This window comes from Emys orbicularis, chromosome 8, assembly GCF_028017835.1.
Source record: "Emys orbicularis isolate rEmyOrb1 chromosome 8, rEmyOrb1.hap1, whole genome shotgun sequence".
Taxonomy (NCBI): Eukaryota; Metazoa; Chordata; order Testudines; family Emydidae; genus Emys; species Emys orbicularis.
In genome coordinates this window covers 107,592,299-107,733,100 of record NC_088690.1, presented here as the reverse complement: position 1 = coordinate 107,733,100, position 140,802 = coordinate 107,592,299, and the positions used below count along the sequence as shown (strand labels likewise).

The following is a 140,802-nucleotide window of genomic DNA, read 5'->3' as shown; positions in this document are numbered from 1 at the left end:
AAGCTCAGGTCACCGGGATTTCCCGCTGTGGAGTCAGGCCTCTCTGGGCAGCTATTTTACCTGGGTATCCTTTGGTGTCGTCCCCGTGCTCAGCCAGCTTTCCCCAGGCCCCTACTGGCTGCAGCTACTATCTGGGCATCAGTCCTGTGAGCATTTCCTCAGCCTAATGCTCTGGGACAGGTACCATTTTCCCAGCCTATGAACTTCAAGGGGTTGCTTTCCCTTTGAGAACGTGCTGCAGTGACTCTACCTCCACACAACCTGCAATTCTATGGGTCTCATTGATGCTGAGATTAAATGGGAAAAGAAAAGAAAGAGCCAGATTAAAACAAAGGAAATGGCCCGTTGCTCTGTGAAAGCTCATCTAGATGGGCACCGGCTGCGTCATGACAGCAAAAAAGCAAAAGCTTCTGCATCTAGAGTGCTCATCCTCTGTCCCCAGCGCTTCGCTTTCTTAAAGCGTGTCTAAACGAACACTTCACGCGCGGCCAGTCTAGCCTGCCACGCACTAAGTGCTCGCTGGACCCTGCTGCTGTGCACTAAAAGCTCCCTGGTGTGCTCTGATCTCCTCCCGTTTCAAAGTGCACTAGAGAACTGTGAGTGTGCGGCAGCACGGGTCACATGGACACTCAGTGCGCAGTAGGCGCGGGTGGGATAGATTTACACCTCAGCTTGCCATCAGCCAAGTGTTCATTTAGACAAGCCTTTAGACCCAGCACATCTCAGACCCATTCGCGGGTGTCCTGGAGGTAGCGGTCTAGTGGGTGGGGTCCTGGGTTCTGTTCTTTGCTCTACTGCTGACCTGCAGTGTGACTCTGGGCAAGTCACCTCCCTTCTCTGGTTCCCCTTGCACTCCTTGTCTTGGTTAGATTGTCAGCTCTTTGGGGAACTCTTACCCCCTGCTTGTACAGTGCCTGGATCTTGCTTAGGGCCTGTAGGTGCTACAGTGATATAATAAATAACAATAAAATCCTCCTTCCTGCTCTCATGCATTGACTAGGGCAGGATTTGGATTGGCCCTATCTTCATGGACCAGAGCCCATCCTCTGGCCATTTGTGGTGCAAAACTCCCAATGAGCTCCAGCAGCGTAAGTTCTGCCTGGAGCGTGGCTGCAGCATCAGGTTTCTTATTAGCAATCGCTGCTGGTCGGCGATATGAAGAGTAGCGTCCCACTTTGGTTTCCTTATAGGCTTATAGGAAATAACCAGCCCTAGACTTGGCATCCTAGGCATACAGACAAAAATTCCCATTCTGTGACAATAGTTAAGATTTTGAAAACGTTTCCTGTCCTGAATCTGAACAAAAAGTTAAAATATCCAATCTTCGCAAACCAAAAATCGGGGGGGGGGGGGGGAATAAATCAGTTCGGTTCAATCGAAACATTTCATTTCAATAACGTCTAAACGTGTTTTGATTTTGACCTTTGTTAACATTGTCTGATTACACATTAACTTAAATTTCAAAACACAAAAAGTAGTTTTGAACCAAGAGATGGGAGCATTTGTTTCGAAAATGTTGAACCAGGATATTTGGAACATTTCTAACCTTTTTTTTTTTCAAAACCAGAAATTCATCAAAAAAACCTCTTTTTTGTGAAAAGTTTTGGTACAGCCGAATTGGCATTTTCCACCTAATAAAGTTTAGTTTAAAGCCTCCCAACCAGCTCACATAAGACATCTCTTCACTGTCTTTAGAACTGGAGCGCTCTGGGGAGTGGCTCTGCTGGTATTCATGCACCTGGGGTCATTACCTGAAAGCACAAAGGCCACTGCAGATGCACGAATTCCCTTCGTTTATGGAGATCATGAAGCTGAGGCAAGCAAGCCCAGCAACTCCAAGGCATCATTCTCTATGGCAAAGTGTGTGTGAATTTCAGGTTCATTGCTGAAGCAGATTTGGCCCACATGGATGGAAAATGACGCCTCATTCCTCTGAGAAATACCATGAGAAGAAAAGACCTGGCTTTGACCTCTGGTACTATGCCAATAGCCAGAAAAAGGCCAAATAAGTATTTGCTTATTTTATGTAATCCTGGAGGGGTTTGAGGAGGGATTTCCAACTCTTTGCTCTAAATCAATCTAAATTTAATCCCCGATTGTCATGCTTAAAAAATGGACCACCCCGTCCATGCCCTCCCCCCTGCTAGCCTTTCGGGCTGTGTTTTTCCTATAACAAGACCCTATTTTCAGGGGGTTGCAGTCACTCTGCTGGAAATATTTGCTCCAGGACTGAAACTTCACTGCTGCGGGAGCAAATCTTTCTTCTCCACTTAGGAACGTTGACAATACAATATGGCAAGCAGGGCACTGATAAGGGCAGCCCAGAGAAATCAACCCAGGCAGGTGTTTTGTTTATGCATCTATAAGACCAACCCAACGTTGTTATTCCTAATGTGGTGTTTTATGGACCATCAGCAGAGCCAATGTTGGGGCTAGTTTGGAAACCGCAGGGTCAGATCGTTTTGTTTGCTAGGCCCAGAATCACATAGCACCAGGACATGCTTCTTTATCAACATGTGGGGAAGGGAGGTCAAAAGTACTGGATAGGTGATCCAAGTTGAGTAGGTCCAAAACTCCGTCCCTCGCCTCCAGGCTTATGAGGGCTGGAAGGATTGAAGAGGCAGCATGCTCAGTCTCTGTGGGTATGTCTCCTCTGCTGTTAGCCCGAGCTAGTGTAGCCTTGGTGGAGCATCTCTACCAGTGTCAGACCCGTGTGACTGCATCCACAATGGTGCTGTACTAGGCAGTGGGCTGGGCTGGATTTCTAGGGGGGTATCCCCTGGTTCTTAGCGGTGCATTAAACTGGGCCACTCTACAAATTCATTTGCAGTGTATTGTGGTAGAACCAGCCTGTCCTTCCTCGGCCTCTGGGCAGAAGTGCTCTTATGGGTCTTACTGATATCAAACCACGGCTTTACCAGAAGGCTGGGGTCAGCTTCTGGTCAACTAGCAGTACCGGAGAGGGCTTTCTTGAATGGCATCTCTGCTCCAGTGCTGTGGAAGTGTAGCAGACAATGGAAAGACGGGGTGGGTGAAGTAATATCTTTTATTGGCCCAACGTCTGTCGGTGGAAGAGACAAACTCTTCCTCAGATCTGTGCTGCTCAAAAGCATGTCTCTTCCAGCCACAGACGTTGGCCCAATAATAGATATTACCTCACCCACCTTGTCTCTCTATGGCCTGGCAGGGCCGTCGAGAGTGGGTTCGGGCCCCCCAGCAAGGGCGGACCGGCTAAACAGGGCCGATGGGGGGGGGGAAGCCGGGGCCCCGGGCCCCCTTCCGGATCGCTGGGCCCCGGTAATTTGTACCGGCTTCCCCCCCTTTCGTCAGCCCTGCGGCCTGGGACCAACACAGCCACAACAACACTGCAAATGGCAGAAAAGGGAGCAGGCAAACATGGGGTTAAAATGCAGTGCTGAAGAAGGGAAGGGTTAGATAAGAAAGTACAGCCAGGGTGGATAAGCCTGGAGGACTAATAGTACCTGGGTTGATTAGCCTGCATTCTCACTGCATGCACTCAGCCATGCCGGCTAGCTCAGGGTTCCAAGCCCAGGAAGGGGCGCTATGGGTAACGCCTGGGCTAACTCTGCAGTGAAGACATACCCTTTGGGGTAGGAGAGCAATCTCTTATCGCTCTTGAGTGGCCCTGTCTGGCCATTGTTCACAGGCCCCAGAGAAAGCCCCGTGGTACCCTCCGTGGTTAGAAGGAGGGAAACCTGCATGTGGGGCCTCTGATGGGATAGCACGGGGGAATAGTGTGGTGGTGGGAGGGTAGATCCCAGAGGAGGTGCTTAGCCAGTCTCCCTCCAACAGCGACATATCATGGGGATGTTTCAGTGCGTGGCAGCCTCATTGGGGCCTGCAGGGCTTGCTTTATGGGATATTGTCTGGCGATTGGGGCAGCATGCTTGTCGGCCTGCCATGCTTGTCAGATAGCTGTGCGTCAGCCTCACGGAGCTGACAGACTGTAGCAATAGTCTGTGCAGGCAAAAGGCTCCCTCGTGCCACTGATGCTGGCCCTTACTCTCTCAGAGATCTAGGCATGCATATGGAGTAGCTGATATGGGGCGATACGCAGAACTGCACCTCTGTGCTGCATCGGAGGCCCTGTCAGTGCTACAGTTCAAGCCCTGCAAGAAACAAACCCTAATTTATAGCATTCCCGTCCAGCTGAAACTTAAATGTCCATGCAGTGCTTGTGTCCGTGTCGGGGCATTATCTGCAATGCTGTTAGGGATGCAGGGAAATAACCAGGGGATTCAGTTATGGTTTCTGGCAAAAACCGAGGGATAAAACCCCTGTCAGTTGCTCAGCAAGAAACTGGCTTTGTTCCAGAAGAGCAGCATCTGCAGTTTGGTGGAAAGGAAGGTTATTTTTACATTAAATAACAGTCCTCCAGATTTATACTTGTCTTAGACTGAGAAATACGTGCAATTCATTTATACAGGCCTTGCTGTCAGAGGGATAGGCCATCCACAGCTACTGCAGTTGGAGTGGGGACGCTCCTTTGAAAATCAGGCCCGTGGTTGCTTTAAATGTAGTCCCTGAGAAAGGAAAATAATGTTCTTTTGTGTTTTCATGGCTTTTTTCCTATCACTGAGCCCCTCCTTAGCTAACTCACCCGTGTGTTCCATTCTCAGCAAACTGCTGAGCTCTTTGTACGGCACACTGAGCATACGTTTGCCTTAATTACACATGTTAACCCTTTGCGTAATGAACAATGTGTCGGGCATGGCAGCGAAGTCACCTGTCCAATGCTTCGAAGTCCCTTAGAGAAGTGCTGCTGAGAATCATAGAATCATAAAAGCCAGTCAGTCCCCAGCCTGTAGCAGTGCATGGGATTCTTCCATCCTAAGTGCAGGACTCTGCACTTGTCCTTGTTGAACCTCGTCAGATTTCTTTTGGCCCAATCCTCCAATTGGTCTAGGTCACTCTGGACCCTATCCATACCCTCCAGCGTATCTACCTCTCCTCCCAGCTTAGTGTCATCCGCGAACTTGCTGGGGGTGCAAACCATCCCATCATCCAGATCATTAATGAAGATGTTGAACAAAACCGGCCTCAGGACGGACCCTTGGGGCACTCTGCTTGCTACCGGCTGCCAACTAGACATGGAGCCATTGATCACTACCCATTGAGCCTGATGATCTAGCCAGCTTTCTATCTACTGTATAGTCCATTCAGAGGCCTGGATGTTGTGGAAGTAGTCACAAAGAGGGTTAGGTCGTGTGGTTTTCTCCTCTTTCTGGGAATAAGTGACTTACACTTAGGTTGGCCGCTCTTCCAAGAAAGTCTGCGCCCTCCTGCAGATTGGCTCAGCTGCCTGGCCCTGGGGACCATGATCATTTAGGAGCTGGTCCAAAGCCCACTGAGGTCAGCGAGAGTCTTTCCATTGACTGCATTGGGCCATTAAAGTTTAGCTAGTGGAGTGAGAAGAGCTCGAGAGAGGCTGAGGAGGGCGGGGTGGGACTGAGGGACTATGTGTGTGAGGAGGAATCAGGGGAAAGCTTTGGGCCTAGCTAGCAGCCACAGGATAGTCTTAACTGACTCCAGATGTGGCTTTCAGAATGATGTGCCAGGCCTGCTGGAATGAGGCAGAGGGATAATGAAAGGAATATAAGTTGAAGGGAGCTGCGGGAGGGCTGCAAACGAGTTAGTGGCCCAGCAGAGGAGAGGAATTTCCTATTCTTTTCCCCTAGGGTGACCAGATGTCCAGCTTTTATAGGGACAGTCCCGATTTTTGGGTCTTTTTCTTATATAGGCTCCTATTGCCCCCCACCCCCGTCCCGATTTTTCACATTTGCTGTCTGGTCACCCTATTTTCCCCCCAGGACAATACATTCCTGTGCCTTTTCTAGGCCTGCAGCATCAGGAAGCGGATGTGGTTCACACTGAGGAAAGGGCTCAGAGAAGAGCCAGCTAGCCAGAGCCAAACAGAGACGGTGCTCGCCTCCAACACACAACCGTCAGCAACGCTCGCTGCTCCTCCCCTACTTCCCACACGCCCAAATCCTGACCGCCAGCCCCCCGGAGCTCGGCCCGTCGCTCTGCCCAGTGTACCTCAGTCCTGACCAGCAGCCCCCCGGGCATCTAGTCTTCTGACCCATGCACTACTCGGCTAATGCCCTGCCAATAATCCCGCCTGCCTTCTGGAGAAAAGTGGTTCCGCGGTTAAGAGGACGATTGAAAATCCAACCCACCCACAAATGAAGTACAAGCCTGGGCTGCAAAGGCTTGTTTTGATAACCAAGAGCCCAGTTCTGAGGAAACAGCCACTCCCTGCAGAGCTGCGGACACAGCTGGAGCATGCTGTACTGAAGCGTAGCAGAGTAGCAGTGGGAGGGGATGCTGCGTTCGTTCTCCCACCGCACAGTCTGGAGGCACAGTGCCTCGTCACTACCCAGGGCCAGGGCCGCTGGGAACACATGGCCAGCGGCCACAAAAGGAATCAAAGATGGTGGAACAAGTCAAGAAGGCAAGGAGCAGAGCCCCTTCCAAGTGGGAGGGTGGAGGAGGCCCCAGCTGCAGCAGGATCGGCGGGAATGAGATGCAGCACTAAATGCAGGGGGAAGGAAAACAGATTTCTCCTGCTTTCAGAACTGTTGTCCTCAGGGGGTGCTGGGAAGGGCTCCCCCCCCATCTGCCTTTCCCCAGCATGGCACTCTTTTGGAAGCCCCTGTCATAGGCCAGGTGGCAGTATGGGCTGTGTGTTCTCTGGGAACATGCCTGTATCTCCTAAACAGTGTCCTCTGTGGCCATGGACATCCTGTTCCCTAGAGAGAAGCATGGTGTCTCTTGGGCAGCCTGTCCTCTAACAACCTGGGCTGCATGTGGTCTGGGGCTGGAAGCATTTCCTGAGCTGTGTGTTTGCTGGGAGTAAACAAGTATTTCCTGGGCACTGTGTACTCTGGCAAAATGAGGCACATGCTCTCCAGGGACAGGCGCATTTCCTGAGCCGCGCTTTCTTGTTCCTCTGGGGAGATCTAATCCAATCCCTCTCCTTCTCCACAAGCTGAGCCCCTGCGCCCCGATACATCACCAACTGGTCATTCAAAAAGAAACTCTATTAGCTCTTTCAGTAATTGAATCTGCTGATGTTTTCTTGGGAATAATTGTTTCCTATGAATTTAGGACTAATCATAGCCAGTTGTCCAACTAAATCCCTTGACGAGAACTGAAGCTCTAGGTTTTAACTTTGTTCCATTTGCACGTTCATAATTTGGAGCCTGAGCAGCGCATGGCTTCCCCGTTTATATGAATATATAAAAAATATGGTGAGTTACCACAGATGTACTTGTCACGATCCCACACCCAACAGCTCTTCTTTGGAAAGACGTCCATTAACGTCAGCAGGCTTTGGATCCAACCCTCAATGTCTTGCCATTAAACTGCAGCAGCTACAATATTTGGCTCCCGTTTCCTGGCCTGACAAAGTCATGGTTACAGAACACAACCTGCACCGAGGCCCCCAGGCACAGAGGCACGTTCTGCACGTTCTTGTTTAAACTCTTGTGGGAGCCATCAAATGTGAAAGTGAGAAGAGACGGGTTGCATGACGGGCACCTGGATGGTGGAGAGTCCAGCTTTGTTCTCATCATGGTTAGCCATCAGACCCCTTTGGTTTCTGTGCAGAGCCTTACAACACCCAGTTACCTGGAGAAGGCGAATAAAACCACATCGAGAATTGTATTTCTCGATGCGAGCGGTGGCAGATGTGCCTGGCAGTGCCGTGAGTGAGCATCTTGGGACCGTGCCAGGGACTTGCTGAATTGGGAGCACAGCCGGATCTGCTGGCAGTGCTGATGATCGGCACACTGGGGATCAGGGGAACAGTTCCATTTCATTTCATTGCAGCTGTATTGCTTTTAAATCTTTGCCTGAGCAGTTCTTGCGCTCTCTCTGCCCCAGCCCATCCCCCCCTCAAGCCGTATACACAGTGGAACATAAGAACGGCCATACTGGGTCAGACCAAAGGTCCATCTAGCCCAGTATCCTGTCTTCCGACAGTGGCCAGTGCCAGATAATCACCAAGTGATCCATCCCCTGTCGCTCATTCCCAGCTTCTGACAAACAGAGGCCGGGAACACCATTCCTGCCCATCCTGGCTAATAGCCATTGATGGACTGATCCTCCATGAATTTATCTAGTTCCTTTTTGAACCCTGGTACAGTCTTGGCCTTCATAACATCCACTGGCAAGGAGTTCCACAGGTTGACTGTGCATTGTGTGAACAAATACTTCCTTTTATTGTTTTAAACCTGCTGCCTATTAATTTCATTTGGTGACCCCTAGTTCTTGTGTTATGAGAAGGAGTAAACAACACTTCCTTATCTACTTTCTCTTCACCAGTCATGATGTCATCACAAATAAATCCTCTAGAATGACCATGGATTAAACATTGTTTCTAGTGGAGCTGCCATACCGTTGCTATGGTAACTCAGTAAATACCCAGTGTTACCATAGTATCGAGGTTTCCTTCATGGTAAGCAGGATGCTGATCTCATCTCATTTAAGCAGCTGTATCGCTCCTTTGGCACAGATCACTATCCGCTGGGACCGTGGCCCCAAGACTGTGTTAGAGCCCAGGTGGCATTTCCCAACAACTGTGGTGCCTGGTGTACATCTAATTCCCACTGCCCTTAGCTGCATGGAGAACAGACATGTTATGCCCAGGATTGGAAAGTTCAGACGTTCCAAAGCCAGGGGCCCACAGGATTGAGTAGCAGTGGGAAACACAGATGTTAAACCAAGGTCCTCTCTGCTCATTCCTGGTCACTGTCCAGGTGGAGGCTAAAGATGCCATGGGATAACTCCAGCCTCCTGGCTAAACAACATGAGAGCTGTTGCTTATCATGTAATGGCAGCTGTGTGTCCCCTGTGCAGGCCTGGCCTAACTCATTACTTTGTAAACTAAAATGCTTTGAAACACTCTGGAAAGGAGAATACGCCAGTGCATGGCGCAGAGCGACTAGGAGTCAGGACTCTAGGGTTCCGTTCCTGCCTCTCTCACTGACTTTGGACCTGATTCTCCATCGCCTTGTACCTCATGCTGTCATTCCCATGGTGCGAGCACGCTGCACTGCCTGTACTACCGCACAGTCCACAGGTGCCTTCAGGCCAGCACCTCGTCAAGCTGCACTGGAAAAATGCTACCCAGCCTGAGACGATTCTGCCGAAAGAACATCAGCAGTGGAATGTCCCTTTCCAAGCCGCATCACTGTATTGTCAGCATTTTTCTATCTCCCATTAGCACCTCTGAGGGCAGAAAAAGGATGTAGGTAAAGGTAACAGCTTCCCACTGCCTCTCTGTGGTCTCAGAAACCTGCAAGCTTCCACCGCTTTCCCACACCACAGCCTTATGACTTAGCCCCGTCTCGTGTTTGCTCACGTAAAGCTGGTTTCAAACTCAAGATGTAAACAAGAGCCCTGCACCAAGAGCCATGCTGTGCTTCACGCAGTGAGGTCATGGTGGTCACAAGATGTCTGGGGAGAGGAGCGAGTTATACAGATCAGCCTGAACACGAGAAAATAAAACCTCATGCTGCAGCACCCCAGCAAGCACTTTGCGTACCATGGGTATGTCTGGTTTTTGTTAAGAGTTCTGTGGGATTTTATCGTATCCGTTTGTTTTCCATCTGACGCTATTTACTTTATGAAGCATATTCATCTCTCTTTTTGTAGCTGTACCTACCTCTGTAACGCGGTGCGCTGAGGACATACACAATCTGTTACAGAGCACAGAAGAAGAGATGGTCCATGCCTCGAGGAGTTCCCCATGTCACACATCAACAAAACCAGGGCCATGGCTCAGGACAGGCAGGGAGTGCAGGCAACGCTGCCGGTGAGGTCAGTGTAGGAAGGATTTATGGACCCAATAATGTCCTTAGCACGGATGGAACGTCACGACATCCACACATGTAGAATAAAGTCCATTTATTCCATGGATTGGTGCAATATCACAGCTTACATGATGGTGTAAGCTCACACACATCCTATAAATACATTTATGTCACGCTTTTCCTATGTACATTGCATTCACCCTCCTGTTCCTTTTTTTCCCCATAACTTTTTCTTGCACCTCAAAAGGTGCAAACTTGGCAGCTTAAGTTTTGGAGTTTTAGTGTCTGGGAAAGCAACAGCCGGCGAGCAATGGCTGCAGCTAGGTACAGCACAGCCAGCTTCTGGGCAGCCTTTCCACACCCGTCCCTTCCCGTTCCCCCGCTATTCCCGTCTTGGGATGCAGCTCACGAACCCCCGGGAGTGTCCCCTGCTGTTCCGTGCCTGGGTCCAACACATAGTAGGGCCAAAGCGCTCCTGTCTTGAGTTTTCCCAGTCCTTGGCCTCCCTCTCCTGGGCACTGGCTGCCAACTGTACCATAGTACGCAGAGCTTTTCCACTGCACAGAAATACCCCCCCAAGAACAAGGTGTGCAAACTCACTGCAGTGGTGCTTTAAGTGGCTTGTGAGCCGGTTCTCCCAGTGAGAAGGTGGAGTACACTGCCCTGCTCGTTCTAATGCATCCCTTTGCACTCACATACCTTGGCCCAGTTTAGGAATGTTCTGTCCAAACAGTCTCAGCTGCCCGTTACAAGTGAGGATAAAATAACCCTGTGCTGCCTTCTAGCTTTGAGTCTAGAACCTATATCCAGAGGGTGGACCCAATCCAGACTGGCTGCTGAGTACTAAGGGGGGGCTCACTTCTTCCCCCCTCACTGCACTTTCTCTCTGTGCGCTGGCTTGGAATTTGCATTCTCCTGTTTCGTTAACCATTTCCTCCCCATCTTTGGGCAAGGAAGAGCAGAGGGGCTGCAGGAGAACTACGGGGCTTGCGCGCGTTAAGGACATGGGGGGGGTCTTCAGCAGTGGTTCGCATCCAGCACGGATTTACCCTCTGGTGGCTGGGGAGAGTCTGTGTACCATGAGCCCAGCTCCCAGCGGCCGGGTGTCCCTCTCACACAGAGCACCATAGTAACGGACTCCATGTTGGCAATCTCTGGAGAGAGGTCAAAGGCTGAACGGACCACCCAGACTGAACAGGCCCCGCAGCCCTGGAATAGGGGCCTCTCTAGAGCAGGGTGGAGGCATATTGCAACCTGGGACTGATCCCGGCTGGACCCGTTCAGCGGGCGCCAATCTAGCCCTTTCATTACAAAGATATTAAGAAACCAAAACAAGGTGACAAGCCCAGAAAAGGGGTGACTGGCTGCCTGGGGGTGATGCTGTGTCACTCCCAAGAGCTGTTAGCCAAAGGGCCTTCCCCTGAAATCACACCTAGTACATTTCTGGTACAATTACACCATATGCCTGCAACAAGCAAGACTGACACGGCTGCGATTGGCCCCTTCACTGTCCCACGGCCTTGCAAACCCAGAAGCCAAATGCACCCCCGTTTTTGCCACCTTACATGGATCCCCTCCCCCCATGCCAAATAAATTACTTTCACTGAACCCCACTTCCCTTCCTTGTTTTTCTCCAGTGCCTGGGGGAGCTTGGGGCATGCAGACGGGAGATCCCAGCTGTGAGGTCACCAGCCCCTGCCCTCGCAGCAAGGGAGAGCGGCCCGGCGCGAGTCGCTCAACGTCCAAAGCGACCGCATCTGGAAACCATTTCGACAGCTTTGCTCTCAGAAGTTGAACGTTTCCTTTGCGGCGCCTGGCCTGCTTCCCTGTCATTTCCGAGTAGCTCGCCGGGTAAATACGAGGGGGCCATTTTGATTGAAGCGCATGAGGTGAAGCCCAGACAGGGGCATTCTGGGCCTCTGCACCCACTGAGCGGGACTCACCCATCCAGACTCCAGAGAAAGCTTTGTCACCAGTCGGAGTGGGTGACTAACCCAGCTCCCTTGGGTGCATTTGGGTGATGCACAGGGAGTTCTGGTCCCAGGAGTATCAGCCTGTGCTTCCTGCCATGTCCTGGCTGGCACGTTGGTCCCCACCCCTCCATGGTGCTGCCTCATATGGAGTCAGCTCAGGGAGCTGCATGCTTCGCCCACTGTCTTTTCTCCAGCGTGGCCTGAGGGAGGCCAGCCGGCCCCGGGCTCTGTTCTCACACGACCCCGTTGTGTATGGGGTGAGTCCGCACCCTGTAGATGATGACAGCCGTGGCCGGGCACAGCACCATGGACGTCATGACCAGGATGGTGGCCAGGATGATCAGCACGATGACCCAGATGTCCAGGATGTGCTTGGGGATGGCAGACATGGTGGGATTTGGGCTGCTCATGACTTCCATCTTCCTCCTTTCTGCCACAAAAAGTAAGAGTTACAGATAAAGCAGGACACAGAGCAGTGCAGTCCAGAAAAGACCCTATAGTTATATATCCCATCCCTCTCATCTCCTCTTCCCCACTCACCCCATGCCTTCCCCCTCCCCTCTCCTCCATGGTTCCCCCCATCCTACCCCCTCCTCACCTTCCCCATCCCATCGCTAACCCCCTCCCTCCTCTCATTTACCTCTGGCACTACAGAATCACCAACTGTCTCTTTCCATCTCACTCCCGGCCTTTCCCAACCTAGGCTGAAAATACAACTTTCCTCCTCTGGTTTCTCAGGTCACATTAAGGCCTCAGCCTCCTCCACCCCCCACTTTGCTCTTTTTATTATCGACAGCAATAGAGCAGGGCCACAGGCAGATGAAATGGCCTTTCGGGTGAGATTTTCAAACCCTACCCTGCATGTCTGGAGCTTGTCTGGTGCTGCTGTCTAATGTATTTGGAAACCCTGCGTAAGTTTTAAACTTTTACAAACTTCAGCGCTTCAAGGTACGTCCTTGGCATAATGTATTACTTTTGCAGACATCTGTATTTTGAAGCACTCTGTGCAAGGCAGACGTGGCAGAAATGTAAACTTGTGAACTCACATTTCAAACAAAGAAGCTTGGTTTGATGCTTAGAGAAGGGGGCTGGGTGCCAGGAGCCCTATTTCCAGCTCTTCCATTGACTTGCTGTGTGGCACTGACTAAGTACCTTACCAACTCTGTATATACATATATAATAAATGTATGTAACTCCATTTACCCGCTGTTAAGTGGCCCTTGCAAAGCTGCTGTGAGGAGGCCCAGCATATGCAAGGCTTGGATAAAAGCCGCTGTAAAATACTAATTGTTAATTATTTATTATTATTATATGACTTGAGAGAACAAAGCAGCGACCGAGGCATTCTGGCCAGTTATACAGTGACGTGTGCATTGCTGAGTGGAAATCTTTGAAATTAGTGAGAAGAAGAGCTCTGTGTAGCTCGAACGCTTGTCTCTTTCATCAACAGAAGTTGGGCCAGTAAAAGATTTTACCTCACCCATCTTGTCTCTCTAATATCCCGGGACCAAAATGGCTACAACAACCCTGCACAGGAGAAATTCAGCATCTGACTACCACAGTATCAGTATAGATATTGTTTTAGGCTGGGAGTTTCAAATGAGACTAGGGGAGTTAGGTGCCTAAATCCACCATACAGTCAATGGAAGTTGGGTACCTAATTCCTCTAAGCACTTTGGAAAATCGCAGATTTAAACTCAAGGCCTTGGCTGCCAGTGTCACGTCTGTTTGCTCGGAATCAGGGATGGACGGTCCAACCAATGCTCTCCATCTTGGAGCTACTTTTCTAGCTTCTCTGCTGGGTTCTGACAACACCGGGCTGTAGGATTCATGCTGTGGCATCTTCCACTGGATTCTGCTCCCTTGAGGCATCTCTCTTCCCATAATCGTGGCTTTCTGAGTCATGGAGTTAATAGTTTAATTACCAGAAAATCGTCAGATGACACCATCAGTGTGTGGTTTATCTTTCTGGTCTTTTATCCACCCCCGCACTGTCTGCTCCTCTTTCATGTCTCTCCAGTCAACTTCAGAGTGTGCTAGTCTGCAGAGCAAACCTTCCTCTGCCTCCTCCTTCCTTCTGCAGAGCTTTCTCAGAGCTGAGCCCAGGGTCTGGGTGTTATCTTGTTCCCAGAGCTTAGTGGAGCAGCCGGACAATCTCTCTCTCTCTCAGGTCCTTATCTGGCCCTCATCATCATTGCATGTGAGCACCTCACACTCTTTTAATGCATTTATCCTCGCACACCCCAGTGAGGTAGGGCAGTGCTACATTCCTCCTTTGACTGATGGGAAACTGAGGCACTGAGCAGCTAAATGACTCACCCAAGGTCACACAGAGAGTCGGTGGTGGAGAAGGGAATTGAACATGGGCCTCCTGGTTCCTAGGTTAGAGTCCTAACCATTGGACAGCCCTTCCTTTCTAAACGGGAGGGTCGGGGGGGGGGGAGGACATTCAAAGTAGGGCCTGGCGAACCTTTGTTTAAACAGAACCAACCATGACAAAGACCTGTCTCTGGGGTTCTCTGATCCATCTGCTTATGAACAATCAAGGTGTGACGGAATGAGCAGAGCTGTTTGTAATTCAATCCTGAGGGATGTAGGTGACGTTTGTTGGTGTAAGGGCTGTTACGCCAACTAGACTGGTCTTCTGAGAGGGGACTGAGCCACTGGCTCTGCTCCCAGTCCCCCCCCAGGAGCCCCCAGCCTTCCCCATAGAGCTGCAGGTAATGAGAGACCAGGAAGGGGAGAGATGTGTCTTTCCCAAGCTCTGAGCAAACACATTTCCCTGGGTGAGCCCGGGGCCCAGACCAGGCTCCACCCACTCCTGCATCACACACCTGTCTACGAAGGATGTGGCTGGAAGGGAGGAGTGGTTGAAATTGGCAGGCGAGTGATGCAGGTCCATGCGCTTCCATGTGGCAGGGGAGAGACCTCCTGAGGTCATCAGCAGGTTCAGGCGTGTTTCAGGGCAAGAATTCGCTGGCACGTTTCAACTGACGTTAAAAGCGACTCTCCCAGCATAATGGGGGCTGCGCTCAGCAAAGACGACCTGCTCTGTGCCCCGGCCCACCCAGAAATGCAGTGGGGGCGGAGTCAAAAACAGACCCCTGGGAAGAACAAGCTTCTAGGTGAGCAGCAGAGGAAAGTTACCTTGGTCAAGGTGTAGATCTAGTAACCCCGGGGGTGACAAATGGTGCACACACTTAGGGGCTGATCCTGCAATCCGTACTCATGTGAGTGGTCCCAGGGAAGTCCGTAGTGCCAAAAAGGCGATTAGAGGCTATGGCGGTGGGCTTTCTAAGTAGGTATCAGTCTGGGAGAAAATATATGTCCTCGTTTGCCGTCTCAGTGATGCGCCTTGTCCATCTCAGATGGCCCAGAGACACAGCTCTGATTCTCCTCCCCCTAGGGGAGAGTCCATCCCGGGTGGGCACTGAAAACTTGTTCCGTTTGAGGTGTGTGGGTGAAATGCACAAGCCGATCTCCCTCTCCAGTGCATGTGCTAGTAAATGTTGGCCACCTCGGGTAATCCCAGGGAGAGAGCGGGATGGAATTATTTTGGCCCAAACTCTAAATGGATCCTGACTGTTATTTCCGTTCCCAGCACTATAAATATGGCACGTGCACCTGCCGGCACAAACCCTCTAATGGAACCCTGGCTGGCGCCCTGCGTGCCATGGCACTCTGGAGCTTTCTCTCTGGTGCTGCTCAGCAAGGACTTCCACTATTGCAGGCGCTTGTCGTCACACGAATACCAGCAAAGGTAGGGCAGAAGGAACCAAGCCTTAAGGGCCCTGCAGATAAGAGCCGTAATCTCAGCTAATGCTGGGGACGTTAGGTCAAGGCTCATGCAGATTCAAAGGACAGGCTGCACCCACAGCAGAGCCTTGAAGGGATTTCTGGAAACACGGGCTGTTTATGCAACCACCGGGCCTGGTAATTGCTGGAGTACAGCACATTCGCCCTCTGCGACATGAGTGCTCATTACTGCTACGATCCCACCAGCACTCGGCTTAGAAGCACAGAGGTTAAAGATGGATGAGGCCTAGAAGGTCATCCAGTCCTTCTCCACTGTCCCTGCTTGGGGCTCAAGACCAAGATTCAGTGGCACTGTATTTGTGTCCGAACTGCCCCAATACCTATCTGCCCATAGTGTAGTTTTATGATTTGCCTAAGGAAACACCCCATAGGAGAGCAGGACCCACCAATTTTTGAAAATGGTGCTTGTGGCAAAAATGCATACTCAGTGGAGCACCTAACGTGTGCAGTTCCTGCAGCCGTGCATGCAGCTGTGGTAATGTGCGTGCAAATGGACAGACACCTAGATGGTCATTTGTAGGTGCATTTACTGTGATCCCGTGCACATGTGGTGATGGCGCATGCCAATTAGGCTCTAGTTTGGCCAGGCTTAATTCTGAAAATGTTGGGTTAAGTGGCACCGAGCAGGGTACATCCCTGTGCTGTCAACTTTGGCGATCTGGGTTAGAATCTTAGCCTGCAGTAGGTTAAAAAAAATAATGAAGGTTGGTGGCCTTAGTTTAGTGCCACTGGATGGGTATCAACATCACCACTCGAAACAACACGTGGCACAACTAATTCAGCACTCTGTGCTCTGCACTGGAATAACAAGGACTGAGATGCATAGGCAGAGCTGAGAGAGGTGAAAGGTTTGGAATAAATAGAGGGTGGGGCAGGTTAGAATAAATGTCCATTGCCAGAATGGCGCACTTGCATAAAATGCCTGATTCCAGCCAGCGCTGCCAGCCCCTCGCTCTCCTGGGCGCTGGATCTCACCCCAGTTTATAAGATATTAAATGTCACCAGGGAGGAAGCAAGCTGCACTTAGGAACAGATGTCCCTTCCCCTTTGTCTGGGGTGAGGGCAGGGCCCCAGTGGGAGAGGTCAGGGCAGCTTCCTACATTCTGTAGCACAGTTCTGATTAGCGAGGTTTTGCACCATCACGCTCACCCACTCCCAGCCCTAGGAAGCCACATGTCAGAGGGTCTATTCCCCACCTCCAGGGTGTCTCTCCTGTCATTATCCAATATTCTGCTCTCACTCCCCCAGATGTAGCCTGGTATCCCAGCTGGGCTGTATAACAAACCCTGAGCTCTGTAACGACACACGACAAGGAGACGTTTCTTTTCAATTCTTTCACCTTAAACTTCTGTTCATTAATTCCCCCCCCCCCTCGCCCTTCAATTTAGAGAAGTATCTGAGGAACATGGCAGGCTGGGCTTATTCTAACTCCCCAAAGGATAAGGTGGCGATTGCTGACGCTGCCCATTTTGTGGAATGGGTCGGTAACCAGTTTTACTGCTAGCTGCTCGAATGTCAGAAAGAATTCTATCTGCAGGGAGCTAATTTCCGTCATGTGCTTTCCCCACTCCAGCGCGAACACCAAAGCACTTATGCCAGGGACAGTGAGGAGAGCTGCTCTCATGGCAGAAGGCTGAGAGATCCCAATGCCAAAGCAGCCATCATCCAATGCCGTATCAGGGCCAGCAACCCTGGTCTGGAAATAAACCTACAGCAAAGGCAATAGACTAGATTCTGATTTCATTTATGTTGGTGTCCATCACTCACTTACTCCAGGACATGTGAAAGTGAAGGAGGATCTAGCCCAGGCAGGTTAAGGCTGCTGCCGGAACAGGAGCAGCGACTTTCTTAACTTTTGAACTTTCATCTGTAATCATCTTTCAAAGATGGTTCAGGAATAAATTAGTCACTTTTCCTGAAGCATGGGGGGAGGGGAGGACGGGACGGGGGACTATCTGACATGGAGGCGCATGGGGGAACTAAGGGCCAAAAGCTCCTTTTCATCCTGTAGCTCTGTCTCTTCAGTGATTCGGCTCAGAGAGAGGGAGGGAGGGATAGCTAAAAGGGGAAACGCGGTGACCGCAGAATGAGGCAAAAGCAAAACATACTGATAAACAGGGAAGACATGGACACACAGAAGAGATGAGAAAAATCACATGTGGCCCCTCACTGTTGGTGGCTAAAGATCTCAGCAACAGCACACATGCACCCATGCTTTTCCTTTCTGGCATGAGTTGTGTTTTCAGAAGGCAGGACTGGACTAAGAGCCCAGGAAACAAGACTCTCTCAAGCTACACTACTTGGGAGATTAATCAGACCCTCCTGCACTTGAGCGTGTTTGAAATTCAGGGGCCAAATCCAAATTTTGCACCTGGAGATCATCTCTAAGAACAAGACGCTGCTGTGCTTAAAAGCTAGTGAAAGAAAGAGCTAATAGTTACCTGCTGGCGTCCTGGGAGCTCGGCGACTAGGGGACTCCTTGGGAAGAAGAAGAGAGAGACTCAGACCGTCTTCCAAGATAGCTAGCAGACAACTTTCCCAGCCACCACGCTGAACCAACACGCTGGCTCGTAATTCTCTGTGTAAGAGAGGAAGATCGGTCCAGCCCTTCTGAGTATTGACTCCGCCCGTCTGCCTGGAAGCCCAGAGTGTGTGTGTGGGTGGGTGGGTGGGGAGACACAGTGCGTCTATGAATCTCTCTCTGGTTAGAAAGCTGCTGTGTGCAGTTATGTGCAGCTCTCTGCCCACACCCTCTCCAGGAAGAGGGAACGTACAGTCTGGTTGAATGGCCTTTGCCTCACTCACTAATAAGAGAGTCTTTGTTTGCCGCCCTCTGGCTCAGCGCTGCCCAGTGCCCATGTACACGCCAGGAAAGCGCGCACACGGTTTAAGGCAGTGGTTCTCAACCATGTACTCCTGGGGGTACACAGAGGTCTTCCAGGGGGTACATCAACTCCTCTAGATATTTGCCTGGTTTTACAACAGGCTCCAGAAAATGCATTAGCGACGTCAGAACAAGCTAACATTTCATACGGACAATGACTTGTTTATACCGCTCTATATCCTGAAATGTCAGTACAATATTTATGTTCCAATTGATTTAGTTGATAATGATATGGTAACAATGAGAAAGGCGGCCATTTTTCAGTAACAATGTGCTGTGACACTTTTGTATTTTTATGTCTGCGTTTGTAAGCAAGGAGGTGAAACTTGGGGGTACGCAAGCCAAAGCAGACTCGTGAAAGGGGGACAGTCGTCCGGAAAGGCTGAGAGCCAGTGGTTTAAGGGTTCCGGCTGCTGTGGTCAGCGTGAAGGCAATGGTTGTCAGGAACTGGGGCAGGCGGAGCAACCAATCAAAGGTTTAAAAGTCATGGATCCTGCTGGTCCCAAGTCCTTCCTGCAAATCCCAGCACCTCTTCCATCGTTCCTACCCCATCCCTGCAAATCCCGCTGCTCCCCTTCCACCCTGTGCTCCGGTCCCAGGCATCCTGCACTGACCAGGGGTCTATATTTCCCAGCCACTTGCACCTGGAGGAGCCCTGGTTCTCCAAACCATTTCCTTGCTATTCCTTTGGAAATTTAAAATGAAAGAAAGTAAGTGTACCAGGGAGCTCGCTGCCAAGCCCGAGACCGAAGCAGAGAGGGCCAAGGGCCGTCTGCTCATCTCCCCTGGGCTGCTTCTCCAATGCCAGGCGCGGGGAGTCTAGTGGTGCTAGGAGGAACCACCTATTGCATCCACACTGAGCACCACCGGAGCCGGTCCCTTCTGTGCTCATTCTCAGGTGCTGCTGGAAATGTGGGGATGCTGACTGAACTGCTAGGACCTGCGGCAGCACCGCACCAAGTCCCTTGTGGAGAGGGCTGCGGCTAAGCAGGAGTTCCTGGGCAGGGCCGGCTCCAGGCACCAGCGCAGCAAGCAGGTGCCTGGGGCAGCCAATGAAGAGGGGCGGCACGTTCAGCTCTTCGGCGGCGGGTCCCTCAGTCCCTCTCGGAGGGAAGGACCCGCCGCCGAATTGCTGCCAAAGAATGCAGCGGCGCAGTGGAGCTGCCGCCAAAGTGCCGCTGGAGCCGGCCCTGTTCCTGGGGGAGCTGGGAAGTCCTGGGGAGGGAAAACAGACTGAAATTCTGCAGGAGAGGAGGGGGTGACACCACACTGAGTTCCCTGAGAAAACGGAGACACGTTCTTGGGTCGAGGACTCTCCACAGCCAACCATTCTGCCAACCCCCAAGCATGCCCCATCCCCCAAAACCATAATTTTTAAAAACATGTCATAAAGCTGGGTTCTTCTTCTCTGGTGCCCAGGAGTCCTATTCCCAGGCCTTCCTCCACAGCCAAAAGGGCTAGAAACGTCCCTTCTTTTTACACAAGAGCTGACGCCTGCATGGAATCACTTGTCTCCGGGAGCTGGGGCGATACGAAACGCAAGCCTGACCCTCAAGTCACGGGAATGGGCAGTTCTGAGTCAGCACACGGGGTTTCCCAGTGTTCTGGGACACATTTGTTTTGCTAAGATTTGGCACGCAGCTCAAGATCCTGACTGATTGTGACAAAAAGGCCAGCTTTGTTCCTGAATCCCGATGGAATTTTCCACTACCCTGGGCGATACGAAAGGCCAAGGGAAAAAAAATCCATCCATTCCTGCTGCCTCCAATCACTAAAATGGAGAGTCAAAACCAAACCAGAAGAGCACCTCACTTTTTGCAGCCACTCTTCTGTAAAACACAGTGAAGCAGGGCTTGAGAGCAGCCTACAAACATGGGGAAGGTGTAAACACCGGGGAGTGAGAGGGGTTGTTTGGGGTGGTGCCTGCGAGAATAACTATGAGCTAATAGGGTGAAAGGGAAAAGTGAGGCTGATAAGCATCCTGCAGTGAGATGTTGTGAGCTAGTCTCCAGAGGGAAAGGCTGGAAGCTTCACTCCTTGAAACCTTTGCAATTAGGATGCTGGATAATGCACTGCAGGGAACAAGCCTGCAGTGGGAGGGGACTGAATCAGTTAGTAGGGCTTTTCCTGCTCTAATGTCTCTATGAGAATGCCACAGCATGGAAGAGGTACACCTACAAGGGACTATCTATGTGGGGTACTTAGATGCCCATTACCCTAGCATCTGAGCAATTCACAGTCTGTATCCTCACAACACCCCTGTGAGGCAGGGCAGCGCTAGTATCCCTGTTTTACAGGGAAACTGAGGCACAGAGAGGCTATTTAAACTCCTAACCTCCACTGAAATCAAATGACTTGTCCAAGGTCAAACAGGAAGTCTGAGAAGGAGCAGGGAGATGAGGCCGGGTCTCCTAAGTGCTAGGCTGGTGCTCTAACCACTGGATCACCCTGCCTCGGGACGTTTTGCTACCATTCCCTTTTAGACGGTGTGAAACTATGCTGTACACAGAGCATGATTTGGTGATCACGCTGCCAACCCTAATGTTCCATCGGTTCTTACAATGACCCACAAACAATTGGAGGGCAGAGGCAAATTGAGGCTGCTTTTTCACAAGAAAGTCCCGTTCGGTCTTGGCTTGCCGGCGAAACGTTGTGGACCGGACCACATCCAGCTCTAACAGAAGTTGCTACAACTCCACTGAAGTCATTTGCTCCCGCTTACACCCAGGCATCAATTAGGTCTCATATCACCAGCATGAAGCAAACCAAGAGCAAAGAGAGTTAATGGAGTTGGAGAATTTCATTGCTACCTGGGGGTGTAGAAAGAATACCGAGTGGGTCAATTCAAAGGGATTGGGACAGAAAACAGCCTCTCACACCAAGCCAGGAAAGAATTTGGGGAGGGAAATAATGAGAACATAGTAGACAAGAATACGGTGGGGAGGGACTGTAACCTCAGAATGTGTCTGAGTAACAGGAAGCCACCTGAAATCACTACACCCACCTGCCTGAATCCCTAGAGAAGCAGAGCTGCATCTTGGTGAGAATGTGGGGAGACCAGGAGACTTTCTGCACCGTTAATGAAGCTGGCTCAAGCCCAGGAGATTCTAGTGGGAAACCTTCCCACTAACAATGACCTGCAAACATGTGCTTCTGGGCCTCTCGCTGTCCTGCAACGCTTCCCAGTGGCGGATTACAAAACAGCACAAGTGAAAAACTCCTAACGCCTTTCTTGAGGACAGCCTGGCGGGAGGGAAATCCCCAGCTAGGGTGACCAGACAGCAAATGTGAAAAATCGGGACAGGAGGTGGGGGGTAATAGGAGCCTATATAAGAAAAAGACCCCAAAATCAGGACTGTCCCTATAAAATTGGGACATCTGGTCACCCTATCCCCAGCACTCATCAGCTACTTTAATAATACACTCGTCAGGAGGTAGCCATGTTAGTCTGTATCCACAAAAACAACAAGGAGTCCGGTGGCATCTTAAAGACTAACAGATTTATTTGGGCATAAGCTTTAAGGTGCCACCGGACTCCTTGTTGTTTTAATAATACACTGCGCTTCTGCAGCACTTTCCATTTGAGGCTCTCTAAGTGTTTAGCAATGATTAACAAGTTCAAATGCCCTGGGGAGGTAACTTATTTTCCTAATTTTACAAATGGGGAAACTGATGCTTGGAGCAGTTAAGAGACTCACCAAGTCAGTGGCAGTGCTGAGACTAGAACCCAAATATCCTGACTCCCAATCCCATACTTTAATCATTAGCGAGGCCTGCTCTTAGCATCCATCTGGAACATATTCATGATGGATTAAGTCACAGATGCAAGGGACTCTCATAGGTAACCCATTGCGTGGTTACTTTTCTTTTTAGAGGTAGAAAAGCAGTGAAAACCAGGGCCTGTTGTACCAAATAAGTATGGTTTATTAAGCGTTCACTGCCACCACCTCACTTTAAAGGCATGAGTTCCAGCTTCAGAGCCAATCTGTTTGAATGACAGAGTTCATCACAAAATCCATAGCATATGCTCTTTTCATCCTAAATCACTTATAACAGTAATGTGTTTTAAAAAACGGGATGTTCTTGCTCTGCTGAGTGAAATACTCTGGATTTCATAGCGGTGGACATCACAACACGTTAACAGAAAACTCCTGCCCCTCAGGCACTTCTGTAGCGCAGATCTGCTCTGCTTCTCAGCACTGTTACAGCAGGGAGCTACTGCCAGTCGCTTGGCCATAACAACTCTGGCACTTCACGGGCCAGTTAATACTCATCATGGTTTTGAGCAACGGTGAAAGTCTGGGGGGTTTTAAGGCACTTCCTGTAAAAGGCAGGGAAATTCTGCAGACATGATGGCTCTCTGTAATTAAAAAGATCCCAGCCTGGCACAGTTCTGCCTGGTTGGCATTGAGTGGATGGTGGCGCCAAGTTTGTTTGAGCACTTATTTATTAAAGGGGATCTCTGACTAGATGGCTCCGCAGATTGGCAATGATTTTGTCAGTTACTGTCGTTTATTTCCTGTAGTTTATTTCCTCAGATGATTTTGTCAGTTACTGTAATTTATTTCCTGTAGTTTATTTTGTCAGTTACTGTAGTTTATTTCCTGTAGTTTATTTCCTCAGTGTAGTTTATTTCCTCATTGGGTGCACCACCACCTTTAACTCTGTTAACATAGCCCAAAGAAGAGCATTTGATAGACCGCTGCTGCCTAGGAGATGGGCACCCATGCGTCTTATTGTCTTTGCTTAGGTTCCACATAAACTTCAGTTATTGATTTCTGTTGTACCTCGGCGGCAGGCTTTTTACAAAACGTAATGGGGGAACCCAGCATCCCAGTCTACATCTCCTTCCCGGCTGTGCATGTCAGCTTCACTACTGAGAGCTTAAGGGCTGATGCATTGATGTAAGTCACTCTGCTACCAATATCTAACTTCATAAAGCAATTTCAGATACTTTGAGCCAAAGCCAACAGTCTTGGAAGTCGAAGGACGTATTGTCTGAGCAATATAGTATGTGGCACCTTGGACATGAAGAGCAGCATATGTAACCAAAAACTCTATTCTTTTACATTAAGAATCGAGTGCAGAGTTGCCAACTGTCACAATTTTACTGCAAGTCTCGCATTTTGCTGTATTTCTTAAAGCCCCAGCTCCTGGAATGACAAGACTGCATGAGGATCTCAGTTTTCATTTAAAAAAAAAAAAGTAAGTTTCTAGCAATTATGGTTGCACAGAAAAACTTGAAAATGTGTAGCCAGGCTCAGAAAGTAAAAGGCAAATAAAAAGAACTCCGTTTTAAAAACCTCTCATTATTTTTAAAGCCAATCTCACAATTTTTGAGGCCTGACTCAGGATTTTTGAATGACTGATGCTGGCAATATTGCAAGTGAATTCTGATCCCTGGGTTGGAATAGGGGCAGGGACTTTGGGGAAGGGGTTGGAATGGGGGAAGGGGTGGGAAGAGGCGGAGCCACAAGGAAGGGGTGGAGTGGGGGAGGGCCGGGGGCAGAAGGGGGGGGGGGTCGAGCTCCCAGGGGAAAGCAGGGAAATCGGCACCTATGCATCATTGTGCTCCATGGTTGGACACTTTTGTCTTATTGTCTCCTTGCATTTCCTGTCTGTCTGTCGTGGCCACCAACTTACCCTTAAGAACGTACGCTCTTTAAGGCCAGGATCATCTTTCTGTTCTGCGTTTGTACAGCGCCTAGCACAATGGAGTCCTGCTCTCTGCCCGGGGCTGCTGGGCACTACGATAACACAAATGTGAGAGTCCAGGTGAGGAACAGAACAGGGCGGAGCCGAAGAGCAGGCAGGAACGGGCTCATACATCTCAGCTGTTAATCCCCTGAAACCCAAGGGAGCCGCCCCAGGACGGGCACAGCAGCAGCTGGGGTACAGTGCTGGCTCTGCCGCCTGGCCACAATCCCTCCTGGCGCATGGCACAGGGCGGGCCCTGCCCCTGCTCGGAGTGGGGGGGACTGTGGCTTGGCTGGGGGGTGCTAGGGGCCAACCCCCCATTGCCCCTATAGACTCATGGCCTGGTGAGGCGCTACAGAGCCCCTATAGAACCACATGGAGAAGGCACACAGCTCCCCCTACCGGCCCGCATGGGAACTACCCGCTTTGAACCCCCACCACGTGCCTTCCCCCCTTCCCGGAAGTGGCTGGGTGATCACGTGGGTGCCGCGCGCCCGGATCACGTGAGGGGGCGAGGCGGTGGCTGCTGGGCCCCGGCTCCCAAGATGGCGTCGCTGCTGCAGTCGGAGCGGGTCTCGTACCTGGTGCGCGGCGAAAAGGAGATCCGCGCGCCGCTCTCCCAGCTCTACTTCTGTCGCTACTGCAGCGAACTCCGCTCCCTGGAGTGCGTCTCCCACGAGGTAACCCCGGCGGCCGGGCCGCCGCCAGCCGAACCGGAGGCCAGCGAGGAGGGCGGCCCCCCGGCGCCTATTGGTCACATCGCCTGCCGCTCAAGCCTCTGGTCCTTCCCATTGGCTAGCACTCTACGAGGGGGCGGGGCTGAAGTAGCTTTCGTGCCCTCTGTGATTGGTTCAACTACATGGGGGCGGGGGGTTCGCACCAGGCTGGCTTCTTGATTGGTTTATATCGCTGTCTGTCGCCCAGTATCGTCTTCTGATTGGTTAATGCATTCATGGGGGGGGAGCTACTCAGGCCCGTCTGGACTATAGGGAGGTGGCCTGGCTTGGCAGGGCTCCCCCATGTCCTAGGCAGGAGCTACCTGGCGGGAGCCCACCTGGCCTCATGTGGGTTGGGTCCCCTCCCCCCGTCTCGATCTTTGAGGGGATCAGCCCCAAACAAGCCCCCCCACCTCCCATTATTGGCCAGGGTACCCATGGCCTGAGCTGGCCAGAAGGTCTCCTGCTCCCCTCCGCTAGCAGGGTCTGGCCCTTCCCTTGGTTGCCTGATATTGCCCCTGAGGCCAGGGATAACCCCGGGATGGCTGCTGGCATTGTAGGCACAGCACAGGGACCCACTGTGCTCTGGCCTGGGAGTCGGGAGCTCCTGGCCTGCCACAGACTCACTCCATGGCCATGGGCGAGGCCTGCGCTTGGCTGCTTCCCCCTCGCTGTAAAGCTGGGAGGAGGTGTGATGCTCCCCAAGCTCTCAGAGGGGTGGTGGGAGTTGTCAGGTATAAACCTCTCCCCAGACAAAGCACCGAATGCAAAGCGCGATAGAGTAGTGTCCTTTTTCAGGAGATAATGGCGGGTATTGTCTGTCACAAATAAGCTTGCATTGGCCTCTGGGACTTGCTCTGAGTCCAGATTCAGGGTTCAGAGGCACTGTTTTGTGGATTTACAAAAAAAATGTTTTCATCTGGACTATCCATTTTCCCCTGTATTTGAAATCAAAGTAGATTTTTGCAGGCAGGAATTTGTTTTTCAGCAATGAAAAGGTTCATTCAAGATCAAGGCCTTTTCACACTTAAAATCTAGATAGTGATCAACTGAGGTTATGGATAAATGGGTTACCCTCTGTCCAGAGACTGCTGACACTTGAAAATCTATCCTGATCACCATGTTTCTATCAAACAAAACACAAGAGAGGTGTTTAAAAGTTTGCACAAGTTATTTTAATTAGTGAGGTATCAATCCCAAGGTTGCTGATTTGAGCACTGCAACTTCTTGACAATTATATTCGGAGGTGGATTTAGCAACAAGGTCATAAGAAAACTGCTCTGATTGTGTTTTATGAAACATAAAATACTAAAGGCTTAAGATGTGAGGGAAATATTGTTTTCTATATGCAAATTACAACTTTTTCGAAAAAATGGTTATATGTTGACACATCCTAACCAAAAGTTGGAAAAATAATCTTAAAATATCAGAGGGATAGCCGTGTTAGTCTGGATCTGTAAAAGCAGCAAAGAGTCCTGTGGCACCTTATAGACTAACAGACGTATTGGAGCATGAGCTTTAGTGGGTGAATACCCATGCATCCGACGAAGTGGGTATTCACCCACGAAAGCTCATGCTCCAATACGTCTGTTAGTCTATAAGATGCCACAGGACTCTTTGCTGCTTAAAATGATATTCTGCCAAAATTCCTGGAGTCAGGCTACTGGTTTGGTTGCATTCTGAAGTATCTAAAGACTTGTAAAGCACTTAAAGTGGAGATGAAATAATCTAATGTAAGTAAAGCATCTGTTTGGTCAAATGTTTCAGCATTTGTTAACAATGTAAAAGGGTTAGTAAGTTGGCTGCATCTCTCATGCTGTTTCACTGCAGTGACTGGGCTAGTCATCACATATTAAGACAGGAAAAATCTGTATTGGCAGGTCCAAACCCTGAAGCAGTTTCACAGATTACAGTTACCAGTTGTTAATTTCAGCTCTGTCAATAAAAGGATGTATAAGGAGATATAATATTCCCATTGATTGGTTCTCTAAGATACAAGATAACTATAAAACACTTCCCAGACTATTAATTGCTGACCCATGCAGTTGTTATGACAAAATAAAGTTAGACACATGGTGATCATATATGGAAATAGAGTAGTCATATAGTTGGAAAATGATGAAAGGCAAGAGTACTCTATTGACTTAATTATTCAAGTTCAGAAACTGATGACTATCATCTTGAGGCTCTTGTAATCTTTAACATATCAGGGCCTAGTTAAACTTAGCCTGTTTCCTAGGTGGTAGCATTTAATCCTTCTTGACAAGACCCTCTTCTGTGGTAAGATACTAAAGAGAAACTCCTTGCCAAGCCAGGCTGAAAAATTTCAAACATCAGACATCTGTCTTACATCTTCACTGACTTCACATTGCTGTTATGTTCCATCAAACATTTTGAAATCATGCAGCAAAGTGTTTCAGCTGCTGCTGTCCTGTCCAGAAATGCACACATAGTGAGAGATGAAGTGACTTCTTTGTCTGTTGTTCACCAGGTGGACTCTCACTATTGTCCCAGTTGCCTAGAAAATATGCCATCAGCTGAAGCTAAGCTGAAGAAGAATAGGTAAGATTGGCTGCTTCTGTACTGCAATGTTTCCTCATTTAAATCGCTCCTTTTTAAAGCTCCTTACTTTGAGCAATCTGTTCTCCAGCATTAATAATCCCCTGACCCATCTATGTACTGTTCGGCCCCATCACCATAATGCCTGAGTTTCTCAGTCTCCCTCTCCTGAACTGTTATCCTAAGTTTTGTCTTATTTACATTGTGATCCCTTGTGGACAGGGAATGTGTCTCACTGTGAAGTGCTATGTATAATTTTTGGCACTGTAATAATATTTTGTTCATCTGCTTTGGAATGAACTTACATCCCTAGTACTGTTTTTCAGTGTTACCAGCTCATTCTGTCCACCCTTTGGCTGACTTTATGAAATCCTGTTCCTTCCCTTATTAAATCTATATGAGCATAGTGTTTTCTAAAGCTGCTGTGTGAGACCAGAAAGGCACATTTTAGTTCTTTAAGAACATTTCTCTAAGACGCTTATGTAACACTAGAGTTCTGTCAAGGATCCTTCGATCTCATGACTTTCCCTTGTCTTTGACAGGTGTGCTAACTGTTTTGACTGCCCATGCTGCATGCACACGCTTTCCACCAGGGCGACAAGCATTCCTGCTCCACTTCCTGATGACCCAGCCAAGACTACAATGAAGAAAGCATATTACCTGGCCTGTGGATTTTGCCGCTGGACTTCCAGAGATGTGGGCATGGCAGATAAGTCTGTTGGTAAGTAACTCAGTATTCAAGACAGGACAGTGAGTAATGTTGGAAGAGAACATTTGTTCTGCGATATTAAATAACAAAAATTGCTCCCAGGTCTGTTGTGCGTGTTACCCTAGTAAAACTTACCCACAGAGTCTGAGCTGGATACCTCATCCTCTTGGTAAAAAGTGATCTTGCCACCTAGGAACTCTCTGAATTGAGAAGTGTTAAGATTAGTTAGTTAGTGGTACTTCTCACCCTGTTCTACAGTAGTGTAAAAGATCCAATTGAACTAGGAACTCTTTTTTTCACCCTCAATCAGAACTGTTCTCTGTATAACAAACTACCATTATTTCAGATTCTTAAGTAGATCAGCTTGACAGCACAGATGTGTGATTTACTTTGATAACTCCATCACTTCTGTAAACTGGCACTTCTATTAAGATGTCAAAATATGAATATTTTGAAGCCTTTTTAGATTCAGTATTTGAATTTAGGTTTTCCTTTCAAGGCATTTTTCAATGTTATATATTAAATCCCTTGCCTAGCAGGGAATATAGTAATTATAGAACCTGCACAGTTTTACTGGTTAGATTAGCCTGTTAAGCCACAATCCTGTAGCTGACTTGACATCAGCAGATCCCTGTGCCTGCCCAGAACCCCTGTGGCTATAGTTCAGAATGAGTGCAGGATTGGGACCTTCGGTTGCAAACTCTGAAAGGCAGAGACACTGTGGTTTATTTGTTAATTGCCTAACACACTTGCGTGTTGCATTTAAAAATATTGGATGTCAAAGTGGTGGATAGGCTATGTTGAGTTTGTCCTGCAATGGAAACTTATTTTTGGATCTGTTAGTCTTGCCATCTAATCAGAATTTAAGCTCTCTATTTTATATTGTATTCCTTTGGCTGTCATGTAACTAAATCATTACCACACTCTTCCTAGTGCATGGGTTTTACTTACTTTTGTATCATTTAATTTCCTTGTGTTTCACTTCATGATAAAAGTACTCTAAATAATTGTTTGAATACTGTATGATTAGACTAATGGCAATTTTAATTATGCTGTGAAGGGAGTAAGATCAGCTTATGATTCTTCAGTGACCTTATGTAAACTGGCAGGTGGCATCCAAATCTGGGACTCATTTATGGAATGGTTTTAAAAACTTCATCAACAGTTCTTGTTCACACTGAGACATCTTCGGGGATACTTTGGGTAGAGGTGGAAACTAGTTTACATTCCTTCATCTGGAAGGACATTATGATTGCCAAAGAATATGACTTCTGAAATAATTACATCTCCTGTCAACTACATAAATAGCACTAGTTGGGCCCTTTGCTGTAGATAATGTGATTCTTTACAAGTTTAAAATGCTGTATAAAAACTTATCAAGTAAGCTACTTCTCCATGAAGCTTCATGTGAATAGCCTTCCAAATAGAGGAACCTCATGGATCTTTCCAAGATTTCAGCATAGCGCTTCACATGATCTGTGCTGCTGTTGGTGGCAGCCACTAGTGTGGGATTTTAGTGTTAAACAAGCACCTTATTACAACAAACAGGCAAGATTTATCATGACAAAATTGGAAACTTTGCCTGCAACTTCTCATCTACAGCCTTGTCATGGAAAACATGGATGTTGAGTCTTAGGAACAGTTGTTCTAGCTGCCCAGAGTATTGAGCATGAGACTCTTCTCCTTCTGAGGACTGTTGTATTTTTGTTTCGTTTCAGCCAGTGGTGGTTGGCAGGAGCCGGAGAATCCACATACACAGAGGGTAAGTGAAGGGGACAGGTAAAGCTTAAACCTTAGGAGGGTGGCATAGGATAGAAAGGCGCTGGTCTTACTTTTGGATCAGTGAATTTTTGCATCTCAGTTATTCCTGAGAAAGCAACTGTGGTTACATGTACTCATGAGGTCAGCGTCTTGGCTGAATTCAGCAGAAGGAAAGCCCCTTGGAGACTGCCAGTCCTACCACAGGTGTAATATTTTATATAGTGCCTCTTGTCCTGAAAGATCCCAAAGTTCTGTGCAGAACATTGTTGAAATGCCACCAACTGGCACAAAGCATGTGGTGAGGGAAATGTTAGGGCCAAACCAATACCCTTATGAAAAGTGTGATGAATATTTAACATAACATAGATGCAAAACCTGTAGACATATCTCCACTGCTATGATGATCAATACCTCCCCACAACACACCTTTCAAGATCCATGGGTCCTACACATGCCTATCACAACACATGGTGTCCCTCCTCTACTGCACTAAATGCCTCAGCAACAACTATGTGGGTGAAACGAGACAATCACTATGCTCGTGAATGAACTCTCACAGAAAAATAAGACGAAAAACACCATATCACCTGTGGGTGAACACTTTTCACAAAGTGATTGCTCCATAGCTGACTTCTTAGTCCTCATCTTTAAGGAAACCTGCACACCACCTTCAGAAGATGAGCCTGGGAGCTTAAATTCATAATGTTGCTAGACATTAAATATCCTGGTCTTAATAAAGACACTAGATGTTTGGCTTATTACAACAATCTGTAACCCTCTAACTTCCCTTTTCAGTCCTACAACTGCAGAGATGTTAACGGGCCACTTCACCTTGAAGGGTCTATTACAATGTGTGTTAACTACTTATAGTAACAATCTGTTCCACCTTGGATTTAGCTGTACCTTTCCCAGACCTGAAGAAGTGCTCTGTGTAAGCTCAAACACTTGTCTCTTTTACCAAGAGAAGTTGGCCCAATAAAAGATTTTACCTCACCCACCTTATTTCTCTAATGTTCTGGGACCAACAGCTACAACGACGCTGCAAACATGAATATTTAATGGCATAGATCAGACATGACTTTGCTTTCTTGGACTTCATCTGAAAGTTCCACACACAGAAACTAAGTTCCAAAGAATTGAAACTACACTGGAAGGAGGGATCTAACTTGACAGGAACACTTTTATTTTTATTAACATGCAAACTGTTTGAAAAAACGCTTGTTGGCTATGTGAACAGAAATTGTTTCCTGTCATCCCCTCTTCTAGGCCTGGAGCTCTCCTGGTCCCCAACGTAATATATTTTACTATCCTCATCCTCTATTAAACACAGTTGGTCTCTGAGAAGGAGATTGCCAATGGACTTCAACACCAAATTGTTCTCAACTGGCCATGCAGTATTCTCCATGACTTTGGAGAGTGTCATGTGTTCCACCCCATAGCCTGAAAAACGTCTCCATTACTGTGGTAGCTGGGAAGTGAAAGTGGGGTAATGTGTTATTTTTATGATAGAATTGGTCTTAAGATGAGCCATGGTAGAGGGTGTTGAGGAGCAATGAAACTTCTGCTCCTGTTGCCCGTTGTGTGGTAAGACTGAGAGACATCTATGCTTCCTCAATGTATTTCCTTCAAAATGAAACCAGTTTTGGCAATGGTAGAAAATACTTTATGGGAAGGGAAACCCAACAGATGGATGAATGCCATTGACCTGTCTGGCATAGTGTTTCACACAGCACATAATTGATCCTTTTTTTCCTTCAGATTAACAAACTGGTTGAGTATTACCAGCAGCTGGCTCAGAAAGAGAAGATTGAGCGGGACCGTAAGAAGCTGGTGCGACGCCGAAACTACATGCCACTGGCCTTTTCGGTGAGCTGGGACGGTGATGCTCCTAGAGTAGAAACAGTGGAGCACAGGAGCAGGGCTTCTCTACTGCCTCAGTTTTGAAGATTAGATGGATAATAGTGCCTGCCAGAAAAAAGGAAGGAAATCGGTCAAGAAGGATTTGAAGTTTAAAAAAAAAAAAAAATTAGAACTGGAAGGGACCTTGAAAGGTCGTCCAGTCCAGTCCCCTGCCTTCACTAGCAGGACCAAGTATTGTCCCTGACAGTTTTTTTTTTTTTTTTTTTGGCCCCCTCAAGGATTGAACTCACAACCTGGGGTTTAGCAGGCCAGTGCTCAAACCACTGAGCTATCTCTCCCCCCAAAGAACCTATACTTAGTCACTCAGGCCTATTCGGGGGGAGGGGGCAGGAGGGTAGGATCAATAATTTTCCCTCCAAGAATTTCACTAATTCCCAGCCCCTGCACCTAATAATCCTTGAAGGATCTCCAAAATCTGCTGCACAGATGGTGTGTGAAGGGATCAGCTCAGCTAGCAGTGAAATGCAGCCGCTTCTTGTGTGAGGACATTGCAGCAGTTCTGCCCCTGTGTAACACACCAGTGTTTTTTAAAGGCTAGAAAGAATCTCTTTATATTTTGAAACTATATAGGGGGAGGTTAGAGAGAACACAAATGCCAGAGTTGGAATTTAGCCAGGATACCAGGGTTAATACTTCTCTATACGATTCTGTACGCCCGTTCATCAGATACTTGCCAACTCTCCTCCTAATGCAGGATTGACACATATTGGTTATCTGCTAAAAGTCTTAACTGAAGTTGGGCTTAACAATTTATCAGACCTGACTAGTACATTTATTGTAACTACTAGAGAGAAGCTCACTTCATTTAGCAGAATAAGTCTCTGTATGCTTGCAATCTTTTGGTTAACTGTATAACCAGCCTGCTCTGTGCATTTGCTCTCGTCTTATGGCTGCATTTTTTGTCTCCGTTGCTACCTGCTGCTTTTTTGGGGGCTCTTCACAGCAACACACAATACACGTAGTGGTAAGTCTCTTCCGTTTCTGCTAGTGTTAAAGCTCTTGTAGTGCAACTTGAAACCACTCACATACCAATAGTGTGTCTGAAGTCCAGCCCAGTTTGATTTTTAACATCGTTCTGAGCTTCATTATAAAGCTTGTAATTTAATAACGTAGGGTTTCTTTCTTTGGCCCTCAAACACATAACATGTTTGAAAAATAGCACTTTCCGACGTATTGGCTAAGACACAGTCCCTGTGTAGACTAACATGGCTGCCCAGTATGGGTGTCGTCAATAAGCTTCCTACCAATCAGCCCAACCCATCAGATGAAAACCTTTCATTTAGCTCCAGGTGAAGCAAATTCTTGCCTAATAGGATGAGCCTTGCAGCAGTCCCTTGAAGGTCTGAGAAGTCAGGTTCTTTAGGCCTCACAGCAGCAGGTCCTCCACCTTTAGCATCCTGTCTCCAGCTGAGATCTAGTAAGTCAGTGAGCACCTCAGCTGTCCTTGCCCCTTATGGTCATGCCTAGAGGTGGGTAGACTTAGGTAGCCAGTTCCCATGCCATCCAGAACTTGAATCTGTATTCTACTTTCTCCATCTACTTCTGATGGCAGTGCAAAGTGTTTTAGGCTGTAATATGCTCACACGTACCCACTTCTGCGCTAACTATAACTGAGTTGCCTTCAAGAGTACAACTGAGTTCAGCACATTGTAGTTGTTCAGCCTGGTGGCTAAAGTAAATTATTAAAGCTTGACAAATCTTTGACCGTATACTTCTGCCCCTCCTGGCCCACAAGTTTTTTACCAACAAGATTTGCAGAGAAAATCTGCAAATTATTGAGCAGAGAAGAAACTTTCCGTTTGCTTTCATTTGCTTGGCACCCTATGCTTGCCATGCTGTCGCAGGCTCAAGCTTGCTGTAGGCCTGTGTCCTGACAGACAGCGGATCTGGATTTGGTGGTACTGTTTTCCTCCTTGTAGGACAAATACGGCCTTGGAACCAGACTCCAGCGTCAGAGGCCTGGGATGTCCATCAGTGCTCTTTCCGGACTCTCGTGAGTTTTCAGGGTTTGGTACGTTGTCGGTGGGAGGGATGAAAGGGATAAACAGGAAAATAAAGGTATAAATTGAGAAAGATGGATAAGTTATCTGATATTATTGGAAAAGGGCTTCATCTCTAGAGTAGGTGGAGAGATGGGATCATGTAAAATGCCAGGGCAGAGGGAGTGAGATCACTACTCAATCTCCATGCGGTCACTCATCCTGTAATTTACCCTGTTGTTCCTAAATATTGCATAGATTTCTGAATAGAAGTTAATGAAAGTCAGTTACTTCAGACCGTGATATGAGTTAAGAGGGAATCTCAGCCTTAACGCTGTTTTTTTCGTTTTGAGTGTAATCCGACACTTTATTATGGTATAATATTTTCAGTCATTAAAGGTGTACCATGTTTAATGACTCCCTAATTTGTCTTTCCTTTTTTTTGCTTCAGCCTGAAAGAAGGAGAGGACCTGAGGGAGATAAAGATTGAGCCCGCTGATGCTGTAGAAGAAGTGGAACCTCTGCCTGAGGATTATTACACAAGACCAATAAATCTAACAGAGGGTAATGGCTTAACATTCCATTTTGTTTCTTGTGCTGCTGCTTACCAGCTAACCGTTGAGAACAGCCTAGACCAGGTGTAGGCAACCTATGGCACGTGTGCCGAAGGCGGCATGCGAGCTGATTTTCAGTGGCACTCACACTGCCCGAGTCCTGCCCACCGGTCCGGGGAGCTCTGCATTTTAATTTAATTTTAAATGAAGCTTCTTAAACATTTTAAAAACCTTATTTACTTTACATACAACAATAGTTTCGTTATATATTATAGACTTATAGAAAGAGACCTTCTAAAAACGTTAAAATGTATTACTGGCACGCGAAACCTTAAATTAGAGTGAATAAATGAAGACTCGGCACACCACTTCTGAAAGGTTGCCGACCCCTGGCCTAGACTTTGTCCACATTAAATGATCCTTCTGGGTTTTTAATGTTTGCATGTTTATTAATTGTATTGCTGGAGGTGGTGCAGTGACGTAACTTAGTAAAGAATGATGAAATCTTTGGCTTTTTAAATTACAGCATTAATTGCTTGAGGTTAGACTTCATTGTCTAATAAGAAAAGTTGAAGTGAGCGTCTGAAAAGTCAGGACTGTCCTCTTGCATCCTTGTGATTGCAGTTTGTTAATGACTTTATTTGCTTTGGAAAACTGGCAGCATTTGGAGGAGGAAAAGAGCAGACGTCCTTGTTAGTAATAACAGGAAATGAGGGAAATAGCTGTGCTGATAGGGAGTGGACTTGTACACTGAGCTTTATAATAACAATTGTGCATTACTTTGGCATAAGTTTTAAATAGTTTATTTACACTCTCTTGGATTATTTAGCTGGATTTTTCCTCCGTTGGCAAGTCTTTGTAAATTGGCTGAGGAACTTTGGGAGCAAATAGTATAAAATATGAAGTTCAAACAATAATCTAGATTTTCTATTTTGAGTTGTGCTACTTACGCACTGTGCCAAATGTCCATCCTCTCCTTTCAAATCCACAAAAGCAAATGTTTAAGAAATCTGCACTGCTTTAGGAATACACCTTTTGGGTAATCTGGTGCATGAGTCTGAACTGGGCAAACTCCTTGGATCAGAGACTGCTATTTCTGTCTTGTACAGTGCACTGCTCAACTGATTTGAGAATGAAAAAAGCAACGAAAATTGTATTTTCCCTGGGGGAGTAACATTTTTCAAGGCTGCGATCAAGTGCTATTTCCTATTTATGCCTAATACATTTTGAATAGTCATGAGGTGGCTTTAGAAGTCTGGTCCCCAGTTTTATGGCTCGCTGTCATCGTTATCATACCTATGTCTACAGTGCCTGGGCCTTGTTCTTTCTTTGTATAGCTGTCCTATCTTTGTGTCCATGCACTACTGGAAATCTTAATTGTTTTGATTAGGGCAATTACTGGAGCAGTGATGTAAAGTTCCTTAAATGTAGCAAAAGTATACCGTAATCTCAAACACACTGCATGATTGAATGCGACTCTAGTTGAGAATTAAATTTGGATTTTTGTTTTCAAATATGTACCCAGTGACTACCCTGCACCAACGTCTTCTGCAGCCTGACTTCCAGCCAATCTGTGCTTCCCAGCTCTACCCACGCCATAAGCACCTTCTGATCAAACGCTCGCTGCGCTGTCGGGTAGGTAACCGGATACAGAGAGTCGCTTTTTCCTAGGCTTTGGTTCCTAAACCGGAAAACTAATTTGCAACTGCATTTTGTCTCTGAAAGTTCCAGCCGACAGTAGTGCTAAAGGATCACGAAATAAGAAAACGTCTAACCACCAACTAGATCAGGGCCTGGTGAAGCAGACTAAGCCCACTAAACCTGTAGGGCAGGGTGAGGCACATGGCTGGAGACTAAGGGCCAGATTTTTGAAAGTGTTTAGGTGCCTAAAGAAGCAGATAGGCACCTAACTCCCAGTGATGACTTGCTTAGGCATGTTTGAAAATCCCACTAGGCACCTGTTTGCATCTTTATGGATTTAAATACCTTCAAAAATCTGGACTTAAATGCCTTAACTAGCTGTTAGATTGGGAGTACCTTATATAGTTGGTATTATAAAATGGCCTTTTGTTTAAAAAAACAAACCTAGTCAGTAAACATGGAAAGTCGGTTACCACTGATATGACCCAGTGCAGAATACTGATTCCCTTTGACATTTCAAACTGTGTCCCCACAGAAAAGCAGAGGACTGAGAACAGGCATAGAAGCCAGGAAGTCTTGAATTCATATCCTGGTTCTGCTGCTGATTCACTATATGACCTTGGGCAACACATCTGTTTTCCATCTAGCAAATGGGGATAATCTTTATCTAGCTTCCAGAAGAGCTGAGGATTAATTAGTTCATGTTTTAAAGTATTTTGAAAATGTAAAATGATATCAAGGTGCTACATATTATCAACATCAAATAAGAATACAATTTAATTTCATCTGAAGGAAAAGGTTATAGTAACTCCGGTTTAGTGCAGATTTGTGACGAGATTGTAGTCTTGCATTATGTAGTTGCTTGTCCATTTGTTTTTTGAAAATGGGGAGAGAATCCAAATTCTTAGGTTTTCAGGATAGCACTGGAACTGGAAATTTTCAGTTTATCAGAATTTCGACCAAATTCAGGACGATTTAGATCCTTAGGCCAACCGAATTAGTAAATAGAACATCCAAACTGTGATACTTGCAGTTCCTAGTCTTTATTGTGTGGCTGTACACAATGCGTGTTTTGGTGATGTTTATAATATCTTTTCCTCTCTTTTAGAAATGTGAACATAATCTGAGTAAACCAGAATTCAATCCAACATCCATCAAATTCAAAATCCAACTGGTTGCTGTGTGAGTATGCTGGGAATGGATGAGGGGAGGAGTATCTTGCTATGTATTAATATCTAGTTAAAAACCTACCTTCTTTTAGGCCTAGCAGTGGTCTTGATGTCAAAAATTCAGGAATAACTGGGGGTGTAAAAAATAACATGGTCACTGAAACTAGTTGTGGAGATGCGCTCATGCAATGTTTCCTTAAGTAACCCAAGAATTTTTTTTAATATATCTAGCAGAATGTTGTATGCAGTAGTGGAGAGAGTGTTGCCAAAGATTAAGTAGATCTACAAGCACCAGCTATGAAAAATTGTGGCTTTTTCATTTAAAACTTAAGCAAAAACGATGACCTTTGATGCTTCAGCATTAAGATGTCGTTCTAGGTGGCATCATGCAAATGAGCACAAAAGCTATCCTAGCATAAACAGGTTTCAAGTAGAATCTATTGCTTTTGGGGACAATTACAGCGTACTTGTGTTTTTTAAAATTATCTGGAGGGTACGTATTATGAGGTTATCCTCGGTGCAATATTACTAGGACCTCCTTTGGCACTTTGCTGTACAGTATCTCTTTAAAGCAGGTGATCTTAATGTCAGTTAATAATTCCGTTTAAAACTTTCTAGAACAATGTTACATTAATTTTTTTAAATTCCACTTTAGTCAAAAAGCAAAAGGAAATTCACTAAGAGTTTGAACAATCTGAAAAAGGCACTATCTCTTGTTTAAAAAAAACAAGGTTGGAGTTGATAGGAGTTATTTACAGAGCACTGGATTTGTCTGTTCTGTATAATCCTTTTGATTGAAATGTATCTTTTTAAACAAACTAAAGCATACAGTCTAAACAAGTCAGATAAGTATCTTTGACTATGTAGGTGGACTCTTGACGGAAAGGGTACTGAAGAGCAGACTCACGTTATGTCTTTCATTTGTAGCAACTACATTCCTGAGGTGAGGATCATGTCCATTCCCAACTTGCGCTACATGAAGGTCAGTGCTTCTCTTTTCATGTCCCCTTAGGGTGGAAAGTAGAGTATGAATGGTGGATCGACAATATTTTAAAAAGGTCCTCTGGCATGATTAGGGACTAGGTTTGTGATGGCATTAGCTTCATGTATCATAGCTAAATGGAATGGAGTTAAACAGCAACTACTGTGGTTCAAAGAAGGTACCATAGCTAAGGGATGGCAAGATCTACCAGTGGTGTCCTTATCTTGGTCTGGGATGAGGTGGGTAAGAAATCTTTTCACTTGAATGAGTTGACTACAGTACAGTATGATACTGGTGAATGTCACAGATGTACCAGTATATCGGGAACGAGAGCTCATTGAGTTGAGAGTCAGAGTAAATTCCTAGCATACTGTTTCACTCTATAAAATTGTAATAGTGAGGTGGAAGTGCCCTTCATAAGTGTAACATGGCATAGCATCCTTTTTCTGAATACATACGTCCCATGAGGAGGATGGATGGTATACAGCAGCGGAGTATTCTGTAGATCTTCAGGAAATTAATGTGACATTGTTTTGAAGGCAACATTAGCCAGCTGGAGGTCAGCTCTAGAAAGCAGAGCTCTAAGAGTGAAAGCTGCTTTTTCGGTGTAATTGGTTCCTAAACTGTGCATCCTGCCTATGTATCTCACCAGGAGAGCCAAGTTCTTCTGACTCTGACCAATCCAGTGGAAAACCTCACCCATGTCACACTGATGGAGTGTGAGGAGGGAGACCCTGATGACATCAACAGTACTGCTAAGGTATTGCACCTTCTTGCTGTACAATCTGATCATGCAGAGACCTATTCCAGTGCACTGTGCTTTCATATGGGCTGGGCTGAGCAGCACCCAACGTCTCATAAGCTACAGGAGGATTCATGTACATCAGTCTCAGCCGTGTGTCACGCTCCTTATGTGGGAGGTTTAAACCTTAAACCTAGTGCATTAATATCACCAATGTACAATTTGTGAATCACCTTCAACAGGTTTATTATCAGCATCCATAACTCAGAAGATGTAACTTTCTAATCCAAGGGAAAAGTGTGATAGTGACCATTTGATAAGGAGGAAAACCAGAGGACTCTTCTCCTTTCCCTCTGTGGTGCCCCCTTGCTTGACTAGCCTTCAGAAAGGAGTGCCTACTCTGATGCTAGATATGCAGATGGTGGGATGCGTTTCAGCACTATCCTTCTCCATACTGTTTTGCAGGTGGTGGTTCCTCCCAAGGAGCTAATCCTAGCTGGCAAAGATGCTGCAGCAGAATATGACGAGTTGGCAGAACCTCAGGATTTTCAAGATGACCCTGAGTGAGTTTTCCATCTTTCATGCGTGGGGGATAACTTGGCATGCGGTACTTGCTGATATTCAGCAACTTCCTCTTCTGTTACTCTTCCTCAGCGCATAGGCTTTTGTTAAGCTTGAGCAATGTAGAAGTTCTGTTTTTTCAGTCTGTGGTATGGATTGTTGAGAAAACATTCACTTCTATATAGGTTGTGCATTGCCAGGTCAGCTTGCAGATTGAAAGCAGCTGTTCCAGCTGTCTGTTCTCTGGAGAATCATGCTAGCTTTTCAAGACGAGTTTACAACCACTAGTAATACTTGAAAAATTGTATCGTTACTAGTTGGTATTAGAATAACTTAAAGATCTGTCCAGAAATGTTGCATCAGTCCCATAAAGAGAGAAGCTGCTTGAGACTTGCTGATCTAATACTCTGCTTCTTATTTTGCAGCATTGTAGCCTTCAGAAAGGCCAACAAGGTGGGAGTTTTCATCAAGGTCACTCCACAGAAAGAAGAGGGTGAAGTGACCATGAGCTTTAAGATGAAGCATGAGTTTAAAAATCTGGCCGCTCCAATCCGCCCCAGTGAGGAAGGTGATCAGAGTTCTGAGGTCATCTGGCTTACCCATCATGTGGAGCTCAGCCTTGGCCCACTGCTCCCATAATGGCTTCCAACAGCTGGATCCATAAAGGTGGCCATGGGGTAGACTCTTTTGCCATGACAGAATGCATCCTGTTGAAATGGTTTGTGAAACCTCCTTTGTGATGTGTACACGCACCACAAATTCCCGCCAAGAAATGAGGAGGAGGTTGCACGAGTCGGGGGGGAAGGTAACTCTGTTGTCGGATGATTTGTTCTGCTCTCTGTAATGCCTACTATGTGAATCTGTGGCTTTCTCACAACACCACATGCTTGTTTAAGTTACAGCACAAAGAAGGCCATCTCTAGACCTGTGTTATCCCTTGCTGAAGTCACATTAGCATTACCAACAAAAAAACCCAAACCCTTACGCTGGCTTTCCTCTTCTCCATATCAGTCCCATGACGCCAATATTTAAATACTCAACAAAACAAATCCTTTCTCTGGTAGAGCCTGCTGTTCATGAGCAAACACTCCAGGGCTGTGGCCCTGTCTCTTCGGTTACAATAGCCATCTGTTGCAGCAGCATGCTACACTCTTACTTGCTTCCCATCCCCTATTAGAATCTCATTAGTTTGAAATTTTCTTTAGCCCAGGCACTCAAAGGCGTACCCCCCCCCCCCTTATGAAAAAGAATGCTTCGCTCTCTACAGCTTATTTGGGAGGCAATAGATCTTAACAATTTATTTGCTTCTTGTGTTGAAATACAGTCTACTGTAGCTCTTGTGGGCTTGGCTTATAATTTATATCATTTAAACCTTTTTTTGTTGGAAAATGTAGGTTATTATGCATGGCTTTCTAGGATTTGGGAGGACCAATAGGTCACTGAAGTGAAAATGCTGCTGCTTCAGTTTTTATTGAGGCTAGGACACTACTGAGTGCAATTTTTGCATTCAATAAATTATTTTTAATGAATGGTGAAATCAACCAAAGAATATGACAGCTCAGATCATTTCAATACACACAAAACCTTTAAGGGTTCAGGAGTGTGCTCAGTGTGTTTACTAGTGACTTGGGGGGGGGGGGGGGGTTGTGGGCTCCTTGAGCAGAAAAAAATTAAAAGAAAGGCTTATGCTAACCCTCCGCACTTCGGAAGTATATACCAGGCCATAACATAACTGTAATTTATGTGCTACCATGAGGCTTATTTTGGCTGCAAGTCAGATCTAAAACCAGTTACAAACAGCATGTCCATGACTCTTATTGTAACATGCCACCATTACCACTAACTACAGTATTATAGTGCAACCAGTGTGGGATTTCTCTTCCTACAAAGATTATTTTTCAGTTGCTCTTAGTTAAAAGCAGTGACTTTTGTGAAACATCTCCCTGAATGAGCAGCAAATGCAGACTACAAAAATCTTTATCTTGGGGCTTTGACATGCAACCTGAAGATAACCAAGTGGCCTTCAAGCCCTTCCAGATATGCTCTGCTTAGTTAAATAAGGAACATGTGTACTGTATATGACTCTGCTGTTCTGTAGTGTAAGATGTGTGGCATCTGGGAAAGGAGAAAAATGCATAGTTTTAACTTAGTCAAATATTAATGCAATGAATAGACTGGGGCATCGTGGCATGCAGAAACTGCTACCCTTTTTGTGTCCAGAGGTAGTCATATTGATCTGCATCCTGTTTGACAGCCTTTGGGAAGGAGCTGCACCTTATCTGCTAGTTTGTGCAATGGATATCACAGCAGAGAGGGGCTTAATGTTTACAAATTTGCGTAGATGATACACAGATGTACAGCATGAGTTTAAGTGTAGCCAGTATTTATTCATAAATGTATAGTGTTAATAAGTGTCTGCTACTGTCTTATGTAACCAAATAACAACACTTAAGCTTTGAGTTTTCTTCAGTAGCCAAAGTAACTGGCAAACTATCAACACTATCTATCAAAAACCATCTTTTCCAAACTAGTTTTTGGCTGGCTGGCTGATATTTTCAAACTGGATAGTTCACCACTGGTAGCTGAGTTTAGAGCTGGGATGTTGCTCTATTGAACTACACAAGAAAGGTTCTTTAGCACCTAGTTATTGTTTTAAGAAAATCAGATGTACTCTGGTGCTCTGAATTGCTATCTTGAAAAGTAAAGGGCACATTGGCTTTGAATGGCTTAACTAGTCCGGTGAATTTCTTTTCCCTTAAAAGCTTATAGGAGATAGGAGTAACTTTAGCTGTTTTCCATGCATATTTGTGCAAAACACCTCACTTATTCCAATGGAGAACAATGGAAACACTCTGCCGTTATCGATGTTAACTCCATTCATGACAGATTATTGTGTTGCCTTATAGCTTAATTTATGTGGTGAACTTAAAATAAATAAAGCAGACAAAGCTGGCTTTTTTTATCTTGTGCAATAATAGTATTAAAGTGCAGTACCACGTTAATGCTCAATGTGTATATGAGGTAGGGATCATTCCATTCATCAGTTACAGGAGGGCTAAATTTCAACCTGAGTTGAGTGACTTCTCTAAGACTGTAAAAGTGTGAACAGAAGAGCTGGAATCAAGAGCTCCTGCTTGCAAATCCCATGCTTGCTAATGGATTATACTGTCACTCAGCTGTTTGTAATGGACTTCAGTAGTTTATTCACATGAACTATTCCCAAACCAGTTTAAAATAGTGAAATTGTAAACATGTATTGCACTTCTGCCACTCTCTATCTTCATCTCTATACTATCCAAGAAGTATAAATCTCTCACACAGGTAGGTAACATCTGAAATCCTGTATTTTAGCAATTTAGCCCTTAAGTTTAGCTATGGACTCAAAATAGGACTTTACAGATGACCAGCTGTATTGGGTTTAAAATGTTCTCGGCTTTAAGAGTGAGCTGGCCGTGTACACTCTGTAAAACTGACTGCAGGAGGACACCAGCACAAGGCACCTCTAGTTCTTTCATTCTATCAAAACGAGTATAAAAGATAATTTAGAAACAAGTTTGTGATGGATAGGAGCACAGACCTAAGATGGTTTAGGGTTCCTTAACTCTCCATTTCCATAATTTCAAATGTTTGAGTCTTTCAAAGTTTTGCCTTTATTTAAAATTTCCTGGCTCTCAATAAAATTTTACTAAAACTAACAATACCAAGGCATGTTCTTTAAACTGATACACAGCTTCTACTTTAGCTCCAGTTTACTGAAGATTTTGGCTGGAAATACTTTTTATTTTGGTCTTAATTATGAGGGGAAAATTGAGGTTGTCCCATGTCATTCTTGAACATAAGAATGTCCATACTGCATCAGACCACTGGTCCACCTATCCCAGTAGTCTGTCTTCTGTCAGAGGCTGGTGCCAGAAGCTTCAGAAGGAATTAACCGGACAGGGCAATTATCAAGTGATCCATCCCCTGTCATCCAGTCCCAGTATCTGGCAGTCTGAAGCTTAGCATATGGTTGCATCCCTGACCATCTTAGGTCAATCAATGGCCGTTAGCTATCTTCTATGAACTTATCTAATTCTTTTTTTAACCCAGTTATACTTTTGGCCTTTACAACATCCCCTGGCAATGAGTTCCAAAGGATGATTGTACGCCGTTTGAATAAGTACTTATGTTTGTTTTAAACCTGCTGCCTATTAATTTCATTGGGTTGCCCCATGTTCTTGTGTTCCGTGAAGGGGTAAATAACACTTCCTTATTCTCTTTCTCCACCTCATTCATGGTTTTGTAGACCTGTATCATTCCCCCCCCACACACACACACACACACTCCTCTCTTTTCCAAGCTGAATAGTCCCAGCAAGTGGTTTCAAAGAACTATCTACAATGACTCCCAAGATCTTTCTTGAGTGATAACCGTGACTCTAGACCCCATCATTTTGTATGTGTAGCTGGCATTGTTTTCCAGTGGTCATTGTTTTGCATTTATCAACACTGAATCTCATTTGCCATTTTGCTGTACAGTTGCTCAGTTTTGAGAGATCCCTTTGTAACTCTTTGCATTCTGCTTTGGGCTTAACTCTTTTGAGTAATTTTGTATCTTCTACAAACTCTGCCACCTCACTGTTTACCCCATTTTCCAGATCATTTATGAATATGTTGAACAGCACTGGTCCCCGTACAGATCCCTGGGGGGGCCTCTGCTATTTATCTCTCTCCATTCTGAAAACTGAGCATTTATTCCTACCCTTTGTTTCCTGTCTTTTAACCAGTTACAGATCTATGAGAGGATCTTCCCTTTTATCCTGTGACTGCTTACTCTGCTTAAGAGCCTTTGATGAGGTACCTTGTCAGACTTTTCTTGGTTTCCCTTATAAATTTATATTACACCTTAATAGATAGCAGTACATCTCTGCTAAACTTTCTTCAAACTTACATGTTCAGATTTCTTAATGTGCCTAAACAGTCCATTTACAATCCTACCTTGATCACAGCCTTCAGTAAGTATGTGGTAGCACAATGCCTCCTGACTCCTTTAAAGTCCTTTAACTCATCTGCTTCTGCAAACGGTTTTGATACGTTTGTCTGTGATTTGAATGCCACAGGCAGGAGTGCTGTAAAGCAGGAAGAAGCCCTTGTGGTGCTTTCTAAGAGTCACAAGAAACTATCTGTGGCTTATTATATCAGCTGGACTCCCTGCAGAACTAAAAGTGCTGTAAACAATATGGCAACTGGAAAACTTCACTGTTAAACCTGCATTTGAGTGCATGCGAGATTGTGGCTCTTGGCACCAGTGTGTCCAGTGCAAGGACAAAGGTTTTTCACAACTGCTGGAACTTCTACAGTCGATCTATGGATCACAACTGTTACTGGATAAAAATAACCATCCCAACAATGAAATTAATAGACCCTCAAAACCAGAAGGCCTACGCCCCCAGGGCTAATGCTAGCATGGTGCCTGGCAGTTCAAAGAGTGGGACTTGACAGCTCTTCAGCTGATGCTAAAATACACACAAACCTCACTGCATCCCCGCCATGCAGCGCGAGAAGGGCTGGTGGGAATGGCTCTGCTACCAGGGAGCAGGCAGGTCGGTGCGGGGACACCACGGCTCTCAGAGCACAGGAGAAAGGGCAGCGCTCACGCTGTGCCCCACAGACTTCGCCAGGAGTCTTTTTCCACGATAAAGTGGGGAGTCTCTCTCCCCCCTCCCTAAGGGGGGCGTTCCCCCCCAACCCCAGTGGGGGATTCTCTGACCCTCCTCCACCCACACTCTCCAGTGGGATCCCCCCTCCCGGACAGGGGAGCAGCCTCTCTGGGATTGCTGGGGCGGGAGCCACTGGGAGCACTGGTCCCCTCCCGCGAGGTGAATTAAAGGGCCAGACCCCCCCCCCTCTCTATGGTTAGTGGTGGCTAGAGGGGACGGCGGCAGCGCGCCAGCTCTCCGAGGGTCATGCCGGGGTCACGGCCCTTCCTTTCCCGGTGCATGCCGGGCTGTTGGCGGAGCGGCGCGCGCGCTTCCGCCCGGGCCTTGCTGCTGCGGGTACCGGGGCTGGTTCCAAGATGGCGACGTCTCTGGGCTCCAACACCTACAACCGGCAGAACTGGGAGGACGCGGTAAGGCCTGGCCCCGGTGGCTCCAGGGCGAGGCTCCCCGGTGGGGGTGAGGCGCCTCCATCCTCCCGGTGTGGGTTTAGCCTCCCTCTGCGGCCCGGCCCGGGGAGCCTGGAGCTGGCGGGGGGTCCCCCTGGGGCAGGGGTTGAAGATGGTGTGGGAGGCCGAGGCGGGTGCTAAGGCGGCGGGGCGGGAGGCTGAGGGTTGGGAGGCCGAGGCCAGGGGCTCTCTCCCTAGGGGGGTGCGGGGCCTTGTTCCCTGTTCGGGCCCGCGGGGTGCTGACCCCGTGTAACTGACGGACACTGACAGAGTCCACGGGTCCCCCGGGGTGGCTGGTGTCTACTCCGGACTCCTGACCACGTGGGATCTTCCCATGTATTTGGGAGAGCGTCCTGCTTTTTAAATACAAATAACTGGCTGCGGGTGTGTGGCTCTTCACCAGGCTTCAGCTAGTAGCTGGTTGGGGCATATTGGGGGGCCGTTGTCCCCCCACTTTGGGTAGTCAGAGCTTTAAATTTGTACTGGCCAGTCCAGCATCTTTGAGCTGAGAGAAGCAGACTGCAGAAATGTTGCTGTTGAATGGAGAGGTCATCTGAAGTGAGCTCTGAGATTTAGTCCTCCTGACTATTTTTTTTCTCCTCCTTGATGCAGGACTTCCCCATTCTGTGTCAGACATGCCTTGGAGAAAACCCTTATATCAGAATGGTATGTGACTGTTTCGAGTTATTGTCCTTTAAGGTGTATGGTGAGACTAGCTACTGAACCTCGGGCTTAGGGGACTAAAAATGAGTTCAGTCAAATGAGGCAAGTAGGAGATGCCAAAATGCATATAGGCGTCTGCGTGCTGCTTCTTGGCAGCAGAACATGCGCGCATAGGGGAAGAGGGCTAGATTTTGGGATTGGCCGAGGGCATGGGGAACACGATAAAACAAATCAAACAATCAAAAACTTGAGCTGAAGTCAAGACCGCTTGTCTAATGGTTAAATCTTAAGAGATGGGATAAACATGGGTTCTATCACAACTTTGATGATGACTGTCTTCTTGACTTAGAGAAATGTGATGTACTGAAAGGTTAAATGACTTGCCCAAGCTTTAAAATGTGCTTTGATATCATTTGATGAAGGTTGCTTGAATGTCCTTTAAATCCTTGTTTTTACCCAGTGCATTGACATCTTCAGGGGAAGGCTGTGTACCTGTCACCATTCCATTTTGTTTTACCTTTCCCAACACCAAGTACAATCATGTAGTGTAATCTCATTTTAAACATCCACCTTTCTCCACTCGCCTCTCCCTAAGCACACTTTAGTCTTTATGAAATTCTAATGAGCTATAATTTTTAATGCAAATATGGTCTGTGTTTCAAAGATCGATAGAGGATTTATTTTTGTGTTACGGATCTCTGGATGTTTTGTCATTGTTTAGAAAACGGATAGTAAAAACCGAAGCTGGGGGGTTTCTTTGAAAGATTTAAAAATATTCTATTGAATATTCTGCCATCAGAAAAAATAGAAGGGTTTGGAAGTGATTTCCTCCCACTTACCTTTCAAAGGCTCTCCAGATTAAGTGAAAGCCATAGGGTCAGACATCTCCAAATGCAACCAGCACAGAGAGTAAATATGCAGAAGCTGTGGTGGTACCACATGTGGATGGTTGGGTGGAAGAGATGAAAGCACTAGAGTATTTTCTAAGGCATGCAATGTATGATCATAGCATTGACTAGTATCTTGTGAGTTTTTTTTAGTAACTCTCATTTTATTTTATTCCAGACCAAAGAGAAATATGGAAAAGAATGCAAGGTATGTTTGTCTTCATTGTAAGAGTTGACTTCTGGACTAGCTCATTTAGTTTCCATTTAGGATTAAGATATAATGCTGAAAATATCAGATAACAATCCAATAGATAGCTTCAAACAATTGCTTATTCTTGTTAACACTTTAAGGGTTGGATTTTGCAAGCTCTTGAGCATGTGAATGCCCTGATGCCTACAAATACTTGACATCGGTTAAGCTACTGGTGTGCTCACTGCCTATCATGCTGACCAATGTTGTTGCATTGTTTCCTTGTATACTCCCCCATCTCTCTGTATCCATCTGTAGTCTCTTGGCTTACACTTAGATTGCAAGCTCTTTGGGGGCAGGGACCATCTTCTTTTTTTTCTCTTTCTCTGCAGCACCTAGCACAATTGGGTCCTGGTCTGTGACTAGGCCTCATAGGTGCTACAGAAATAAAATAATTAATAACTCTAATCATGTGATTTATCCATTAAAGTCAGTGGGGCTTCTCATGTGAGTGAAGTTACTGATGATTGTACATCTTTCCAGGATTGGACCCTTAATTATTAAATCTGAAAAATGTTTAGGGTTATTTCCTTTATTTCACTATTTAGTCTAGTTATTCACTTTAAAAAAAAAAAAAAAAAAGTTTGGAATTGTTCAGTTCACTTTTGTTTCTAGTCATTTTCACTCAGTCTCTTGCAAGAGCACAGTGCTCTAAGGTTCAGGTTTCAAACCCTGTAAGAGAATAATTACACCCAAACAAAAATAACCTAATCACCTAGTTATACAAATTCCTTCCCTCTCACCCCAGGAGTGTGTGGTGTTGCTCTTTAACCCCATCCTCCTAGTGCAGTGTTTCCCAAACTTGGGACGCCGCTTGTTTAGTGAAAACCCCTGGCGGGCCGGGCCGGTTTGGTTACCTGCCGCATCTGCAGGTTCGGCCGATCGCAGCTCTCACTGGCCGCGGTTCGGTGCTCTAGGCCAATGGGAGCTGCTGGAAGCGGCGCAGGCTGAGGGACGTACTGGCCGCTGCTTCCAGCAGCTCCCATTGGCCTGGAGCGGCGAACCGCAGCCAGCACGTCCCTCGGCCCGCGCCGCTTCCAGTAGCTCCCATTGGCCTGGAGCGGCGAACCGCGGCCAGTGGGAGCCGCGATCGGCCGAACCTGCGGACGCGGCAGGTAAACAAACTGGCCCGGCCCGCCAGGGGCTTTCCCTACACAAGCGGCGTCCCAAGTTTGGGAAACACTGACCTAGTGGATTCACTGTATCCATAGGTTGGCACCAAAAGATGCAGTGTTCAGCACTCCTGGTGGGAAGGTTACTGACACAACTGTTTCAGAAAGAGTAGAGTGGGGGGGAAATGAAAAGTCATCTCAAAAAGGTTTGAACTTAAATCTGATTCTCTACTTAGTCTGTTGCTGTTACTCCAAAAAAATCTCATAACATGGTGGTTAATGCTGGACTGGATTACTATTACTATTAAATTTATTTAATCAATCTAGCATTTTCCTGTTAAAAATTCATTTCCTCTTCACTTTTGCCTTGGCAAATGGGTGGTAGATGGAACTTGGCTTTCCTCTGGATCTCAGTAACTCCCCTGCCAGCAAGTGGTTCATGCTGGGTATCTCTGAGACAAGCCGGCCTTTGTGTTTCAAAAAGGAGAAAGCAGGAATCTTTAGTGATATCCCTTGGAAATATAAAGCAGAATGCCTTGTATTAACTCCAGTGGAGGAGTTAAAATGTATTGTTTCCCTCTTTTCCTCCTTCCTACCATCATCTCCTTTTCATTAGGAAACCAGACTGATGTACTGAGAGCCAGCTCCCCTTCCCCGAGTCCAGTATACAATGGAAGTAGAAACGTCCTCCCCACAGAGACTGTATGCATTATTTCAGAGTAAGGCCATCCCTTTCTGGGCCTAAATGCCTGTGGCCAGATGGACTGGGTCTCTTGCAATCCCAGCAAGTATATAATTTGCAAACGTATCCTACAAATTAGCTGTAATGATCCTTTAGTGACAGCTCTTTGAACTAAGTGGAAGTTCTCTTTGCCTTGTGCTCTGAGCAAAGTTGTGTGAGTATTCAAATCGTTGCAAGAAAGTCCAGCCAAAACTTTCTTCTCCTGTCAAAATGGGGCAACCAAGAAACGATTGGGGTTTTTGAGTTGTTTGCTTGAATTTTTACATATTAAGGTAGTAACGTTAGGCAGGTGATAAGCCTCTAGTAGTAGCTGAGTTTCCATAAGAATTTGAATGCTAGTGTCAATGCTGGCTGCAGTTAGAGTGGTACAAGTCACTGCTGTCTTTGTCTTAGATTTGTGCCAGGCCCTTCACAGTGTTTCGCTGGTGCCCAGGTGTTCGAATGCGCTTTAAGAAGACAGAAGTGTGCCAAACATGTAGCAAGCTGAAGAATGTGTGTCAGACCTGCCTGCTTGACCTGGAATATGGTGTGTAGCTGGGGTCAATTTACCAAAAACTGGAAGTACAGATTGAGACTTAACTCTGCTTGTCTCCTGTCTCTGCATAGTTTTAATACATCTCTAAATAAATGTGTATCTCCATGACTGTGCGCCTAGGGCATGGAGATGCATATTTATTTAGAGGTGTTTGTATGAGAGAGAAGTTGAACAAATTGACTACGACCTCTTCTAGGATATACCAGAAGGCACATCTATATGACAAATGGTGCTCCTGTCTGTGCATAAACTTTCCAGCTCATTAAAGACTAAATCGTGTCTAATAATTGTATCGATTCTAAAATAAGATCTTCCCATACACACTAGTGCTGTGATGTGATTGTTTGTGTTCATACTACTGAGTTGCTATGAATTTCCAAGTGTGTTTGATACCAAATGGCTCTTACTCTAACAGTAGAGAGAATTAGAATCTTGACATTGCATGCTTTTGTTGCTGGCAAGAGTGAAAATAGTTCCATTAGTGACACTAGATGTAGGATGAATTATATTTGTGATTAACTGAATCCCACTATTCAAATATGTTTCAGTAGAACATGCAGAGGCTTTTAAAAAACTACCATGAAACTAGACAAACTTTCAGTCTCATTCAGTTCACCGTTCACGGCAGGTGAAGTAATACTGTCCAGAGGATATTAATTAATGCAGTGTAAAACGACGAATCAGTACAGATTTGACTGCTCTTCAGGACTCCTATCTCTGAATACAGCTACCTTAGTATGTTATAATAACCATTTTTGGTCTTTTTGCTTTCGGTTAATATTAATTTTGTTTTTCCATTTAATTTTAGGTCTACCTATTCAGGTTCGAGATGCAGGACTCTCTTTTAAGGATGACATGCCTAAATCTGATGTCAATAAAGAGTATTACACCCAGAACATGGAGAGAGAAGTAAGGAATGCATTTGTAACAGAATCTGTTGGTGGCTTATTTCACTTGTGCTGTAGATGAAATGAACTAGATAATCTTGAAAACTTTCTGGTTTGTCTGATTATGTGCATCAATTTCCTGTCCCAAGCAATGAAATATGCATTCTTTACCTACTGCTTAGATTTCGAACTCTGATGGCACAAGAGCGGTTGGTGCTCTAGGAAAAGCTACTTCTACCAGTGACATGCTGCTTAAACTGGCTCGGACCACCCCTTACTATAAACGCAACCGACCCCACATCTGTTCCTTTTGGGTGAAAGGAGAATGCAAGAGAGGGGAAGAGTGTCCCTACAGGTACAGTTTTGTTTGAAAAGCTAACATGTTCATGTAATGGAAGCAATGCAGTGTCTTCATAAGCATTTTTGCAGATGTTGCAGGAAAAATTACATAAAAACAGCCATGCTGGGTCAGACCAACGGTCCATGTTGCCCAGTAGTCTGTCTTCCGATAGTGGCCAATGCCAGATGCTTCACAGGGAATGAACAGAATAGGGCAATCATCGAGTGATCTATCCCTTGTCGTCCACTCCCAGCTTCTGGCAGTTAGAGATTTAGGACACCCAGAATGGGGGGTTGCATCCCTGATCATCTTGACTAATAGCCATTGATGAACCTGTCCTCCATGAACTAATCTAATTCTTTTTTTGAATGCAGTTATACTTTTGGCCTTCACAACATCCCCTGGCAATGAGTTCCACAGGTTGACTGTGCATTGTGTGAAGTAGTACTTTTGTTTGTTTTAAATCTGCTGCCTATTAATGTCATTGAGTGACCCCTGGTTCTAGTGTTATGTGAAGGGGTAAATAACACTTCCTTATTCACGTTCTCCAGACCATTTATGATTTTGTAGACCTCTGTCATATCCCCCTTTAGTCATCTCTTTTCCAAGCTGAAAAGTCCCCTCTCTTTCTAATCTCTTCTCGTATGGAAGCTGTCCCATACCCTTAATCATTTTTGTTGCCCTTCTCTGGACCTTTTCCAATTCTAATGTATTTTTTTTGAGATGGAGCAACCAAAACAACACACACTATTCAAGGTGTGGGCAAACCGGTGATTTATATAGTAGCATTATGATATTTTCTGTCTTATTATCTATCCCTTTCCTAATGATTCCCAACATTCCGTTAGCTTTTTTGACTGCTGCTGCACATTGAGCAGATGTTTTCAGAGAACTATCCACGACTTCAAGATCTTTCTTGAGTGGTAACAGCTAATATAGACCCCATCATTTTGTATATGTAGTTGGGATTATGTTTTCCAAGGTGCATTACTTTGCATTTATCAACATTGAATTTCATCTGCTGTTTTGTTGCCCAGTTTTGTGAGATTCCTTTGTAACTCTTCACAGTCTGCTTTGGACTTAACTCTCTTGAGTAATTTTGTATCATCTTCAAATTTTGCCACCTCACTGTCTACCCCTTTTTCCAGATCATTTATGAATATGTCAAACAGCACTGGTCGTAGTATAGATCCCTGGGGGTTACCACTATTTACCTCTCTCCATTCTGAAAACTGACCGTTTATTCCTACCCTTTGTTTCCTGTCCATGAGAGGAGCTTCCCTCTTATCCCATAACAGCTTACTTTGGTTAAGAGCCTTTGATAAGGGACCTTGTCAAAGGCTTTCTGAAACTGAATGTTAACTTGACATATATCACCAGTGAATGAATCCCTTTGCAGCAAGATCTTTCTTGATCATACTGTGTGTATTCAGCAGTGAGCTGAAACATCAATCACCATAACAAATGCAGCTTTTCTCTTACATTGTTCATTGCCTCTCTTAGCAACATCAGTCCTTGCAGCAGAAAATACTGTCCCACCGTCAGTGATCTGAACATATCTCCGCAAGTAACTTTGTTTGAAACCTGGCTCTTGCCATTTCACGGAACCTTGGTTGAGCTGTCTGAGCTGCCATTTGTTAAAACTCTAGGTGGCAAGTGCTATAATAAATTAATAAGTAATTTGAGTTCTTCGGGCTCTTTAATTGTGTTTCATTTTGGTGTGATTATTTGAATGCTGTTAGTCCTCAGCCTTTTAAGGAGAGAGCTGGCTGTCGCAGTCATGTTAGTCTGGTGCAGTTGTAACAGCGCAATGTTATGAAATGCTTTGTTTACTATACTTTAGACACGAGAAACCTACAGACCCAGACGATCCTCTGGCCGATCAGAACATCAAAGATCGTTACTATGGTATTAATGACCCTGTAGCTGATAAGCTTCTGAAACGGGCTTCAACCATGCCTCGTCTGGACCCACCTGATGACAAGACCATTACCACGCTATACGTAGGAGGCCTGGGAGATACCATCACCGAGACTGATCTGAGGTACGTTGCTACATCTGAGTTCGCATTTGCTTTTCAGCTTGATGCCTTGATAACTGAGAAATAGCTTGCTAAGGTTTTGCTAAGACGCTTGTCACGGTATTCATCTTTAGCGAGCATTTTGTTGAGGTTGCTGTGCCTGAATGAGAATGAAGGGGGCCGTTCATCCCTTGGTTATGCAGCCCCTTCATTTGTCCATACCAGTCAGAAGTGAGTGACCACTCTTGTTCACTTTTCCCTAACCAGAAGCTGGCTAATAGGTCTATTTAGAGGAGTGCAGAATTCCTGGAGGTGGGAATACGGTTAAGTCTAAGCAACATCTTGTGTGCTGTGTTTAAATTCTTCTCTTCCACCTCCACCAAAAATCCCGCCAAAATGCATCATTGCTGTTGGTGCCCAGAGGATCCCATTTTGCACGTTTATAATTGAAATCCCCTGATCTAACCTCCATCCTCCTAATTCCTGAATTCTGAAGAAACCCCTGTTAGAGCCTGGCACTGTTGCTGCATAATTGTATGTAGGGATTAAAGGTCTGTGACAAGCATTTCCCCTCTTTTCTAACACTGGATTTGAATCCGTGATATAGAGGGGGAAAGGATGCTTGTCTTCCAAGGGTGTGAGCATATGAGACCTTTAATGTATTGTGTTTTTATGGAGAAGAGGAGCAGAATCCAATTTTGCTGTCCTTTCCTTGCAGAAATCACTTCTACCAGTTTGGGGAGATCCGGACGATAACCGTGGTACAGAGGCAGCAGTGTGCATTCATCCAGTTTGCCACACGGCAAGCTGCGGAAGTGGCTGCTGAGAAATCCTTTAACAAGCTTATTGTCAATGGACGCAGACTCAATGTCAAGTGGGGGAGGTGAGCAAGTGGGAGAGGAAGAGGGGAAGCATTTATTTCCTTTTTGGAGGTTTTCCTCTGGATATTGTTTTCGGAGAATCCACTCTTAACTGAGCACTTCAGAATCATGGACTGTTCCTTATCAAAAGCAGTCTTGGTGTCTTAGAACAGAAGCCAAGTGTGTAAAAGACCCAAATATTTACTGGGTTGCCTGTCTTTTGGTGGGGAGTGAGGTGTTGGAGGGTAATTGGCGTTGGGTCTCTTTGAGAAATTCTATTTTGGGGTGGGTACGCTGCTGTCTGAAAAAACAGCACTAACTCCTTTCGTGCCAACTTACCAAGTCCCTGCTGCTAGCATTCTGTAAGCTCTGCATCCTTGGCCTGAAGCAGTGGGTCTGGGATTGGTGACGTAAAACACTCTCTTGTGAGGGTCTGTCCACTCTGCCACCTCCCTCTTCAGTTCTAATGCTTTTGGCTTTGATTTCAGGTCCCAAGCAGCAAGAGGGAAAGAGAAGGAGAAAGAAGGTACTACAGAATCTGGTATAAAGCTGGAGCCAGTCCCAGGACTACCTGGAGGTAAGGGAAATGGTTCCATACCAGTGACTGCCCTCTCAAACACAGAACAGCAGGTCACTTGCTGCCATGAGGCAGAACAGAGTTACACTTCTTAGTTTGCTCTCTATACCATTGGGAGCTGGGGCTAGTAGGGCAGCTGCACATTCCACTCTCAGAGCAGTTAGTGAACCTGGGTTCGAATAAGAGCTGGCTGGAGAGTCTTGTATTTAGGGGCAATGAAGGGATCTTTGGCTAGAAAGAAATTCAAGGTGACTCAAGGCCTTTTTTACAGGGTGATTGAAAAGTTACAATGGTTAGAATAAAGGCACTTAAATCATTGAGACCTTCTGTGGCATAAGCTCTGGTTGTGTGTTCTTCAGCCATTCAGTGTCATCTGTTGGGCAGACAATCCCAGTCGTTTAGGGTAGGGGGGAGGGATAGCTCAGTGGTTTGAGCATTGGCCTGCTAAACCCAGGGTTGTGAGTTCAATCCTTGAGGGGGCCACTTAGGGATCTGGGGCAAAATCAGTACTTGGTCCTGCTAGTGAAGGCAGGGGGCTGGACTAGATGACCTTTCAAGGTCCCTTCCAGTTCTAGGAGATAGGATATCTCCATTAATTTAAATTAAAAAAAAAAATTGATTCAGGTGGCTTTTTGTTGTGGAAGGGTCAGAGCCTGTGGAAGGGATCACAGCTGTTACTCTAGAGGTTCACTGGCATCCTGCGTTTGTTAGATACACACTGCTAACAAAGTTCCTGTCAGGAGAGCTGGTTGCAGCCACTCCCCTTAGGGCCAAGGGTGGGTACTTGCTTATATTTTGCCTGCTAGCTTTCACCAGTAACCAAGGGATGTTTGTGTCTTGAAGCTCTTCCCCCTCCTCCAGCTGCAGAAGAAGAGGCGTCTGCAAATTACTTCAACCTACCTCCCAGTGGCCCTCCAGCCGTGGTTAACATTGCCCTGCCCCCACCTCCTGGCATTGCTCCGCCCCCACCTCCAGGTAATTCCCTCCCCCTTCCCCCTCAGTGGGGAGAGGTAGAACTATGTCCTTTACCAAAGAGGCCTGGAATCAATCCCTACTTGCCAGATTACCTACTAGCCGGTGCCCTCTATTGTAGTTTTGTGTGGTACCTACTAAGTGCGATCTGGGTTTATGAAACAGCTTGTGCTGTAGAACTGGCTCTGTTAGAACTGCCTGTGCGGTAATATGTTCTCTGCAAAATTCTGCAGTACCCAGGAGAATCCCATAAACTGTGCTGAGGCCGGCCCTGCTTAACTGATAGCCGTGTAAACCCCATGTTGTCCCTAACTTTTAGGAGTGACTCTAAACAGAACGTTAGTGTCAATATTTGACTGTTTGTATATTCAAAACGTGAAGCCTTTTCCCTGTGGAACTTCAGGAGGGTTGAGTTTGTCCAAATGCGCTGGATGGTCTTGTTACCCGAATAAGTCTGGTATGCTCAGTAGTGAAAACAAAACGTTCAGAAGTTCATAATATAATAGGGAGCAGGGGAACAGCACTCGCAGAACTGGAATCTGCACTGTCACTGACTAGCAACATGTCCTCAGCTGTTCATTATGCTGCCAGAAAGGTTAAAAGGGAGTAAATTGGGATTTCTCAGGAATTGGTGAAGGAGGAGAGGGGGCACCCTTTCCGTGGGCTCAAGTATGTTTTGCTTATCTGGCTTGAATGACAAATAGGCAACAGTAAAATACTTCATCAGGACGCCTGGTAATCTGACACTTTTGTGTTCTGTGTCTGCAGGTTTTGGACCACACATGTTCCACACCATGGGGCCTCCACCTCCCTTCATGAGAGCCCCAGGCCCCATCCACTACCCTTCTCAAGATCCACAGAGGATGGGTGCCCACGCTGGGAAGCACAACACTCCCTAGCACCCCATTGACCTGTTCACCGTTTGAGTAGATGTCATTTTTTTGGTTACCATGGTAGCATATGTTCAGCTGTGGGCGAGCTGGAGACTAAGCCTTGCTTCCTGCTTGCACGCACAGGGCAAGCTGAGCTCTGTTGTGTTGCCACTAGCTAATCTGGTCATTCATATAACCTGAATCATTCACTTACTATCGTGGGTGGGTGGGTGTGGGGGAGGAATGTGGAGAGACGTGATTTAGAGGGTCCATGAATGAATTGTACTAGAATTACAATCCCATCAGTGTATTCAATTTTGCACATTTTGAAATAAATTTGTCTCCTGGGAAAAAAACACACCTTCAGCCGGTTTGATAGCCTCAGCAAGTTCCACCCTGGAATGGATTGGGGTCTCTTGTGGAGACTTAACTGGAGATTTTGCTAGTAATATTCATTCTGGAGTCAAATAACTAGTGATTCATCATTGAAAAAAGATACCAGGTCCTCTAGCACTAAGCCAGAACGCTCCAAGATAACACTGAGGGGAAAGGAAACTAGCCTCAGGGGCACAACTTCCAGGGATTTCTCCTTCTACTTACTGTGACTTTTTTCTCTCTTTTTCGGGTTGCTTTTCTTCTGATCGTGAGAAACTGGAGAATCCTAAGCCCCTATAGTCAGTCAGTTACGTGCTAGGTAATGCAAACAGTTCCCCTACTGCCAATTCCAGCATGACCCAGACAGATGCTCAAGCAGCCATCTATTTCATATAGGCCAGCTGGGACCTTCCTGCCCCTCACCTTGGGGAATGAACATTGTTACTGAAACTGCCAGGAATGAGGCAGCAGTAATACTGCAAGCTCATCCAGTCTGAACTATGGCTTTTGTGGCCTTTGCGTAAAATGGCTCTCAAGCTGTGAAATGGACCAAACCATTTTTCGTTTGATAGGTTGTGTGATGATTCTTTTTTTTTTTTTTTTTTTTTTAAGAGCTCTGTGTTCAGCATTCACCCTGGAGCATCTGTTCTCTGTATAAAGTCTGTAATTTAATACAGTGCATAGGAGTCCAGGTGGGGGATTTTAAAGTACCAAAGTCTGTTGCTTTGATGTAACTGATCTGTAGATATGTTTTGGTAAACAGACACGTGTGATGAGAACGCCTTATTTACTTGTTTTTGGTTTTTTAATTAAAATGGGCAGATTTTCCAAATGTTTGGACCCTGCTTCCAGAGGCAAAATTTGTCTGAGTATTGTCTGACCTTGTTTGGCTGAGCCCTCTGATGAAGAGTGGTGTGAGATAGCGAGAGTATAGCCCCAGTTCTGCTTCACCACGCTGCACTTTGGAATGCTTAGGTGCATTGCGAAGTTCTGACGTTGCAGGCACCATGTTGGATCTTGCATAGGAGAGTACAGTACTCTAGGGGGTGCCCTTGGTTAGTGCACTGGCCTTTCCTCTCTGGAGACTTGGGTTTAAACTTGGCATAGGTTAGAGGGAAATGAGTGTTGCTGGTCTCAGGTTTAGCCCTCAGTCAGTAAAAATATCAAAATACAGCACAACTTGGTACTGTTCAGCAGCTCCCAGAATAGCGTGTTACAGGACAGGCTTTTGACGATCCATTGACAGATCTGTGTGGGGGAAGCTGGCACAGCACCTGCTTGTACTGGGCTTGACTCAAGCCAGTCAGTGCCTTATTCTGCAAGCACTAATTTGACAAGTATTGAACGGAGACAAGTTTTCAAATGTAGCTGATTTATTTTCTGCAACCAGATTTCTGAATGTAAACATGGCCTCCAGCTCACAGGCAAAGGGGAGGGAGATGGGCTCAGAGCTGGACAGTACTTCATAGGCATAAACCTTTAAACACTTAGACTGGCTTTTTTACTTGTTCAGTTTGGCCAGGTGCGCTTCTGGGGGCGGGCAGAGGAATTAATGTTCCCCACGTGAGTGTTGCATTGCAGTGGTGAGTGCCCCAGGTTGTAATTAACTGAGATGCATGCTTTTCCTCTGGATGGTCTCGTTGGCATTAGAAACACAGTGGTTGTATGTTACGTTATTTACAAATAAGGCAGCCTTTTAAAATTGCACTTTTACCAGCCTGGATACAAAATTACTTGCCTAGCCTAACCACAATGATGCAAAAATATATATATTATTACTCACCCATTAAAAAAGAAAACAAGACCAGTTTTGCAAGGTTACAGTAAGATTATTGTCAGAATTTGACAAAAACAACTAAACAAATGTAGAAAGTGCATCGTTGAACTGGAGCTTTTCTATTAGCCAGGGTGAGTGGGAGTGTTCGGAACATACATGGGTTCTGCTCTGCCCTTTTTTTTGGGTAGCATTCTTCCTTTGATGGATAGCTCTGTTCTATATACTGTGCTTGTGTGCATTCAAAAGGCTGTGGTCAAAACACCATTGTTGACCACTTTCTGCATGTGTTGCATGAAGGTCTTGCTTGCCATAGAGGTGTTTGTTATGTAGGATGTCCTCTCTTCCCTAGTGGTACCACATTAATGTTTTTATCAAGCATTGATTTGTGTGATCAGATTGGCAAGTACTTAAATACAGAATCGTTGTTTTTTGGGGCTGCACCAATTGTGTACTGCATCTTAAATTGGCAGGATCTGATCCTGACTATTATTGAAGTAAAAAAGAAAATCTGAGCAGCATCAGGCCCTCCATAGATAATTGTAATCAAGTGGTGTAAATATTAAAACCGTGGTGTGTAACCTCATACAGCAAGTTGTTAGAGATAGGAAAGGAAGTGTAACACACCAACCAGTAGCTAGCAGGGAAAATGGCATAGGTTCCTGATTCTCCCAGTTCGGGTATTGGTGATCTCAAGCATTCCCCTCCCTTATATGCAGTACGTGTTTCTGCCTGACAGCCAGCCCCGCACACCCAGCCCAGTGTTTGGTTTCTTAGCGGAGTTAGATGTAATTTCCTTTAACATGCTATCTCCTTATGTGTCAGAAAGCCATTAGTAACTTATTTCACCCACATTCCCTGATTACCACGCTGCCTTATCATCCGCCCCCCCCCCCCCCGCCATCTCAACCAAAATTACATTTTTACAGCACTGCCCTTAAGCTGGGATTTCTCTGAGCAGCCGCCACCTGTCAATGCTGGTGTCAGATGTTTCAGCAGAACAATTGCAAGGCGACTTGATGTGATGACAACTGGCTCTTCTGCCATTTGCCACAACACTGGAGCGAGGACAATGTGTCTGCTCCAATCGGATTGTTCCGTAGTATAATGATGGATGTGGAAGTTTACTGGAATCCCCTTGTTTTATCAATGAGAACTTGGCTGGTCAATAACGGACACCTAGGAAAACCTTGTAACGGGGTAGCCCAGGAATGGCTCTAGATGTGAGCTTGCTGGGGGCTGGGTGTGGAAGTGGATGACCTACTGTGCCACTGAGCCGTCACAGGGTGCACGGGTAAGAATATCTACTCCCCTTTTCTGCTGTGGTGAGGAGTACCTCTACCAGCGATTTAAAACAAAGCATGTTTGAGCCTAGCAGATAAAGCATCTGTGGGGTAGGAGAGGGGAGTAAGATTACATTACAGCTCTTCTGTCTCTGGTAAAATCCGTACCCAGCCCTGGGGTGCTCTGTTAAAGCTGGGTCTATTCCAGACGAGCTCCAAGCTGTTCAGGGTGTCTGTCTGAGCCTCCATCTCCAACCCAGGCACAGTGAACATGTCATTGAGCAGCACTCCACCAAACGGGGTCGGAGTCCTGCATGCACAAAGGAAGAAGATTTAGCATTTTCATGGGGTGGGGGTGTACTTCTCTTGGTAGCCACGGATGGAAAAAGCACTCGGGACTAGCTGCTCCTTGAGCATCCAATAGCAGCCTTGTCATCTAGCAAGAGCCATCAGTTGCCACCCTGTGTCATGAATGGCAGCTGTACTCCTTCCACTCACCATAATCCCCACCTACTCTGTCTGTTTCCCTCAGCCCCTCAAAAGATTCACCTCTAGACTGAGCCTCAGTCAGCTGGCCCTCATCCAAACTCCTGCAGAGAGACAGGGTCGCTTGTCCCACTACCTCAGCACCCTTGGTTGAGGTGGCAAGGTAGAGCTGGGTGTCAGCCCCCACAGCTACTCCACCCCACTTCCCCTTAGCAACCCTGCCAGCCTCCACGTATGTGTTGAACAAGGAGAGGCATGAGAGAGACCCCACACATGAAAGGTCTTGGGGCAGCAAGTCCTATCCTCTGCTCTCCTTTGTAAACAGAGTGAAGTCTCTTAGGTGCAGCCAAAGCCTTCTGGAAGGGGCTGCAGCTGCGTTACCCCCACCTCATGATCAATGCTGTCGTACATCTCTTAACAATCAACCTGTTTTCGGCACCAGGGCAGCTTCTCTTGGAACGTGACGAAAGGGAGCTTTTGTGCAGTGGCTTGAGCTGTCATTTGTTCCTGGAGAAATGATACAAGGGCAGAGGTGTATTCCCGTGGAGCAGCTAGGGTTGTGCTGAATGTTAGGCCTTCATTTAAGGCAGAGCACTGTTTTGGGGGCAGCAGTAAAGGCTGACTGTGGGGTGTATCTGCAAATGTCTGCTTTGGAAAGCATGCTCTGGTACATTGTCTAATCTGTTACTCGAGTAACGTGGCATCGTGTCTCACAGCAGCATCCCAGGGATTGCATGTCTGAGCCCCGCTTCTGGGGGAAGTGTGGATGATGAAGGCTTGTTCCAGTAATGCTCGGTTCCCCCAAGGAGTATGTGGCAAGGTCGTTCTCAAAGCCTTGTGTTACAGGTCACGTAGGGCACGTACCATCTCTGCGAGCCTCTTCAAGGTCTTTCATCACCCCTCTGCATTTTGTAAATAAACCAGCCTGCTTGAATTCAGTCATTGGAGAGGTCGTGAACTTTCCACTGGTCTATTACAAATGTGAAATACTCCAGGGTTCATCTTGCTTCATAGGCAGGATTTCTGTCTTCTCGCTTAATACAAAAGGCAGCATCCATTTTGCTAACAGCTTTGGGTTGGATTTGTTTGGGGTGGGGGGATAAGATCAAATGAAAAGAGGTGATTTTCAAAATCAGGACCTTAGATCCACAAGGATCACGTGTTTTTTTAACTCAGTTTAAATCTGATGTCTGTAAATTCAGCTTCCCGGCACTGTGCCTCACTGAGGAGTTAAAATGGAGGTGAGAGACTTGGCGTTAAATTAGCATCTAGCTGTATTAAATGTCAGTTTAGGGCTTTAAATAGAAGAGCAGCAGTTCAGAGGGGAAATAACACAGGGTGAAGCTAGGCAGCCTTACGCATCATATAGAAACATGCCCGTTTGACTTTCTGTCCAGAAATAAATACTGAGCCCAGGGCCGAGAAACATGACCAGCCCGAGAAATTAAAGAACAAGTGACTGCAGCACCTCACCCGTCCCTCTACAGCGTATGCCTGATGGAGCTGGGGACGGGAAAAATTCTAAATATTTGAATACGTTGGGTGGTAAGGAAATCACAATAGAAACCCCTTGGCTTTTCCACCCTTTGCTTCCGGCTGGCAGCATCACTTCCACCATGGCCTTGCTTTCTGCTAGCTAGCTCATGTGCTCCCTGCTAGTTACCCCGGGTCTGCTGTGGGAGGGGGTTGGCGAGTCCCTCGCTAATATCTTACATTTATACAACACCTTTCATCTCCATAACTTCCTGCATGACTCATGCAGCCACCTTAGGGTTCGAATAAGGCAGCTGGTTAATGGGGCCCACCAACATTGTACAGCAGCTTAGGGCAAGAAGTGAGGAGGAACTCCGCATCATCTGAAACTGTAGCAAGAATTCAGCTAGGCAGGATGTAATTATTCAAACAGCAGTTTGGCCAGGGGACCAGGGTGAACCCCAGACCTATGCTCATGAAAAGGGATTTTTGGATCCTCAGTGACCAGAAGGGGTCAGGGCCTCAGTTTTATGATTCAGCTAAAAGATGTTGCTATGTTCAGTGCCCCCAGCTCCAGGCTAGGTTCCTTGTTCTCTACTGACTGAGAAGTGAGAACGCTTCTACTGGAACCCCACTCCTGCTGTCTGCAGAACCTGGGATTCCCTTGGCAGTCTCCCATCCGAGGACTTTACAAACCCAGCCCTACATAACAAAGAGGAAGGTTAACTCTTGCACGGAGTGCCTGGGGCTGCAGCCTTTGCTGGAGCCACTGGTAGAAGAATTGTGAGAGTTTAGTCTCCAGTGTGTGGCTGGAAGGAATCAGGTGACTTTTTAGCACCTTGCATAAGGATTAACCTAGTGTCCTAGCTGTTTCTGCAGCTATCTGTCACCTTGTGAAAACTAGCCTAGCGCATGAGCTGTCACTTAGCGTGGCCATGGCCTAACAGGTGTGGGACGGAGACTGCTCTGAGCATAGGCGCCAACTCTGTGGTTGCTCCATGGCTCAAGCACCCACGGAAAAAAAATAGGGGGTGCTCAGCACGCACCAGCCTCACTGGTTCCAGCCGGGACTGGCCGCCGGTCAGCTGTTTGTGTCCCATTGCAGAGAAGTTCAGGGTGCCCCATCTCGGTTTTGTGCTGCACGAGACCCCTGTCCTGCCCAACCTTTCCCAGGGGCGGTTGCTACAACAAGCAGCTAAAATGGGGTTGCAAGAAAAATTGCAAATAGCAGCTTGTAGCAAGGTCTCCAGCCACCTTTTCATCCCCAAGCCTGCCCCAGGCCCCATCAGCTCAGAATCCCCAGCATATCCCAGCAAACATGGTGGATGTGTCAGGTGACCGTTACCTGTTGAAGCTCCTCAACTCGAAGTGGCTGGGTTTCCTGGGCAGTTCAGGCAGCTGGCTCTTGCTCTCCATCCGGTAGTCCTCACTGAAGAGGAATTCCTGCCAAGGGGAACAGTAGCCCTTGGGGATGGCAGTGAAGTTGAACTTCTCTGGTGGGACTTCCTTCAGCGGTCCAGAGTAGCCTGCGTTTGGGAGACAAGGCTTTTGTTACTACAGCAGACCGGCAAGGCAGCAGCCAGCTTCACTGGATCGTCAGGCCTGCCCGGGACTGTCCTCATGTGGACAGGAACTCTCCCCTCCCATGGGAAGGGCTGGGAGAGCAGTGGAGCTGGCCAGGACATGTTTTTTCCCATGAAAAAATGTAGAGAAAAACTAATTTTTTTCTTTTTATCAAAATGTTTCTTTTGTCCTATCACCGACATTTCAGATTGTTGGGGGTTTTTTTTTTTTGACAAATACCTGAAAAAATTTGGCAAAAATGTATTTGTTTAAAAAAAAATTCATTTTTTTAATCCAAAAACCCAACTCTTTTTTCCATTGAAAAAACACTTTGGCAGACAATGCCCAGCCAGCTGTAGTGACTAGACTACATCTCTGCAAGTGACATCTGTGGGGGCGAGGGGGAGGGGAAAGGAGGCTTTCCTTGCCACAGGGGATGGCTGTTCCCTGATTGGTTATGGGTGGGGTCCTCATGTTCTGCCACTGGGAATCATGGGGGCCACACGCCTTCTATTGATAACAAGTTCTGCAGGTCCGGCTCCTCATTACTTCACTGACGTAGCTCCGTCATGGTGTTCTTTTTCTGTGGGCAACTCCTTACCTGGGGCCAGGGACTCGGGATTGAGGGCTTTACTCATTTGTAGGACTTTGTTTGTCTTCTTGGGCACTTTGGGAGGGGTCCCCTGGCCTGCTGCTGCCACGTGAAGCTCAGTGCGATAGTTCTCCTGGCCCTGGGCAGACTAGAGAAGAAAGAGCAATAGGAGAAGGCTGTGGACAGGGCACCAGGAGAGGTCTGCTCCGCTTTGCCCCTGACAACTGAGGTAAGGTCTTGTGGAGAAGATGGAGTAGCAAAGGGCAGGAAAGGAGACTTAGTCACGTCTCCTGAAGGGTGATCGCTTTTTATATGGCACTAGCTAGAGCCAGGCATGGCGTGGCCAGGTGCGGTGCAAGAACTCCCCACATGCACTTCTGCTAGCGCGCCTTAATGCATTGCTGCAGCATCCCCTGCTCTGCTAGCCCCAGAACTTCACACGATTCCACCAGTGGCCCTCAGTGAGGACCTACCGGCCCCCTGTTTTCTAATCTTTGGTCCTTGCATGGTGAATTTGTGATGAACTGCTAGCATCTTGGAGGAAAACTACCACCTTGCTTCACTTTTGCCTGCCCCCGTGAGATTGTCAACCCAGGCCTCCAGCCATGGAAGGATACTTACGGAGGTTGGACCCGTGGGGCTCCTGCCTCACTCAGAAAGAAGGAGAAAATGAAATCCGGGTGAAATACGCGTACCTTCATCCCAACTGAATAAGCCAGCATGCAGAGCAGGCCCCAGAGGGCCACTTTCCAAAGTGCCTTGATGCAAAGAGCATGCAAGCACCCTGCTGCAGGGGGTAACAGCAGCCTGCCAGCCCCCTCGCGGCCCTTTCCAGCATGTCCTAGCTCAGTGAACGCAGGGAAAGTGATAGGACGCCAGGCAAAGCACTGACCTAGAGCTGCCAATGAGGCTACTTCAGTAACCTCGCTTCAGCCCAACTGGCTAGCGCCATCCACTGCTTCTCTTTAAATAACGGTGCCCCAGGGACACTCACCAGCCACGCGTCCGGTCTTCCCGCCAGGTCCCCCTCAGCCGCGCCGTGCGAGCCGCCTGCTGCCATCGTGCTTGAGCTCTGCGGAGGGCAGGGGGAACGACGTCACTCTCTGAGGGGAGCAGGCCCCACACGCAGCCCCAGTGCTGTCAGCGTAAGGGCCGGCGACGCACATGGTTTCAGAGTCCCGTTTCCTGGCTCTGCCAAGGGGATCGTTTCCACAGACACTGGCCACAGCAGCTGGCAGTGCCCTGTGGTGACAGCCCGGCTCTCCTCACAGCTTATAGCGCATGGGCCCACAACAAAGATGGCTGCCTCCCCCTCACACTCCTTCCTGTTAAAACATGCAGTTATAATAACTGCGCAGGGCTTCCTGTTAACTCAGGGATCCTCATATCCTGGGCTAAGAAGTGCCCTGGTAGGCCAGGGTGCTGGCATAACGCGTGAGTGTTACAGCTCCCCCTCCGTGCTGATCTAGAGGACCGGCTTTATTACAGCCCTCCTCCATTTCTAGAGCTTCAGCTCAAGCTGCAGCAGCTCTTGCCCTTAGCTCTGGAGGTCCCTGGTTCAGTCCCCGGACTGTCAGCCAAGAGCGTGACCATCATGCTGACCCAACAGGGTCAGCTGAGATTTGGGTTCCCATCACGATGAGGCGACTCACGGCTCTGTAGCCAGTAGGATGCTCCAAGATGAACTTCTGCACCCGCTTCTGCCTCTGTTGGAACAGCTGGGAGCCCCTGTTTGTCTGCAGAGACAGCTCTTCCACCATCAGATCCTGTGGGATGCTGACCTTCTTCCCCAGGTCCAGCTGGGGGCCTGAGGACACACACACAGCAGGGCAGTGAAAGCACAGGTGTTGCGATAGGGGGTTAGGCTCTGAGCGAGGGGCCAGTGGCAGTGCATGGGGAGCCAGCAGAACCTCGCTCTGGGGAGAGGCGAGGAGAGGGTTTGATTGACTCAGCCCCTAGGAGGGACAAACATCTGGCATAGCTCTGCAGGGCCCATCAGGCTGGTTCAGAAACTGCACTGATGGGAGCCACATCCAGGCAAAGAGGTGGGGACCAGGGGCCTTGCGGGGGGAATGAAAAGGGAGGATAGTAAGGGGATCCTGGCGCCGGGAAGGGCTCAGAATAACCTCTAGCGAGCTGGGGTATGGGCCCCATTAGTGTTAATTGACAATGTACCGTTCATTCGTTTGGAAAGTCCAAGGAGGAGACCAGTAACATTAATACCCCTGAAGTCCAGGGGATTTTTGCCAGTGTCTTCAATGGGAACTGGATCAGCCCCAGTGGATTGCATGCGGCAACCTGGGGCTCCTCCGTAAGTCAGTTTAGCACAAGGCATCTCTTACCGTCTCCCATCATCTCCCTCACGATGGCCATCGCCTGCCTTTTTCTCTCTCGGGTGTGGTCCGAATGCATAATTGGGAACATCTTCTCACCTGGAAAAGAAGCAGAAGCCCAGCAGGGCTCACACATCAGGGCAGACCCTGGCTGCTACTCACACGTTACCCCCAGTGTGCCAATTGCCCCGTCCCTGGGAAGAACTGATCCCAGGTGCAGTTCTGAGGTTCGTGTGATGGCCTTTTGCAAACGGTTACCCTGGGGCCCAGCTTTGCTCCCTTTTGGGAAATATGCACAAAACCAGAGAGAATGCAGCTGGAAAAAGGGGGTTTCTCTTCCGCTTTATGGTCATAGGAACTGTATCATGCCACCACATCACCCCAACTTCACTGCAAACATCTCCCATTCATTTCAGGACCAGCTCTCCATGTCTCTAACACTATAGAGCTGTTCCAAGTGACCACATCCTGGCCCTCTGTGCTCTCCTCCCCGTTCTCCCCACTATTCTTGGATTAGCTTCTCTCCAACCCCTCACACGCTTCGCCATTGCTGGTGCGAGAGCCTTCTTCTCTGCAGCTCCTGCCATCTGGTGCCGTCTCCTGCAGCAACTCGCCATCTGAAATCTCTTTGCTCTCTGCTCATGCCTCTTAATTCTGCCCTCCGTTGCTGGCTTTATGATTGAGCCACTTAATGTATTCCCTAGGCCAAGATTTTGCACCAAGGCTCTCTGTCCCTGATACAATGCACCGGCCTGCATTAAACTCTGCCAAGCACTGTGGGGGGCTGTCTTGTACGAAAGACGCTATTCAAAATACACAAATTAAGGTTGCATTGCATTGTATACTGAGCTTTCTGAGCTCAGCTACCCCTCTGCTTAGGCCCTGAAGCAAGAGCCCTTGTGACTGTTAGATTAGCTGGCTGGTGCCACGTTTATTCATAAGCGTCTGCTCCTTTATGTTTAATTTTGCTGTGACTTAATGCCTTGCAGTGGTGAGTTTCACAAGCTATTGAAAATGTTGCATGTTTCCTTATATGTATTTTAGGGCTGTATTCTACCCTAAGTCATGGTACTAGAGAACCTCTTAAGATCCAATGCTTGGAACATGGGCAGAACAGGGATCTATGATTTGATCGATCAATCATATTTCTGTGCCATCTAAGCCTTTTAACTTGTACCCTCCTGAAGCCAACAAGAAGCTCAAATCAGTCACTTTTGCTCTGTTTGCAAGTCAGCCCCCAGGAAGGCCCTCACTGGGCGTTTCTTTAGAGAGGAAAAAATAGTCCCCATCTCGTTCCTCCCCCCACACCACCCCCGTAGAATCACAGACTCATCAAAGAAGGGATCTCAAGAGGTTCTCTAGTCCATCCTGCTGCACTGAGGCAGGATTAAGTATATGTCTTCCCCCGTGTGGTGCACGAACGGATGGGGTCCCCCTGCCTGAACGGGGCAGCAGGCCAAGTTGGCAGCACCCTGCTCTGCTTTGTGGGTTTCACTATAGAGACCATGTCTGCTCCTCGCTGCTCCCTGAGCTCCCATTTAGCCACGGTCTATTTTAAGCTCCTGACCTCGGTAGAGCGGGGAGTTGTAACCCTGATCCTTTGGGCAAAGAGGACGGCGCCTGGTGGTTCTTGGGAGGATGGTCTCAGCAAGCTGGGGAAGCCGGAGGGCTAGGTCGGGAGATGCTGGGCTCCCCTTAGGAGAGTCTGATGGGAGTTTAAGGCCCTGCAGGGGCCTAGCAAGCGACTCTGCTACAGCCATAACATAGAGCCGCAGGGGCTGCTTGTACAGGGAAGGGGGGAGTTGATACTCCCGATATATGGCAGCTCCTCTAGGACTCAGTGACCCAGGGGGAAATCCTCACCCCATTGAAGTCAATGGGACTTTTGTCCTCGCTTTCAATACAGCCTGGATCCCCACCCCCCAGCGATCAGAGGACGCACAGCTTCCCCACCCCTAGCACAGCTTGAAAGGGTGAACTGGCCTCCCCACCCGCAGTCATGCGGGGTCCTTGCCTGGCAAGATCTCTGGACTCAGAATGGGTTCGTGTTCCACTCCCTATTTCTAGTGTCGCCAAGCACTGGCGTATGGGTTTGCCATTGCCCCTCCAGAGCCCAGCCAACGGGTCTGAGAGAGCTCCTATTCACCCCGCCCCATTATCCAAGAACTAGAGTCACTCCATGGAATTGAAAGGCAGCAAATGTCAAGCAACTGACAGGAAATGCTTCGCTCACCACAGCCTGTGGAACTCACTGCTGCAGGGTATTATGGAGGCAAATACCCCATTTCCAACAGGCCGAACGCACAGCCACGGATAAGATTAGCCTCTGCAGCAGCACTAGTAAGGAAACATTACAAGACACCTCATGCTCCAGGGTATCAGCTGATCACCAGCTGGGTGCAGGAACAAACTTCCCCTCCAGTGCAACTGGGGCCATTCTGGGGGTGTTAGTCTCTGCAGCATCCAGTATGAGCCACTGTGGGAGGCAGGGTATGGGGCGAGATGGCCCATTGGCCTAGCTGTGCATGTGAGTAGCCATTTCTCTGTAGTGTAGCCAACAACTCCACAGCGCCGCCCCCACCCCCCCAGCTCCCATGTCCTGGGCTGCTGCCCATCTTGCCCACAGCAGCGGCTCCCTGAGAGCTGCAATGCCTGCTTTGCTAGCCCCCATAAGGGGGTTCCTCAGAGCCAAGCTGAATGCACCTAACCACCTCCCCAACCCTCCCCTCTTCCTCGGGCTCAGGGATGGAGAGCCCCCATGCCCAGATCTGCTGCGTGGCACTCAGGGAGCCAACCGCTGGCGTGGCGGCTTCTCACTGTGGCTCCTCCACGTCCATTTGCTCATGTCACCTGCACTTGTGTCTTTTCGATTGTAAACCTCCCAGGACTGGGAGGGGCTAACGCTGGGTCCGGGTTTGTACAGTGCCAAGCACACCGGGGCCCGGGCCCAGCCCCTACCGAAATAGATGTGGGCAATCTGCCGGGGTGGTGGTATTTCCTCAACACCCGAACACACGAACGCAGGTCAAAGCCCTCTCCTGCCCAGCTGTCAAGATTCTCCTCACCAGCACCAGATACCCTGTCCTATTTATAGGGCCCTACCAAATGTACGGCCATGAAAAATGCGTCACAGACCATGAAATCTGGTCTCTCCCCAGGAAATCTGGTCGTTTGTGTGCTTTGACCCTATACTCTACAGCTTTCACAGGGGAGACCAGCATTTCTCAAATTGGGGGTCCTGACCCAAATGGGCGTTGCAGAGGGGGGTCACAAGGTTATTTTAGTGGGGGCTGCGGTATTGCCACCCTTACTTCTGCGCTGCCTTCAGAGCTGAGCATCCGGAGAGCAGTGGCTGTTGGCTGGGTGACCCCCTCTGAAGTCAGCGCCCCGCCAGCAGCAGCGCAGAAGGGTGGCAATACCATACCAGGCCACCCTTACTTCTGCGCTGCTGCTGGCAGCGGCTCTGCCTTCAGAGCTGGGCTCCCGGCCAGCAGCTGCCACCCTCTGGCCACCCATCTCTGAAGGCAGGGCAGCAAGGGTAGCAGCACTACCATCACCCCCCCTAACCTCGTGACCACCCCCACAACTCTTTTTTGGGTCAGGACCCCTAGAATTACACTGTGGAATTTCAGATTTAAATAGCCGAAATCATGACATTTACAATTTTTGAAATCCTATGACAATGAAATTGACCAAAATGGACCCTGACTTTGGTAGGGCCCTAACTATTAACTCTCCAGGTTCCAGCCCCCAGTGAGTCTGAGCTGAGCCAGCCACACGGAGGCTAACAAGCGGCTGCGGGAAGACAGCCTGCTCCTCATGGGGGTCAAACTCCAGTGTGCTGCTGAGTTCCCTCCTGCTGCTGCTGAACGTAGCAATTCTCCCCGTCCCGTGCTATTCCCCCCGCCCCCCGAGTTCAGAGCCCAGCTCTTCGTACCTGACTGTGTGACTCCTTGGACGCTGTCTTGCTGCGATGCTGTTAGATGAAAGGAGCTTTCCTGCTGCGCCCGCTCCGCCCAGGGACTAGGCCTGGGTTTGGGATTCCTTAACAGCTTTCACAAACCTACCCCAGGGCCCAGTGTTTGCCGGTAGCCCCTGTGTCTTTCTTACCCCCTCTGTGCCCTGCTCGCACTCAGCCTGGACCATCGCTGAGATTCCTCGGTCCTAATCCATATTACATCAGACATTTATTTCTGGCTGAGAAAGGGGGCGGAGGCAGCACAGACCCTGGTGAGCCAAGCTCCAGACCGTTAAGAGCACGCACACACACACACACTCACACACACACACTCGCTCCTGCTCACGCATACAAAGCCATATGTGTGCACCCAGGTAAGGAGTTTACACACAAATGCATAAACATGCCCGTATATATGGAGGCATTAGCGATTGTACAGCACTTCAAAGACAGACAGTGCCAGGGAAGTGCTAAATGCCCTAGCGGGGGATACAAACGAATGCAGGCACTAGAGAAGGGAAGCTAGAGGCTTTCTTCAATAATGCCAGGGCAAAGGGGTATTTGATTAAAATCAAAGGCAACCCATTTACGATAAATACAGGGAAATACTCTGTTATGCGCTTCTTATTTATTATCATTATTTTTGGAGCACAGAGTACTTCGCAAAACACAGAGACAGAAAAGGCCCCCTGCCCCAAGGTGTTTACTCTAGAATTCAAATGAAGGGCACAATAAAATCTGCGGAACTCATTGCTACAGGATATTATGGTGGTAAACAGTACAGTTCACAAGCGTGTTAGCAATTTAGAGGGGTAAGAATAGTATCTGCAGGGCCAGTAACAAGAATCAAATAACAAGAGGACACAAACTTCACAGTTCAGGCCTAAGCTGCTCACCAGCTGGGGTCAGGAAGAGTGGCTCCCACGCTTGGCCGGGCTGTGGGATAGCACCGCACAGCGAGGTGCAGGCCTGGAGTTTCCTGAAGCATCCCATTGGCTGCTTTGGACTCTTATTTAGACTCACATCTGTGTAATAATACCAAGAGGGAGGGGGGGTTGTTTCTCCAGCTCACAAGCCCCTCTTGAGGAGCCTTCTCAGTCCAGTTTGTAGAAGGAGAGAGCAGGAAAGACCCCCCCATACTGCAAACATACATGCTGCCATTACTGGTTGAGAGGCTCATGCCCACCAGCTCTGAGCCGCTGATGGGCCCTGGCTCCTACCCAGCCCGGCCGGAGGATCTGTGCATTCCAGCCAGTTCAGCTCCAGCCTTCCACCGCTAGGGAAATTGGGCAAAGCTTTTCCCGAGCTGCTGATACGGGTTCAAATCCACCACTGTCTCAATTGACCTGGTGGCCTATGGCCCCCACAGCTCCCGGTGGCACTCACCCCGGCAGCTAGCGACAGCGGGGGATTATTTCCCTAGTGTAGATGAGATTCCTGTATCAGCCCATCCCCCCTGTGTGGGGCTCTGACACTGACCATTCAAACAGGGAGCAGCTGACTAAACCCAAATGAATTGGGGGGCGGGGAAGGGGGACTCCAGGGGGGGACACACAATGGGAGATGCTCATTCAGCTTTGCTGCCACCTGGTGGCCGTTCCTTATCACTGCAGGTTTAGTGTGGGAAAGGCCTGCTGCGACCCATCCATTGTAGCTAATTAGCAATAGTCAAGTGTGCTTGGCAGTTCCCCTAGCATCCTTACTCGCTGCCCATCCAGTCTGTGGGTACCTCCAGCAACAGTGATGCCATGATTCCCCTGGCAGGTCTAAGGCACCATGGGCGAGATCACTGAGGCAGCGTCGTGGGCCCAAGGAGCAGGGCTGGGAATGGTGAGACTCACCCAATCCAGGGGGCACACTGCCATTCCAATGACAATCGCATCTGCAGGGCAACGCTGCCCCTGCACTCTCCTTCTAGCTCCTCTGTGACGCCATTGGATTATGCCAGCACCGCGGTTCAACGGGCCACCTGCTCCCTCCCCCAAACGCCTCCTGCGAGCACTGTGGGGGGGCTCCGGTTCTAGTGGGGCTGAGTGGTGGGGGATGTGTGTCCAGGGATGGGCTCACAGATTAGGTTTGCTGTTAGACAAGACAGGGATACTGAGATGTGCCCCAGCTGGGGCTGAGATGTAGGGAGAGGCAGCCTCCATCCCTAGGCAGGGCCGGGTATCAGCCCACAGCGCTCCCTCGCCCGTCACACCACATGGCAGCGGTGCACGAGCGGGAGCTGGCGCACCAGCTTTTCACCTTGCCCCTGCAACTGGGACAGGAACAAACCTGGGAGCCTGGGGAAGGTTCCATCCTCTTCCTGCAGCATGGCCTTTGCTATCCCAGACCACCCAGAATCCTACGAAACCCCCCACCCCCGGTCTGAGCCACTTGGGAGCGCTAGAGAACCCCAAACTGCCCCTGCCATGAGCAAAATGCATGAAGCCCAAGGCAATTCTTAGCTCTCCTTTAATTTTACCCCAAGTAGGTAGAGCGCCCACCTGATGCTGCAATTGGGCCAGCCAGGACGCCCAGCATGCCTAGGGCACTGACGGGGGGTCACTCCTGGCTGGGTGGCTGGGGTTCGAAAGGACACAGGCAGGCCAGACTGGGTGGGATAATGGCGGTTTTATTTTCGAGCATGGTATACAGTGATGTGGCAAAATGCGCGTCAAAGCGCAGCTGGTGAAGCAATGGCTAGGAGCGCCTGACGCGGTCTCTGTGTGGAACAAAGGCGTCCCAGCAGGCCAGAGCCACTGGAGCTGGTGTGCCCTGCTTGAGTGTGTTCTCTTTGCTTAGCGGTGAGTAATGGACACAGGCAAGCCAGCCTCAGCTGCACTCGGACGCCTGCGCAGTGGGGTCACACAGCATCGCGGTGATGAGGGTTAGGGACAGTCCACTGGTTCCTCCCAAGGGGTCCTCAATCCATGGGCCCCTTCCCCTGCTGGAGAAGTGGCACACTCTGAATGGAGCCATTCCAGCCCCCTCCCCACCCCCACCCCCGGTGCGACAGCTCCCTGCCCAGCCCCCTCTGAATAACCCAGCTTAAAGGGCCCTCGCCCACGGGGCACTGGGGCTGGCCAGTGTGAAAGGGGAGCCCAACGTGCGGAGTGGGTCTGGATGAGCATCCCAGAAAGGAGCACGGCAGTTAGAGATGGAAAAAGCTAATTACTAGGGGGCTCAAGCTAAAGCCCATTGAAGTCACTGGGTGTCCTTGGATAAGCCCTTCACTGCCAGGCTGGGAGCTGCTCCCCAGCGGAGAGCATGCAAGAGCCTACAGTGCTCCGCAGAGATGAAATGGAGGACATTTCATCTCTGGTTAGTGAGCTAGTTGTGTCCCTGCACGACTGCCTGGCTGCACGTGTACTGGGGGGCCTGCCGTGTCGGAGAGCAATGTCGTTCCGCACTGCCCAGCGCTCATCAGTAATCAGTTAGTATTTATCTGACCTACAGCAACTAGCATTTAACCAGCGCTTGCCATGACATGCCCCATGGCCCACTGGGCTTGTGCTGTCCCAAGCGGACAGGCTAAAACATCCCCCATGTCACACCTCCCTTCACTTTCAATAACCTCTGCGGTGCCACGTCTCTCGCTAGCCCTCGCCTCATTGTCCTGGGGCTCTTGTCCTGAACTGCTCCATGCCCCAGTGTGCTGCTCAGCCCTACACGCCCATCACCCCTTCTCAGCACTTGCCCACACCCGCTCTGAACACCTACCTGTCCTCCCTCTCGCCACACACATCCTCCCTGCCGCAACGACCCGGCCCAGGCCCCCTCACGCCCAGCCACGGCGAGCTGTGCTTGCCTTGGCCATGTGATTGTCTCTGTGATCGAGTGGGGCCCGTCCACTTCACTGGCACTACAGATCCATCAGCCACAGGGTGTGCAGATGTCACAGGGTCCCACCCAGTGGCTCTTTCTAACCAGTCCTAGCAAACCTGGTAATAGTGCATGTGATTTATAGCCAGGTTGGGGGGGTTGGTTTTGTGCTCCTGGCTTTGTTGCGAGGGTCAGATTCTTGCCTCTCAGCTCTGCAGACTGAAATGCTCTCTGTAGCCCCAGGTTTCAGCATGGGTCAGCAGCGACATGAGCTCCCCCCACAAGTTGTGTCTCTAACCTCTCCTGCATGGGGCCACCGCTAGGAATGAGATGGTTCCCAGGACCTTCAGGGGAGGGCCACCAAATGGCATCAGTAGCAACCCTGTGGGATGAACCGCTGTCAGTAAACAGTTCTCTCCAGCGGGGAAGACTTTTGGTCTTGCCTGGGTCTCCCCTCACAGCAGTGACCTGGAAGCAATCCCTGGAGACACCCAGCCCCACAGGGATGAGCTGGCTGCTAATGTCCTGGGCACTTTAGCTAATGACCAAAGCCGCGTGCACTGAGAGGGTGCTCTCTCCCTCTCAGCCCATTGGCCCCCCTCAGCAACATGCCCCTCGGCGCAGGGCTTCTGGGCTAGAGCAGAGCTCTGGCTGCCCCCTCGTCCTGCTGCCTGCGAGCAGCCCCGGCGACGTGTGCGCCCACATCTCTGCAGCCCGGTGGGGGCGCCAGAGGGCGGAGGGGAGCTGGGGGCGAAATGGGAAGGAGTTGCCATGAAACATAAACTTTTGTGAAACTTTTTTTTTGGCTTGTTTAGGGATGAAAAAGTTTTTTAAAAAGCCTTTTTCAGGGTGTCTTTGCTGAAAAATGAAATGGGACGTTTCCAAAGAAACAAATCATTGCCCTGGAGATTGCCCTGGGGCAGGGAGGGGGGGACATTTTTCCTTGAACAAAATTTCACATGAAAAATTCCAACTGGTTCAAAGGGCTTGTGCAGTTGCCCCAACTAACCCCTAGAGGGCTCCACTTTGTGGACTCTCGCCTCCTCCTGGGAAAACATGGGCCGAGGCTGGGGCTGTTCCCTGGCGGGGTGTGTGTGTGTGCCATGTGCTCCCTGGCTGTCGCTCTCTGTTGGGTTCATTTGTTTCCATGCTCACAGCAGAAGCTGGCTCTTAGCATGTGATTTCGCCCCCCGCCCACGCCATTCCTTTAGTGAAACCAGAGCGGCAGAAATGCCCCCGGGGGGGGCTCTGGGAGGCCAAGGGGCTGCGGGGCGGCAGGGGGGCGGAGATCTAGACACTCGTGTGCCTGTGCACGGATATGGTAACTCCCCGGGGAAGCTGGGCCCAGCTCGGACGCTTGGGTTCGCAGAGGCAAACCTTTCCTCTGCTTGCTCCCTGCACAATAGCGTTCCCCTCCCGCCCAGGGTGAGTTTTTGCTCTGGCTGGGGAGGGGTGAAAGGATGCACCCGTCTGGGACATGCCTGCGCGTGGGAGTTGGCCCTGGTGTGGTGCGCCAGGAGCAGGAGCCAGGTGACTGCTGCCCCGGCGGCTCCCCACAACCCCACCCCGCAGGGCCTGTGAGCAGCACAGGGGGCTGGGAATGGGGAGAGACCCCTGAGCGCAGGCGGGGCCGGGCCGCCCTCCCTGGGCTCACCCGGCATTAAAGCCGGGCGCACTCCTCCCTTGAAAGGTCAGGGCAATAAAACCAGAGGCTGGCCAGCTTATCGGGGCAGCTAGGGTAACACCAGACACCGCTCTGCCAGCCCGTGGCTGCGTGCCACCCTGCCAAGCACACAGGGAGCGAGCGAGTGGGGGGACCAGCCCGGGGCGGGCAGGAGGGGCTGGGCTGGCCAGGGAAAAAGCAAAGGGGCTCAGGTGTTGGTTTGCTTTCCCCAAGACACTGTGTGCGGCCGGGGACCATGCCACGGCGGGGGCTTCGTGGAGAAGCTCTGGCTGCTCTGGGAACCTGCAGCAGTGAAATACCCTTGTGCAGCAGGGTCTGCAGAGCAGTCTATCGCTTAGGCCAGTGGGCACATTCAGATGCCCCCAACCTCCCCTCTAGTTTGCGGCAGCCTCTCTCGGAGACTGGCTATTGGCTAATGAGGGTGATGATTCACCCGGTGACGCCCCACAAACAGCCCCCGGGCCAGACATGCTGCCGACGACGCCAGAGCCCCATGGCCAGGTGGGTGGCAGTGCCCGGCCTGGCCCAGTGACACGCTGGCACGCACGCCTCTCTGTGCATCCACCTAGAGCCAGCCTGACAGGGCCTTGTACCTTCCCGGGGCCTCCTCCCCAGAGTCCCTTCAGCACGGCTCCGGTGGGCTCCTTTCAGCTCCTCCTCACAGCCAGCCGGAGCGCTGCAGGGCAGGGGGAGTCCTTCCAGGGCAGTGCCCGGGACCCGTCAGCTCCATCCATTTTACCCAGCAGGCCACTAGCCAAGAGGGAGCCTCTCTCTCGGGCCCACCTCCAACCCCACCCCCACCCCCGCTGCTTGGGTCTCGGGGTTGTTCATGGCTCAGGCCCCCAGGCAGGGTCCAGGGGAGAGTCGGAGAGGGCGGCCGCACACGCGGCGTGGATCTAAATCGCTGGTGGCTCCACCCAGGCCCCTAGGACAGGCCTCCCCCGGCGGCCGTTCTCCAGGAGCAGGCTTTAGCTACAGCAAGCTTGGTTGGCGGGGGCGCATGGCGCACGGTAGCGGGACGTTGGCGTGGGGAGTAGGCTTTGGTCACAGGAACGCTGACTCCGTCACGCCCTGCCTGGGCGCTGTGGATCGGCCTAAGGCACCACCTGCCCCCTGCCGGGGGAACTCCGGCTCCCCTCCGGGACATGAGCTCTAGACTCGCCGCGCCTCCCTCGAGCGCAGGGAGCTGCCCTGCCACCGGGGCCCTTCGGCTGCGGGGTGGGAGCCAGGATTTTGCTGTTCTCTCCCCCGAGGCAGCTCCAATCTCTCCCGTCCTCGCCGCCTCGGCTCCAGCAGCCCTGCCCTGCGCTCCAAGAGTGGGACAAGCCCCCAGCTGCCGCAGAGCTCCGGTCCTTGGCCTGCTGGGACTCAGGAAAAGCCAGGCCCTGCAGCAGGGTTTGCAGGAGCAGCCGCTGTGCAGGCTCTTCCCCCTGCCTTTCCCCGGGCCCTCAGGCAGCTGGAAGCAGGCCTGATCCCTGGCCTCCGCAGAGCCCACAAAGGAAACAATGGGATTCAGAGGCAGCAAGCTGGAAAGCCCATGGCTGGCGGCCGCCCAAGCCCCCTCTGGCCACTCGCTGTCTCTCTGCTGGGGATTACGCGGCCGGAAGGACGGTCTCGGGTCTGCCTGCCCGCCGTCTGTGGCCCCCTCGTCCCGGGCAGAACAAAAGCAGCGCCAGGCTCCCTCGTCCCACGGGGCTGAGATGTCATTGCTGGCTCCAGTCCAGCCGGGAGAGCAAAGTCTGGGGAAGCAGAATACGTGCAGGGATGGAGTGAGGGGCTCAGCAGCGGCATTGGCTTGGGGGGGGGGGGAGTCTGGATCCGGCAAAGTTAGCGGGCACCATCCTGCGGCTGGCTGTCGCAGGCCAGACTGGCATCTGCGGTCTAAACCCGCAGCAGGTTTGGGGAGAGGTGCTGCGGAGGTGGGGAGAGAGATCATCTCTATCATCTGTCTCCACAGCCCCCAGCATCCTCCCGCCACCGCCGCGTGGCTTGGTTGGCAGGACTGGGTGCTGGCGAGTCTATGCATCAATTCAACGGGCTCCAGTCGCGTCCTTGCTCACGTCACTTGTCTCTTCCTGGCCTAGGAGGTGCAGGGCGCTTCCGAGGGCAGGCGGCCCTGTTTCAGCCGCACGCTCCCGTTCCAGCCCCGGGGGCAGATGTTAAAGCTGCGGATCCCGGGAGACTTGACCCCCGAGTCTTCTGAGTCGATGGACACATCCGAGTCCGTGGGGGACCTGGAGGTGTAATGCTTCACGGGGGACCTCACTCCCGCAGGGGGCGACTGCACCGGGCGAATGAAGGTCGGCGAGTAGGAACCCAGGCTCCTAGGACTTGTACAAGAAGATGTGTTGGCCGGTAGCACCCCAGCGCTGGCGGGTGGCATGAGAATCCTGTGACCATCCATCCAGGTGGCTTTTGGAGATGGCACTGGGTTCCTGTAGGTTGGAGAGTGGCTGGCTGTGGTGCCAGGGCTGCTGCCAGCTGTTGCGTTGAGCGCCGGTGCCCCGGTGTTTGCGGGTAATGTGAAGGACCTGTGCCCATCCGTCCTGGCTGCTCGCGGCGACTGCAGTGGGCTGATGTAGGTCGGGGAGTGGCTGCCTAGGGTCCTTGGGCTGATGCAGGACGAGGTGCTGAATTGTGGGGTCCCGGTGCTGGTGTGTCTGTGCCCATCCACCCTCGTGGCTCTCGGCGACTGCGGACTCGGGGAGTGGTTGTCCAGGGCCCTCGGGCTGCTGCATGGAGATGCGCTGGCAGGTGGTGCCCCAGCGCCGGCGGGCGGCGTGAATGGCCTGACGCCGTCTGGCCCCAGGGCTTTGGGGGAGGAGCTCTTCCTCCTGGCAGCATTGATGATGTTCCTGGCGAGCAGGGCCTGCATCTGCCGGCTGGCCTTGGGCTCTGCCTCCTGCCGCAGTGGGGAGAGGGACCTCTCGCTCCACGACGGCGACATGGGAGGAGGGGGGCTCCTCACACTGGCTGCTCGCAGGGCCTCCGCAGGCCTTTCCTCAGGCTCCGGCGTCGGGCTCGACCACCCCTCGAAGGGGCTCAGGTGGGGCACCAGTCGTGGGGTCCAGGTCAGGGAGGCAGGCAGGGACACTCTTCTTTCCTGCAAGGGGAACACAGAGCACGGCTGAGTGTCAGGCTGACAAGGGAGGCCGGGACAAAGAGCCAGTGAGGGACCAGGAGACCGGAGCATTGGACTGGGAGCCGGGGCTCCTGGTGCCGCCACTGACTCACTGCGTGACCGCAGCCAAGGCTTGTGACCTCCCGGGGCCTCCGCTTCGCCGCTGGTAGAGTGGATAACAACACCCACCGCACCGGCAGCTCTGGGAGCCAGCTGCTTAATAGCTGGCAAGAGCTTTGAGATCCTCAGATAGCACAGAAGGGCAAACCCTTCCTCTGTCTCCTTCTCCCTTAACCCTGCCCCGTCCCATCCCTCTCAATCAATGGCAGGGGCAGGCTGATAGATGTGATGGCAGGCCAGGAAGCCCCGCCTTCAAAAGGCGGGACTTCCCAGAGTGAGGCCACAAACCTGGCCAATCAGCACCTCCCAGCGAGGCAGGCTGTGTGCCTAAAATACCAGCCTCACCCACCTGACCCCTGCTATCAGAGACAGCACAAACCCTTGCGAGACCAGCTCTGCCGTGGCTCTACCCAGCCTCCTTGGAGCCCTCCATGTGCTCAGTATCAGAGGAGGGCTGTGCTGGCGGGAGGCGGCAGCTGGGCATACTGGGTTATGTTAGCACCGTGGGCCCATTTATTCCATCCCGGAGATCGGGAGAAGCAAACCACACGTCCAGGCATTTTTGGCCAAGAACATCCTGCTTTTTTCTGATGCCTCCGTCTGCCCGGCAGGGACTCGGGGTCCGACGCTGCGCCCCTTACTCACGCTGAGTAGCGCTTGCTCTGACCCCCTTGGGACTACTCCCGAGTCGGTGCTACCGACGTGAGCGAGGGCTGCCACACCAGGGCCTCACTCTGGTAGTGTTCAGTACTTAACGCCTCCCTTCAGCCCCCTCACCCCTTTATAGCCTGGTGCCCATTAACCACGGCAGTGCTGCATTGCTCCTGTCTCCTGGGGCCCGGCCTAGCTCTCCCTCCTGGTCCCACTCTCTGGAGGAGCGCTGGCTTGGCACATGCCAGGCTGTCCCCAGAGGCATGGCGCCCAATAATGCTCTCAGCGTCCTCAGTGCCTGGGGAGGGCTGGCCACTGGGGGTAGCCCCCTCCCTCCTGGCAGCAGGGAACGGAGCAAATGGCTGGAGAGATGCCGTCAAGCCAAGCTAATGGAGGGGGGATGCAGAGGACGAGGCAGGGGGGAGGGGGAACAGGACGGCACATCATTAGGCTGCTCTTGTTCTGCTCGCTCCTCCTCCCGTGCCATGCCCGCATGCTGCTCAGAAGTATGGAGGCCTCATTGACAAGCGGGTGAGAGCCCTGTCACACAGGCTGGCCAAAGGGAGGTAACGCCAGACACAGGCAGGCAGGAGCCTAGCAGGCCAGGTCCGAGCAGGGCATAGGTGCCCAAGGAAAGCGACAGTGAGGCAGGGCTGGGGCCTGGAGCACGGTACGGCTGGGATAATGCTGCCTTGGTCCAGTAAAGCAGGAGGAGACAAGAAGCCAGGCAAGGGCTTTCTCATGGGTTGACCCTGCTCCTGCTTCCAGTGAGCTCTTGGGTGCCGGGACTGAACTCAGCTCTGGTGACCTCGGCCTCAGCCAAAGCCCAGGAGAGTCTTCCATTGACGTCAATGGGCCTTGGGTTAGGTCCCCTCTGAGCCTCACTTCCCGTTCCTTCTGCAGTGCTGGCTCGCTCTCAGCCCAGCTCACGCTCACGCCTCCTAATCCCTGCGCCCCGATTCTGTTCCTAGCCCGCGCGCTGCACACGGCAGGGCCAGCACCCCCAGCGCTCGCAGCTCATCATCCGCAGGCATGCTGCATCCGCACAGCAGAGACTGGGCCCCAGGGGACTGGGCTCAAACACCCCCCGGCGGTTGGGCTGGGCCATGCGGGATCTAAAGAGGAACCCGTGGGTCTATCTCCCTGCGGGTCCCACCAAGCACCCGAGGCCCTTCCTGCCGCCTTCCGCTGCTACCTCTTGTTCCTGAGTCTTGGCAACACGTAACCTCTGCTGTGCCAAGGACACGCAGCCACCAGCCCAAGCTCTGCCTCCGACCCCGAAACGGCTCCGGGCTGGACACTCCTGCGGGGAGTGGTTCAATTTCCTTTGCTGGCAATACTCCAGCTCTCTGGAGGTCCCCTCTCCCAGCCCAGGAGCTGCAGAGGGCACCAGGGCATGGGGCTAAAATGCCTACCAGGCCCGATGGGACCCAGCTCAGCCACACCCCAGACAGCATTTATCAGCTGCTTTCTGACTAGACCAGTGGTGGGCAAACTACGGCCCGTGGTCCACATCCGGCCCGTGGGACCCTCCTGCCCGGCCCCTGAGCTCCTGTCCCAGGAGGCTAGCCCCCGGCCCCTCCCCTACTGTCCCCTCTCCCCCACAGCCTCAGCTCGCTTGCTCCGCTGCCAGCGCAGTGCTCTGGGCGGTGCAGCTGCAGTGCCGCCAGCCACCAGTTCTCCAGGCAGCGCGGTAAGGGGTCGGGGGGGGGGGGGGGTTGGATAGAGGGCAGGGGAGTTCGGGGTGGTGGTCAGGGGGCGGGGGTGTGGATAGGGGTCAGGGCGGTCAGAGGGCAGGGAACAGGGGGGTTGAATGGGGCAGGAGTCCCCAGGGGCAGTCAGGAAGGAGAGGGCGGGTTGGATGGGGCGGCGGGAGGCAGTCAGGGGTGGGGTTTCTGGGGCCGGTCAGGGGACAGGGAGAAGGGGTGGTTGGATGGGGCGGGGTCCCAGGGAGGCAGTCAGGAATGAGAGGAAGGGTTGGATGGGGTGGCGGGGGGCAGTCAGGGGCGCAGGTTCTAGGGGCTGTCAGGGGACAGGGAGAGGGGTGGTGGTGGATGGGGCAGGGGTCCCGGGAGGGCCGTCAGGGAACAGTGGGGGTTGGATGGGGCAGAAGTCTGGGGGGGGGCATCAGGGGCAAGAAGCAGGGGGGGGTCGCTTAGGGGGCAGGGCTGGCCCACGCCTGGCTGTTTGGGGAGGCACAGCCTCCCCTAACCGGCTTTCCATACAATTTCCGAAACCCGATGTGGCCCTCAGGCCAAAAAGTTTGCCCGCCCCTGGACTAGACTATCCAACTATCTAGCAGGGAGAAGCAGCTCATGGCACATGGGCGCCCCCTGCAGGTGCAGCCAGGGCTGCCACGCTGGGCCGGTGTGAAGGAGAATGAGGAGGGCAGACTGAAAAGTTTCATCGAGACACACAATAAAAATCCTCCCTCCTCCAAAACCCAACACCCCTCCTCCCGCCGGTCTGGCCTTGCCAGCCAAGGGGAACTCCGGAGGAGCATGCTGGGGCACGCCCTGCCTCTGCAGGGGCACCCAGGCTGGATTTGCAGTGGGCGTGTTCAGTCAAGACATGGAATTGGGCTGAGCAATCTCCCCTGCAGCTGACGGTGGCAGTGTCTTTGGACCACGCCAAGTGGCAACTCTAGGGGAGCCTTACCAGTGACTAATGTAAATATAGCCGTGTGCATGTAGGTGCTTCTGTGCATGCCCCTGTGTGTGTGCACACGGGCCTGTCTGTGTGTGGGCATAAGGCGGTGAGATTTCAGCAAATGTAGACAGAGCCAAGCCAGCTTTCGTCACTCTCGCTTGCTAAACTAGCAGGAAAACCTGCAGCAGCAGCCTGGGCGGCAGTGAAGGCTGGCACCCGAGTACATACTCAGGATCCCAGGTAGGATGGCACTCAGACAGCTAGCCAATGCTGCTGTGGCTCCACAGCTATTCACTCCAAGCTAAGTCACATATGCCTACAGAATTGCGGCAGGACCTGGTGACTTTTACGTAGCGTTCCAGCCAGAAGCAGGGTGGCACAGATTCACCTCGGAGCGATTGCTAGGGACAGCGTTCTGTCACTCCGCTCTGACTTCACTTTCCTCTTGAGGAGAACTCGTCAGGAAGATCAAATTTCCAGGTAAGTCAGGGAAACATCACAACAGCAAATCAGCCAAGCACCGGAGTGGGGCGTAGCATGGGTGTGCTGCGGTGGTTTTTTGGAGACAGAGACACTGCCCTCTGGCACCCCACTGACTTCACACCCTAACCCGCGTTTACACAGCACCTCTGATTCCAAAGGCTCTCCCAGGGTTTTACACCCGACGGGACAACTCTGTGGCTGGAGTAAATTGACACAACTCAGTTGACTTCAGGGGAGCTTTGCTGATTGACACCAGCTGTACGTGTACAGAGCGAAACGGCGGGGGAAAGCCGAATGTAGTTAGTCACTAGGCATGCGGCCGGGCAATGGCCTCACCAGGCCAACTTTTGCCCAAAATGCACGACGAGATGGTTGATTACCTGTCACATCTCTCTGGGCCTATGACATCAGGGTCGCCCTAAATGACTTCCCCTTAAACGACCTAATGTGCTTCTCCATACTTAGAGCACCAGCAAAGCCAATACCCAAGAATGGCGGAGCACAAGAGGCCCCTCCCCACCACGCCTGCTGCCACCAGGGGGCTGATGATGGAGGAGGAGGAGGGAGTGGGAACAGATAAGCTCCTTGGGGCAGGGACAATCTTTTGATTCATTATCTGTACAGCACCTACCACAATGGGGTCCTGGCCCAGGGCTGGAGGTTCTAGACACTCCCACCATACAAATCATAAATAATAACCCTGAAGGTACAAGACAGGCCTGTTAGTTTTGCTACGCAGTGTGTCGAGATCCAAGAGGAAAGAGCAGAAACAGACTAGAGATCTGTGCGTGTATTCAGAGCCAGTAAAGGAAATGGACGCAGAGAAATTAAAAGCACAGTCGAAAGTAACCTTAACATGGAAAAAGTGGAGAGACCAAGTGAGCTACAAAACCTTTACTAGCTTCCTGCCCTGGGTTAATTCAGCAGCTGGGATGGTAGGCTACGTTTCCAATACACATGCTCAAAAGTGCAGGGAAGGCACCGAACTGGTGAGCGCTTCCTCTCTGCCCGGTTCCTTGCTCTGGAACGCTCCTTCAGCTGCATTTGTTCCAGGATGTGCTGTGAGTCACTGGCCCATCCCTTCCCCGGGAAGAGCCCACCCACCTGTCCAACTTGACACTGCCAAACCCATGATCTAACTAGGAAATGAGACTTGTCCAGGTGCTGCAGAAGCTAAGGGCCTAGTCTAGCTGGCAAGCGTGTCTGGGCTTTCTCGGGTCACGGTTCTGGCTAGTGAGCCTGGAAATCAGCCTAGGAACAACCTCTCCCTCTGCAGGCTCAGAGCAGCTCCGGTGATGACAGTGGGGGTTACCCGCATCCTGTGGCAGAACAGGCCTCCTGTGTCTCCCTGGCACAATCTAGCCAGGGAGTTGCCCTGCACTGTCCTGTCACTGCATAGCAGTAAACTCCTCCCCAAAGGCTGGGCCAAGGGGCCAGGCCCTGCAGCCATCGCTCAGCCCTAGAGCGGGGAGAAGAGTGAATCACATTCTCCACCCCACAGTCAAAGATTTCATGAAACTCATTGAATAAATTATTTGACGAGTATTGTTTGACCATCTCTACCTGGATCAAACGCCCTGTGAGGCCAATGGGGGTTTGACCTGAGTAAAGACTGCAGGATGAGCCTCTTCCCCTGGAAATACCCAGCGCTTCCATGACAGCCAGTAAACACCCAGCTAGACCATGAGATTAACCTGTAATTGTCCTTCTATTCCACGACACCTGGTAAATACCCAGCTATCAGATCGAGATTTACCCTGTAAATGCCCTGCTGCCATACGGTAACTATTGTTCCATCCCGTAAGTACCTGACCTACTAACACCCTGCTACTCCACGGGCACTTGCCTTATATGTCAATCTGTTTCCATTGTCTAGCATTCACCTTGTCACTTCTGGCTGTGCCTCGCCATGGCCCTCACCAGTGAAATGGCAGGTAGGAGGTACAGTAAGCAGTACTGGCACTTCCCATGGACTGTAAGTAACACATCATTGTTTTGCTTGTATGGTAACGTTTCATTACCCTGTCTGCTCCTGATGTGGATTCCCTGTCAGTAATTGTTTCACCAGCGTCCCTGCCTGGGAATGCTGACTGGAGCTTGTCACTCCTTCCACCCTGGCCTGGCAAAACAAGGTGTCAGCCAGGCTAGTGGGATCACAGAGAGACCAGGCAGATTAGACTGTAGCATTGGGGGAACCAGCATAAATAGTGCCCTAGCTGTGGGAATTTTGCATGTTCATTTTACTAGCAAATCGCCTAACAGAACCTGGCTGTAAATTGCAGTGCATGCTAGAGACACACTATAAAGTCCTAGGTGTCGGTTTAACTGGAGACCTTTCCTCCAGCTGCTTTTTAACAGAACAATTCCTGGCACCGTTCGACATAGCTGTCTGTTTCCTTATCCCTGAAGGTTATTTTGCAGGTAGCCTGCTTTCCCCTGTAGCAGCCTCTCCTGCCGTGCCTGGCTGTAAAGGTCCTGTCCCACTGTGTGTGGGAATAAACCTCTTGCTGACTAGGTGTCCGTGAAAGGGCTTTTTCTCTTGCATTCTAGTATATGAAGCAACATCCTGCAAACTGCAGAGCGTTACATTCCAATGTGAGTGGAGAGTGCTTCGGACATTTGCAAACCTGAATCCCTACATTAAACCTGATATTTAGGCAACTAAATCTAAGGAATAAAAGAGACCTGATTTTCAGAACTCGGGCTGGTCAGAAATTAGCTGGCCAAACTGGTTTTCAGTGGAAAATTGGGGTTTCGATTCAATGAAATTCTTCCCCATCAGTGTCTTCTTTCAGCAGAAAATGTAGAGGAAAACTATTTTTTTTCCAACTCTCCCTGAAAATTTCCCCAAATCCCCCTTCCATTTTCTGACTACTTCTACTCAGCCCCGCCCTCTCCCATTGACTGCAGTGGGACCTGTGGGGGCTCAGCACCTCTGCAAATCAGACCACCTTGATTTAGATGCCTCAATATGGATTGAGGTGTCTACAAATCCACTTTAGTTGGAACATTTTGGCTTAAGCAAATACATTGCAATGTCAGGTTTCGATCCCTAGTTAACCACGCTCTTGGCCAGCTGAGGAAAGCCAGTGACACCCATTTGAACCCTGTTCCTGGAGTCTCGTTAAGCTGCACTGATGCCCGGGAGACCTGCTGAGGATGAATACAAGACCCGGTGTGTGAACGCACAAGCTATTCCAGAACAGAGGGATAACGCAGCCCAAAATGCACTTGGTTTGCTGATTTGAGGAGTGCGGGTCAGTGTGATAATACTTGCTAGTGCACGAGTGTCTGTCCTGCAGGGACTAGGTTCTGCTCCCAACTCCGCTGACTTCCCCTGACACCTGAGAGGACCATCTGGCCCAAAGCTTTAATAGCATATAAAAAACCCACCCTGCAGCATCAGCTGGGACGTGCTACGTGGCACTAAGCTATCCCTGGGGCAGGCCTCTCCCAGTTGCTGTGCCATCTTTAAACAAGAAAGCACTGCGCACTCCCCTACACACCCCAGCTGGCTAGTACAGAGGGGCACCAGGACCAATGCCTCCCCTCCTCTGCCCCTAGTGCATTGACCCTGCAGAGTCCCAAGGGAGTATGAAGTGGGTGAAGCCCCCTTTCTCGTACACCCAATAGATCTGACGCTAATTCTTTGCCGGGAAGGGAGCTAAAGGCCAGGCGGAGACGAGCAAGGTTCTCCTGTCATCCGAGTGCTGCAGTGGCTCTCCCTGTGCTCTAGGGGGGAGGGGGGGCTCGAGTGATGCTGTTAAACTAAGGCAAAGAACAGAAGAAAACAGGAGAAACATAAGGAACAGAAGAAAGGAGACAGAAACAGACGCTGGATGGAAATGCCCCCGCCCCCCACTGGGAAGCCCTTTGGTAAGGTGCGCATGGCAGAGTCAGTGGAGAGGAGAGGCTGCAGGTGAATGGCCCGTGAAGTTGCAGAGAGGACACGCAAAAGGCTTTGCAAAGCGGAGGTGGAAATTCAGAAGGCGAGAAGAAGGCCGAGCCAGAGGGTTGATGCTCCATAGCGTTGCCAGACAAGGGAAAAGAAAAGGCACCGGAGTTCCTGCTGTTTCAGTGAAGGTTCTAGTAACGATCTTCTAAGGTCTGCACACTTGGGCTCGTATTAAACTCAGAGGTTGCACTACATGCATACGCTGCTTCTCTCTCCCTCCAGAACCCAGTCTGCAAAACTGTCCAGCTCTCATTACACAGACTCGGCTGGGCTGGCTCAACAAGCAGCTAGCTCTCTCTGTAGGCTTTAGGCTACACGGCACTCCTCCTCCCCCGGCCAGGCCCTGCATCAGATACAGCCCAGACTCTGCTGCTCTTGCTCAGTTCAACATCCTCAGGACCATAATGAGCCAACAGCTGGCAGAGGAGGGCTGGCTACAGAAGGGCACGTTCTTTGCATTCAAAACCTCCAAGCTATTGGCTGGTTAATTTGGCTTTGTTTGGTTTTCTGCACATCAATCACCAGTTAGATATGATCGTGGCCAGTTGAGGAACCCCTAAAACACGCATTTTAACCCCATTACTTGAAGTAAAAAGAAGGTTTCCACACCTGGGGTTCAATCCCTGCATTCCTGGTGGAATAAGACGGTCTCGGAGCTTGGAAGACTCCTTTGGCTCTTGGTGACAAAACTCTGGAAGGGGATGCAAAGGGAGCTTCCGGTGGGGCACTTGTTCTGATGTCTTGGGCACTAAGCACAGTCCCAGAGGATGGAGAAAGAGGAGCATATGTTGGCCTGCTTGAACTTGACAGAGCAGGAGAATGAAAAACAGGGGAAGGTGTCAAGGGAGACGTTGGGCATGAGGTATGTCTCGTGTAAGAATGAGAGTCAGGAAACGCGGGTTGTGGCGGTGGTGCCCCTCTTGGCAAAGACCTCACCGGTTCTTTAGCTGGGGACAGGATGAACAAAGATGATTGGAGCTGGTACGGCTGCTGCTTTGAGATTTCTAGCTCCTGTCGGGAAATCTCACTCTCCGTGACGTTGCTGTTGTACAAAGATGCTGGGGGAGTTTTTGATGACCTGGCTGGACTCTTGGGCGGGTGTTTGAAGACCATGGGTGTTACATGAATATTGGAAGCATACTTCCAGGATGGAGGCAGAGACATGGTGGGAGAAGGTGACCTGGCCAAGCCAGGGTGTGCTGGGGACTCAATAACATACTTCTCCATCCTTGACTGCCTTCTGGCAAACAGTTCAGCTCCTTTTCCTTTTGCTTCGGTTAGGTTTTGATTGGGTTTCATTTGAGGCTTAGGCTGTATGCTTGGGGACTTCAGGCATGAAGACCACTCTGGGGCATTGTCTGCAGAATCCAGGTGAAGCCCGCCTTTCAGTGCATTCTGATGCAGGAAGTTGGAAGCTTCTGCCCCAAGGGCAAATGGTTCTTCTTCTTGGACTGGTTCTCCTTGTACCTTCTGCTTCCTCCTTACATCTGCATTCTGCACTAAGTTCAAAAGATCTGGGTTTGGAGCCACCTTTGGCTTTTCAACAAAGGTGAACATGGATTTTTTAGTTGTTCTCCGGGCCACGGACTCCTCTAGTATTCCTGTTTTATGCAAGGGTGTTGATCTGCTTTCTCCATGGTGAGGCCCTTGCAGAATGAGAGGCTTCTGTTCCGCACTAGGATACAAGGCTGAATACGCAGGAGGCGACCTGACCCTAGATACTGGAGGGGGACTGAACAAGGTCTCTGCATAGGTGGGGGGTGGAGGAACTTCTTCCCCAGGACTTTTCTCCGTTGGTTGGCTTGTTGTAGCTGATGATTGAGTCCCAAATGGTCTTGCTGTTCTATTCTTCACCGGCATGGGTTTAGCCAAAGTGAGGTGAACTTCATAATATTGTTTATTGGGCCCCCCATTGCACTCTTTGCTGGTAACCGGAACAGCCGTCTCTTTGTCAGTAACCGGAACAGCCATCTCTTTGTCAATCACGGGCACATTCTGCTCTTTGTTGAGAACTTCTCCATTCTGCTCCTTGTCGATAACTGGGGCCGTCTGCTCCTTGATGAGAACTGGCGTGTTGTTCTCGCTGTCAATCACCGGTGCATGTCCATGCTCATTGACGCTAGGTTCGTGCACGCCATTGGTTGATGCCACCTTTATGTTCTCCTTTAAGTAGATAGTTAGAGGGACCTGCTCTATGTCTCCACTAGGAGACTCCTTGAGGGATGGCACTGGGATTGTTTGGAGAAGGATCTCCTCACTCTTGACTTCATTCTTTGGTGGGGACTGTGTTTTCTCTAGGCAGGTGTTTTCCTCATATTCTTCCATGTTGCCTTTAAGGATCTGCAGTCCAGGGTCTTCCGCGCAGAGTAATTCTTTCAGTTCTTTGCTGCCTTCTAAAGTCTGTCTCAAATGCAGCAATTTCCCATGGTTTGGGATGCTCTGCTGAAGAGCTCTCGGGCTGCCTCTGGTAGCTGCTTCCTCGCCACTTTTTCTGGTGCTTGCCAAAGTGAACTCATTCACCCTCTGCTTGCGCCTGTTGAAGAGCAGCACACCTTTGGAGTTTGAGCTGGGTGGGTTCGTTAGCTGGGCTGCGATCTTCTGGCTCCTGGCTTTAGCCTCTTTCAGCTCCTTCTCGGAGAGACTGGCACTCCTGGAAAGATCTGGAAGGAGAAAACAAAGAGAGGACAGTATGAACAAGGAGGGATCAAGGAGCCTGAAGAATGCAAAACTCCATTTATCTCTGCTTATTTACTTATACTTACACACACACACACACACACACACACATCTCCTCTCTGCTCACGTTGGACAGGACGAATCCTGCATTTGAATCACTTTCCCTACTGCTGTGAGTCTCTAAAAATGAGTGCGCTAAAGCCCAGTGCAGATGCCAACAAAACAATAAAGCAGCGGTGCAGCCGGCAAGAACTCAACACACATCAAAGCAAGAGGCTTTGAGCAAATCAGTGACAAAATCCCCCCTGCCTTGTAGTTTAGGAACAAGAGGGCGGCAGGGGGAAGTTGACCAAACATGCTCCTCTGTAGGTACGTGTGGAGTATAATGGGGATCACGCTGCAGGGCCAATAAACAAAGGGCTGTGGTGCCGATCCTGGAAGATGATGGAATTTAGGAGAATTAGTCTTCCAAAAAAAGGGAGATGTAGGTGGCCCCTCGGGTGACTGACAGCTGCAGATTGCATCCTTGGATAGCCGTGGGATAGGGGACTGAAAGGGGGGTGTTGCAAGACTTTCCATTATAGCACGGAAAGTTAAATCCCTTGCACTGCAACTCAAGAAGTATCTCTTGGGGAGGGGGGGATATTGAGACTCTTCCGGAGCATCAGAGATCCTCCTTCTCTCCCCGTCTTCCGATGACTGTATTTCCAGCTGGGGAGCACGGGATAGGACTCTGTCTAGATCCTGTCCATGACGCTCCTACATTTGCAAGCAGGGTAGCTGCAGAGCAGGGGGTGCACCCAATGGGGTGAGGTGCATCCAACCCCTGCCAGCCTGTGATCCACCTAGTATAATGGAACCTACTGGCGTGATGCCTACCATTGCCCTGCAACCCCCTCAAAGACAAGGTTTCAGAACACTGATGAGAAACGGGATTTTGAACAGAACGCGGATTGGAGCCATCGTTGCAAGGCAAGGCTGTGCTGTGAGTTTACGCGGATTTGCAGTAACGTTCAGGGATAGAGATTAGACTGACAGCCAACAGTCCAGTGCGGCAGGCTCTGTGGGGAGACAGAGCGTGGGGCCGGGGCGGCTTGTCTTCTCCACCGCACGGGAAGTGGCAGGGACAGGAGATTTCCCCATGGCAGCCCCCACTTCACCACTGGTCTGAGCTACGCAGCATCTTCCAGGATCTGAACCAAGGGGCAGGTGGCTGCTCCAGCATCAGGAGGGTCTGTAGGGCCGTTCCTTTCACAGAGAGAGGAACAAGCCCTGGAATGTCTTAGTCACAGGCCTGAGCACCCTCAACTCCCATTGAGTTGAGAGATCCCAAGATGGCACCCAGCTGTCTGCAGCCCTGAGAGGTTCACCATCGCTGTGCAGCTCTTTCAAACCTGGAGTCGTTTCTTGCTGTGCGTGAATTTGTTCCTCAGCATCACAGCCTCCGCTCGCTTAAGCTAGGACTTTGCCTCAACACTGCAACAGGAGGCAGCCTGTACCGGGTGACTGCTCTACCCATACTCTAGAGATGAGAAATCAGCGCGAGCCTCCGTCCCCTGAGATTAACATGCAGGAGAAGCTCGAGAGGTTTGGTCCAGGGCAGCACAAAAAGCCTGGATGCTTCTCGGCACCCCACTGGCTTAGAGACGGGACTGACAGTTTAACCCGGGCCGGATTTCTTGGATGCTTTCCAGCACTCCCTGGTTCCACTGGATCCTGCAAGAACAGCTGCTCTCAGGCTGTTAGGACAATTCCGCTTCTGGCCCCAGCTAAAAGCAGGAAGCGCCTGAGTTGGGTGGGGAATCAGTTTATAAAAGATTCTCCGAAGTTTTGCCAACCCTGGAAAACTTCAGTTCAGGCACCGGGCACCGTTTCACCCATCCCTGCTCTCGCCCCCGTGCCAATGCATCGCTGGGGGCTAGCATCCGAGAGATGGGGGTGGGAGGGGGGGAACTGCATTGGTTATACATTGCAGTGGAGCTGACAGTCAGGGAACTAGATCTATACCAGACGTCCATAGTGAGTGGGTTTAATGTAATCAAAACAAGCAGACAGGAATTGGAACGGAAGCCTTCTGAGCGCGTTATGGTAAGTCTACCCCTGGCTGCAGCAGTCTGGCAGCTCCCGTGACTTTCCATGCCTGTATGTAGAAAGAAGCGAGCTCTTGTTCACGTGAACCTACTCGGGAGAGCACATCTCGCTGCCTTCTAAGACCATGCATTGCCTTGGAGAAGACAGAAAAGTCCCAATTCCTTCGCTCCTGGCAACATAACAGCGATTTTGAAAAACAAACAACAAAGACAACCACTGGGAGGTTGGGTCCCTGTCTTCTTTCTAGTGTGTTTGTCGAGCTTTGCTTTCTGGCTGCAGTGACTGTATTGGAAAGGAATTTATTGAAAGACTTCAAAAGGTTTCAGGTTGCAGTTCATTTGGTTTCAACCTCCCTGCACAAACATGCTCAGAGCAGGAAGTTGGCCGGCTCTGAACTATCTCACAGACTCCCCTCGCTCTTTAGACTGTCCAAGCGTCGGCTAACCACAATGCATGCAGCAGGTATAAAGTTAGGAAAATAAACCCTGCCTTTAGCTGGAAATGTCACAGCATCACCCGTGGGTAACCCCTAGGGCGGCTGACGAACCCTGTCGCTGCAATGTTTGGTTTGGTTTCAAGGCAACACAAGATGGCAGCATCCGACAGGAAAGCTGTATATGTTTTGGCCTCAAGCAGTGGTTCAATCTAATTAACCCACCGGCTTCCTAGAATAGCACCCACTTAGCATTCCATGGAAGTGCTGAAGACATGCCAATTGCGTGACTCTTAACCCACCGAAAATCCATTCATGGGCCTCCGGGCTCTTCAAATGTTGGACAAAAGGCTGGATATGGGTCGGAACAAAAGCTGTTAGCGAAGTCCAAAAGGATGTGGAATGACATGGAATGCATTTTCTCTGGGTGAGCAATTTCCTAGGAAGGAGTGTTCTGAATCTCCCATGATTTAACCCAGCTGATTAGAGGAAACATCAGAAACAAAGCCCAGTCATAAAAAGTTTACAGCCGAATGGACGACATTCCTAATCTGGATAGTGGGCTGGACACTCCAGAGAGTCTGGCTGGCCAAAGACTATTCCCAACTCAGAGTCCCATCCCACACTGGGATCAAAATCACTCTAGCCACAATTAGGGCTATACCAAGGTCCTAGCACAGTTCCCATGGAGAGGGAATTTCTTCAGCCAAAATATGCTACGGACCACCATCCTTGTCAGGGAAACCATGCTAGGAACTGCTGCAACTGTACGCAATCACATGACCATGGCAGCGGCTCTTACTGTTCCGATCCCAGCACGGATCCCAAAGGCTCAGAGCTGAGTCAACCTTTGTGTAGCCACTGGCTCCTCCTCCTGCTTTCGGAGCCTCCCTCCTTACAGGGGGGAATCCGAGGTGACGGGGCAGCAGCGTCAGGGGCGTCTAGCGCAGAGGGATCCCAGAATGGGCCAGGTGGATGGCAAGAGGAGAGACCGCGGAATGTAAATGGAGGGAGAATGAAAGATGGAGGAAAAAAGAGACTGATGGAGGGAAGGGGGTGGAAGGAGGAATGGGGAGGAGGGCCAGGAAGGGATGTGGCTGCTTCCGAAGGCACCTACCACCACCCTGGGGTTTGAAAAAGACAGACGGGCCCAGCCCATGAAGTTCAGAGCGGGAGCTGCCCTTCTCCGAAGCTTGAGGGCGTTTGATCTCGGGGCTGGTTTGGGCCCATCTCAGCCATGCGAGATTGGAGACTTGGGAGCCAGTGGGTGGGGATACACCTGCCTTTCACCTTTGGAGATCTCAGCTGCAATCCTGAGCTAGGCCACAAAGCAGAATTGGCTAGCCCCTCATTCACGGCCTCATTGGCTAGCCCCTCATTCACGGCACTCCAGGCACAGCACAGAATCCCAGTCCAGCCCTGCTATTATTATTGTTGAATGTTTGTATTGCGGTAGCTCGAGACCCCACTGTGCCAGGTGCTGTACAAACATATAGGAGAGGATGGCCCTAGCCCCGAAGAGCTTGCCACCCATTCGGCATGGTGGCCCAGGACTGGAGTTGCAGGTGGTGTTGTACTGTTGGTAGTATTACCACGTGTTGGCAGAGCTTGGGGGCGGGGCAGGGCTAGCAGGAGAGGCAGGTGGTCAGGTGTGAGGTGCACTGGCAGAGGGACCAACCAAGGAGAGGTGAACAGGTGCGAACAGCACCGACAAAGCCAACAGCCATTGAACGTGCAACGTCACTCCAGCCGCTCTTGTCCTTTGTGCTGCCCCAGTTCTGCCATTAGATGTGCCCCGCCCCCAATGTGACCAGCGCTTACACGCATGTGGGCACAAGTTCCTGCCTTGCTAGGGCATGCCATGGCACCCTGCTCCCCCTTGTGGGCCTGGCCCGGTGAACTTGGAACCCTCCTATCTCCCTGCAGGAGACAACTCCCAGACAGCAGCAGGAGAAGGAGCTGAGAACCCGTCTCTGATATCAGCTTGCCTGGTAACCACCCCCTGCCTGGAAACCAGGGTCAGTGGGTATCTGAGAGGCAGTGCCTGTCTAGATGAAACATGTAGCTAATGCCAGCTGACAGCCGGGCTCCACTCCCCTGCGCTGGTTCTGCTCCCGCTCCCTCTCCCCATCAGATGGGGTAGCCAGCTGGAGAGGCACCAGCAGCCACAAACTCCAATCCAGATGACTAAGGGATGGGCCATCCCAACAGCTGGGTTTTTTTTTTTTTGCTTGGTATCCGAGGCTTCCAGCACAGGGAACGGTCACAGGTTCCACCCTGCCTCCCTACCCACATCAATCTGAGAAATTCAGCAGCAGAGGGGTGCTGGTCCCAGAAAAGACACCACTCCCTCATCGCTCGGCGAGGGATGCTGAAGGAGGAGTGGCAGGAATGGGCCTATTTGGGTGGGGCAGGCTGGAGCAGAGGAGAATCGATCAGACTGCACGCCAGGGTGAGCAGGGCAAGCACGTCTCCCGTTTCCGCGGGTAAGAAGCCAATCGCCTGCAGGGTGCAGGAATCTTCCCAACCCTAACAATTGCCTTCCTCCCATCACTGCCCACTGCTGGAGGTCATCATACCATGGGTCTGCTCCAGCCTGGCCATTCCTGTATTCTCGGGAAATTACAGATCATTACTGTAACATCCCTGCAGACCGAGGCTGGGTTCCCTCCAATGTGTCACCCTTTTATTAGCCCCCTTGCAACCACGGGTGGCCACCAAGCTCCAGCTGAGGGGACGGGAAGGGAATTCCCTACAGGCTGTGGGACCTGGCATGAGTCAACACTACTGAGAACACAAGGAGACTCTCTCTCTCTCCCCTCCCTTGATCTCATGCATCTCCCGGACGCACCCAGGGAGCTAATGGCAGAACTGGGGCAGCACAAAGGACAAGAGCGGCTGGAGTGACGTTGCACGTTCAATGGCTGTTGGCTTTGTCGGTGCTGTTCGCACCTGTTCACCTCTCCTTGGTTGGTCCCTCTGCCAGTGCACCTCACACCTGACCACCTGCCTCTCCTGCTAGCCCTGCCCCGCCCCCAAGCTCTGCCAACACGTGGTAATACTACCAACAGTACAACACCACCTGCAACTCCAGTCCTGGGCCACCATGCCGAATGGGTGGCAAGCTCTTCGGGGCTAGGGCCATCCTCTCCTATATGTTTGTACAGCACCTGGCACAGTGGGGTCTCGAGCTACCGCAATACAAACATTCAACAATAATAATAGCAGGGCTGGACTGGGATTCTGTGCTGTGCCTGGAGTGCCGTGAATGAGGGGCTAGCCAATGAGGCCGTGAATGAGGGGCTAGCCAATTCTGCTTTGTGGCCTAGCTCAGGATTGCAGCTGAGATCTCCAAAGGTGAAAGGCAGGTGTATCCCCACCCACTGGCTCCCAAGTCTCCAATCTCCCTAGATATTATAACAGCAGCCAGCACTCATTCAGTGTTGCAAGATCCCTGTTTGGGGAGGCATCCAACTACCACTCACCGGAGAGCGCCGTACCCGCCTGGCTGAGCTCTGCCCATGCACTGGTGGTTTATTCCCAGCCCTCAGCGTCTGCCTCCAGCAGGAAAAGGAGCGTTTCCGATCACACTGGAGTGATTTCAGGCGCGACAGTGTGTCACACGAAGCAGAGGGGTTCGCCATAAGCGTGCCAGGACAGAGCCACGAGCCAGTCCCTGCCGGCATCTCTGTTTGATCTGGAGGCAGATGAAGGCTGACAAACGCGGCCTTGAACCAAAGCTACACAACTCCCAAAAGCCACAGGACGTGCTCTGATCTCTCCTCAGAGGTTATTCTGAGGAATCCATGGTAACCGCCCAGCAGTGCTGGCTAAAGGAGGGAGTGGGCGCATGCATTGCATGCTGCTACCAACCCAGCGGCCCCAATTCAGGAAAGCACTTAGGCACGTGCTTAAGTCGATGCTACATGTTTAAAGCTCAGGGCACACTTGAGTGCTTCAGGCTCAGAGAGCAGGGCTGGTACTTTGGGGCAGCTCAGAAATCTCACATGCAAAGGGCTAAAAATCTCCCTCTCTCTCATCCTTTGCAACTAGAGACCAGCAGCCCCAAGGGACAGGGGTCTGGCCATGCTTTAGGGGGTGCACATAACCCATAATGGGCAACTGTCAGTGCCAAAGCCCGTGCTCTGCTACTTAAGCCACTCAGCTGGGCTACTCTGGGCATGTGCTTGGAAGTCTATTGCCGGTGGTGCTTGGTTATCAGCCCTAAGCCACGCCCCCAGCCTGCCATAGCCCCCAGGCAGGTGGCCGTGTTGCCCCATTATAACTAAAGGGAGGGGTTTGAAAATGAGTGTAAAAGCTGGTGATGCAGGGGGCTCCGCATGGGGGGGGGAATGAGGGGATTTCCATTGGCTCTCCTCTTCCAATCTGTGCCCCCTGGATAAGTGAGAGCCTGTGTCATAGGGGCTAGACTGAGCCTTCTGGCTCAGCCCTGAGGAAGGGGAGGTGTGTGGCTGCGCCCCCCAGGAGGGACCCCAGGAGAGACACAACCCTCCCCTGTGTTACTTCACCCCTTTCAGCGAGACCCTACCCCCGCACTGGGCACCCAGCTAGCTATGGAGACCAGCAAACGGGGGTGGGGGTGGGAAGAGAGTCAAGGCTTCTCCCACCCCCTGCCCTCTCTCTGCCCACGTGCCCAAATTGGAGAGTGTTAGGTGAGCAGCCCTGCTCTCCCCTCTGCAGCCGGAGCCACATGGGAAGCAGCTGTTCCTTGGGCCAGCAGAGAGTAAGGGGAACCCTCGCTCCCCTTTAATTCACGGTGCCGCTGAGCGGGTCTGGGGACAATCTAGCCATAAATCAGCAGCAACTTACTATCATAGCAGAGCAGATTTTGACCTATAGAGAATGTGTGTGTGTGTGTGTGCGCGTGCAAGAGTGTAAGGGAGTTCCGTGTGTGCATGTAGGAGGCGTGTAAGGGAGGGAAAGACAGAGAGAGTGTATGTGTAGGCGTGTAAGGGAGTTCCATGCCTGTATGTGTGTGTGCAGTAGGAGTGTAAGTGAGGGAGTATGTAGGAGTGTGAGGGAGTTCTGTGTGCATGAATGTGTGCATGTAGGAGAAGTATAAGGGAGGGAGGATGTGTGTGTGTGTAGGAGTGTAAGGGAGTCCCATGTGTGTATCTGTCTGTGCCTGCAGTAGGAGGAGTGTAAGGGAGGGGGAGAGAGAGAGAGAGAGAGAGAGAGAGAGAGAGAGAGAGTGTGTGTGTGTGTGTGTGTGTGTGTGTGTGTGTGTGTGTGTGTGTGTGTGTGTGTGTGTAAAAAAGGGAACTCCATGCATGGCGCCGGCAGGGATGCTCTGGGCTGTTGCTAACACTGAGTCCAGCTTCTCTGATCATGTCTGAAGTTAACTCCCAGTCGTTTAATGTGTTTTTCATTTTCTTGCTGTCTGTGCTGGTTGGGACCCTTCCAGGCTATTTTAAGCAGTGGTTCAGAGCGTAAGCCTACCAGTGAAGGAAGGGCTGCATTACTAATCCAACCCTTTCAGAGAGCTCAAGGTAAGAAGTCAGAGAGCTCCAGCGGGGAACGCTGGTCTGAGCTGGGAACTTCCTTTTCACCCCACACAAACCTGCCCCTTGACGCAGCGTGAACTGGCTTGTGGAGACGCAGACAGGCCGGCTGAGGCCTCGTTTCCTAGCAGGAGTTGTTCAACCCCCTGCTGAGCTCAGCAGCCCCGGCACAGCGAAGCCGAGCTAGGGGCACGGGAACGGCTGACACCTCCCCGCTGGGAGCGGCACACGCGAGAGATTGAGCTTATTCCTGTATTATTTATATACCGTCTCTCTGAAATAAACAAAGCCTCGAAGCGACGGCAGTGCGCTGGGCTCTGCCCTCCTGCCTTGGTCCGTCCCGTTTTCTGTTATAACCCCTGCTGCATCTTGTCTTCATTCAGGGCTCCATGAGCAGCCCAGGAGATGGAAATCAGTGGGACTCCTCGAGGCATAAGGTACTATTCCATGAGTAAGGAATCAGATTCGCCTCCTCTCTGCGTGTACTGCATCCAGTGCTGGGGGGCCCTGATCCCGGGGTCTGTTACTGCTGACCAGCCTGCCGGTGAACGCACTTCTAGGCCTTATCACCAACACACAGTGTAAAGCCTTTCGTCATCCATCTTTGGCTTATATCCCATTAAGGCAAATTAGTTCTGCCAACTCGCCCTTGTTCTCCAGCACCACATTCAGGACAGGGCAGGGCGCTGTCGGGGGAACTCCCTGCCTCAGGATGTCGGTCTGACTCCCTGCGTGGCTGCTTTCCAAAGCCATTGTAAACCGTTCCTGTGAGGTCAGCGATTCCATGAGCGTAGAATTCTCCCAGTTCTCATCTCGCAGTCTGTGCAGCTGGGTGGGGCCGGAGGTGGCAGTCCGTAGCTGGGCCGAGTCAAGGGTGAATGAGTGTGCTCCTCTTTGCAAAACGCCATGGGGTCCTCCAAGGTGGTCCCTGGGCATGAGCCCAAGCCTGGGTCTCCCATGCCCAAGCACAGGCAGCCTCTGGCCGGGAGGAAGCATTTAACACAGGGAGGAGTGAAGCCCCGTGGGGGACGTGTGAATTCCCACGCCACAAACCAACAGCAGTGCTGTGAAAGCCAGCCCTGCCCCAGAAGCCTCCAACGGGAGGGGGATGAGCAAACAGGAGCTGAGCGGGAATCCTGCAGCAAGGTCGCCTGGGAAGCCAAAGGGACACAGTGGGCTGAGAGCTCTGGGCAGGGGAACAGATCCAGGGAGCAGCCGGAGCATGGCCCCAGGGAGCCTGCACCACATGGTACCTGAGAATCAGTCAGAGCCCAAAGGGAAGGAGACCCCTGATTGGTGACTGAGCAGGTGGTGTGGGGCACAACCACGATACTCTTCATGTCCCGTGTGGGCGGGCGGTACGGGACCGTATGTTGCTGCCGTTGGCATGGAGACAGCAGGGAGCAGGACCACCTGAATCTGCAGCTGAGTGGTCAACCCAAGGCCGGAGCCAGCAGAGAAGGCCAGACCAGCACGAGGGCTATGCTGGCAGATGCCTACTGCAGCAGAGACCCGGCCTCAGCAATGCACGCTGGCGCTGTAGAGAGACTGGGGCTGGGGCAGTCCCATCCACCCAGACCTGCGCGGCTCCTGCGAGGTTGACAGGGCTCCACCCAGTCCTTCGTATTATTGCTGGGAGTGTTTATTCAGCACCCCCCATAGGGGTGTCTCAGGTTTACTCCAGCAGTGACTTTGGCCCAGCAGTGATGTGGGAGAGATGGGGAGGTATAATGCAGCAGGAGGAAGGGTGGACTCTCACCCCTCCGCCCCCATAGCAACACAAACCAAACCAAAGGTAGAGGTGACACCCCCAAGGCTGGAGTGTGTGTGTGTGTGTCTATTTGCACTTCCGCGTGTTCATCTCCGATGTCAGTCACACCTTAGCAAAAACTGTCTGGCTCTGGCAGGAGGATCGTCCCCAGAGCCCTCGTCACGTCATGGCAAACAGGAAATCACTAGGGGAAGATTCACTGCATGGGCATCGAGACATAGAGGACCCTCTATAGCTGCCAACGGACAGCATGCATCTAAAAGCAATCAGGGGTGCATGTGTGTGCACTCTCATATGTGTGTCTGCACACACGTGCTTTTATGTGTACAGCATCTATCTGAATGAGCCAATGCTCTAGAATATAGTGCACATTTGTTTGGGGACGCGCGCACACACACACACACACACACACACACAGCCTCCTCTCTCTCCCTCTCCCCTACTGTCCCACCAACTCTGACACAGTCCCCCGGCTATTCCTTCCCGATTATTCTTCATAGCAGGAACCCATGGCAGGGGGAGCAGGAGCAGGGCCAGGGAAGGCGATGAACGGGACGTGTCCTCCCTGCAGTATGCTATCAAGGGGATCCAGCGCCTCAGAGTGGGAGGCAATTCAGGGTGAGGGGCCCCAGCCAATCTTGGCAGCATGGACCCTCCCTGGTCGCACCTGCAAAGCGGTGCCAGTTGCTGCGGATGGAGTCTGCGGGGAGCTGGGCAGGGTTCCCCCACCACGACGCTTTCTGAGTGCAAGGGCCATGCAGTCACGGAGCTGCACGGAGCCAGCAACAAGTGGCCAGCAAGGCTCTCTCCATGTGGGTGGCCTCGGCTCTGGTGATGCCCTGAGGTCTATATGCACGGGGGGGATGAAATCTCGGCCTCTTCGCTTTCTCTCAACAGAACAATGACGGGGAAACTCGGGGAGCTGTGTCTGTCCTCTAGCCTGCCCAGGGCAGCGCCGTGCCCAGTGTACACAACAGAAACCCTTTCAGTCTTTAGCAATGGGAGAGACTGAGAGGAAGTGTCAGAGAAATCCAGAATCTCCCTCTGTCCATCCCACACTCAGCGCTGAGTGGCTGTTCTCCTCTGGCCTTGCCTCTGAGTAAACAGAATATGGCCTGGTGTTGGCAGACATGAGCCAGGATTCATTACCTCCGCTAGCTAACGCTGCCCCTGGGTGAGGGGCTACCACGACCCTCTCACTTCTTCCACAGAGGTGAGGTCGTCTTCTCCTTAGCCCGGCTGCAATGGGCCAACTTCATCCCTGGTGCAATTCCACTGATTCCAATGGAGTTACACCTGGGATGAACGGGATCCACTCTCAACATGGCCCTAAACATGCTCTGCACTTCACAAAGCAAATAAGGAGACTCAATCTCAATCCACATCTACATATGGTACATGGGACGTCCCGTAGGCTGGTTTTCTAAGTGGAGGACATAGGTTCACATCCTGCATGTGGACCTTCAGATCAGCACTTGGGCCCCTGGAATGACACTTGTCTGCCTTTGTGCAAGTATGGCCTCCGAGTGAGGGATCCGGATGTTACAGCATGAGGTCCCTGGCTGAGAACGAGGCTCGGGGCACGCCTGTCTGTGCACACCAGAGCCAGACGAAAAGCAGGAAGAAATTGAGGAACATTTTTGGAAAATTGTGGTTGACGGTAAAATTTTGCTTCAGTTGAAATTTTCCAACTAGCTCCGATACAAGCGAGAACGCACAGCCTCTCTTCCCTTTAGACCAGGGGTTCTCAAACTGGGGGTCGGGACCCCTCAGAGGGGCATGAGGTCATTACGGGGGGGGGGGGGTCGCGAGCTGTCAGCCTCCACCCTAAACCCTGCTTTGCCTCCAGCATTTATAATGGTGTTAAATATATAAAAAAGTGTTTTTAATTTATAAGGTGGGGGGTCGCACTCAGAGACTTGCTGTGTGAAAAGGGTCACCAGTACAAAAGTTCGAGAACCACTGCTTTAGACTGTCTATTATACAGAGACGACAATCTGCTTCCTGTGGCTAATGGAAACTCAGAATACACACGTGCACACAAACTCACACCCCTCTCCAACGTGCATCCTCCCCACGCCACACACACTCACGTCCTGCAAACACCCGCAATGCACATCCTCCTGCACCCCCCGCCCCACACCACACAAACCTGTGTCCAAAGCACACCCCCACACCCCACACAGCACTCCTTTACCGTACACATCTTACTATACGGACGGGGAGAAATGCACTCCCGCTTTCCCTTTCATATCAGGCGTCTCCGATTCCCTACACTACAAATCCAGGGGGAATTTCCCCTTTTTACAACACTCCTCTCCACAAAGTGTACAACCAAAGCTTCCCAGGCCTTTAGCAAGGGGTCCCTCTGTGGACTGCATATACAAGCATTGTACATTCATCTCCTAAGCAGGGTCCCTGTCTCCACAAGCACCCAGGCAACATTCCTCATATCCTCTTTAGTCTGGATATTTCTTTAAACCCTTGTGGTTTTTCAGAATCTGCACTGGGCAAAACCCAAAGCAAGCTGGCTGCCAGACAACTCACAACCACCCACCTTCCGCTATTACTTAATTAGTGGATGTGTCTGATTCTGTTCCTTCGGAAACGTTCTCCCTGCCAAGGGAAGGGTTGAATCATTTGGCCCCTCTCTGGCAGCTACAAAGGAGAAGGAACGAAAGCCCTCGCCGTGTTATTTTAGCACATGAAAGCACGGCCTCTCTCTCTCCCTCTCGCAGCGGGAGGCAGATTTATGGGGAGCTGTGAACTCCAAAGGTAGGGAGCTTTGTGGGGCTTTAGCAAAACTTCCATGCTGACAAGCTCCATCATGCATTTTGCAGCTGTGCCCCGGCTGCCCCCCACCCATCTCTCCAGCGTAACTACTTCTGTTTGACAGGATGCAAATTCCTTCCCCCAGTCCCACAAAGGACTGAGCCAGCTCTTTTTGTGGTAGCTCCACTGCCCCAACACGGCGCTCCCTATCCATCAGCACCGGGATCAGGGATGCATCCCTGACTCAAACGGACAGCACCAGACTAGGATCGGCTTGTTTGTTCCTACGGGGCTGGTGGGGAGGGGGAGGCTGGGGTGGGGTGTAAGTCAGGTGGAATTGATTCAGCCATGGTATCTCCTGCCTGGGGCTGGCTTCTTAAATGTGCTTCTGTACAGTGGGTTCAGGAAGAGGGAGAGAAGCTCTCGTGAGATGTCAGAGAGATGGACTGAAGAAAGAAAGAAAGCAAGAAAGAAAGAAAGAAAGAAAGAAAGAAAGCAAGCATATGGTTCTCTTCTCCTGGAAATGATGAGTCTGTCTAAAGCAGGGACATTGGAGGTCAAAATCTTCTCTTTTTTAAAAAAGATGCAACAAACATTTGCCTTGGCTTTGCTTTGGCAACAGCACAGAGGAGGGAAGCAGCGTTTCCTCAGCCAGCCAGCGAGGCTGACACTGGCTGGAGAGGGGCCAGGGTCGATCTGGGCTCCATTTTCAGCGGGGTCGCCCTCTCGGTGTTTATTTCTGAGGGAGAAAGGAGGAATATGGCGGTGGAATGCTGGAGCTGCTGAGAAACAAGCCACAGGCTCCAGATGTTTGTGAATTTCATGCTGAACCACTCCAAACCCGTCCAAGTTATTTTGTGTCCAAGGCTGCCTGAGAAGCACAGATCTCAACGGAGCCATTTCGGAGTCTCTCGATCTTGCTACTGCCTTTTAATAGCGACCAGGGGGGCCTTTCGGGCTTGCTCTCTAGCTCTGAGGATGAATCTGCTCTTGGCCAGTGAGTTCCTGCTCAGACCAGCTGCACTGCAAAGGCCAGTCTCGCTCGCACGCTGACACACAGCATCACCAAGATGTGTGGGCACAACAAGTGTACATACACGCACTCTGGTCAGTGTGGCAGAGACAGATGTTTTCTAATGGCCTCAGCACAGGCCTGGGAGCCAGGAACTCCTAAGGTCTAACTCTGACCCTCTAAGCCAACTACACTGATTTACACCAGAGCTGAGGCCTTGAACAAGTCACTTACAGAGGAATTTTGAAAACCAGCCACTGATTCTGGGTGGCTTGAGTTTGGAGATTCCGACTGTAGACCCCCCAAGGGCCTGGTTTTCAAAGGTGAGGAGCACCCGCATCTCCCATCGACTCCTACTGGAGATATGAGGGTCCAGCTCTTATGAAAGGCAGGCCCAGGGCACGCCCAGAATCCGCACCCACGCTTGAGAACATTGACCTCTCTTCTCTGCCTCAGTTTCCCTCCCTGTGAAACAGGGAGAATAGCAGCAATTCCCCGCCTCCCAGGTGTATGAGGACAAACGGGTTGGTGCATGTCATGTGATCTGAAGAAGAAAAGCCCTGTTTAAGCCCTACGTATTATTGCTGATGAGGGCACTGCATCTGGCTACATCCGAGCACTTCTCCTGAAGCCCGGGACTGGCGGGCATCTGTGCTCACACACCCTCCATTAAGGAAGGGTGCCACAGGGCATGGGAAGTTGGCAGGTGACCCTGCTTTGTGGAACTCCCCTCCCCTCAACCAGCTCAGTCTCACTTTGTCCTTTCCCAAACTTTTCAAAGGTACTTTACGTTTTTTTCCTCCGATTGGGGCTATTTTCTTAAATGGCCATTCTGGTCCCTATATTTATCACTCCACGTTGCCAGTGGTGCCAGCTGGGTTTTCTATCCGCTATTCTAGGTCTTTTGCATCAAAAGTCCATTTCAAATGTTCTTCTTCAATTACTATTACTAATAATCACGGCTATTATTGCAGGGCTGAACAGCACCGTGAGCCCTCCGGCAACGCAGGGGAATTAGAGCTAATACCATTATTATTAACTGTTACGATTACTCCTCTGCAAAAGCAAAGCCGCACCCACACTGCCAGCTCCCACATGCTGCAGCCGCACTTCCCCTGGCATCGCAAGCGGCACTGGGGGACTTAGCCCTTTGGCATACACCCCTCCCTCCACGCCCAAGGCCGCACTCCGGGATGCGTTCATTCGGTCACTCCCCAGCATCACCAGTCTAGCTCCAGCAGGGGCCTTCCGCTTACCTGCCTCCCCTCCCCTCTCATAGCGCCGATTCAGCCATGGACTGCGGTTATTTAACCTGCGGGACAAAAGGGCCACATCCATTCCTGGCCCAGGAATAGGGTTTCTGGGGATGGGGAGGACGTCTCGTCTCCTCCCCGCTGTGAGCAGCAATCCCCGCCTGCCGTCCGAGGGTCTGTCTGGTTGCTTTGTAGCTGGCTGCTGGACTGGAAATCACGAGAAAGGGGGGTTTGTGATGGGAATGCTGACAGATCCTGAAATGCAGCAGGGCTGCTGGGTTATATAGGCACTTGTCACTTAACCAGCTCCTTAGGTTTCCAAATGTCACGGGCATGACTTCCAGCAATGCCCCCAAAGCTCAGGGCTTAACAGCTTTTTCCTGACCTGTCAGAGTCGACCTTTTTGCAGCAAGGACATGGCCTGTGCCTATGAGGCTGAGGAAGGGCTTTTTTGGTCACCCTCCCCTTCCCAGCCAAAGAGAAAACAGAATTCCTCCCTGCTCAGCTTACCTAGCAGTGGCAGGGTCCGGTTGCAAAGGGCTATTTTGCACAGGGAAGTGGAACTTGCAAACCCTCAAGTGACCGATGACACAAGAACCTAGCTCTTCCTGAGACGGTGATCTTACCCCTGCATCAAACCCTGACGTACTGCCCGGTGACGCAGATATCGGTGTCAAACAACGGAGAGACCCCGGCCCCACTCATGTCAATGGGAGTTCGGTGGGTCATTGACGTGGGTGGGCCAAGATTCCACGCCAAGCCATTTCTGCTGCTTTGCGGCCTATTACTGCTGTGGTTGCCGAGCCAAAGGGTACCTTGGAAATAACAAGGGAAAGTCTCAAGACCCCTTGTGTTTAAAGGTCCCACAACAAACCCAGACGCAAAGTATCAGATGCTGAGCTCAACTGTGCTGTGGACACATGGGAGAGCCCCTAAGCCAGAACAGCATGGAGCACATTTGGGGAAGAGAGGAAGCGACTTGGCTGGATGAAGGGCGTGCTGCACTCTGCCTCCACAAGGGAAAGTCCGTGCACTGAGACGACCTATGCCAATAGTTTAATAGATGAGGCCAATGGTGTTAATGGGCTGGAAGAGGAAACATCAGCTCCCAGACTCAAGATTTGGCAGGTGATTTTCAAAAAGGTTCGATTTCGGTTTTCCACCAATATCCTGCATCCATCGGGTGCCTTTGATGTCCCAGAGCTCCACAGTTCTCCTCCAAGACATCTAAAGGCCCCGTGGCACGGAAGAGGGCTCAGGAAATGACACTGCACTGAACAAACTATTTGATTCCAAACAACCAAGGAGAGACGGCATGAATCTAACTCCAGATACAGCATTGTTAATATGGTACAGTAAAGGAAACACAGACTACTACAGAGCAGCAGCCAGCCCTTGCCAATGAAGGGCTTTTTTCCACACCCGAGAACCCCATCACCTCACAGCACAGTGTCGCAGGCAATCCACGCACAAATGGAGGTGCCTCTACCAGCCAGTGGAGTGTGGAGAATACGGAGACAAGTAGGAAGCTCCATCTCTGACCAACACAACAAATCAGGGCAGAGTTCTTCCACGTGACACCAGAATGAAATGAGATCAATTCAGTCTCTCAGTAATGGCACCAAAAGCCATTTCTGAAACTCGGCTTTACACCTCCAAGCTGCTTACCGAGACCCTCCTGACAGATTCATGAACTGAAATGTAGTCCCATCCAAACGTACCCAGGTGCTCACACTCTCAAAGAAGAGTCGCTCTTCATATGATCCTTGTTTTCCTCCCAGCGGATTATCTTGGATGCTGCGAGGTGGAGGAAGAGCAGGGGCTGGCTGGGTTATTTGTCCGAGGTTCTGACAACGCTTATACCAACTCTGTGGTAAAGGTACTTCCCAGACAATGCCAAACAAGCGGAGCACCTGGATTCCTTTCCGGTAACAACACGACTGTATCAGGTGTGAGTTGCCCTTTGTGCAACCTGGCTTTATTATGCCAGGAATGTTACCTAATGTGGCTGAGTGATCTTATGACACAGCTTGTAACCCACAGCGGGGAAGCCGATCCGGTGGTGGATAAGCTCAGGTCTCCAACAGATTTCCAGGTGGGACCACTTTGCTTCCCCCAAGCCAGCAGGCTGGGCAGTTCAGTGGTGACACAAGTACCAGAGAACTGAGTGAAAAACCTTCCCGCCGGGCACCAAACTCAGGGAAAGAAACCGGGTTCATCAACGCCACATCTAAAACCATGGGGGGAACTTTCGCTCCAATGTTTTGAGCGTTTGACAAGGAGGAAATGAAGGCAGGTTTTCTGGCAGGAAACAACGGATCTTTCGCCTTAACTACAGCTGTGTGAAACTTTCTGCCCACAAACCAAATCAAAATATGTATTTTCCAGTTCTGCTTCGGGTATGAAATTTTGGCCTCTTTTCTGGCCTCAAATCTTCCTCCCCCCAGATGTCAAAACTCCATGTGACCTAGGGCACTACAGACCCAAAGGAAATGCCAACCCTAACTTGGTCTGGGGGAGCCTCACCCCACACTTCCCTACTTTGGGTAGGTTCCCAGCTTTCTGGTGGGAGATGCCACAGGTGTTTCTGGTGCTCTGTTTGGAAAGGCAAGGGAATACAGTGGTCTGGCAACATCTCCCGGGGGCCGTCAACAAACTCAACTGGAACACTCGGGGGAGCATCTAGCTTCCTTTTGCACGTGGGCAAGAGGAGATGGGAAGCAGGAGGAAAACGCCGCTGCCTTTGCAAAATATGGAGAGGTTGGTGGAAAACAAATAAGTGGGTGAAAGCTGGGGATTGCATCCTGCTGCAGATGTGAGTTAAAACTTCAGATTAACCCAATAAATCGGCAGCTATCACAACATACCCCACAGTAATCCCATTGAACTCCAGTGCCTCCCCCCCAACTCAGTGCCTATTGCCGCTGCGTTCCAGGAGGCCTTCCCCAGTGCCAAGGTGGGCTGCACACACTCCGTCTAAACCTGCAGGAAACTGACACACAGGACACAATAGATTTGGAAGCAGCAAACTTCGGGGCTCTGGCGGGTCGGTCAGTGCAGCAGAGAGAGCATCTGTATTTCAACGGGTGGCAGCTGTGCTCGTCCAGGTGCAGATCACCAGCACGCCCCTCTCAGCCCTGAGCGTGGCCAGAGAGCAGGCGATCTCGTCTGTATGCGTATGTAAATGGGCAACCACTCGCAAAGCGGCTGTGCGGTGCCAGGGCGCAGCCCAGCCAAAGTCCCTGGAAGAGGGGGGAGCCTGATTGGCTCTCGCCTGCTGAGGTCAGATGCCGTACTTTAAACAAGGAAAATCAAACTTCGGCAAAGATAAAGGGGCAAAACGGCAGCTGTGGCAGAGGTGGAGGGAGAGGAAAAGGTAACAGATGGAAATCCCTGCAGCGTCACAGGAGTTGATTGTCTCAGTCTAGTCCAGGGCACAGCAGTGTCTGTATCCGAAAGCCACCACCACTGCCATTCAGCAGAGAAGCCAACGCTGAACAAGTCAGGGAGACCAAGCTGTCTCCTCCCTAGAGGAGGCCTTCCGAAGGGAGGGGGAGGCACATTGCAGGGCAATCCCATCGCCCCTGCCTGTGCTGCAGTTGCTCCGCGTCATAGCAGAGGGCATCTACCTCTGGGCCGGTCAATCCAGCACCTAATTCACTTCCAGAACTACACCTTAGAAAAGCAAACAACGGGAAGTTTGAATAAACAAACTCCCCCCAGGGGCACGGGTGCTGGAACTAGGGGGCTGCCACACCCCCTGGCTTGAAGTGGTTTCCATCAGATGCAGGGTTTACAGTTTGGTTCAATGGCTCTCAGCACCCCCACTGTACAAATTGTTCCAATGCCACAGCCTGGGGGCTCCTGCCTCAATATCAGAAGGGCCTGGAGTCAGATTTCTGTTTAACACACAGGGGCGGTTCCAGGCACCAGGGCTCCAAGCGCGTGCCTGGGGCAGCAAGCCGCGGAGGGCGGCCTGCCGGTCCCTGTGAGGGCGGCAGTCAGGCTGCCTTCGGCGGCTTGCCTGCAGGAGGTCCGCCGGTCCCGCGGTTTCAGCGGCGGGTACGCCGAAGGCACGGGACCGGCAGACCTCCCGCAGGCAAGCCAGCGAAAGCCGCCTGACTGCCATGCTTGGGGCGGCAAAATACATAGAGCCGCCTCTGTTAACACATCAGGCAATGGAGCAAGCTGTGAGTGATGGGCAGACCTGGAGGATGATCCCAAATGATGAACAACAGGTACAGTTGGAATCCAGCAAGACCAACAGGTGTCTCAAGGAGAACTTCTCCCCTCGATCCAGCCTGCCAGTGCCTCCATCCCTGCACTGGGGTGCGACATATCCCGGGGAAAATCTGAGTTGTCTGGGTATTGCCAGGATCTAGGCTCAACAGCTGCAAGTGGCGCTTTAATGGGTCTCCTGCAGCTCTAGTTTGCAGCACATGATATGAAAACGCTATGTGATTTAATTATTAACCAGTCTAAGTTATTAGCCAATCAGGAGGCTTTTACTGTGTTATTAACCAGCTGTACTTGATAAAATAATAATACTTGGTCAGAATAACCGAGACTATATACACACGACCATGGCTCTTTTGGGGAACACTGATTGCTAATTTGGCTAGTCCTTCCTTTGCAGGAACCAGGGGCCTGCTGGAGAGATCGTCTTGTTCAGCTTGGTTCCTGCTAACTGACGGGGGATTGGGCACTCAAGGGGGACTTTTTAACATCCTTCGGACAACACATAAGCGATCTCCTTGGCTGCAGACAGGGTGCAAATAGGCAGACCTCCTGTCTCCAATGCAAGGTGGTGTGGCTGCGGCTGGAATCCCCCAGGTGCAGCCCCCTGCCAGAGGAAGACGGGAGGGCAGATGAAGTCTCCTGGGCTAGGAAGGAGTGGGGTGGGATGGCAGTAAGGGAGGGTGCCCTGTGAAGCTGGGGGGTGCAAAACCCCATCAAATCAGCTTGGCTTTAACACAAGACAAGGTCTATGCCTCCTAATTACATATTGCACCACTTAGCAGCTCCAGCATGGAGGCTTTACAATAATCAACTCTACACACATCAATGGCCAGGTTTTGAGAGAAGAAGCCCAAGCACGTTTGCGGCAGAGAGCTGGAGCAGGCAAGGGGTCCGGCAAGCAACCGAAGTGACCCTCTCTGCACTTTTCCCAGCTCGAAGCGGCAGCTGACAGAGACAGAGGGGGCCCGGAGACAGAGGGGGCCCAACTCTGTGCTTCTGCACCTGGCTGAGATTACAGGACCCGGCTTCCCAGCTCTTGGGACACGCCGCAGTTTTGCGTTACTCATTAATATCTAGGCTGCACATCATGTCACACACAAACACACACCCGGGTGTCAATTTACCGCCCCAGAAAACACCCCCCGGGGCTTGTTTACGGCGCAGCGAGAGGCGAAGCGAGCTGGTCCCCAGCCGCGAGGAGCCCCCGGGAAGTTCGCTGGAGCAGGCAGCCGAGAAACCTGCCCGTTGCTTTGCAAGTTTGGAAAACCCCCAGCCGCCGCCGCCGCCGCCGCCCATCCAAAAGGGATCCGCAGCCAGAGAAGTGACATCCGCGCGGAGCTGCCCAGCGCGCCCGGAGGGCAGCGGGGTGTCCGCGCAGACCCGGCCAGCGCGCGTGGAGAGGCCGGGGCGCTCTTTTGCCGGTCCGGGGCTCCCCTCGCCCCTGGCTGCTTCCAGCGGTCACTGGCCGTAGCGGGTGCAGGTGGCCTGCGAGCTGCGGGATGATCTGGGGGTCCCCTGGCTGCCCCCCAAAGCAGGACTTTCCCCCTCGTCCCCCAGCTGCAGCCGCAGCGGGCAAAGCGCCCCGCCAGCCGCCCCTGCCCCGGGACACCTTCGGCTCCCCGCGCCCCGGTTACCTTCGGTTCCGTTTGGGTCTGGGCTGGTTCCCCCCGGGGCGCGCCTTGCTCTGAGCCGCTTCCCCCCGCCGCTGCGCTTTAAGCCGCCGGGCTGGTCTGCGCTCCCTGGCCCGGGGATCGGGTGTCAGCAACTGGCCGCGTCTGTCAAAGCGGCTCCGCTCCCCCTCCCGCGGCGAGCAGGAGCCGGGGACTCTGCCTCACCCCCGCTCCCCCTGGCTCTGCCGGGCTGGGAGCCGCTCCGCGAGCAAAGCACATTGTGCCGCGCCAGCCGGGCTGCCGCCAGGTCCTAGCGCTGCCCGGCCCGCCCAGGGCGCCTGGTGGCTTTCACTTTCTCCCTGCCCTTGGCGGCTCATCATTGGCCCAGGCCACAAGAGCCAAGTCCCCCCGGTCCAACATGGGGTGACCAGATATCCCGATTTTATAGAGACAGTCCTGATATTCGGGGCTTTGTCTGATATGGGGCCTATCCCACCCCACCCAGCCCCCAGCCCGATTTTTCACACTTGCTCTCTGGTCACTTTCCCCAGCTTTAGCCGGGCACTCTCCTTGGGCTGGCAATGACTATTGGCAAGCTCCGGAAAGGGGAACTCCCCCACTAGAGAGGGGGCTGAATCCTGTCTCCGGACATCCCCCTGGAGCTCCCACTGGGTGAGGGGGGTGAACAGGCCACACTGCCACTCCTGCGCTCTGCAGCTGCTCTCTGCCATGACCGTCCCTCTGGGGGGAGGTGGGACAGATGTGGGGGGAGAACTACAGCGATCCACTTGCCTGAAGCCTGCTGCGACTGCTCTTGGTAATCTCTGGCCTGGAGCAGAGTCTGCACCCCAAGGTGTGTGGGTCTCCCACCCCCTGTCTCCAAGCTGGGGACTAATTACATGCCCCTCTAACCCCCCAGAAGGATCCTGGCTTGCTCTGTTTCTCCCCTCCCTGCCCAGCTTCGCCTTCAGCAAGATCCTTCTGTGACATCATAATCCTGTCCCCATGACATCACAGGCTGTTGCCATGGAAATGATAGTGATGTCACAAATTCAGCATTATGATGTCCACTGGCTGGGATGGGAAGAAGCGACCCCTGCTTCAAACACGGATACAAGTAAACAGGTCTATGTATTTTCCCAGGTGCCTAAGGGAGTTAGGCACTTTGCATTTCACCAGGATCGGCACACCCACTTCCTTTAGGCTCCTTGGAAAAGCCCAGGAGTGGGGGGTGGGAAATGATATCTCAGAACTGACCACAGGGGACCATAATGTGCAGCACTGCACCTCTCCACCATGATCCGGAGGCAGGGCGGGCTCACTGGGCTCTTCCTTATACTGTCAGCGATACTTTTGTTTGCCAAAGCAGTGTGCGGCATGGGGGGCAGGAGGAGGGGAGTATCCCACAAATTCCCTGTCCTGTAGGAAAAGGCATGAGGAGCTCCCATTCTTGGCACATCGCTAAGGGAGGCCAGATGGTCTATTGAGCTCAGTTAGGCATAAGGCCTCTGTCACCAGAGTATCATAATCCTTAGCGGATTTCACCTCGCAGCATGGCTATTACCTTCCTTTCACAGATGGGGAACTCAGGCACAGAGAGACTATGGGACTTACCCAATGTCACCTGTGGAGGAGCAGGAACTGGAACCCAGGCCTCAAACGTCCTAGGCTAGTCGTGCTCTAACCACTGGAGCATCCTTCCTCTCCACTGGTGAGGGTGCTGGAGATCCGGATTCGATTCACTGCTCTGCCAGTCACGTAGGCCCAGATCCTCATAAGGATTTAGTTGCCTAAAGTCAATGGGAGTTGGGAACGTAATTACCTTTGAGGATCTGGGCCTTTGCCGCTCTGTGCCTCAGTTCCCCGCCTGTATAATGGGGATAATCCCAGGGATGTAGTGGGGATACAAATTGTGAGGGGCTCCAATCCGATGGTGATGGGAGGTCAGCTTCATAAAATAGATAGCAAAGAGGATGTTCCCGCACTTGTGACTGGACGGGTTAAGGACTACAGTATGGAGACGGTATCAACCAATGTGGCCATGGCTCTATTGCCATTTCTACCAGGTGTATAGCCACCCTGTCCCCTGCCACCTACATCGAGCACAGTGGAATGGCAGGGCATAGCGTAGTATCTCGCCACGCTCGTCGCAGGGAAGTCAGTCCCCTGGCTAAATAGCATCTCGCCTCTTTCATCTGTTTTTTTAAAGGCATTCTTTAAATATATATCCAAGGCTGAGGGCTAGAATCACCACGCCGGCATTCCTGCCTGTGTCCGTCTGAGCTGGGGGATGGGAGGGGATGGCTTCTCCGCTTTATTCCATTTGGAGTTTTCTGTTCTCGGTAACTAAGGGTTTGGTTTTGTGTATTTCCATTTTTAATAAAGGGAAGCTGGGGTGGCTGGAAAGTGCCAATGCCACAGTCCCGGCGAGTGAAACCCACCTAACGGGCACAGCATGCGGCAGGAATGGTACAATCCTTTCCCCACACGCTGCTCCACCCATCTGCCTCTAGCCAGATCCAATAGGAAGGGCAGGTTCATCATCACTGGCTCAGACTATGCTCAAGTGGTCCCACTGGTCCTGACACTGCCACCAGAGGGCAGCACCAGTTGTGAACATCTCTCTACTGGGGATTGCACTCACACCAGTATGGGCATCTCACAAAGGCCTCCTAAGAACCAACACGTGGCAGCCGGGCTGTTCCAGTCTCTGGTGCATCTGTCTGATGAGCACTGTGATTGGGTTTTGATTCCACTGACATTACTGGGAGCCCTTTTTTTCTGCAGAAAAAATGCCCACTGGGAAACCTTGAAAGCTGCCCTTATGTCGAGACAATTATGGAATCATAGAATGTCAGGGACCTCAGGAAGTCATCTAGTCCAACCCCCTGCTCAAAGCAGGACCAATCCCCAGACAGATTTTTGCCCCAGATCCCTAAATGGCCCCTTCAAGGATTGAACTCACAACCCTGGGTTTAGCAGGCCAATGCTCAAACCACTGAGCTATCCCTCCCCACGAAAACAAGGAAAGTGACATACCCAAGGTCACACAGCTGGTCAGTGGCAAACAGAACCCAGGTCCGCTGAGTCATAGTCTAATGTACTACCCACTAGACCACACTGCCTGTCCTCAAGACCACACTGCCGGTCCTGCCGTCTTCTATATTTTCTCTCTTGTTACCTACTTTTTTTTTTCATTGCTGGGGGCATCTGGCTCAAACCAGGCCTTTGGTTTACAAGGCTTCAGTTTCTCCAGGCGTTTATTCCCCACCTGAAGCAAAAGGGCCTGATCCTGCATCCAAACATGGATATGAGACCTGACCTCCCAATGAGTTCCTGTAGCAATTCTGATAGCTCACAGGCAGTGACTTACCGTGGTCTCACTTGGAGGAGAAGGAGCCGGGATGGACAAAGTGTTTCCAAAAAAAAAAAAAAAACCCTGTTGAGTTGCTTTAAAATTCCAGCTGTGCTTTTGAAATTGTGGCGTGTATTGTGAAAGCGCCAAGGTTGGATACAACGAACCCTGACCTTTCTCAAAGCAGAGCTCCCGTCCTGAATGGAGAACAGCAGCAGACCGGGAGATATTTGGATCTGGTTGGTCTGGCTCGCAGTGTCCTGCACTACCCTCGCTGCTGCCAAAAGATTAGCTAATGGCGCACACATACAGATAGCGTGGCCAAGGTTTTCAGAAGCAGCTAGTGATTTGAGATGCCTCAATTTTTGAGGTTGCTCATCTTGAGGTCCCTCAAAGGAGCTTGATTTTAAGAAGGCAGGTTCTGCACTTTCTGACGATCAGGCATCTCAAGTCAGGAACCCAAACCCAGAGCTCCCCCTAATCACGAGTCCCTTGAAAATCCTAGCCTATATGGATAGATACAATAAACTGGGGGGGGAGGGGGGTACTTGCAAATCAGGGTGCAGTTGACACATCTGCTTTTGCAATATTTGGCAATTGAGATAATAAGCGATCAGGAACAAAATATCAAGAATGATGGGAAATGTGTTAAAATAATGGTTCCTGGGTCTGTAATCCCAGAAGGGTGATGCTAATACTGTAAGAGGGGTTACCACAGGCTTCTAAGTGAGGTTACAGCTAGAATACAAGGGTGGGGGTGTTACTGACAGAGGGTGGTTTTGCAAGCGGCTGCATTTTGAAAGGATGGTTCAAAGGGTGGTTAGAGCCAGAAAAGTGAGACAGTTACAGCCCCACAAAGGTGATCCTAATTGAACGGGTGCAGATGGAAGTGAAGGAATTGAGGAGATTAAAATAAAGCACCTAATTTTTAAATGAGACCTTGAAATATACGGGAGTGGCTAGCCAAAGGGCAAGTCATGGGGGACCGAGCCATTTGCTTGTAGGTCACCAGTTCTAACAGAGCCCAGGACGGGTAGTGACCACAAGTTATCCTCTGATGGCTGATCATGAGCTGGGATGAAATGAATTGGACGTACCACTCCCGCTACAAGCAGACAGGTGTTCACATCCCAGCAAAAGCCACCGGAGTTGACCAGAGCCAGCATCCTTCCTGGCAGCCTCAGCGAAGGACCCACAGACTCACTAGGCCATGGAGAATGAGGCATCCTTCCTTCCACAAAGGACTGGGGGGTGGGGGGGGGCGTGTCTGTTCTGTGGCTAAGGAGAAGGTTGCAGTGTCCGGCGAGGGTAACCCAGCACCTGGCACTGAATTCACACACACTTGGACAGAAAAGGAACCGAGAAGCTCCAGCAGCTCTATCAATCAACCGGGCCTTTAATCAGGGAACATGAGATGGCTGCTTCCTGTAAATCACATCTCTCCCCCCATACACACCCCACACACACACTGCACTTGGAAAGATTCGGGATTTCCATCTGTTGAAACTGTGCGGTAATGACCAAGCTCCAGGCATCCACGCCCCTTAGGATGTCACTGGGCTTTCCCCTAGGGAGACAATTAGGGCGGTTGGGTGTTTTCCTGTGTCTGACTGGGCAGGCCGGCCAGAGGATTGTCCCAGGAGGAGCTGTGGAAATCACTCTACTTGGCTAAGGGGAGATATGATTGAGGTCTATAAAATCATGACTGGTGTAGAGAAAGTAGATAAGGAAGTGTTGTTTACTACTTCTCATAACACAAGAACTAGGGGGTCACCAAATTAAATTAATAGGCAGCAGGTTTAAAACAAATAAAAGGAAGTATTTCTTCACACAACGCACAGTCAACCTGTAGAACTTCTTGCCAGAGGATGTTGTGAAGGCCAAGACCATAACAGGGTTCAAAAAAGAACTAGATAAGTTCATGGAGGATAGGTCCATCAATGGCTATTAGCCAGGATGGGCAGGCAGGGCCGCCGAGAGCGGGTTCAGGCCCCGGTGAAAAAAAAATTTCGGGCCCCCCAGCAAGGGCGGACCAGCTAAACAGGGCCGACAAGAGCGGGGAGGAAGCTGGGCCCCAGTAATTTGTACCGGCTTCCCCCCCCCTCGTCAGCCCTGTGGGCAGGAATGGTGTCCCTAGCCTCTGTTTGCCAGAAGCTGGGAATGGGTGACAGGCAATGGATCACTTGATGATTCCCTGTTCTGTTCATTCCCTCTGGGGCACCTGGCATTGGCCACTGTCGGAAGACAGGATACTGGGCTAGATGGACCTTTGGTCTGATCCAGTAGGGCCATTCTTATGTACTTATGGTGGATAACATGTTAGGCCCCCAATTATTACACTTAGCCTGGGTGACACATAGCCTTGCAGAGGGGGTGTGACAGAGTCGTGTGGGGAAGGGGGAAGAAGGCGCTTTGCTTACTTGCTTTCCGCGGCTGGCCAGCAGGGTAAATGAGGACTCGTTTAACCTTCACCACTTTCCATTCTTCGCTGGGGTCAGCTCCGGTGCTAGCCCCAGAATGAAGCAGCTCTGGGGCAGACTGGGGGGAGTCTCTTGTAGCTGGGTACCCACCAGCAGATGCCAAGCCATAGCTGTGGAATTTGGGCCCCAGCATGTCTCCATTGGTATTCCTGCTCTCCTGCTGGAGATGCTCTCTAAGTTTTCCTCGTGGCAATTCATTCTTTTCCTCCTGTTCCTTCGGGTTAAAAGGGCAAATGGCTGCAGTTGGCTGGCACCTTTGGTTGCCTTCCATCTCTTTCTCCTGCTGCAGAACCAAACAGCCATAGCCCACTTCTGGGTCCACCTGTAGAGTCTCAAAGCCATAAGCATGCTGGCACCTTTCACTGGACCCGGCACAGCGAGGCTGAGATTGGAGACAAGGCTGCAGTAACGTTGCCTTAAGCATTGTACTCTCTTTCTGCAGTCTCTTTGGGCAGGGTTCAATGCTTTATGGCCTTTCAAGAGGCTTAAGGCTCAGCCTATTGTCCATACTCTGGGGACTCTCTCCTGTATGGGATAATCCCATAGAATAATCCACTGTTGCAGGGGAGAATGTCCGGGTTACTTGTGGGAGCTGATCTTCACCCTAACCTGAGAGCTTTCCCGTACATTGGGATATGGGTGTTACTGAGAGCAGGTGTGGTTTCTTTTTCCAAAGAGGAACCACATGTTTTTAGCTGTGAAGTCAGAGTCCCCAAAGACCATTTGAATCTTCTTTGTTTTTCACTGCAGTCCCCAGATCTCCTAGCGGGGGAGAGTGGAAGACTGGACTGAGGAAACATCAGGGAGGAGCCTTTTCCGGGGATTTTCCTTTTCCAAAGGTGCATCAGGCAGATGAGGCAGCTTCAAAGACCAGGAACCTGAGCGAACAAAACGGAAAGCATGACAGATGTGAGCATATCGGCAAATATGGGCCTGCTCTGGTCTGAACCAGTGCGGCGATTCCTGTGCTCCTAACACTGCACACTTCATCTAGGGAGAATTGTGTAGAAAAGAAAATAATAATGATCCAGATGATCCCCTCCTATTAAAATAACATAAGAGGGGGGCCTGGGAGAGGCAGTCTCTGCCAGGATCCCCTCACAGAATCCCCCCCATCACCTTCCCAGCTCCCAGGCAGCAAAGGCCACGTGGCCCATCGGGAAACCTCCACGATCATATCTTTGAGGAGTGACCTGGCCCATGTGATGTGAGAAAAGGAGAAGGGCTGTGGTGATGTGCTGGAACTCAAAGTGCCCTGGGGGAACAAGGAGACAAGAAAGTTGCATTCTGTAGGGGAGAGAAGAGAAGAGAAAGACCTGATTCATTTATTAGTACTTAACTGCAGGGTTGCTGGGTGCCTGGATTCCCCACTGCCATGCGAGGAAAGGGTTAATTCCACTCCTCTGCCAGGGCCTGTATTAGTTAACTTATTCATCACATTCATCCCTTGTGGGTTTTTTGAGGATGAGATGACAAAGCCCTGAATCAGGTTCTATTGATGACTCATGACCAGTGATAAATTCCACACATTCTGTGATGGCAGCATTACTGCTTCTCCCTGTCCAGTTACATCCCCAGGCTAACTGCCTCAAGGGGAGTAGAACAGAAAGGAATTCACGGGGCAAAGAGGGAAGGCTGACCTGGGCTCTGCATTGGGCCTGGCTGGAAGCAGGGGAAGAACCTCTATTCCTGTCCGTACCATATGGGGTCCACCCAGCATGGGAAGGGGGAGAGGAGATTTCTGTCTGTACCATACAAAATCCATCCAGTGAGGGCACCAGCTAGGACGTGATAATATTTCGAACTGGTCTAGGCCCTCTGGCCATGTTACTGAATCCATAATAGCAAGAGTTGGGGGAGTTCTTTCTAACCCAGTGTCAACCCGGGATTCCGGCTAGAGCAGAGAGAGATGAGCCATGTTATCTGTCTAAGGAGTTTTTTCTGCCACCTCTCAGTGTCGTGTCTGGGTGCCCATAGCAATAGCAAAGACCCTAGTGGGCTTCATAGAGTCTGTGGCATTGCTCCTTGTTCAGGTTTCCACTCTGTCTGGGTTACAGTTTGGTCTGACTGTTTGTTTCAGGTGGGGGCTGGTGTGGAAGGGGGTGGCGGTGATTTGAGGATCAGTCTCGCTGTGGTGGGAAGGCTCCTTTGAAGCGGCCCTTCAGGCTGTTTGCATGGTTTGGTGAAATAGCGTCTAACTTGGCTGATGTCTGGTCACGCCAGACCAGGAACAGCAACGGTGCACTCAAGCCCACTCCGACTAGCTAATGACAAAACTCCCATTGACTCCTTTTGGTAGCACCCGGCTAAGCCAGGTTGTGTTGCAATATGGATTGACTAACATGGTTTCAGGGCAAGCATGGACAGGGTCATAGTTGCTTCCCTCTCCTTGCACTGAGCATTAGCATGGGTGCAGAACAGGGTGCACACTAGCACAGTGTGTCTGTTAAAGGAGAAGGGTAACAGCATGTGTGGGGCAGGGTATGGGCTATCATGTGTGTAACAGCAGAGTCCAAATCAGGGGAAATGCCCCTGGAGGGAATCCCTTTTGATCTGTTTAATTACGTAAAATCCAAAAGCCCTGTGCTTATATCACAGCCCCGTGGTACTTAAGTGTCATTCCTTAGTGCACTGCCATTCAGAGACCTCTGCCTAATTGTGATTATAGTAGGTCCTCAGACCCGTACGATACACACCCAGAACCAAGAGACGGCCCCTGCCCCAAAGACCTTACAATCTAAGTATCTATCCCTATGTCCATTATATGCTGGAGGTCATTTATAGCTTAACTGGGACATGCTGCAAGCCACCTGATGTCTCTTGAGCCACCTGGACCTGCCTCTTGTCATCTGAAGAAGGCTCTATGCCTCTGGTTTATCTGAAATGTGGGCAAAGAGAAAGTTGCCTAAGCTAACCAAACCATCCTACGCTCAACTGCTCAGTTGGTTGTATGACAACTATCCACAGAGGGTTCCCTTTCCGAATCTCTTTCCTCCCTCCCATCACTAGAAGGTTTCATTAATGGACTAGTCATCATGGCAATATGCCGGCATGAAACACATGAATAATCTATGCCCTCTCATTCAATCCCTTTCCCCCCCACAAGCTTCCATGAGAACCCGTATCAGTCTGAAAACCTTCATTCAAAGGTGCGTCCCATTTCTGAGCAGAGACTTCAGCATTCTTCATGCCTTGACATTTCAATTTTCCCTTTGGGCTGAGCCCAATTTGCACACGGAAATGTAAATTTCCGCAACATTTCCAAACGAAACCTCTTGTTTCACCAGAGGTGTTTCATAAGGAACAAAAACTCTGGTGGGTGCAAAATGGCCTGAAATGAAATTGTGGCCATTTTTCACACGCAAACATTCACCACAAAATTGTGCCCAGTTATGCCTGTTCCCCAGCAAATACTCTTCATGTAGGGGCAGGTTCCGATGTCATTACTGATTATGAGTAGTACCTTACGGTGAGTTGCTCCGCTGATTTCAGCCGGGCTACTGAAGCAGCCAGGAGCCTCTCAACATGGGTAATGCCAGCAGAAGCTAGCCTGAATTGGTAACCTGACTAGGAAAAGACTATTTAACTTGACTTGTCCATGAGCAGAGGAGGCTCTTGCTGCTCCTCTCACTCTCCAAAAACTCCTCTCACTGCTCAAAACCAAGGGAGGCTCCAGCATCACTTCACTCCTTCAAGGATGAGCCGCTGCGCTGATCTGAAACAGACTGTGCTGCCCGCATCGACTGACTGGCACATCTGCGTGGAGCGGGCGAATACAAATGGGCCACAACCTTCCTGGAGAATGGCTGCTGTTGCCCGTGCTACACATAGGATTCGCTGGGCCCTCGCTATATGAAGCCCAGTATGGGGCAGAACCCGCTAGGCGGAGCAGGAGGAGGAACTGAGCAAAGCAGATAGCCAGGAGGGCAAATCCCCTAGTTCATTTGCCGTTCAGTGGCATTTACAAGGAACCTGAGACTAGGGATGACCAGATAGCAAGTGTGAAAAATCAGGATGGGGGGGTGGTGGTGGTTAATAGGTGCCTATATAAGAAAAAGCCCCAAATATCGGAACTGTCCCTATAAAATCGGGATATCTGGTCACCCTAGCTGAGACAAGGGGCTAGTGTTCGTTTTCAGCTTCTGTGTCAGTCAATGGCCCTCTCAGATATTTAAATGCAGGTCAGTGACTTATCCAAGGAACACAACTAATTAAACTTTAATGGTCCAGATCCAATTTGGGGCTGGGCTGAGCTGCCAGAGAATAGGGTTTTTCATACCTGGATTGTAACTATAGGTTTACATAGCAAATTTCCCTTAACTGCAGGCTAGGAATTCCATCTACATCATAAGATAAGAACGGCCAGACTGGGTCAGACCAAAGGTCCATCTTGTCCAGTGTCCTGTCTTCCAACAGTGGCCAATGCCAGATGCCCCAGAGGGAATGAACAGAACAGATAATCACCAAGTGATCCATCCCCTGTCGCCCATTCCCAGCTTCTGGCAAACAGAGGCTAGGGACACCATTCCTGCCCATCCTGGGTAATAGCCATTGATGGACTTATCCTCCATGAACTTACCTAGCTCTTTTTTGAACCCTGTTATAGTCTTGGCCTTCACAACATCCTCTGGCAAAGAGTTCCACAGGTTGACAGTGCGTTGTGTGAAGTAGTACTTCCTTTTATTTGTTTTAAACCTGCTACCTATTAATTTCATTTGGTGGCCCCTTGTTCTTGTATTATGAGAAGGAGTAATAAGACTTCCTTATTTACTTTCTCTACACCATTCATGATTTTATAGACCTCTATCATATCCCCCCTTAGTCGCCTCTTTTCCAAGCTGAAAAGTCCCAGTCTTATTAATCTCTCCTCATATAGAAGCCGTTCTATACCCCTAATCATTTTTGTTGCCCTTTTCTGAACCTTTTTCAATTCCAATATATCTTTTTTGAGATGGGGTGAAGAGGCACCGAGCACCCTCCACATCTAGTCAGCACTTGGCCGGAGCGGAGCCCTAGGAGAACAGACTTTGGCTTCGGTAAGAAAAGTTCAAGTTTTAAACTTGTGCCAAGGGGGCGGGGAAACAATCTTCCTCTCCATGGTCTATTTCTCTTCCGACTCCACTGCATCTGACCCTGAGCAAACTCCGCCCCCCACCCACCCCCTCCGGCCACCCCCGCAAAAGGGAAAACTCAAGTGAACGTTCCGCCTCCTACACAAACATTTTTGGCAGGCGCTGGCGGCGTTCGTGCTGCCAATCCCGGCGAGAGGGGCCTGACGAGAGCCTCCCGTATGACAGCCCCATCTGTTGCCAGCACAGTTCGACGTGCCCAAGCCACCCCCAGCCTCACGGGGCCCTCCAACCTTCCAGGAGGGAGGCTGGCGTGGGCCATGTTCATGAGTCAGGATGTTTTGGGGGAGGCTGGAGTGGCTGGCTGGTGATGGACAAGGCTTCGAGGGGTCCATACATTGCTCCTAAAAGTGCCCATGATGTACCCAGGAGCTAAGGGGCACATCTGCAAAGCGCTTGGCAAGTGTCATCAGACTCGCCCTTGTGACACCCCTGGAACGGCCAGTAGATGACAGGAATGGCATGAAGTGTTCAGGGCTGGATAGCCCCCACAGCAAGTCCCTCCTGCAGAGGGCACAGGAATTGGCGGACGTATGTTGGCACTGCCAGAATTGCCTATCCCTTGCTCCGTCAGGAGCAGCTGAGTTTGGCTGCCAGCTTGTAGGGCTGGCAGATCCCCCAAGAGCCCTCAGAACTCAGGGCACCCACCTCTGCATTAACTCTGTGCCTCCATAATACCTCCTGTGTCCCTCCTCCCTCTCCTGGTTGCAAAGTGGAGCCATGCTGCCTTGACTTCCTTTGCTCCCCAAGTTCCAAACAGCAGCTGCGCCAGGGGCCAGGAGAGGTTGATTTTGGGGAGACTGGAATGGTTGGCTGGTGATGAACAAGGCCGTGAGGGGTCTGGCTCTCACACTGGGGGTGAGATTATCCGGGTCAAGACAGGGTCCAGTGCCTATATTGCTCCTAAAAGAGCCCGCCATTATGTCCAGCAGCTAAGGGGCGCATCTTCCCCGCTTGTGGCCCTCCGCAGGCTGGGTCCCATAAACCAGCTACAGGGATGCACCATCCATCTGCTGGAACCTATTGGATTTAGCACCTTTCATCCAAGGATCTCCAACCTCTTTGCAAACGAGAAGCATTACTAGGTCGCAGGGAAGTTGGGACTATTGTCCTTTTTGAATTGCAAATGTGTCAGATGAAGTGCAGAGAGAGAACAGAAGGGTAAGGCCTAGACCCCGGAGCCAGGCATCTGGGTCCCCGCTCTGCCTTCCTATTAAGTCAACTTTCTGTGCCTCATTTTCTGCTTCTGTAGAACAAGGAGAATGATACCGCCCTGTCATCCTCAGCAGGGCCTTGTGCAACCTGATTCAGTCCCGCTAGGATACCACGCTGAGATCCTCACAGGGAAGGTGCTGTACAAGAACAAAGCGGTATTAAGTTACTCGCCCAAGGTCATGCTGCAAGCCAGTGGAAGGGACCCAGGAGCCCAGGCTCCAAGTCCCCAGCTCGAATCACAAGGTCAGACCCTCCCTTTCTAAAATAGCCCAGCAGCTATCAATGCGGGAATCCTCACCCATCCGTCTGCGCCAGCAGCAGCGCGCCCCGCTGTGGAACTCGAATAGTCCGGTCGGAGCACCTCTCTCGCTCACAAATCCCAAGCTGTGGGAATCTCGGAGGCCAGTCCAGGCTGGAGTTCAGGGCGAGGGAATTGCTCCCTCCCACACCCACTTACATTGGGGTGAAGACCGACCGCTCCACAATGGAACCGACATGCCAAGCGGGAGCCGTCAATGAGAGGGGGCGTCCCGGTAGGACTCCCGGCGCAAGGGCTGCGGGGCCTGTTTGATGCAAACAGGAGACTTTGTTACTGGGTTCCACGAAAGGCTGTCAGCAAAAGGAGAGAAGGGCAAAGTGGCCAGGTTGCTTCCTCTCCTCCCCGCACCTCCCTGGGGCGAGTCCCAGGTCGGATACACCAACGAACCATGGGTGAGGCAATGGCTCAAGCAAAAGATCCTGGCAACCAGAGGGTCTTAGATTCTAATTCCAGCTGGGTCACTGGCGCATTCTGTGCCTTTGGCCAAGTCGTTGATTTCCTCTGGCCACAGTCCTCACAGGCCAGCTAGAAAATGAGCAAGAACCTCCTGGGAAGGCAAAGGCAGCCCCGGAGCTGAACAGCTGGCTAGACCAAAGGAAAGTCCATTACCTCACTAGGAGCGAGAAGGGGGCAATGCTGGCCCAGAAATGGGGACAGTGTTCCTTTAAGCGGACCAGCTGATCTCCCCAGATGCCATTCCGGGTATAGCTGTAACTGAGTGCAGCTTGGGGCAGAGCCAGCGCTGACAGTGCAGCCCTGTGCCCAGGCACCCTCCATCTGTTGCGAGCTCAGATCGGATGCCCACCTCTCCCTGTGTTCCCGGGGACCCGGCCAAGACGGGTTGAAATGCTGCTGGCTGTGGTGGGGCATTGCAAATAGTGTGTGCTGGACAGCCGGCCAAACCTTGCTCCTCGGGATAAACCTGCCCTGTCCTTGGCGTTCTCCTTGTCCCCCTAATGCCTCCTAGCCCACAATGAGAATGGGCCGGCTGTGATCCAGTGAGAGCATGGGGCCGAGGGGACTAGCCAAAGGCCCTCAGCAGGGGAGACAAGATATTCCCAGTCAGGGGATACTGAGACAGCTTCCTCCCTAGTGGGAGACTGGCCAGTTCCCTCCCTGTAGGACGTTGTCTCTGGGACAGCCCTCTCCCAGCAGGGGACGGGGGTGTCTGTAGGAAAGCCCCTGCCGGCATGGGACAGGGGGATGGTGTCTGGGACAGCCCGTCCCAGCATGGGACATGCCTGGGGGCATCTCTAGGAAAGCCCCTGGCAGTGTGGGATGGGGAAAGGGTGTCTCTAGGATACTCCGTTCCAGCATGGGACAGGGGGATTCTTACCTGCCCTCAGGCAGAGGCTGCGGGACCTGCCTGGCCTGTGGCGATTTTATTCTTTCTCCCTGGCTTGCTGTAGCCCCAGTGAAGGGGCAGGGCCAGGGCCAGGGCCAGGCTGGCCTTGGAAGCCTGCCCGAAATCCTGATGTCAGCGCTCTGCCCTCTGCAGTGTTTGATGCAATATGAAAAACAACAAGAGTCTCCCGCGGCTGATTTACTACCTTGGAGGAAACCAGGATGGAAAAAACAATATTCCAGAGCGCCTGTCCTCAGTGCGCTCCTCGCAGTCAGGGACCCCGCGACCTCCCCCTTCCTGAGGGTGCGGGGGCGCCGGTGCTCACTGGGCAAACCACCAACACCTGGGAAAACCCCTGTCCTGCCTTGCACCAGCTGAGACGTGGTAGCATGGGGGTGGGGGGTGGGGATCAGGAGAAGAGCAAGTGGCTGGAGCGGGGCTGTTTGGCGGGTGTCTCGTTGGCACCGCGCTGCCGTCTTTTCAATTACCTTTGCGCCGGAACTGAGCTGAGGAGACGCTGCCAAAATTGGGGCGGAGGGGAGAATAGTGGCGGGTGGGAGGAGTATCCGTTTAAACCCCTTCACCCACTGCTTCACTGCAGGAGCTTCCAGGCCTGTGGGCTCCACCCCAGGCCCACCTTGCCGTGATCCTCCCCCGCCTCAAGACTCCGTGGGATGCAGTTAGTTGAGTGAAAGGAGAAAGAGGATCCTCAACGAAGCGCCACGGCCTCTTGGAGCCTGACTGCAGCTACTCCCCGCAGCGCAGGGGCTATTCCCACTGCTGGCCCCTGATGGTTGTGGGGTCATGAGTCTCCTGAGCGCTCAGCTAGGGGCACGAAGCCAGTGGCTTCCTGGCACTGGCTGACCCATGGTAGCTCCCTCTGCTGACCCGAGCACTTGGCCTAGAGGTGATTGAGAAAAGGCTGATGGGGGCGGGAGGGTAGGAGTGACACTGGGAGCGTGGGGGGTGCCCCATGCACAGGTTCCCCTCCTGGTGCGACAGCTGCCCTCGTGTTCTCCCTGGGCACTTTGTGCAGCTGTGCCCTGCAGTGGGAAGAGGGCGGCTAGTTTGTATTTTGTGACCAAAGGATCCTTCCTCCCATGAGCCCCAGAGGGCCCTCACATGCGTATGGGCCACTCTGACTAAATAGCATCCCAAACCCACCACCCTCGCAGGGTCCCAGAGCCCAGCTCCAGCCCAAGCCCGAACGTCTACACAACGATTTTTCAGCCCCGGAGCCCCAGTCAGCTGACCCGGGCCAGCCACGGGGCTTTTATTTTTGTGGAGCTGCGCCCTGAGTGCTCTCGCTTAGCCTCTCCGAACTAAAGTGGAGTTTAAATCACGCATCACCGTGTGCTGGTCTTCTGCCCAGGAGGGAATTTCACTCCTAAAGCCCAACCCACCTTGTGCTGGCACTGTACAGACACATAGCGAGAGAGTCCCTGCCCTGGAGAGCTTCCAGTCTAAGGAAACAAGACAGACAAAGGGGCAGAGTGGAAACAAAGGCACAAAGAAGCTAAGTGACTTGCCCTGGATCCCGCAGCAGGTCAGTGGCAGAGCGGGGACTAGCACTCACGTCCTACTGTTATAAAAACAATAATAGGTACATTGTGTGTGTTTATGACTGAGATGGGCTCAAATCAGGGTACCGGTTTGCTCCCCACTCCCAAACGCTGGGGAAGTTCAGCTCTGAAGCCAAATCCTGTGACTCGAGCCGACCTCTATTTTGAGCCAAAGCAGAAGGCCGGATCTGGGCACCAATGAAATATGCGGAAGTTTGGACTCTGTTCAGGATCTGAACTTTGTGACTCAACATATATCTGATACAGAGGGAGAAATGGGAGTTTTGCAACATACAGCCTTGCAAAATGTATCAGCCCAGGCACCTGCCCTTAGCTGGATGATTTACGAGAAAGAAAACCTCATATTTTACACACCTGTCCAAAAAAAAAAATTACTCAGCCTGAGTGAGAAGGATTTTGCAAGGCTGTGTATGTACAGACATTTGCAAATGCCATATACAGCCGATCCTCCTCCCTCCCTTTGCTCACCCACACACTCAACCTTCTCGGCAAAGATTTAGCAGATGCTGTACGGAGGTCTGACGTTACTAAGACTTCAGGACATTTATAAAATATACATCTGAATGTATGCTAGCATCTGAGGAAGAATCATAAATAACAAAAGCCAAACCACGTGTCAAATAAAGGAGCAAAGTGCGTTTTGTGAGGCGGTATCCCACTTTGTTTTTTTAACGTATGTTCCCAATAAAACGGGCAATATTCAGCAACTTGCAACGGGTTTCCCAGTCAGCAGTGCGAATTGGCAAGGTTCTGCTCTGTCGTTAAAATCCGCACTGCAGCTGGAAATCAGTCCCTCTTTTGGCCATATTATAACCACTGTGCTCTATTTCACAGCTGCAACATGGTCGATATGAAATATGACCTGTAAACGATGCAAAACACCAAGATAACTTGAAAAGACGACTTAAACAAGACTGCAGTATGCAAACTAAGTAAGCGATGATTGGCAATAGAGCTGAGCAAAATTTTTTGCCTGAAACATTTTTTGGCACAAAATGCAGACACTGAAATGTCACATGAATTCATGTTGATTTTGTCGAATTGTTCATTTAGGGGGGGGAAAAAACTTCTGAAAAAAATCAAAATGTTTTGCTGATATTTTGGAAATGAAACATTCTGATTTTTTTTGGTTCAAAACAACTTTTCATGTTGAAATTTCCATTAATTTTATTTTAATATTCAAAACCATTAAAAATTGCCAAAATGAAACACTGCTTTTCGAGTTCAAAAAAGACGTTTTGTTTGACCAGAAAGTTTTTTTCCGACTTTTCAATTTGCCAAAAAATTTCACCTTTGATCCAACCTGAAATAGTTCCCCTCCCCCCCCCCAACTTTTTGAAATGGCCAACAAACCGAAAAATCCATTGTTCACCCCACTGTAATTGACAGTTCCTTATGAGGTCACAATCCCACCACCCAATCGCTGTAGAAAACTGTCTCAATATTACCTCCCCCACCTTGTCTCTCTTGAAATCAAATGGTAAGCTTCAAAAACAGCTAGTTTTTTCTATTTGATCAGTATTATTTGCACTATAGCAGCTCCTGGTGACCCCAACGGAGATCAGAGCCCCATCGTGCTAGGCACAGTACTGACACATGGTAAGGGACAGTCCCTTCCCGGAAAAACGTACACTCTAAATAGTCAAGGAGGGAGAAAGGATTCCTATCCCCATTTAGCAGCAGAGACAGGAGTTGAATCTAGATCTTCGGAGGCCCAATGCCTCTGTTTAGCCTATTGCCCTAGAATCTTACCAAGAAAAAATTGCATGAGGACAACGTTATGCTCACTTTAAATGTGTAACTAGAACCTGGCCTTCCAATAGAAGCTGGTACAGGTTGCTGTCTTTGTTAGGGACCTCCTGGCCTTCCCTTCCCTTCCTACCCTGAGCCTCCCTAGAGAGCAGCCTACATCACACTGGCTCCTTACCGCCTCGCTGCGGCATCACTTTGCCCTCTCCCTATCCTGGACCTCTATCCTGTGACAAGATTGGGGCCCAGTAAAGCTCTAGCAAGACAACTGGTTTTCCTCATCCATGCCAGGTACTTTGACCCCGCATGGCTGGATGGAAGCACTCAGGGCCATGTTCCAAGGGAAGTCGAAACAAGAGCCCCTGGAGCAGGTGTCTCCAAAGCACCTGCACATGCTCGCAGAACAATTGCACTCCTGGTGGAGCAGATAACCAGCTGTCAGGTCCCTGAGAGCACACCCTCCTCCCGATCCTGCCAAACCATTACCGAGAGCCAGGTGTTTCCACGGCACCTTGAGAGATGCTTCATCGGTATCTTGCTCCTTGAGGCCAGCACTCCCTTTCCTGGACAAGCAAGGGGTCACCCATCAACCAGGGCCTGCTGCTGCTGCAAGATTCTGAGTCCCTTCATCTCTCATTGATGTCACTTCCTCAGTCCTTACTCAAGCAAACTTCCTTTGAAGTCAATGACCCAAACCCAGAGAGGCAGGAGCAGAGCTCTGCCAGCTCTTCTTGAAATTGCTGGGAGTTTCATAGAATCATAGAATATCAGGGTTGGAAGGGACCTCAGGAGATCATCTAGTCCAACCCCCTGCTCAAAGTAGGACCAATCCCCAACTAAATCCCCAAATGGCCCCCTCAAGGATTGAACTGTGCTGGGAAACAATGAGTGAGTAAAAACCTCAGCATTTGGCCCATTGACATCCCTGGGGCCTAAGGGATACTAGAGAGGTGAGATTAGATAGGTGCACAGACAGGCTTGGTTCCTCAGTGAGAAGACAGGGAGTTACTCTGAATTTGTAGCGTGTCCCTGAGCTCCGAATCTGGCCCATAGCGAGGTTGCTCTGTGAACCCTCTGATGATACTACAGCATGGTCCCACCATATCTCGAGAAATGGAAATTACATTTTTTTCCAGTATGGGAAATCAGTCAAGCTTCATTTCATCCCAGTTCCATCTCAGGCACTAACTGTTCTGGGCAGCTTCATTCCGCTAGCCTTGAAACGGGGAAACTAGTTTAAACATATCCCATTTTGTGAGCAACACAGACGCGATGATGCGATCTGGCCTGGTCATTGTAATAAGTGACTCTGGTGGTTTCCCACTGCTCTCCCCAGCACAGTCATATCCTGAGCAGCCGTGAGACATTTCCACTGCCAGAGGGGTAGCACGACAACCCGAGCACGCCCACCGTGGTAGCTGGACTGTGCGACTAACGGTAGCACAGTCTCCCTGTGAGACAGGTCTGCTTTGAAAGCAAGATCTAATCTAATACTATTGCATTTCAAAGCCAATGCGAGGGATTTCAAATCAATTCATTGCGTTCGGTGACAGATGCGGGGGCTGTGGTGGTAATGACTGGTATGAAATATTTTCACCTTCAAAGGGAAGTTCCAGAAACGCCTGGACATGTTTGTAACAGGGAGAGAACTCTGCGGAAGGCAGTTTTACTGTCTGTCCAGTCGGGTCTGGAATCTGAAAGCTCGGTAGCAAGGGGTGTGTGAATATTTGGGTATGTGTGTCAGTCTGGATCCAGTTCTCGCAAAATGCCTGTGCAGTAGAAAGAAACACACTGAGGGCATAGTCAAGCCAGTCCAAACAGCCCCCAGGCTGTCGGTTCACTCCTGGATTTTCTGTTTTCTTTATCATCCTCCTTTCCTGCTCCCTTTAACCCCTTCCGTGCAGGACACTCTGTTGGCGGACCAGCTCTGTGAATGACACCCCTTATGTACTCCAGCTCCACTAGATGGTCTGTGATCCCAGAAGGGCATTAGCAAGGGCTGAGCCTCAAAACTTTCTTTGTGCTTATCTGCACCTACGGAGGTGCCTTTCTCCCCTGCACCAGCTCCAGGGAGCCTCATCAGACTCTGCATCCCACTTGCCCGCCCCCAGTCTAAGTCTTGCTTTCACTGCATACCTATTTCTTTCCCATCTCCCCCACTCCCTGCTCCTGTTTCCTGCCTTGGCTTTTTAGATGAGCTTCCCACACCTTTACCAGCTCCTCTGTTGGGCCCCAATACAGCGCCCTCTGCTGGCCATCTGAGATTTCCCACTCCGCAGCTTCTTGCCGAAGGTGGACTGGATGGAAGTAGCAGGGAAGTGGTGTCCTGAGCTGAATGCCAACAGGGGGGCATGTGGGTGACACCTGCAGATGCAATCCCTCACCTGTTCACTTCCATCACTTGCATTTGGAAGTGTTTTTGGAGGAGGAGTGGGGCAGCCCTACCTCTGTATCCTATGCTTCGTCCCTACAACACAGAACCAGATGGTTATTTTTATAGGGCCAAGCCCTGAAGCTCTTAATCAGGCAAATCTCCCATTGGACCAGATCCTGAAAGTGCGCTGAGCACCTGCCAATCCCACTGACGCCAAGGGGTGCTGTGTCTGCGGAAGCAGCTCAGGATTTGGAGAAGGAAGAAAGGAGGATTTCTGCTCCCCGGGAAGTGATGGGAGCCCCACGGCGTCAGCCGTTTAAACCGAGACTGGACCAAGCAGTGGCGAACTCCGTGCGGGGAAGAGCCCTGCACTGGCAAAGGGGGGGACTGGGTAGCCCAATGGTCTTTGCCCATCTCTCCTGTGGCATCCGCAAGGAGCGGAGCCATCTCCCCTTGAAGGCAGCCTGTGATAGGCCAGTGATGTGACAGGAGGACAGGACTCTCCCATCGTGTTGCAGTAGCAATTCTACCACATGGTATTTCTCATCCTCTCATTTCATCTCATTCCCGTTCCTCCTTCCCTCGCTGCCTGCCTTCGTCCCCCCACCACTCCAGAGAGACATGACGCCTCCTGGCAGCCTGGCTGCACACAGGGACAGCTCACATATTCTACTGGATTCTGAAGTGGGAGCAAGGGCCTTTCGCGGTTGGGATAGATATCGACCCCTTCACACATCCAGGATCTGGCGGAGGGGGAGAGGAGCCACAGATAATCCATCGGCCGCATTTACTTCACCCCTTCCCTCCTTGGGTGGGAGGGCGTCCGTATCTGGAGCGACTGGCAGCTGGGAGCATTTTTTACAGTGACAAAGACCAATAAGTGTGCCCAACAGGACAGCTTGGCCTCGCTACTAGCTCCCCTTCTGCCTAGTCACAGAATTGACCATGTACCCCACAGGAAAAAGAAAGGGGAGCTGGTAGGGAGAAGGGGATCAGCTCACCCTCTCCAGCCTGCACACAGGGTCAGTTTTATTTCTCCGGTGGCCTCAGACAGCGGAATCCAGAGTCCTTCTGCCCAGAGCTACAGTGATTGGCTCCTCCTAGACCATCTGATATCGCTCTTCCTTATTGCCCAGCCCCTAGGTAATGAAAGGGATATTGTTCGGGGCAGGAGGGGGCTCACGCATCCTTCCCTGCAATAGGTAGGAGGAAACTCCTTGCAGTTACACCTCCTTAGAGCTAAGCCCTTGAGCACATGAACGGCTACCAAAAGCAAGACCTGGCCAGCATCCCTCAGCCCAGCTAGGACAGTCCTGCTCCACGGACAGCGTTTACAACTCACAGCCAGCTGCTGTGCCAGGGAGGAACGGGCAGTTGCATTTTGAGGGGCAGGAGGGAATGCCGCCCTTGCCTCAGTCTGCAACCTGAACTCCATGGAGTAGCTCCAGCTGGGAGCTATTCTATAGATGGAAGAAGAAGTTCTCGCAGTATCATTATTACTCTGATATCGCACTGTGCTTTCTCTTTCCCTTTCCCTCTGCCCGGATTTCTTCCGCTCTTTCTCCCTGTCCTACTTTCCTTCTTCAGCAGGAAAACACCAAACATCTGATCGCCATGTGGTTTCCTCACCCGCTGTCTGCTCATCCAGAGCCAACCCCCAACCTCGTGTATTTCGCCATCTCCCCAGCCCCTACCCTACTCACTTACCTGCTTCTGGAAAGCGAGGGCCCCAAGGCAGGGTGGGTACTGCCAGGCTGAGAATCTTCCTTCTCCGGCCACTTCAGCCTGCATCTCACAGAGCAACTGGGTCTCCTCTGTCTCCCTCGGCAGCCTGAGCAGGAACGGAGGAGGGCAGGGTGAAAAGGGGGGAGAGGGGAGGGGGGGAGGGAGGGGGGAAAGGAAACTTTAATAGCACAGAGCCCCTTTTGTTTCCAGCATATGGTATATTTCGGACATACTGAAGGCATTAGCCACCTATATGAAAGCGCTTACACTGGAATATAAATGCAGCCCGTATCCAGCTCTCCGGGAAAGCATTCCATCAGGGATCTGGAGCCTGGCAAAATCTAAACAGAAAAGGAAAAATGGGCAACTTCCAAAGCCCTCAAGGTTTCTCTTTCACCTGGACAGTGCTGCACACAGTTCTTCCGAGCTCTCTGCGGCTGTTCCCCGCTGAGCCAAATGATTGATTACTTTTAGCAGCGACGTCACCCCCGAAGAGTAAGAGATCTGGAGAATTCCAAAGCAAAAGGGCCCTTGTCACAGACAGTGACCGCTGAATTACAGGGAGAGGTTGGAGTTTGGTTGTCCCATTGGGGCACTTGTAGAGTGAGCCAAACCCAAAGACTGCAGGCAAAGCGTGACAGGTGGTGGTAATGGAGCTGTGGTGGGACCAGGGGGACTATGCAGTGTTGGTGCCAAAGGAAAGGAAGTTTCCCTGTTACACCCATTGTATCTCAAAAGCCCTGTTGGACTCTCCAGAGGCCGCGTCAAATGACTTGCAGCTTTCAACAGCTCTAGTCACTCAACTGGTCCAGTAGGGAGGGGAGGAGGCAGAAGGGTGGATGACATATCTGCTGCTGGCCTAAAGCAATGTATAGACAGGTCTGGAGTCATGGACCAAGTGGCAAAACCTTCCACGCTGCCCTCTCTTGCTCAGCAGGCTGTAGGGGAATTTGCCTGCACCTGCCTCTTCTTCACTAGGGCTGTCCTTTAGGAGCTCATCATAGAGAAGGCTGGTTTTGTGGCTGAGACAGGGGGCAGGGACTCAGGAGACCCAGCTTCAAGTCCCTGCTCTGCCACGGACTTCAAGTGTGACCTTGGGCAAGTCACTTCATCTCTTTGCACCTCAGTCCCCTTTGGTACAATGGGATAATACTTTCTCTCCCTCTGTGTCTGTGATCAATTGCAGCTGTGAGCTATTTGAGGCAGGGGACATCTCTTGCTTTGTATTCATACAGTGGCCTCATTTGGAGCCTCTAGGTGCTACCATGGTACAACCAATAATAAATAAAATAAATAATAATAATCATAATAATCATCTGTTTCTACAATAACCACTGGAGATGTCAAAGGGGGCTGGGAGGAGTTCATTCATTCTGCAGTGTCAGGGATGTCTACACTACACCCTAAACCCAGGCTCTGACTCAGGTTTGAGCCCTGGCCCCTCTTCTGTCCACACACAAATCAGGCCGACTTAAGTCAGCAAGCACTCAGGACATGGGACTTAGGGCCCTGGTAGACAGTGGATCAGAGCCCGAGTCCCACTGAGACTTGGGCCCAAGCCCTGGCATTTTGCAGTGTGGCTGCAGGTCAAGCCGCAGACCTGACTCAGAAGGTGTGCGCACCCTGAAGTCTTTAAACCATGATTTGAGGACTTCAATGGCTCAGACACAGGTTTGATACAGGAGTGGGTGGGTGAGATTCTGTAGCCTGCATTGTGCAGGAGGTCAGACTAGATCAGGGGTTGGCAACCTTTCAGAAGTGGTGTGCCGAGTCTTCGTTTATTCACTCTAATTTAAGGTTTCGCGTGCCAGTAATACATTTTAACGTTTTTAGAAGGTCTCTTTCTATAAGTCTATAATATATAACTAAACTATTGTTGTATGTAAAGTAAATAAGGTTTTTAAAATGTTTAAGAAGCTTCATTTAAAATTAAATTAACATGCAGAGCCCCCCGGACCGGTGGCCAGGACCTGGGCAGTGTGAGTGCCACTGAAAATCAGCTCGCGTGCCGCCTTCGGCATGCGTGCCATAGGTTGCCTACCCCTGGACTAGATGATCATAATGGTCCCTTCTGACTTTAAAGTCTATGATTCTATGATAGTGCAGCATGTGAGACCTGGGTCCCGCCATTGTGCGCCCAGGTTTAGAATGCAGTGTGGACACTCAAGCATGGGCTTGGAAATACAAGCTCAGGTCCCCCAGACTTCGGCTTAGCGTGCAGTGTAGACATGCCTTCCGAAGCCAGAGCTCCCCGTGTCAAAGTGCTTCTCTGGTGCTGAATCATTCTGGCCTAGTCACGGGAGGGGAAGAGTGAGCAGTTCGGAGGAATAGGCTGTTTGCACACAAATAGCTTGCTGATCAGCAGGCAAGGAGCAGAGAGATAGCACAGCCCAGGGCAATGGGAAACACACACTGCCTGATTTGGTTGTTTGCCTCTCTGTGGTGCGCTAACACAGTGGGGGCTGACGTGCAACGTAGGGTTCAAATGTGACCCATAGAATCATGCAAGGCAACACCCGGGAACCTTCCCCTTCAGCCCAGAGGAGTGCCCAGCGCAGAGGCCAGAGGTTCCAATAGGAAACGCCCCATCTCACTCCAAGCAGCAGGTGCAGGCAGTGCAGACTGGTGGTGCCGGAACGCCATGCTCCATGAACCAGTGCATGCTGGGATCTGGCAGAAAAACACGGATGGCTGCAATCTGCCCCAGTCCATACAAACGAGGTGCACGCCCTGGGCTTCTGGCAAATGGCCAGCGTGGCCCTTGGATAGACAAACTTGGATATGACCATGCCAATGTCAGCTCAAGGCTTCCATCCCGTCCCCCTGGCTGCCAAACCAACACCTAGCCAAAGGGGCATGAAACCGATCCAGTTTCCACAGGCAGCGCAGCAGGGCTCCCCTCTGCGCCAGAGTCCGAAACAGGGCGTCTCTCCCTCAGCATTCGTACCTGTGGCCGGGGGAAAGGCATTGAAATGAGAACGTCCTGATGAGGTCTGCGACTGGACTCAGGTGAAAGAGCATGTCGTCCCTGCTCCAGGACTGCAGCAAACTTCCAAACCCCAATACATCAGCAGGGCAAGCAACAGCCACAAGCCACGCACGCTGGGCAGGCTGCGTGGTTAATTGGTACTTTGTCCAGCCGTGAGCCCGTCACACTCCACTTTGAAATAAAAAAAAGCAGCCAGTAAAAAGCCTTTATAGCTCTTCAGAACTCATAAACCTGCAGGGCTCTAGCAAGGGGCCACTTGATTGGGGGCAGCCAGGAAAATTGATTGCAGATTTTGGTAAGTTAAACATTACAGCATTGCGAGCCCCGAGGCCTGGTTTGCTGAGCGGACCCCCAGTGGCAGAAATTAAACAAGGGAAGCTTTATGGGTACGGGGGGGGGGGGAGGGACTCTCTTGTTTTCCCTCCTCCCACACCCCATTCTCATTTTCTCCCTTGGCTAAGGTACAGCAGACTTGTGAGGGGGGCTTAGAGAATATATGCAGTGTGCAGAACATCTCTGGCAAAACAGATCCTATAGGAGGACAACCACTCTGTTTGCCATCTAACCCTATTATAACTCCTCAGGTGGTGTGCCCTGAAGGGACACTCCCCCACACAACAGGAGATACACAAAATCACACAGACAGAGCATGGTTTTGGATGCTGCCTGCATCACCTTTGTCTTCTGTGATTTCCTCAGCAGCCTCTAACTTTTTCCATTGGGTTGTATCCCTTAAAGAGACCAGATGCTCTGGTTTAATTGGGACCATCCTGGTGTTTCCATCTGATAGCTTGGTGGCCTAAGGACCATTTCATTTCATCAGTCAAAGCGCTTGGGTGTTGGTGTGTTTTTGAATAGCTACCGAATGTTTGTCACAACACCCATTGTTCAAGGCCAAAGTTTGGCCGGGCAACAACGTTGCAATGTGAGCCCAAGGGGGCAATGACCCAGCCTCCTCAGTGTAAAACCCCTGCAGGGGTCAAGAATCAGGGCTGAAGGGGGGAGAGCACCTGGCTGCTTCCAGAGCCATACAGAGGAGGGAATTGAGGACACCGGAGTGCAGGGGGAAGAGTCTGAGCTCAGGCACCACTTTGCTGTTCCAAGTGGCACTTTCCTGACCCAGGTGGGGCAGCCAGACTACAGAGCATTCTGGTATTCTGTGACCCTAAGAAACATTGCCACAAAAATGCTCTGGTTTTGGATTATGAAAGTAGGGTCACTTGAACACCCCAGATCTTCATTCTCATCCAGCAGGTCTCTTTCCTCTGCAGTCTCCTCCCATAACCCCCAATCCCAGTGGTTCTCAAACCACGGTCCATAGAGTGATTCCGGGTGGAGCTGCATGTGTCCGCCACAATGGGGAGACATCTGTCAGTCTTCAAGCAGCTTCCTGCCAGTGGTCTCCTAGCCCTGAACTCTTAGGCTTCCCACAACGCAGCTGGATTAATGTCCCAGCCCCCACCCTACATGGCTACTTCATGCCTTTCTTTGCCAAGCGTTTCTTTGGTGTGAAATTAACCAATGAGTAGGCCTGCTCACAAATTTTCCATCTAAACTTTTTTTTTTTTTAATGGAAAATTGGGTTTTTGTCAAAACAAATATTGCCCTGGGAAGCGTCTGCTTTCCTTGAAAATGTTTGATTTTCCGTCAGAAAACCATAAACCACACAACCGAACATTTGGGGTTTGGGCTGTATTCAGATAAACATTTTCCAGTTTTTAGGCAAATATTTTTTTTGTTTTCAGCAGTTCTCAGCTGAACATTTTCTGGGCTTTGGCAGTTTTCAGGCAAAAACTTTTGGGAGTGCTTGGTTTTTTGACAAAAAGGCAGAATTTTCCGATGGGAAAAAAACAATTTTCCAAACAGCTCTATTCACTAGTGATCAGATTTGCTGAGAGCACAAAGGTGGAGGGGAACAAAACCCAGGAGGAGAGAGCTAAAACTGTAAAGCAACCTGGAGAGATGAGAGCAGTGAGGTCTTGACAGAACAGAGATCCTCAGTATAAGTAAATGTCATGTCCTACACCCAACGAGAGGAAATCAGCAGCATGGATTCAAGGAGCCACACCCGTTGCATTAATCGCCCTCCAGTTTCCTAGTGTCACTTTCTAAGCACTAGAAGGTGTGGGGTTCAGAGGAGACGTATCCACAAGAGGATCTCTTCATTGAGTAGTCCACAATCTGACCATGTTGGAGCACTATGACTCCATCTTACCTCCTTGTAGGCAGTCGTGACCTATTGTGCCATTGATGTGCTGCTCTTGTTCTTTGCTGAATGTATAGAGCTCAGTCTCTTTGTTTGGCCTGTTCCGGGTCGCTCTTTGGATGCATTTATTGATGGTATGAGAGCATCACAAGCTATAGACTTGATCTCTCCCTCTCGTGTTCCTCTTCCTCACCCCCTCCCTCTGAGCCCCCTGCCAAAGCTGTCTCTTTCCCCCTCTTCCCACTGGAACAGCATTCTAGCTGCTGGACAAAGGACATTTCATTATTCCCAACTGAAGGTGTGTCAGAAACATACATTGCTCGAGTTCTAGGGCGCTGAGCTGCTTTAGAAACCTGGGCTCAAACTCAAGGATGGCTCACAAGTGAAAAGGAGCTGGGTGGTCTCTTGCCCTACTCTCCATCCATGTGTGCTGCAGAACTACCCCATCATTGGGTTTGACTGGCAGTTTCTGATTCAGAGGGAAAGGTCTGGGATTTAAACAGGATGGGTTGCTGCGGGGCAGGATTAAGGTGCATTGGCAGAGCGGGAGGGTGGGGTCCCAGGATTGGAGCAGCAGGGGGATGCTGCAAGCTAGGAGTGAGGAGCACTGACAGAATTGTGCACCAGAGCAACTGTATAACCGTGGTGCACTGAGATGTCATTTTTACAGCTGACTTCCCCTTTAAGGGCCTGATCCTCCTGTTGTTGAAATCAATCGGCTTATTACTAATTCAATGGGTGCAGGCTTGGTCCCTAAATCCTGGCCGTTGTTCAGTTTCTTGTGATTTAATTCCTTTTCTTTTGTCTCTTACACTATACTTTTTGGAAGGTAGAAAAGGGAAAATAACACAGGAAGGCCCCAAAGGCCAGGCCTAAGCAGGAACATGAGCGAAGCCCTTTGCTGCGGAGTACCAGGCAAAACTGGGAGTGTGTAGACAGCTATATCAAATGTGCAACTTTGTTTATCGCCCTGGGAGCTGTTGGGGACGATTATGTAAATATATATTTTACAGATGTTCTAACCACATAGTATTTATCCAGTCGAGAGTAACAGCACTTCCCGCTGCCATAGATACAGCTCGTCATGTCAACAGGGTCCAACCATCTGCTTGGGGAGTCTGTGGGCTTTACGGCGCATCAAAGCAGCAGCCCAGGAAGCATGCCTTTTGGAGCAAGGCCAGTGAGAAGACAGTGGGGAGTTACGAGAGGTGTCCCTGAAGACAACGGTTGGATGAAATTTTTGTATGAAGCCAAGAGGCGCACCATGGAGGGACGCCAAGGCTCAGATAGAGTTCCGAGGCTGCTTTGCACCGTTCACACGTCAGATGCACGTACGCATGGAGTGTGGCATTAGCTCATTACACAACAAACGTCATATGAAGGAATCGCATGGCCCAATGGGGCCCAACTAACCGTGTTTACTAACTCTATGCAAGGCTTAGCTACATATATAAGCTGCTGCCCGGGCAGGGTTCTGGTGGCTTCTGAAACAGAAGATGGTGAGTGCCATAACGGGGCTCTCAAACTATTTAAAGGGCTACATCCCAATTCCTGCACACTAGCATGTTAGAACCTTTTACAGCTGGAGCTGAAAGTCAGGAATTCCCTGGGTTTGCAAAGGGGCGTGTCTCCCTCCCCATAAGGTATTTATGCAATATCATACAAAGAATGGTGGGCTGCAATGTACGAATAAAGAGGATTCGTTTTTAGAGCTGGTCAAAAATTTGCCATTCCATTTTTTTTTTGAGGCAAATTAGGTTTTAGACAAAACAGAAGTTTGTACAGAAAGTATCTGTTTTCCTTGAACATCCGTAAACCTGAAAAATTTCAGTCTTTGATTTTTTTTTAAACAAAAAGTTGAACATTTTCAATGGAAATTCCCCCCTGCCGCCACTACCACTATCTCTGTTATTTTTAATCACTCACAGCTTCTTTAATAACATCAATTCTGAGGCCCAAGAAGGAGGAAGACCTTCTCAAAAATGTCTAAATCCATCTCACCTCCAGGCTCTGGATACTCTTACAATCCAGAATTGTCACATTGTCCAGTTCGCTGGACTTCATCAGCATATACTGGACAGCCCCATCCCACTGGTAAGTAATGGTGTGATGCTGTCACTTTCCTTAATCTCTGTTGCACGCAGATTTATGAATCTTAATAACACTGTGCATGGACTTTGACTCTCAGCTGCTACAGAATTCCAGGGCCCAGGTGCTGTAAGGAGGGTGTGTATCTGGGTGTGTATCTTAGCTGGTGAACTTTCTTAACCTTCCCTCCACCACACCTCACAGATCCATTGGCGACTTTACTGGAAGTCTTGATTCGTGGCAGGAAGAGTCTGGACAGCCAAGTTTGTTGTGGGAGTCATGAGAATTTGGAAAGAATGAGAGGAAATGGGTGGGGTGGGGGGAAGTTTGATGAGGGAGGGGGTGCAGTGGGGAAGGAATTTTTCCTTGCCAGTGTTTTGGCTGCTTCGGTGTGAACTTGTATAAATTTACTCCTTATCTCTCAGACCATTTGATGTTTCCATGAAAAGAAAACAGTCTGCAGAAAAAAAAAGAATCTTGATATAATATCCCTTTGGCATTGTAAAGAATGTTAAACGGCTCTAATCAGCTGGACCTCTTCAGCACTCTGGGGCTCGCATAGTTCTGGGGGGAGCCACTTCTGGTGGACGTAGAAATGTAAAAGAGCAGCTTCTTATGCTGGGAGTGTGCCACCCAGACGGGTCTGGCTTGAAGACGGAGGGAGGCCTCTCTCTTTCCTCCCTCTCCTCCCAGGGGGAGGAATTAATGACTTCAGAGTATATTTACCCAGGCCCTGGCAATCTTCAAGTCGGTGGTTCCTAGTCTGCAAAGAAAACAACGTGACTGCAGGCTTATGAACTGAGATGTCCTTGAACCAAAATCATTAGATCCAAACTCGGAGCCGAACTCTGAGGCTCGGGTCTGTCTCGCTTTCTGTCTTTCCATCGTCAAGCCCTGTGGCCCTCAGCCTTTTCCATGCCACGACCTCATCTTACAACAACACCAGTGTTTCAGGAACACCCCCCTCTTCCATCTAGCCATAAAGAAAGGGAGAGTGGGCAGGACCCCAGGTCAGGAGCCCACGTTCTAGACTGGCCCAAGGTTGATACCACCATTCCTTCCTTCCAATCTACGGGAGTTCAAAGACAATGAATGCGACTAGTGCTTTGAGCCTCACAGGCAGTGGGCCAAACTGAGTGAGCTGGAGAAAAAGGCACCTGCTGACAGGAGAAGAATGAAGGGGGCTACATAAGACCCCCAAGTCTTAGGAAAGCCGAGAAAATGTAAAGGGTTCTGTTCTGCATTCAGTCAGACCCAGCAATTTACTTCAATGGGGTTGAGCTGCAAAGGTGAAACAGAGAGCAGAAATAGGACCAAACTGTCTGCCCGTAATGCCATGCAGTTGGAATGACCTGATTCCCCTATATCAGTGCTTAAGATGCCTTTAGGGGGTCCAGGTGAATAGGAAAACCATAGCAAGATGTATAAGCAAGATGCCATGGGGTGCATTAGCTGATGTTTCATAGAGTTTAAGGCCAGAAGCAACCACTAGATCATCCATTCTGACCTCCTGTATAGCACAAGCCATTAAATTTCCCCAGTAACAACTACACTGAACCAATAACTTGGGTTAGACAAAAGCAGTGGTTCTCAAAGGTATTTGATCACATTTCCCCCCCTCCCCCCCGTTATATTATCGGCAGTAGTTCACGTCCCATCCATCCCCAGCCACACAAGTGCATATACCGATTTTTTTAAAAGCCAACATGCAACTCTCACTAAATATTAAAACCAGCAGGGCATCGATTCAAACCGAGCCAATGAACCATTGTGATCAGAACAAAAGCAAAAAACCGTGATTGTGTTCGATGCTTACAATGAAACATGCACACCGCGGCGTAGCAAACAGATTAACGTACAGAGGGCAACGACTTTGTATAATGCCAGAAAATCCATCAAATGCAAAGCGCCTTCTAGAGTGAAATGCACAGCACCATCTGAGGGCCTGATACGTCTGGAGGAATCAGCTTGGCTAGTTATTCACTGCTGTGGGTAAAATGTGCACAGTACATTGTTTTTTCTTAAAGCTGCTCATGCCCTGCCCCTCCACCCCCAAATACATTTCACACACCACCACCACCCCCGCAGGGGGCCTGACCCCAATTTGAGAACCTCTGGACTAAAGCATTTCAGTTCTCAGAAAACTAAATTGTTGTGTGTAACAGGCACATAACAGGAGAGATCTAGGTGCATAGG

General features: G+C 50.5%; 5 protein-coding genes across 6 annotated transcripts; 2 read left to right on the top strand and 3 right to left on the bottom strand.

Annotated features, from left to right (window-relative positions):
* Window positions 1-12,045: 12,045 nt before the first annotated feature.
* SMIM3 (small integral membrane protein 3) lies at window positions 12,046-12,231 on the bottom strand. The gene has a single exon (XM_065408857.1). It carries the CDS (start codon window positions 12,229-12,231, stop codon window positions 12,046-12,048), a length of 186 nt encoding a protein of 61 aa, XP_065264929.1.
* A 12,478-nt stretch (window positions 12,232-24,709) lies between these two features.
* DCTN4 (dynactin subunit 4) lies at window positions 24,710-42,455 on the top strand. 2 transcript variants are annotated; one of them, XM_065408818.1, is made up of 14 exons: window positions 24,710-24,889; window positions 27,417-27,487; window positions 28,027-28,205; window positions 29,912-29,955; window positions 31,713-31,820; window positions 32,818-32,838; window positions 33,794-33,867; window positions 34,305-34,417; window positions 35,933-36,042; window positions 37,157-37,230; window positions 38,145-38,199; window positions 38,852-38,959; window positions 39,407-39,504; window positions 39,928-42,455. In XM_065408818.1, exons 1-14 carry the CDS (start codon window positions 24,755-24,757, stop codon window positions 40,139-40,141), a joined length of 1,404 nt encoding a protein of 467 aa, XP_065264890.1. In that variant the 5' UTR covers window positions 24,710-24,754; the 3' UTR covers window positions 40,142-42,455. The 2 variants fall into 2 exon arrangements, with proteins under 2 accessions (XP_065264890.1, XP_065264892.1); XM_065408820.1 differs by lacking the exon at window positions 32,818-32,838.
* Window positions 42,456-45,485: 3,030 nt separating this feature from the next.
* RBM22 (RNA binding motif protein 22) lies at window positions 45,486-57,570 on the top strand. Its single transcript, XM_065409226.1, has 11 exons — window positions 45,486-45,610; window positions 46,259-46,312; window positions 47,375-47,404; window positions 49,694-49,826; window positions 50,644-50,744; window positions 50,905-51,077; window positions 52,906-53,106; window positions 53,801-53,965; window positions 54,431-54,519; window positions 55,363-55,494; window positions 56,260-57,570. Exons 1-11 carry the CDS (start codon window positions 45,557-45,559, stop codon window positions 56,388-56,390), a joined length of 1,263 nt encoding a protein of 420 aa, XP_065265298.1. The 5' UTR covers window positions 45,486-45,556; the 3' UTR covers window positions 56,391-57,570.
* A 2,360-nt stretch (window positions 57,571-59,930) lies between these two features.
* Window positions 59,931-66,378, bottom strand: MYOZ3 (myozenin 3). The gene is made up of 6 exons (XM_065410153.1): window positions 66,252-66,378; window positions 65,562-65,716; window positions 64,904-64,981; window positions 63,919-64,057; window positions 63,100-63,280; window positions 59,931-60,105 (listed from the first exon to the last, which is right to left on the bottom strand). Exons 1-6 carry the CDS (start codon window positions 66,376-66,378, stop codon window positions 59,931-59,933), a joined length of 855 nt encoding a protein of 284 aa, XP_065266225.1.
* Window positions 66,379-77,771: 11,393 nt separating this feature from the next.
* SYNPO (synaptopodin) lies at window positions 77,772-116,308 on the bottom strand. The gene is made up of 3 exons (XM_065410154.1): window positions 115,825-116,308; window positions 87,280-89,330; window positions 77,772-78,794 (listed from the first exon to the last, which is right to left on the bottom strand). Exons 1-3 carry the CDS (start codon window positions 116,306-116,308, stop codon window positions 77,772-77,774), a joined length of 3,558 nt encoding a protein of 1,185 aa, XP_065266226.1.
* Window positions 116,309-140,802: the final 24,494 nt, after the last annotated feature.

What these genes read in the sequence shown, in the direction of transcription:
- DCTN4 (XM_065408818.1), top strand. Translation starts at nt 24,755, where the DNA reads ATGGCGTCGCTGCTGCAGTCGGAGCGGGTCTCGTACCTGGTGCGCGGC. An exon ending in AACACACAATACACGTAGTG is followed by an intron (nt 32,839 to 33,793) that starts GTAAGTCTCTTC and finishes TCCTCCTTGTAG; the next exon opens with GACAAATACGGCCTTGGAAC. An exon ending in ACCAATAAATCTAACAGAGG is followed by an intron (nt 34,418 to 35,932) that starts GTAATGGCTTAA and finishes ATATGTACCCAG; the next exon opens with TGACTACCCTGCACCAACGT.
- RBM22 (XM_065409226.1), top strand. Translation starts at nt 45,557, where the DNA reads ATGGCGACGTCTCTGGGCTCCAACACCTACAACCGGCAGAACTGGGAG. An exon ending in CCCAGAACATGGAGAGAGAA is followed by an intron (nt 50,745 to 50,904) that starts GTAAGGAATGCA and finishes CCTACTGCTTAG; the next exon opens with ATTTCGAACTCTGATGGCAC. An exon ending in GGGGAAGAGTGTCCCTACAG is followed by an intron (nt 51,078 to 52,905) that starts GTACAGTTTTGT and finishes ACTATACTTTAG; the next exon opens with ACACGAGAAACCTACAGACC.
- SMIM3 (XM_065408857.1), bottom strand. Translation starts at nt 12,231, where the DNA reads ATGGAAGTCATGAGCAGCCCAAATCCCACCATGTCTGCCATCCCCAAG.
- MYOZ3 (XM_065410153.1), bottom strand. Translation starts at nt 66,378, where the DNA reads ATGTGTGAGCCCTGCTGGGCTTCTGCTTCTTTTCCAGGTGAGAAGATG. An exon ending in GAAGACCGGACGCGTGGCTG is followed by an intron (nt 64,058 to 64,903) that starts GTGAGTGTCCCT and finishes TTTCTTCTCTAG; the next exon opens with TCTGCCCAGGGCCAGGAGAA. An exon ending in GAGTTGAGGAGCTTCAACAG is followed by an intron (nt 60,106 to 63,099) that starts GTAACGGTCACC and finishes TTGTGCATGCAG; the next exon opens with GACTCCGACCCCGTTTGGTG.
- SYNPO (XM_065410154.1), bottom strand. Translation starts at nt 116,308, where the DNA reads ATGCTTAAGGCAACGTTACTGCAGCCTTGTCTCCAATCTCAGCCTCGC. An exon ending in TGGCCAGCCGCGGAAAGCAA is followed by an intron (nt 89,331 to 115,824) that starts GTAAGCAAAGCG and finishes TTCTCCTTCCAG; the next exon opens with ATCTTTCCAGGAGTGCCAGT. An exon ending in ATGCAGGGATTGAACCCCAG is followed by an intron (nt 78,795 to 87,279) that starts GTGTGGAAACCT and finishes TTCCCCTTGCAG; the next exon opens with GAAAGAAGAGTGTCCCTGCC.